Source organism: Lates calcarifer, linkage group LG12, assembly GCF_001640805.2.
Source record: "Lates calcarifer isolate ASB-BC8 linkage group LG12, TLL_Latcal_v3, whole genome shotgun sequence".
Lineage (NCBI taxonomy): Eukaryota > Metazoa > Chordata > Actinopteri > Centropomidae > Lates > Lates calcarifer.
The window spans coordinates 17,413,011-17,556,804 of record NC_066844.1 but is presented as its reverse complement, the minus strand read 5'-3'; the positions used below and the strand labels follow the sequence as shown (position 1 = coordinate 17,556,804).

At 41.1% G+C, this 143,794-nt stretch overlaps 9 protein-coding genes across 11 annotated transcripts; 6 read left to right on the top strand and 3 right to left on the bottom strand.

Moving 5' to 3' along the window:
* Positions 1-171: 171 nt before the first annotated feature.
* Positions 172-2,432, bottom strand: LOC108899682 (beta-crystallin B3). Its single transcript, XM_018700280.2, has 6 exons — positions 1,873-2,432; positions 1,519-1,600; positions 1,317-1,432; positions 1,062-1,194; positions 845-987; positions 172-674 (listed from the first exon to the last, which is right to left on the bottom strand). The coding sequence occupies exons 1-6, from the start codon at positions 2,163-2,165 to the stop codon at positions 350-352; spliced, it is 1,092 nt and encodes a 363-aa protein (XP_018555796.1). The 5' UTR covers positions 2,166-2,432; the 3' UTR covers positions 172-349.
* Positions 2,433-2,613: 181 nt separating this feature from the next.
* Positions 2,614-21,764, bottom strand: LOC108899644 (trichohyalin). Of its 2 annotated transcripts, none has more exons than XM_051074189.1 (10): positions 21,555-21,764; positions 18,029-19,048; positions 13,825-15,946; positions 6,162-6,274; positions 5,557-5,653; positions 5,210-5,354; positions 4,936-5,069; positions 4,636-4,835; positions 4,464-4,549; positions 2,614-3,537 (listed from the first exon to the last, which is right to left on the bottom strand). In XM_051074189.1, the coding sequence occupies exons 2-9, from the start codon at positions 19,036-19,038 to the stop codon at positions 4,474-4,476; spliced, it is 3,897 nt and encodes a 1,298-aa protein (XP_050930146.1). In that variant the 5' UTR covers positions 19,039-19,048; positions 21,555-21,764; the 3' UTR covers positions 2,614-3,537; positions 4,464-4,473. The 2 variants fall into 2 exon arrangements, with proteins under 2 accessions (XP_050930146.1, XP_050930147.1); XM_051074190.1 differs by lacking the exon at positions 2,614-3,537 and adding an exon at positions 3,544-4,241.
* Positions 21,765-23,587: 1,823 nt separating this feature from the next.
* LOC108899683 (protein unc-119 homolog B) lies at positions 23,588-29,509 on the top strand. The gene is made up of 5 exons (XM_018700281.2): positions 23,588-24,026; positions 25,046-25,159; positions 25,417-25,516; positions 25,709-25,881; positions 28,126-29,509. Exons 1-5 carry the CDS (start codon positions 23,795-23,797, stop codon positions 28,236-28,238), a joined length of 732 nt encoding a protein of 243 aa, XP_018555797.1. The 5' UTR covers positions 23,588-23,794; the 3' UTR covers positions 28,239-29,509.
* A 7,422-nt stretch (positions 29,510-36,931) lies between these two features.
* LOC108899685 (RNA-binding protein Musashi homolog 1) lies at positions 36,932-60,900 on the top strand. Its single transcript, XM_018700282.2, has 14 exons — positions 36,932-37,108; positions 37,665-37,705; positions 38,590-38,671; positions 38,837-38,921; positions 47,170-47,211; positions 47,698-47,790; positions 53,467-53,515; positions 54,297-54,379; positions 54,542-54,659; positions 55,947-56,027; positions 56,649-56,705; positions 58,007-58,066; positions 58,289-58,443; positions 58,551-60,900. Exons 1-14 carry the CDS (start codon positions 37,044-37,046, stop codon positions 58,590-58,592), a joined length of 1,053 nt encoding a protein of 350 aa, XP_018555798.1. The 5' UTR covers positions 36,932-37,043; the 3' UTR covers positions 58,593-60,900.
* Positions 60,901-61,941: 1,041 nt separating this feature from the next.
* LOC108899695 (transmembrane protein 233) lies at positions 61,942-64,436 on the top strand. The gene is made up of 3 exons (XM_018700300.2): positions 61,942-62,432; positions 63,210-63,344; positions 63,899-64,436. The coding sequence occupies exons 1-3, from the start codon at positions 62,247-62,249 to the stop codon at positions 63,908-63,910; spliced, it is 333 nt and encodes a 110-aa protein (XP_018555816.1). The 5' UTR covers positions 61,942-62,246; the 3' UTR covers positions 63,911-64,436.
* A 12,841-nt stretch (positions 64,437-77,277) lies between these two features.
* dnai1.2 (dynein, axonemal, intermediate chain 1, paralog 2) lies at positions 77,278-95,755 on the bottom strand. The gene is given in 21 exon segments (XM_018700298.2): positions 77,278-77,552; positions 81,795-81,980; positions 85,117-85,216; positions 88,008-88,156; positions 91,241-91,300; positions 91,302-91,321; positions 91,474-91,561; positions 91,794-91,883; positions 92,212-92,459; positions 92,568-92,611; positions 92,766-92,883; positions 93,019-93,103; positions 93,193-93,321; positions 93,446-93,505; positions 93,682-93,837; positions 94,015-94,070; positions 94,324-94,450; positions 94,727-94,807; positions 94,936-95,034; positions 95,190-95,243; positions 95,419-95,755. Coding segments are annotated over 21 exon segments (2,094 nt in total). The 5' UTR covers positions 95,461-95,755; the 3' UTR covers positions 77,278-77,450.
* Positions 95,756-96,101: 346 nt separating this feature from the next.
* On the top strand, positions 96,102-106,832 carry fam219aa (family with sequence similarity 219 member Aa). Its single transcript, XM_018700299.2, is given in 7 exon segments — positions 96,102-96,339; positions 100,377-100,420; positions 100,422-100,474; positions 101,162-101,255; positions 101,994-102,074; positions 103,370-103,424; positions 103,906-106,832. Coding segments are annotated over 7 exon segments (546 nt in total). The 5' UTR covers positions 96,102-96,279; the 3' UTR covers positions 104,065-106,832.
* Positions 106,833-109,725: 2,893 nt separating this feature from the next.
* On the top strand, positions 109,726-112,786 carry zgc:109965 (Nicalin-1-like). The gene is made up of 10 exons (XM_018700195.2): positions 109,726-110,074; positions 110,273-110,370; positions 110,445-110,522; positions 110,683-110,786; positions 111,220-111,308; positions 111,411-111,550; positions 111,634-111,812; positions 111,951-112,038; positions 112,146-112,184; positions 112,541-112,786. Exons 1-10 carry the CDS (start codon positions 109,936-109,938, stop codon positions 112,784-112,786), a joined length of 1,200 nt encoding a protein of 399 aa, XP_018555711.2. The 5' UTR covers positions 109,726-109,935.
* Positions 112,787-117,045: 4,259 nt separating this feature from the next.
* On the top strand, positions 117,046-124,038 carry myorg (myogenesis regulating glycosidase (putative)). 2 transcript variants are annotated; one of them, XM_018700311.2, is made up of 3 exons: positions 117,046-117,176; positions 119,484-119,858; positions 120,015-124,038. In XM_018700311.2, exons 2-3 carry the CDS (start codon positions 119,596-119,598, stop codon positions 121,804-121,806), a joined length of 2,055 nt encoding a protein of 684 aa, XP_018555827.1. In that variant the 5' UTR covers positions 117,046-117,176; positions 119,484-119,595; the 3' UTR covers positions 121,807-124,038. The 2 variants fall into 2 exon arrangements, with proteins under 2 accessions (XP_018555827.1, XP_018555828.1); XM_018700312.2 differs by lacking the exon at positions 117,046-117,176 and adding an exon at positions 117,204-117,350.
* The last annotated feature ends 19,756 nt before the right edge of the window (positions 124,039-143,794 follow it).

Sequence of the window (143,794 nt, the reverse complement as noted above, 5' to 3'; positions counted from 1 at the left end):
CTATAATTGCCACAATCTTTTTGCAGTTGTTTTATAGTTTAGATTATGAATATTTCTCTTTATTAGTTTCATAGACAGTTGCACAATAACTGTAATACTTCCAATACTACACATTTCTAATTTCCTTTTATGCATAATAAATAAGCTGCAGTAATTTGCACATTACCAAAATCAGGGCCAAAACCTTTATTTCCAGCAGAGATGCATGTTTCATTATTGTCTGTTCCAGTTTTCCAAAATTGCATGGTCTGATAACCTAAACTAAGTGGGGGTTTGGTGGAGAGACTGGGCAGTGGCTGGCTGCCTGTATCTTGCCCCAGTTGCTGTAGGAGGTGCTGGAGGTGTGGTGTTAAGATTGCGGTTGAGTTTGGGATTTGGGAGCAGGGGCAGGGGCAGGGGCAGGAGCAGGAGCAGGAGCAGGCGCAGGAGCAGGCACAGGCGCAGGAGCAGGAGCAGGAGCAGGAGCGGGGTTGGGGTCGGGATTGGGATTGGGAGGTGTAGGGGCAGGGGCAGGGGCAATATAGCACCCTTTCTTGTGCCACTGCATGTCCCGCACACGTCGGACGGACTGGATCTGAGGTGCAGTGGCTCCCCAATCATTCCAGTGCTTGAAGTCTCCATGCTCAAACACATACTGACTCCCTCTGTAGCCTGGATACATGTATCCCACCCATCTTCAGAGGGAAGAGAAAGATCAGTGTGTCACATTTCTGGAATAGTGAACTGGGCAACATAATAACAGGATGCTTCTAAAAAAAACCGCAGATCATTTAAATTCTCTTAAAAAACAAATCAATTACATCTGGTACAAATAATATTTATCACTGGGGAGGTTACAGCTTACGCTCCACTGATAGCCTTAGCACTGGCCACGCGGTCCTGGAAACCATAAGCCCACAGACTGGGGACATCATCATCAACAATCTCCATCTTTCTGCCTTCAAAGGCTGCGTTCTCAAACAGGCACAGCTTGTGATCTGCACTGTCCTAGAGAGAAAAACAGGTTTCAGCACATCTGGCGATGAGGTTACACCTGCCAACACTATACCCATAATACTGACCACTTTCAGAGGCCTGAATGAGGTCAAGTTGTAGGTACTCTGGCAGTTTGTCCAAGCGCTCCAGCGAGGATACTCCCCTTTCTCGAGCACAAACTGCTCTCCTGCAAAACCTGGACGCTCAAATCCCACCCACCTGGGGGAGAAAAAGGGAAAATGCATTACATATAAATGCGCACACTCATCATAAGCAACTTGAAAACAGGATGCAGGTGCAGTAAAAAAATTGCATGAGACTTGATGAAGGGAATCACTCACGGTCCTGACTCCACAATGACTGAGCCGACTCGCTGCATCTTCTCCAGCACATCTTTACATTCACCAGACAACTCCACCTTCGTTCCACGGAAATTCTCGAACTCAAAAACGGCCAACTGCAAGACAGGGACAGTTTAGGGAATGATCAACAAAGTCCTCTACACTTATCGCCATGTGTGAGCAGAAAAGTTGCTCTAGGTACCTTGTATGTGGCTCCAGCACCTCCTTGGCCCTTCTCTGCAGGCAGCTGGTCAGGGGTTCCCTGCTGTTCTGTCATTTTCCCTCTACAAAGCACAGCAGTTACATTGGAGGAGATAAGATTTTTTAATAGAACTGCTTGGTCATAATCAAAGTGCTCACAAATCAGATATGCCAGCAAAACATCTGTATATTTTCTTTTACTCAATTCCTAGTTCTGGCAGTTGTATATGTAAGAATAAGACATCAATAGTGCACACACAAAATGCTACTTAAGAAGCAGATAAAAGAGGGAATAAGGAGAGCATAAAAAGAGAAAGGCCTGTCGGGGAGAGGGATGATCTTTTTTTCCTTTTACCTGGATGGCTTGTGCTTCACTGCACCACGTACAAGCCACGCTCTCCGTCTTTCCTCTTTCTTTTTCTCGCTCTTTTCTGCCTGTCTCAGTGTGAGGGTGTGTGTGGGTGTGGAGGCCTGGCGAGCAGTCGGTGGAGGCCAGTAGGGGTATTTATGGTTTATTTCTGGCCACAGCAGCAAAAAGCCTGTTGATGCAGCAAGTCTGTCGCACCCATTGTGTCCATCACACTGCTTCTCAATAGGCTTGCCCCTCTGTCCCTGGCACACTGGCAAACGCTGCCCGGCTCTGCCCATGCTGCCATCCTGACCATGATCCTATAGTGGGCACACACGCACACTGACTACCAGCCAAGAGAATGAACAGAGATCAGTCTCACTCAGCACTATCGGCCCCACCCAGCTATCTTGCTCTCCGCTCTCCTGTCTTCTACCTGTTTCTTTAGCTTTCTCTTCATCCAGCATCCAAAAAACTGCATCAGTTTCTTTTGCTTTCTTGTGTTGCCATCCACCAAAAATACTAGTATTAAATAGTATTTCCATGTTTGGATTCCTCAGCTCTCTTTCTCTGAGTACATTTATTACTTTTGGCTGGACTAAAAACTGCGATGGGAGCGAATGGAATCAAACACAAATGAGACTATGCATTTTTCAAACTTTCTTCATGCTCCGCTGTCACGTATTTTGAACGACATGCAGGGCAAGCGTTCCGTAAAAAACACAAACTCCATTGCATTTCATAGAAAAAGGTTTAATAAAATTCCCTCAATTTCCTCTTATCAGACAATATCTTGATCATAAATGATTACAGCATTGATGACAGTCAAACATTAACATTAAAAAGGCACTCGAAAAAGAATCTCAAGCAGATGAATGCATTTTTCTGGATTAAAGATTTTACTCTTCCTGATTCTGTTATAGCACGCTCATCTGTTGGTGTTCAGACTGGCTAGCTACTGGCCGTTTTAATAAAACCAGAGGCTGCATCTTTACATATTGCTGAAACCTCACTTTAAAGAGAAGACAGGCATTCATGGTGTTACAAAAAGAGAAAAAAACCCTTGACCCAGTTACTACAGTTATGTACTTGATTATTCTATTGCTTAGATGCACTGTATGGACGGTGACTCGTTAAAATGTTTCTTAAAGTGCTAGGTGAGTTTACTTGAGACGATCTGTGATTGGTAAAATAATGTAAAAGGCATTTTATACAATTTCAACTAAATACACACAAGGTGCAATTCATTATTCATATTCAGTATTTCCTGTATATACAGTGTATGTGTGTGTGTGCCCTGCTGAAGGCCTAGTGTCATCAGTCTCTGTCAGCATATGATGGACTTACACATTCAAACAAGACAGTTCATGGCTTTGCTCTAAATCATACTGGGGTATTCACTCTCAATTGAGCCTCTGTACAATAGGCGATAAAACATATACTTGGCATTAACACATCAGAGTCTTGGCACATAGCCTTGGCACCATTATTTCATTTGCAAGATGAGAAGTTCTTGATGGCCTCTATATTCAGCGAATTCCACTTCTGCCTATACCAGTAAAGGTCCAAAATAAGGCACTCAAAGTGCAAAATGGAGCAATCATGGCGAGGTGTCAGCAACAGCAGCTGAGATGGACTGATTCCTGATCAACAGCAACAACACAGTTTCTCCTAAAGGCAACAAAACATACAGCAGAAAACATACAGAAACAAAGTTTCAAACCAAAGGAAACATCTAATTTTTGTAATATATTTGGCATGTATCACATAACATTTGTTTTTATGAGTGCATTCAATTTTAGCATGGATGACCTACCTGGTACTTAAATACATAACCCTGTTACATCAGCACCTCCCTTTTTCACCAGGCTATATATAACCACACATAAACATAACTGTAAATCATGGCTGCAAGCAAACTGCACTCAGATAAATTCAGGAATTTTTACCCACTGTGCAGACAGGATAGGAAAAAGTGTTGTAGACACACGGACCATTTCCTGTTTTTGTTTTTGTCTTTTTTGCTGCCAGTCTCGTCACAGTGTGCATTAAAGAACATGACAGCGCTGCAGAAAAGTATTTAATATTTCTTCTCTATTATTGCAATTCAGCGGTCTTACATTATGACTCACAAGCAAATTAGTCCTTCTAAAAATGCCTTCACTCCTACAGCAATTCATTGTATAAGCCAAATGTTAAAACCTGCTCATCTATGGCTGATTCTGTTAAGTCCCATAATGCTCTACATCTTCACTGGTTATGAATCCCTGATGTGCTTGTCACAAATGCCAGTGTCAAAATTCTACTGTTATTTGAGAAATAAGTAAGTCATCCAAAGATCAAGTGACCACTTGATCTGAGCGAGACTCAGGCGGCTGGTGAAATGAGAAAAAAGGAGGAAAGAAAGGTGTGTTGATACATGGAAGAGTTTGAAATGTTCCAAGAATGCAAAAAAAAAAAAAGTGAGCAGATGTTGTTGCACTGACTACCGCTGGGCACTGTATTGATAATTATTATAGAGCTCTATCTTTTCTACAGAAGTTTGAAGTTTTTATTTGATTATATAGCTAAGAGTCTGTGTCTTTGTTATTACTCACCTGTGTCTGGCTAACCCTCGTTCTCATACTGACTCAGACGCTTCTTAGACTTCAGTTCTTTCAACCAAGCAGGAGAAGAGTCACCACTGAAGGACACACAGAGTCACAATTCAGAGTGTGTCATCATTAAAACAACACCATTTCAAATACTGTCGTCATGCTCTGTTCTTACCCTGTGCCCGTGCCGCCTAAGGGTGGCAGCACCCGTGCAGCCCCTGCCAGCTGAGCGGCAGGGCGAGGAGAGCGGGAGAGTTGTGAGGGCGAAGGTGTCGTTTCCTCGAGATGACTTCCCCTCTCTTCTCTTCCCTTGTCATTTTCTGCTTCCTCTCCTCCTCCAGCTCCTCCTCCACCCGTTCTCCTTTTTAATTGAGCCTTGGGGAGCAAGGCGAGTACACTTTACTCAATGCAAATGCCGCCCTTTTACATCATGTTATGTTTGAGAGAAACTGGGAAACATTGTATTTACGCTTACAAGCAGGGATGCAGGGCTCAGACCAGGGAACACAGGGACTCTTTGAGAAGTGGGAGGAGGAGAAGAGACCTTCGGTTTTGGCTGTTCCTCCTCAGAATCTGAATCCCCATGTTTGGAAGATGCCTCCTTTTCATCTGAAAACAGTGAGTCAAAACAGGCATCAAATCAACATTTCTGGTATTTGGTGTATATTGCTTGTTTACTCTGAATTTTAAAAATCACCAATATTCAGCTCCTCATGTAGATTAGATAACGTTACAGATGCTGTAATAACCTGTAGAGTCTCGAGCCCTCCAGTCCGGACTTCCCTTCTGTGTCACCCCTGAGCGGAGTGAGCGAGATGGACGCGTTCGAAGTCGCCTCTTACCCAGATCCGCCTTGGATCTCTGCGCACTGGTGTCTAGAAGAGGAGCGGAGCTCTGCGCACAGACACACACACACACACAATCTAGCAAGCAATGAAATGAATATACCATATTTGCAGGTGTATACTAATGCTCCACCAACGCAGATACATAAGCATATTCCCAGTAGGGTATGCAAAGTACATGTTAATATTCGTGGCGGATAACCCAGAAATATTCACCAAGTGGGAAGTTTGGGAAACAAAGAGTCACCCACCTCAGGGAATGGAGCAAACTCTGGCTCTCTGTGAATATCAGTGGTATCAACATCTTGAGAGGAGTCTTCAGGAACTTGATCAGGGATGGACTTTGGACTAAAGACAGCGAGAGTCATTTAGAATAACAGACTGAGAAGAGTAATCTTCAACAGTTCATTTTCAACAGACTCTCTATCATCAGGGCTTGTGTGTTGTGCTCTATTAGCCACAAGGGGGCACAGGGAGTTCAATTCTTGAAAATACATTTTAATGTGCAGCTGCAGTTGGTTATACTGTCACAGGATTTGACTGATTCTCAAAAACAGAAATTGCATGTTTCATTAGGTCGGATCACACATGGTTTTAGGTCAAACAAAACAACTAGAAAACAGAAATAACTTTGGTTTTGAAATCACCCTCGGTTATTTTTACATGCTCCACTGATTTTGCTAATAAATCATGGCTAAACATGCCCAAAGAATGACACTTAAACCTGTCCGGTCCTGTCTGTCTCCATCAGGGTGGATGTAGGAAATGAAGCCAATTAAAGATACAACATGGACGTCAGTCTGTAATCCACAGTAAGTGGGCTTTGTATTGTGTTATGGTGCAACCTCTCTCCTACCTGTCAGTCTCAGATGTCTGTTCACCGCTGCCGTTCTGCTGGTCTGGCTCGCTGTCTATCAAAGCATCAGTATCTTTGTCTTCTCCATTTACACAATAACTGTTAACCTGTGCCTGAGAGAGAGTCATATAGACACATAGTCATGAAATTAAATTGAATATGCACAAGAAAACATATTATACAGCAGGACTGGAGAAAACATGAAGAAAGCATTTGATATTCTGGGATATCATTTGCTAAACTTTGACTTCATCTCTCTCTCTCTCTCTTGGATTTACTGCTTTGAAAAATCAAATGATGTGAAATGCTCATCTTTGTTCTGTAAATCTGTATTTTAGAAACTTCACATTGTGGAACTGAGGTAGGGGAGAAAATGGACTGTGTGCTGAGCCAAGATCACTAACTACAGAGGGAGAGAGGACTAAGGACCAGCCAAGCATGCATCTTTTAATGAGCTGGTCACAGAGGCTGGGCTGTCCTCAATAAACACCATGAACGTGTGTATGCACGCACACGCACGGGCATACACGCCTATATGTGTACACACAGACACACCAACCACACTCATGCTGTCACGCCCACATGCTGGAATGCATGGGGGCGCACACACACGCACACACACAGCTACACATGTACGCAGGCACACACATACACACACACAAACAAAAGCAACTACTCTGCACCTCCTCACCAACATTCCTTTAAACGCTCTTCACATTTTGTCAAGGGGCACATCCCAGTGTTGTGTTGTTTAATATCGTCACCTGGATACAAAACAACACCCGAGTGGACACGCCTGCCCTCCATACAATTTCATATCCATCTCATCTCCTTCCTGAATCCATTTATTACTCAGGACTCACAGAGCAGCTTCATTTGCACAATGCCTGTTATCTGGCAGCATCACAGCATGAATGAATAGGCTTCTAGTGATTTTCCTATGACCACAGACTGTGTTCAGTTTCAGAGCAAAACAAAGTCTGGTCTGACAGAGACACAGTCTACAGTGGAACAATTCCACCACCATGTCTGTCCTAAGTTTATTGTGGAAGTAGCCACTGCAACTCACAAAGTTTTTCATGTTATTCACTTACATAATTTTTCAGTTCATCATGTGACTCTATCACCTCCCTTTCATAATATTCCGAAAAAGCCTCTGGTGAATTCAAACAGAAACTACATTTAAGTTCTAAATAATTCCTGTTTGGCAGCAGTACAACTATGTAGTATGCACCAGTGAATCAGACAAAAGGCAAGTGTATCTCAGTCTCAGATGTGCAATTTCAAAAGAAACACTCAATCCACTTTTCTCAAGTCTATGTTTGAAAAATGAAAAAGCTTACTCTGCCACAGAGAAAATACCTTAGTAGCCACCTGACAAATATAAGCCCACGATTTCTCACCCCATTTTAGCTTCTACCAACCCATGAGGGAAATTTCTGGCTCTTCAGTTGCTAAATGCTCCACAGTGTTCACTAGCCAGTCCCTAACTTTGTCTGCCATGTGGTGCTGGGTAGGTAGGATACACATACATTCAGTAAAAACATCTGCCTGCCGTGGCTGGAAACAAAAATGGAAACGAAGGTGAGACTGAACCAAAATAGGCTGTAAAACCAAAACAATGAGCTGAAAGATGCTAAAATTCTTTGTAAAGGTTTGTCACCATGAGTGGCACATTTGTGTCATAGTTAAAATATCTGTTAGTGCAGCTTTAATACAAACACTATGGAAAAACTACTGTTAGATTGCTTATATATTCTCCTTCTCACTGAACATTTTGGACAAAAACATCCACAGAAACAAGTAGCAGATCATTTTAAAACCTAAAACCACAAAAAATAAAAACTACACCTGTAAACTGCAATAAGCAGTGTGTGAGTGGGCCAGTACAGTATGTGCTCGGAGGGCAGAGGATGTACAAGTCAAGACAGAGTCGGCTTCATTATAGTTTACCTGCATCACATATTTGTCACAGGCCATGGAATGTGAAAGAGAGCTTGTTTACGATGTAGCAGAGAGGATAACATCCAAAAGATGCCACAAGCACAACCAAGACTCTAATCCAGGATAACAGATGAAGACTGTCAACAAAACATCACCTCTAATAAAGGAAAGTGCTGGATCATCAAATTAAGAGTGGAAATAGCCTGCAGGTCTACTGTGAATGCGCACCCACATATAAACAGAGACAAACACACACAGTCACTTGCATGCAGGCTACAACCACAGTTAACACTTGAAAAATACCATGATTAAGAGACAGATCTCTTAAATATGAATAAGTAAACTGCCTCTTGTTGCAGTTGGCACCCAAGCGTACATTTGTTTTTTTTATCTCCAGACAGATGACGAAGATGTACAGCAAAGAATTAAAACAAAACCAGATATACAACATACTGTATATCTGCTATCTATTGTTTTTGGCAGTACATCCCCTGTAGACCTATTGAACAAAATGCTACATTGAAGGCAATTTCATCATGGAGTCTGTTACAATTTTTGTGCTTCATTTTGACACATATTATCAGAGTGTGAGATAATATACAGATAAACATTTATATGCACTGTAGTTTTCATTCATACTTCTAAAAATTAATCAAATGTTAAACATTACAGTGTAAGTATATAATATACGGTGTCTTGTGCAAATATTCTCTGACATTTTTCAGTGAAATAGATTATTAAGATTATAGATATTAAGATTATTATCTAATATAATGGGTAATTCAATGTAATGGGAGCTACTGCAATCATGCATAGTGGGATAAAAATATCAATTTCTGTGGTGAAAAAGAGCTGAAATGTCGACAGCCATGACTAAGTGAAATTAAATGTGAGACGGGTGAACAAAAGGCAGATGCAGATAGAGAGGGTGCAGACATCAACAACCACACTTGGATAAACCTTGTCTAAGTGTGTCACACTTTGTTACCATCCTCTGCTTTATCTCTGACACACACCATAGACAGAGAGGGAAAGGGCATGCATGTACGCTGATAAAACACTACATTATGACAACTTTATCAGATAACTGTATCCTTCCTAAAACAGACCGCCACCGCTTACTGCACTCTGTCTTTACATTTGCATGGTTATCTGTTGACACATGGGTGTGGAAATATTAGACTAGGGAATGAGTTACACAGGATAAAAGGAGGTCTGGAGCAAAATGTAACAAGCGCCTAAACTTGGGTATTACCCAGGTTTTAAAAGCTGCTATGTTCATTTATCATTGTACCAGACCTGAATATGACAAATTCACAACATTTCAGAGCTTTCATTGCCATGTACTGGGTTAATGTATCAGCTCTTACAGAGCAGGTTTCAGTGGTTCTCCTTTGCAGAGTTTGCCGACTTCTGACAGGAGAAGCGGCGCAGGGATCTCCTGCTGCGTCTGGCGAAGCTGCGGAGTGGTGACATGGCTCTCCGAAACCTTCCTCCTCCATCTCCACCTTCTTCTCCTCCTCCTTCTTCTTCTTCTTCTTTATCCCCCTCTTGCTCCCCCTGTTTTTCTTCTGCTGTTCCCCACACCAGCTCCAGAGCCCCCTGCAAGGAGCGCCGTACGCTGCCCACCCAGCCCGCCACCTGCAGCTGGGCGGCTGACAGTTTCCCTCCCAAGTATTGCATGGTTGAAAATCTCACACAGCTGGCCTGTCCTGGCACTAGGGTCACCATGGGAGCTCGGTCATCAGAGAAACTGAAGTTCAGCTTTGGTTAGAGATTAGAGGATTTTGTGGGGTGAATCAAAAAGTTGTATGTGTGATCTGTTTTTCAGATGTCATTTTCAGCAAACAGAAGATAAAGAGAACTCAAATTGTCTCGTGCAAGAAAACAGCTTCTGATTTGAGCCGGGTCCGTCCTCTCTTTCCATAGTTTTCATGGTTCAGGTCACACAAACTTCCTGGAACAGTCTATTATTTGCTGTAGGCAAAGAAGAAAATAGTCTGACCAGCCATGTGTTTGCACTGTGACGACACTACTCCACAGCAGCATTCACAGTGATGGATATGACATCCTAAACAGCAGAGTCCCAAAGAAAGACTTTCCCATCATCACATCAGATTATCATCAATTCAAAAGACGTCAACAGAAGGCTCAATCAAAAACTTTTACGTCAACTTTGGAAGAAAAAAAGAGGAAAGCAACTTTCAGTCTTGCACAAAACTATTTTAAGTGTTACCTCTTTTCTTTTTTGCTGAGACTTGTCCTGCCACAGTCAAGCCTGTTTGCTTGTGTACCTATGTCCCAGTTCACATTGCGACTCCATTTTCCATTCAACAGAAAAAAAAAAGAAAGGAAAAGCAGCGTGGGAAATATCTGCCTCTCCAAACATCCAAAGCCAGGTACAGAGAGGTAGATCACCTGTTTTATCTCCTCTAGACCTGAGTGATTTCAGAGAGCGTCACAACAAAGCGGAGGTCTGTGCTCGGATGTGGAAAATCCCGAGGGAAGGAAGGTGCGGCAGGTTGGGCCGGGGTGTTTTCTGCACCTCCCTCCAGTGCTCTTTTCCCGTGGCTAAACGCAGGTAATGAATGAAGCAGGTCTTTGTGAGAGGAGAGGAAACAGCAGAAAATAGGAAGACTTGTGGAAAGTTGAGAGAAAAGTTTGAGTAACAGGGAGCAGTGGATACATGACTGAAAGAATGGACATGTGCATTTTCTTGTCTGTAGTTTAGCCCATCCTCTTGTGTGCATGTGTGTATGTGAGCCAGAGAGTGTGTGTGTGTGTGTGTGTGTGTGTGTGTGTGTGTGTGTGTGTGTGTGTGTGTGTGCATGAGGGTGACAGGCTCTCTCTCAAAGCGGGGTGGAGAGATTGAGAGACAGGGAAAGAGAGCAGATAGGGGAACCATGTATGGTCATTCTGACACGCTTCTCTGTTGGACAGATCCAAATGAGGGCATGATGACCACAAAGCACCTAGGCCCTACTCACTATAAGATCCATCCATCTTTCAGTCAGCCTTTTAGTCAGTAGACTGAATAAGGGTGCACGGTTGGCTGCACAGCTTGTGTTTGCCCAGTAAACATTTTTCTCATTCTGCTCTGTCAAATTGAAACACTTATCTCTGCCACACATTACTATCTTTGCAGTCTAGGTTTTCTTGCAGCATAAAAGGAACACATTTTATTTATTACCTGTGTTATGGGGACTATTTTATAGCAGTGTAAAGTGCTCCACATGGGATAAACTTAAGGAAGGAAACATAAGGAAGTGAAATTTTTAAGAGCAGCAGCACCACCCAGTGGTTAAAACAAGGATGTACTCACACAGTCACAACCAACAAAGCTTCCAATACAAAGGGCCTTATGGCAGTGGGAATGGTTATGTACAATGCCTCCTCCTTACAGTAGCTCACCGGTTATGTGAGTTACGGTGTGTTTGCTTAAGTGTGCACAAGGCAAACAGAAACACAATTTCACAAAGAGGCACACACACACACACACACACACACATACACACAGGGCTCCCGAATTCAGCGTTTCCATTAACTCTGCAAAAATGTTGCATGTTCAAACAGGTGCTTCACTGATCTGTCTCGACTGGCGAGGCCCCGTCAGCTGTTCGTTTGCTCTGATGTGCAAACACATCTCTTCACTCTGTTCATCCTGAATTATCAGTGTTTGCTGCCTTGTCTCTTTTCATGGTGGAGCGTGATGAAATTTCCCCGTCTTACTGTTCATTGCATTGTCTGTTTAATTATTTAGTTACTGCACTTCATGCTGCAATTTTTGTGTTTAGGCTGTTTGTAGGGTTGTTTGTGGGCTACAATCGCCACTTTAGCTACTTACACTTTTACCTATGAGGACGCTAACATTGCTAACATGGCTAAAATTTCACTGTAACACTAGCTGACTGATATACTCCCAACTGATTAGGACTGCTTCTTTCAAGCAATACAGCAATGACGTTTATTTGTGGATCCACCCAGAAGTTAGTTCAGACATGGTTTGTTGACTGCAGCTGCACTACAACTTCAATGGGTAGTTGAATGTGAATTGACTGAATCAAAGACTAACTTTTGGGTTAGATCATATAATATGCTTAAATAAACAGTTTATGTTACAGCACAAATGTGATAACAACTAACAAAAAGTTAATACTTGTCTAATTTGTAAGATAAAAAATACCTATTGGAGGGGTCAGAGTGCTAAGTCACCAACTGTTGACCTCACAGTTAAATGGATGGATGGGTGATGAAATTAATTTTCCCAACTCAGAAGTAAAAATATTTATTCTTGTCATGAAAAGATGGTTTTGGTGAGAGTTAAAGGAGGAGATCAGGTTTGTGCACTAAATATGAAGCTACAGCCAGCAGCCTGTTAGCTTAGCTTAGCTTAAAGACTGGAAACAGGGGGACACAAACAACAAACAAGATAGAACATGTTTGTTAATGAGCTTTGAACATCCCTGTTGGTAGATTTTGTTACCTTTGGACAGAGCCAGGCTAACTGTTTCCAGACTTCAGTTTCATATTCATCACACTGACATGAGAGCAGTTATCAGTTTTCTCATCTAACTCGTAAGCTACATGCTCAAAATGTGGTGTATTTGGCATCTAACAGTTCAGTAGATGGTTGTCTTTGCAGCTGACTAATCCCTACTCAAGTTGTTAATTAGAGTGATAAAGAGGCCGGCTTACTGCAAAACAACATCAGAACTTAGCAAAAATGTGTGAGGAGGAACTCAACCAGAGGTGCAAACTGCTGAGCTGGCTCTGCAATTCATTGCAAAACCACTACGAGGTAACATTTCTATATGAAAAGACTCACCCATAGCTGCTGCAGGTAACCCATCCAAGATGCCCATGTGAAATAATCCATCCTCCTTTGTTTGCTCCTACCTTTACACAGCTTTGTTCTCTTTAAAAAATAAGTGTTTTCTGCTCAAACAAGAGCAAAATGAAAGCAAAAAACAGAAATTTGCAGGGGGAGCTGCAGAGGAAGTCCCTAACCTCACTTTCTGTTTTATACCATAACCACACTCCTACATACACACAACACAAGACACTGTGTTCATACAGTTTGATGCACTGTTGCAGATGCCTGGAAGAATTGTACAGTACTTTAGGAATGGAGAGTGGAGGGATTTAAAAAATGGGACTGAATCTTACCTTTACACAAAACTGTAAAAGAAACTGAGATTTTACTCATCTCTGACATATGTTCAGGGGAAGCAATTCAAGAGCACTAATTCACAGCTATGTTTTTCTTTTATCGTCACACACCTCCTCAATCACTTAGCTTACTCTGATTTTTTTTTTTCCAGGAAATAAGCTATTGCTGTCACCAAGGGCAGATAATACTACTGACACATGGAACCTATGTTTGAGTTTCAGGCCATGCTGGCTTCATTACTCAATGTCACACCTACACACATGCGTTCTTAAGTTGTGACTTAATGAGGCAGAAGCAAGTACGACAAGATATTCTTCCTCGTGCAACAGGAATGGAAAATGTATTGGTGCGGGTGAGGTGTGTGCAGCTGCCAGGCTGATATGATTCAGTGGTGAAATAACCACATCTACGTGTACACTCCTGTCTCTGTTCTTTTAACCTCACCCTTTCTGTCTCATTGAAGAATGTGGACTTTCAAATGTTGGCGTTCACAACAACAAAATGTTTTGAGTTGCATCCCAAGCGAATGGGACTGAATGTTGTATTTACCTCCTGCTTGTCTTCGTCTTCTTCATCCACCTCCTCCTCCCTCTCCATCTCCTGCTTCTCTTCCTCTTCCTCTGCCTCCACGGAGACAAGCTGTCCCTCCTCTGGCCTCTCCTCCTCCTCCTCCTCCTCCTCCTCCTGCTTCTCCTCTGGTCTCGTCACAGCTGGTGTAGGCTCTGGGCTGTCTGGTTTTGCCACCTGCTCTGGTACTTTGTTTTCCTGAGGGGTTATCCTCAAGGGCACGAGAACCTCCACGTCCTTTTTATCCACAGGACTGGTTGCCCTCTGGATGACCGGTGACCTAGTTTCTGCTTTAGCCTGTGAGCCCCATCTCTTCGGTTTGACCGAAAAATCGTCAAAATCCACCTCGATTAGAGGTTTTCTGACAGAGAAGTCATCATAAACAACTTCGATTTGACTCTCTGCAGGCTCATGGATTTTTGCTAAGGAGGAATGTGGTGTGTCTGTCTTCTGAGGCACATCTTCAGAGTCAAAGCTGATTAAATTTGACTCTGCCTCATCCGCTGCACTCTCTCGTTCCCCGTCGGTCAACACAAGTTCTTCCCTTTCTCTCTCTTTGTCCATTCTTAGCTTTTCCTCCAGTCCTCTTGCTTGCTCTCTCTCCAATTCCTCTTGCATTTTTCTCTCCAGCTCCTCTGCTCTTTCTTTCTCCATCTGTCTCCTCCTCTCCTCCTCTCTCTGTTTTTCTATTTGCCTCATTCTCTCCATCTCTTCCTCCTTCTCCTGCTGCAGTTTCCTCTCAAGCTGTCTCTCCTCCTCCTCTCTCTGTCTTTCCCTCATCCTCTCTTCCTCCTCTAGCCTCCTTTGCCTCTCCCTCTCTCTTTCCTCAGCCTCTTCCCTTAATCTTTCTTTCTCCCTCTCCTCTTGTTTGAGTCTTTCCTCTTTCTGCCTGGCCTTCTCTCTGTCCTCCTCTTTCTGTCTCTGCCACATCAGCTCCAACTCCTTTTCTCTCTCCCTCTTATCTTCCTCTCCTCCTCTCAAACACTCTGTCTGTTTCACCCACTCTTTCTCCCACTCCTCCTCTCTCTCTTTCTCTTTATTAAGTTCCTCCTCCCTCAGTTTCCCCTCCAACCTGTGTTCCTCGTGTTCATGAATTGACCTCTCATCCTCCTCCCTCGGTCGCTCCTCTCTCCTCCTCTCCTCTCGCAGTCTCTCTTCCTCTCTCTCCTTCTGATCTTGCTTTAGCCTGTCTTCTTTCTGCTTTGCCTTCTCCCTTTCCTCATCTTTCTGTCTCTGCCACATCTCCTCTATCTGTCTTTCCCTCTCCATCTCTTCCTCTCTCACCCTTTGCCTTTCCCGTTCCTCTTCTTTTGACCTTTCTCTCTCCCACTCCTCCTTCCGCTGTCTCTCCATTTCCTGCTCCCTCAGCCTCTCTCTTTCCCTCTCCTCCTCTCTCTGTTTCTCCTCTTCCCTGAGCCTAAGCTCTTCCCTCTGCTTGGCCTTTTCTCTCTCCCTCTCTTCCTCTTCTCGCTCCTCTTCTAACTTCAGTCTTGCCTGTTCGTGCTCCTCTGCTCTTGGTCTTTGTTCAAACTCCAAATGTTTCTGTCGTTCCTCTTCTTGTTTTTGGATCTCATCATCCTTTCTCTGGAGAATTCCTACTCGTCTGTAGACGGGTAAAGGAGCAGTGGTGTCCTCCTCAGTTTTATCCTTAGGGGCCTCTTCTGCCTCTTCCTCTTCAGAGCTGGACTCAGACGCTGAGCCCAGGATCAGCGGAGGCCCACCATCATCTCTCTCCACAATACCAAAGCGAACAGAGCGACGTTTGACATTGTCTTTCTTTAGGGGGCGATGGGCACCTTCACCAGAGTCCACCTCCTCTGTGGCAGTTTGGGGTGTAGATGGGCTGCAATTGCGTAGCCGGACCTCACCCTCTGTTGATTTGTTCTGCTCGTCCTCTGCCTGCGTCTCTGCCGAGCTACTCAAAGACTTCTTTTCTGCGGGAATGTCTTTGGACGTTTCCACCGGGGGCTCTGAGGGTGGTTCAGCTGGGGAGACCTTTGGACATGGATCCTCAGCCTGCGCAGACGACGTCCTGGTCACAAGAGGTTCCACGCATGGCGTTTTGGGTGTTTTCTCCGCTGTCGGAGCAGTCGCTGGCTCGAAGCTGTAGAAGAGATAACAATCACATTCTGTCATCACTGCATGAAAAATCAGTTTAATGATCCTGTTTGCTTGATGTTGTTTCTTGACTGAAGATGTTTGCACTAATGGCAGTGCATTTCAAACACACACAAACGCATCTAATCATTCCATGTCACAACAAAGGAATATTCTGGGAAACATGCTTTTTCACTTTTGTTCTGAGAGTTAGAGAGAAAGACATATTCTTTCACTTTCACCCTATTTGTATCTAGCTGTTCAGACTGTTTTGCTTTTATTTGCCAGGTCTTGCGAAATTCATCTCTAATGTGTCTGCCTCTACCTCATCATCAGAGATGGATTTCATCTGTGGTACTCAAAGCATTAAAAGTTAATATTTATACAAATATTAACTATTTATAAAGATATCTTTCCAGAAACAGTTTCTCTCTTACTCGGGATAATCCACAGAGACTGCTGTCAACAGTTTTCATAGGATTTATTTCTTCAGTAGAAAGTAGTTTCAGTAAAAACTGCTTTCGCTCCAAAACAGAGAGGACACTGTTTCTGTAGAGACATGTTGTTGTCAAAGTTTTTAAATGTAGATTTTCACTGCTGTGAGCAACACAGACAAAATTATTTCTCACATCCATTGTAGTTAGAATAGCAGCAAAAATCTCTGAGATGGTTATCTGAAAAACATGAAATCACTGGTTCAGGAAGTATTCAGATCCTTTACTTGAGTAAAAGAAGTAACACTGAAGGTTACTTCTTAGTTAAAGTATTATTAAATAAATGTACTGAACACAGTACTAGTACAATGTACTGTGTGAGTGTTGCACTATAATACTATATTATTAATGATGTAATGTGTATGTAGCATTCCAAGGTTGCAACTGGTGGAAGTGGAACAGATTTTTAGGACTGCAACTAAACATTATTGTCATAACTGATTAATCTATCAGTAATTTTCTCAGTTAATCATGTACTCTCTATAATATGACAAAAAATGACCATCACAGTTTCCTACAAAACCAAGGTGATATCTACACGTCTTGTTTTGCCCAAAACCCCAAAATATTTAACTCAAGAAAAGAGGGAAATTCTCATGGAAGCCATCAAACGTTTGGTATTTTTGCTTGAAAATGGACTTTGAATGATCAATCAATTATCAACATAGTTGCAGATTAATTTCCTGTTGTTCAGCTGATCAATGAATTATGGCAGCTCTTCTCATTTTAACTACTGCATGCACTGTTCCATCTATAACAGTGCATGACATTTTATAAACTAAACACAGTACATCTTCTATGGAAAAATCTTTTTCTGTAAAATGACAACTTGATAAAGTTGTAAAATAATTGCAATAGAGTAAAGAGTACAAAATTAGCCTCTGAAATGTGGTGAAGTAGATGAGTAGCATGAAAAGGAAACACTCAAATAAAGAATGAGTACTTTAGTTATGTTCCACCACTGCTTGAAATATAAATCTAAAACTATCTGCATGTCTTAGACACTTGCGATTGAAATAACAAGTGAACTTACTCTTCAAGTGTCATGTGCTCATATAGTAGGGTGGACATCTAAATCTAAACAGTCTGATGAGGCACTGTTATCTGAAGTTCGTTATTTGAGGAAATAAACCAGACCACAATCTTAATATTGTACAAAACAGCATTATTCATTTACCACACCCCTACAACTCTCTACACACAGCACATGTTAAACTAGAAGGAAAAGAAAATAGTGCTACTAACACTCAAACTTTCCTGCCTCAACACTTCTAGACTTGTGCTCACCAAGGGAACCAAAAGACCTAAACATAGAGGAAGCTCCCATCTGCACTGTGGTCTGTGTATTTATATATTATACCCCAGCTCTGAAAAACACAAGAAAATAAAACAAAAAAGAAACTTCTCTGTGATGTATTGTACCCAGAAAGAAAATGGCACTCTCAGCCAGTAATAACCAGTCATATATGTACAATTAACCATAAAATAAATTTCCTGCTTGGTTGCACTTTGATCTGGATTCACATTTTCCTTTTATTCATGTCTGGTCCTGTCACCAAACACAAACAGCAGCAAATGAAAAGAAGCTCACTCACCTCCTAGAGCGAGGTCGGGGCACAACCTGAGGCTTCTTCTCGGCCTTCGGACTCTCAGAACTCGTCTCGGCCGCCCAGTGTTTAATCCTCTCCTTTACACCTCCCGCACTGTTTATAATCTCTGGCTCCTCTCTCTTCGTTATGACCTCTGGCCTCGACGAGGAGTCAAACAAGAGACTGATTCTGCGTTTGATGCTTCCTCCTCCAGTGTAATCCTCCATCAGTCCCCCCTCATCACTCTCTCTGTTTGACGGCTCTGTTGCTGTCTGGATCTGCTCTGGATCGGAGACCACTGGCTTGTTTGAGTCGTCTTTGGTGTTGCTTCTAGATACACTTATGGAGGGCTGGGGAGGCAGGGGCACACCACCTGACTCAAACTTTGAGGTGAGTTTCGTGGACAGACTCTTCCTGGTGCCGCCCCATCGATATACTGGATTGGTTACAGAAGAATCATTGCTCCCTGATTCCTCAGGCTTTTGGACGACAGAAGTCAGAGCTTCATCTTCTTTCTTTTTTCCGTCTTTCTGCTCTGGGTCAGTTACAAAATCTGTGGGTGTTTTGTGGTTTGTTTGAATGACATTGTCTTTCTGGAGTGGCTCAGATTTGGGTGTTTCTTTGAGTGGAGCAGTTTGTGAGGCAGGGTCAGATTCTCCAGGAGCTACACTAGAATCAAGAGTAGCTTCTTGATGTGGACTTGTTTTACTTTCTTTGGTAGTTTTTGGTTTATCTTTGGTGTGCGCACTTACAGAGCTGGGTTTGGAAGCAGGGGTGGTGGTTGGTTGAGGAGGTTTCTGAGCTTTGGCAGTCACGGGTGGTTTGGGGACACCTGCGGCTTCAGATTTTCCAGTCTGGTTTGTTGTTGTGGGGACTGTCTTTGGAGCGTGAATGGAGCGAATGGTGGTGTTCTTCTGCAGAGAGAAGGGCTTGGGAGTGAGCCGAGGTTTGGGGGCCAGAGTCGGCTTGGGTTTTGAGGCGCCTCTAGTCTGGGAAGTCTCAATGGAGCTCTCCATAACTGAGCCGCTGAAAGAAGAGAAGCGAGGAGAGGAGGTGTTTATGTACAGCAAGCTACGTATTTACATTAGAAAAACATTACTTCTCTCAACCGAGACACAGCCAGCTCCTTACACTGTTACAAAGGCGAGCGGATAAGTCTGGTCGGTCTAGATTTTTGAAAGTAAATTACCTCTGCAGGAGCAATACACACCAGAAACCATGGACGGTCTTCCTGCTGGAATTTTTTTTTTAAATTTTCTAACTTGGTTTCTTTGTTTTTAACGTGTTGACAATTAATGCCCTATTGTTTTACAAAATTAAACCATTTGAATGACCTCTTTCTCCCTGATAATCAACACTCATCTTATCTGTCATGGTCATTTTTCTCAGGACTGGGGGATAACTATAATCTTGCATGTAGCTTCTGAGGATGTCCAAAACTTCAGTAAAAGTCAACCCAAATGAACAGAGTAAAGTATTACATAGCCTAGGTTACTGTACCTTTAGTTCATTTATTGTCCGACTGGGTTCAACTGTGAAGGATGAACTATTTCTTTAAGCCAACAAGCAACACAGATAATGTTTTATTATTTCAAAATGACATATTGACACTAGACCCTTTCAATAATGAATCTAACATGTCATATGTGGTCCGTAAAGTGTCAGAGAAAAGTGAAAGAAAAAAAAAAAAACATCATTCAGTTTCAGCTCAAGTTGACATTTTCAGTTTTGTTTTGTCTGGCCATGATTCCAAAACCCAAAGATATCTGGCTTAATATCAGCCTAATATTCACATGAGAAGCTGGAACTTGTAAATATTTAAATGACTGATCAGTTACAGGAATAGCTGCAGATTCATTTTCTGTTGATCGACTAACTGATTAACTTACTTTACTTTATTGTCCCTGCGTCTTAATTGACTTATTGTTTCAATTATTCTTCACTGCTCAAATCTCTTCAGCACAGGTTGATTGTGCATAAAAATGCAATTTAGTAGTAGTGGTAAATTTACAACCTAAAAATAGAAATGTGCTGATAAATAATGAGATTTACTGATAGAAATTGCAATAAAATATGAAAATGACAGCGGAAATTTGACTGTATTGTCACACTCAAGATAAAACACAACTAAAATAAGAATCAAAACAGGCAGGCAACGTTGTCAGAGACCAAAGCAGGCCTGATGAGTCATCACACGTCCACAACATGATCTGCTGTTACGACACAGTCACATCAGATCTCCAAATGTGCTGAAACCACGGACAGATGATAAAGCTGCAACCATCTTAAACCTTTCACTTTGAGCAATTTGGTCGACACTCACAATGCTCAATACAGAAGGGCCAAATTTACACACCCTGTTGAAAAAGATAACAGTAATACTTCTATATCTGCTTGACTAAATACCACAGGCATTGCAATCAGCATGTCATCTGGTTTGACCTGTAAAACTTTTGCACAAACCGGTAACTCCACGCCCTACAATTTAATACTGTGAAACTGCTCAATGTGTCAGCAGTATGCTTCACTGTGTCACTCTCGCATCATCTATTCACAGGTGGTGTGCACAAACAGTTTTGATGCACAATCAGAGTGTGCACTAAGGCAGTTCTTGCATGTGATATGTTTTGTTATTGCCCTTTTTTTTTGCCTCATTGCTCAAACACACAACACCTCTGGGCGTGCATAATGTTGTGTAATGGGATCAGATTGGGCTCCTAAAGCTGTGCAACGCCACCCATCCAGTGAGGTTAAATAATACAACATGTTGGATTCTGTTTTCCTCTTCTTTTCCTTACAGCCGAATTCCTAAGAAATAAACACTGTCTCGCAGATAAAGCTTCAGCTGATAGATGATCCCTGTTGCTTATTTAGGCCACATTCACGCACTGCAGGACTCTCCAGCGGTTCGCAGCTTGTAGGGCTTCTGAGTTTATCTTTGTTTGCCTTTGGAGCCTGTTACCCTGCCAAGGCTATCGTTACACTCAGTACCTTTCGTTTAGATGTGTACAGCATTATTCATTTACTCCTTTGACTGATGCTGAGAAGCTAACCTTTTATCAGTTGTGTCTTAAGGAGCCAAACATCGCGATGCAGTGACTTGTAGCAAACATTAAAAGATGAAATTAACGTTTTCCCAATATAAATGTTTCATTAGCCAACGGGTTGTTAATAAGTAACTAATAAACGCGTCAAACATGAACTGCCAGTCGTTGAACCAGCAGTGTGTCCTCTGAGACTGGACAAAGGAAACGCTGAGATAAATGAGTGTAACTTTACGTTTAATTCAAGCTAGGTTGTCAGTCTTGTGAACGAGACTGTGATTCTTTTCTAAGGATACATGTATGTGGATACTCACATCGGGATATAACGTTACCCAAAATATCTACGTTACACAGCTAAGAAAACATATCGTACAGCCTGTGCACCTGCTCTAAAAGCAGTTTTGTGAACTTTCATCACCGGTTGAGATATTTAGATTTCGCTAGCAGAGTAAAAGTTTTTGGGTTTTTTTTTTTTTTTTTTTTTTTACCTTTTGTCTTCACGCAGTCATACAGGTTGAAGAAGGAAGGAAGCGGGAAGAAGTTACAAAAGAAAATTGTTTCTCCGCGACGGTCTCGCCTGCTGAGCTGTTGTCAGAGTGTTTTTTTTTTTCTCCAAGTCATTCACGCTAACAAGACGTCAGACTCCTACACCCAGGAGCAGACACTCCCTCTGCCCGCCCGCCTCAGGTCGGGCCACGCTGCTCTGGGGTCAAGTCAAACGCAGACAGACACAAGGAGACAGGAAGTGCGGAGTATTCCCTTCAAAATAAAGCCACAATAAATAGTTCCCAGCAAATACTGCGCATGTAGCACTTTATAAAGTGAAAGGGTGTGTTTCAATCACCATAACTAAAGTACCGCCGAAAGATTAGCTTTCAGGGCACAAAGTGGTTTCATTCTGGGCAGGAAAGACGGTTTGTATTCAGGTCATAGCTGGCCCAGTAAGTAAAACTAAAGAGATGATTCCCAATAAGAACTTTCAAATATCAAGTGTATGTTTATTTCCTGCTATAAAACTGCAATCTGTAAATTTCTGTATGTTCAAACTATATTAAAGACAACAAAGCAGTGTCTGCTGTGAACCTATTCAACCATTGTTTTTGTGGTGAAAAAATGTCTTTGAGAGTATTAGATAATACTAGTGGCATAACAGTGTGTTTAAGTTATGGCAGAGAAAATAGTATTTGCACTATGAATTCTTACATGCTTAATTCAGTATACTACTACAGTCAAGCCATCAGAGTGTTGACCTCCAGTGTAACTCAACAAATGTATATGTAATATGTCAATCCAAGGTTAACGATAAAATAGAAAAGCTGGGCCCATGTGTGCATACATATAGCCGGGAATTAAAAAAAAAAAAAAAAAAGAACTAAGTGAATGGACTGAAAAAGTAATTAAAGCTTAACTGTTCATTTGGAGAACGTTACAGTAAGGTCTTTTCATTTGAAAATTCGGACCGGAAGCGTACTGTAAATTAATGGTAACTTGATGGTAACATGCTGTTCAATTGACCGGATAAACAGGTTCTGACTGAGGCGAAAAAGCCACTTTACTGAGAGTGAAAAGGAATTGGATCCATGCTGCTCTCCCTGCTTTATGGAGAGTGTTAAGACTACCTGGGGGGAGCATATACACAGCAGGAAGTGCCTATCAGCCCTCACAAAGTAAACCCTCGTTTGCATAACACCTGGGTCTTTACTGCTTTCATTTGCGTTGCCCTCGTCATACAGCAGGAAACATCCCACCAGTAAAATGATCTTTGACATTCAGCCAATCCGAGAAATAGGACTTCTTAGATTAATTCACCTGTGTGTGTGTGTGTGTGTGTGTGTGTGTGTGTGTGTGTGTGTGTGTGTGTGTGTGGTTCGAATTTATTTTGAAGGGTTAGTAAATTATCAGTCACACAACATACAGCATGACAAACCTGCACATTAATCAATTAAGAATCAGGAGTTTCTGACAGATTTCAGACATTTCAGAGACAACTATTTGCCCCACTATATTTATCTTCCTCTAAACTTCCCCGAGGGGTTTTATTCAGATAGAGGCTGGGAGGTCAAATTATCATGTATTTCGCAAAAGAAAGGCAGATTTCTGTGTGGCACTTTGTTTTCCTTCTTTCTTCCCCACTTTAATCTTTTTACAACCAAATCTTGTATGCTGGTCCTTAGAATGGAACTGCTGCTGTAGCCTATAGTTGAAATTAGCGTTGAAATTAGCTGATGTATTGAGTTTACGGTAGTAGCCTATACTGCAAGACAGTGGCCATTTTTCAAATGAGCACTTTTGATGCTTTATTTTTCTGATGATACATTTGTGCTTTGGGTCGGATTTCGATTTTGATTTGAACCAGAATAAGGGATCTTGGCACAACAACAATTCTATTTTTATTCTTATTGTTGTTATTAATAAAAACTATTAAATGACACATTTTATGGTTTTTCAGAGGTGTGTGAAGGGGCTGTATCGGTCGCCCCCTGGTGGACGTTTCGATGAACCTCTTCACACCCTCCTCCAGCTTACCGCACGAGTTGTCATGGCAACTGTACATCATGTGTTTACAAAAACAAGAGCTTGACCGTTCACCGACACTTCTCTCGACACTCGACATCTACGACGCCATCTTCTTCTTCTTCTTCTTCTTCTTCTTCTAGCTTTTGTCAGAGGGGGAGTAACGGGAGATAACTCCTTCAAGCAGAGAGGAGCCAAGGAGAGTCAGTCAAAGATGAGCGGAGCCAAAGCCCGCAGCGACGCGCCTGTTGCTGAAAATGTGTCCGGCGGCGGGCACAGCACTGCGGCTCCTCCGCGGGACCGTAAGCCTGGCGGAGGGGTTTTGAAGAGGCTCAAGTCCCGGAGGAGCCAGGTGGAAAGCAGGCCCGTCACGGAGGAAGACCTGCGGACACAGAGTGGACACATCACGCCGGAGGATGTGTTGGGACTGCGGGTGGCTACGCGAGGTTTGAGTCTCTCTCGTTCTCGCTCTCTTTTGCCGCTTGTTGTCGGTTAACGTGGAGCCACTGATGCTTAATGTGCTGCCTGGGTATCTGAACATAATGTAACCGAGTCTCACATTACATCTACATGACATAAAATCAAAGCAAATGACGTCTGGTTTCCCTGGCTTACGTGGCTGTCATTTAAAAATGGAGACAAGGATGACACGGTATCATATTAGGCGACATCTGTTACAATTATGCGAGAAAATACACGTATTACATCACAAACAGATGTAGGACGTCATTGGACAATCTTTCACCTATGGAAAAATGATTTGTTTCTATGTTGAAGCAGCTAAATGGACACTGGGGATTTAATTATAGGAGGCATTTATTATAATAAATATCCTTCAACTAAAATATTGCCACTTCAAACTCTTCAAAAATGACAAATACAAATGACCTCACAGATCACTACCATGACATCACAGCCAGGATTGATAAGGGAGGCCATCTGTATGGTCTAAATTAAATGAAAAATCTATATTTATAGCATGGTAGATTCTCATCAGTGTGGTTGCCCACATTTACAGCTGTTGAGGCAACACATGAAATAAGAAAGGAAATAAAGAGAGACTAAATTTAATGCTTCATTTCCTTCCTGTGAGAGAATAATACTGTTTATGACACTGTTAAATTGTGAAGGCATGATCAGTGTTTTTAATCTCTCTGTCATTTCCGGTAGATAAATAGATAGACACTTTATTGATCCCAAAGGAAATTCATTATTTTCCATTCATTTCCATGATTCTTGTTTTGCTTCATGTTTGTCTGTTTTCCTCTAGAACTCACAGTAGCCCCACAGTGATCATTAAAGCATCATCTTATTTTATGGTTGCAAAGTTGTGCGTGTGTTTGTACAAGCAAATCGTCAAGCACAGTGTTTTGCATGTAACCTTTGTGCAGGTCGGAGTAGTCTGTCTGTGCTTTAAATCTTTTAAATGTTTATAACTCCTGTCATCTGCCTGTCATTGTTGCAGGATACCTGTGTAAACCAGAGGACAATATTTATAACATCGACTTTGTGCGCTTTAAGATCAGAGACCTGGAGACCGGGACTGTCCTGTTTGAGATCGCCAAACCCCCACATACGGGTACTGTGCATTAGCCCGTTCCTTGTATCATTTTATTTTAGTGTTTGTTCTGTAACGCATCTGTTGACAGTGAAGTATCTGGCTATTGAGCACTTAAAAATAAATTTGTTGACACCGAGTTGGCAGCTTGTTCTTGACATTAGCTTGAAATTAACGACTGAAAGCAGTTTCAGGAACATTCATTTCTGGTTATCCTGATCAGAAACAGTCCTCTGTATGAATGATGTGAAATGTCTTGTCTCTGTTGTGGCTCTCAGAGGACGACGAGGAGAACAGGGAGGCAGACGCCAGCGCGGGACGATTTGTACGCTACCAGTTCACCCCAGCCTTCCTGCGACTGAGGACCGTGGGAGCTACGTGAGTGACTCACGCCAACACATTACTAAGAAAAACACACACACACACACACGCTCACCTGCTCCATACACAAACAATGGAGACAATTGCAGCATTGTTCTCTATTAGCTAAACACAGTCACGGACATTTTTTGCATGTGCACTGACTTTTGCTGTTGTAATGTCTTCCCTCTCTCCCTGGCATTCAATCAGGGTGGAATTCACAGTTGGAAACCGGCCTCTAAACAACTTCCGTATGATCGAGAGGCACTACTTCCGTGATCACCTGCTGAAGAGCTTTGACTTTGATTTTGGTTTCTGTATCCCAAACAGCCGTAACACCTGTGAGCACATCTACGAGTTCCCTCAGCTTTCTGAGAGCCTGGGTGAGTCCCATTTGCCATGACTTCTATGAGTAAAACCTAAAAATGCCTAGAATATGGTTATTATGAAAATTCTACAATATTAGAATTATATCAAAGTATACTGTATGATAGATTGTAGCTCGAAAGAGATGGTGTCATCTTTTTAAAATGATGGGTATCAATGAGTTTCCAGAGGTTTTCATATGTAATCTGAGTACGAGGGAAATACCAGAAGACCGGATCTGCAGTTCTTACTGATGATATTTCCATAAAGGGGATCTCTGACTCCTTCCTTGTCATGTGCCACAGTGGAGCACTTGACAAAAGTAAACATTAAGTTTCATTTTAGCAAGCGTTTGGGTGGTGAGCTCATCATTTTGTGGCGACTCTTTGGATTCTGTTTGGATATGCGTCTCACAGTGGCAACAAATTCTTTAATAGCTCGTTCTACCACACATGCCATTCACAATTGTCTTCAGCTCAGTGTACTGTATTTAAGTGTGTGTGCTGGATAAATCTGTCCAAAATAACATCCTGTATTGAGAATGTATGCGTTATGTCATCATGGTGGCGTCTGTGTGATCTGTCTGTGCGTTGACATATACACACAAACAATAAATCATGAACAATGCAAGATACTTATGTCACTTGTTCCCTCTAAAGTAAATGATCTTAGTGATTTCTGAGCACCTTGCTGTGTAAATATGCCTATCATTACTGTTATGACTTCCTAAAGGGTTGATTCAAGATTGTATTTTAATACACTTGAAACATATGTTTAAAACTGTATCTGTGTGACATATGACTGTTGAGAGGGTTATAGATAACTGCAACCATTTCTCCTCTGAAAATTTAAGAGATTCCTTCTTAGTATGACTTTAAAAGACAGGGAACAAAGTCCACAGTCCTCATTCAACTTCAGGGCCCTGTGCTTCAAATCCGTCGGGATAACATGATGTTATCAGGCTAAAATAATTCTAGTCAGTTCTCATCCAGCTGTTCAGGGACTAATTCCTGAATCACATTAAATCCTGCTCCTGTGTTAAGTAAAGTCGAAATGAGTACAGAGTTGAAACGACAATCAGAATTAATATGATTGGATGTGTGCTGATCATGTGATTGAAGATCTATTAGGTAGGTGCGTCGAGAATCCTCCCAGCATACACCAGGGCAATAGACTCATGGACATAAGTCTCATTTTATGTGTGTTCCTGCAGTGTTCAGATTTTTTTTTAAAAATATCACTGTTTATATTATCTCTGAATATGGTTAGACTTGAGCCATGTTAGGTACACGACTACAGAGGTTCACCCTACTGGACATGAAAGATACTTTTAAGTGACAGTGATCAGCCTGATCTGAAAATGAAACCTTAAAATCTCTCAAAAATCAGGTTTGATTACATTATCAATTTTCTGCAAAGTGACTTCTGCAGTTAGTCATTTAATATGTTTTAGTGTTCAAATGACAAATTACCATTTTAATTTAAAGTTAAATGCTGTGTGTTCTGACTCCATTTGTCTTTACTTTAATACTCAAATTGTGAGTCTTGCTGCTCATGGTATCTGGATTGGTTCTTTTTTAGTTTACAAACTTTTCTCATCTCTTAGTGTTTTATCAGGCAATTAAATTGTGATAAATGCCTCAGTATATCATAATGATTTCTCATAACCTTCATTTTCTCATCTGAAATCATCATTATATGAAAATTCTTTGATTATATTTCTAAAAACGCAAGCCATTTGCATCTGAAATTTAGTTCATGAACTGTCAATAAGCTTGCATTTTTTGCAGGTTTGGGCTAAAAGATGCGTTGTCCTGACAGCATCTTCAGAATCATTTTAAACCAGCTTCAAATAACCAAAAATTTCAGATGCAGTCATAATCTGCATACAAAAGAACAGGGCCTGAGTTGTCCAAATCATGAAGGTACTCTCATCCTGGCAGTTGGAGAAGATTTATTATCAAGTGTTTTGACCCAGTAACAAACCTACATGTGACAACCAGAAAGTACCCCTCCAAAGTGGGACATTTTTTAATAAACAAGATCGAAACTTTGGAGGATAGAGATTTATTAGGCTAATTCAAACTAACTCAAATGTAGTCGCTTAGTGTGTGGTTAGGAGGGGATTGCTTCATGGCCAGTAGCAAACTCCTTTACTGTTCAGTGTGCAGCTTTCAAGTTCTTAATCAGGAATGGACACTAAAAAAAAAAGCCTCTTTGTTTTTTTGCAATCAGTGACTTGTATGTTTTCTGTTTTGCAGTCCGTCAGATGGTGGAGCGCCCTTATGAGACCCGATCAGACAGCTTCTACTTCGTTGAGAACAGACTGGTCATGCACAACAAGGCGGACTATGCTTATAACGGAGGACAGTGATATCTGCCTGCTAGCATGCAAACACACACATACACACATGTGCTCACACTTATAGATATACATAAAAACACATGCATGCACATTGCTGAACATACAAACAGTTCATTCACTCATATGTGCACAAGCAGCTACAGACACAGTTGAGTTACCTCTTACATTTGTAAAGATGAATCGCCATTCATTGCTGTCATTTTCAGGGGATTTTTATATTGCAGGAGGCCAATATCAGTGTGTACTCTGACATACAAACAGGATGCCGCTGTTAGAAAGAGGCGCAAATTGGGTTCATTTATCTGTTTTTAATTATGGACAGATTGCTTTAAAAACCGAAGGACTCATCATTCTAGTGGCCATGTGACGTTTGTCTCAAACTGTCCAAATGGTTATTAGATAGATGGGTAGTCTCCTCTTAGCAATTTTAAAAGTGTCCTACCACCCACTCAAAACACACACACACACACACACACACACATTTGTACGCACACACACTCAATCCCCAAGTGACACACATAGTGTTTACGCAGTGTTTGTCAGAAGCAGCTGTTCTCAGAGCTGCCGCCTCCACAATCCACTCCAGACAATATCGGGGGAGAAAGAAAGAAGCCATCCACAAAAACACTCCTGTCAAACACACATGGTCACTCCTGTGATCCTCCCCCCACCTCCCTCTCACACACACATTAATACATTAAAAATAGTACTGTATAGACTTTGATCAAAGGTCTCTGATATTCCACTTTATTTTTGTTTTACAGCTTTCTCTGATTGATAGCAGCATGGAGATAGATCAGGTGACAGTTAACTACAATATAACTGTAACCTGACTGCAACCAAATAAACCTTAAATAATGAACAACAGTAAAAAGTTTCATATAGAAAATGCTCATCAGTTCAGAGAGAGACAGATATGATTTGATATCATGATGCATGTGATGATATTAACAAAAAAAGGGAAAGATTTTCATAAGTTATTTGGTATTCAGTGTGGAATAAGTAAGTGTACTTGATCCGAGGAAGAGGTTAGCCTTCCTTATTTGAAAGTCACATCAAATATTCTTATTCCCCATCTTAGTTTATATGTTGGGAATTTGAGTGGTATTCTCCTGTCTAGATAGCGTACCTCCTCTTTGTACTTTGTAAACTTTGGTGTTCAGGGTTAAAGGTGGTGTTTGTAAAAAAAAAAAAAAATCTCTCTCTCTCTATATATATATATAGTTTGTAAAAAGTGACAAAAGAAAATAAATGTACATTTTTAGATACAACATGTGTGATGCTTGTTTCATTTCAGAGGATGAGAAAAGTTGAAGAGAGCTAATTTTGGTACAAGGACAAAAAAGTCCCCGAAGTGTCCACTAGGAGGAGTTATGTTATAACTAAGTTACAAAAGAGTGCTGCTGGTTTCGGTTTAGTTTTATGTTTGGTTGTGGACGAGATCACAGCAGTGGTTTTTATTATTATGCTGGGACATGTTGACATTCATATCTGGTATTTGCTTAAAACAAGTCGAATTACTTGAGAAGAGGTCATGATCCGATCCCTTTATCCGTCTGAGGCTGTGGTTTTCACTGCAGAGGGGACATGAGACTGATAATATCATTTTAATTCCACATCATTACTTTATCTACGGTCCACATGTGATGAGCTAACATAGCACGCAATACATTTTGAAATTTGTTCAGGATTGTTACACTTTGATCATCCATTTTGGGAGTCTTGTGGGATTTAACCAAAAATCTGAGCCTCTCTCTGTTTATTCTTTCTCAGGCTGCTTCCCCCTATCTCTGTATTCATCTCTTGATCTCTCTTGGCCTCTCTCGGTTTCCATCTCTCCTTCCAGCTCTCATGCCCAAAACTCTAATGGTCTTTTCTCTCTCACCTCTCCTTTTTCTGTTTCTCTCTCCACACCTATGCAGCTCTCCCTCACTCGCTCTACCGCTCTGTTTTTCCCTTTTCTTTCCTCCTCTCTCACCTGGTAACCAGACCTCTAGAGAGGAGTGTTGAGTTTCCACTTTCCCAGAGAAGAGGACAATCTGTGGCACACAAAGACCCACAATGGACCCCCTCTGCTCTCTCCTCCCTTCACTCTGTCGCCGCGCAGCTGCACACACATACACAGAAACATACGGTTCACTCAAATGTATAAGAACACATACATCCTCTGCTTGTTATTCACCCTCCGTCCTGTTTACCTCTTCATTCCATTTTTTAAAATTCATTTTTACATGATACTTTCCTGAATCTTTACACATTCAGTTGTATGATGTAATAGTATCAATTTCCACCCTCCTCCCTTCCTTCTTCTTAATTACTTAGTAATCTAAGTAACTCTAAAATTGTTGTTTTATTGTCGTGTCATCTTTGGTGACATCATATTGGGGTTGTGACACAATTAGCTAATTAGAAGACTGGTGGTGGCGTGGTGGGGTCTCTAATAATCTTAAAATATTATTGTGAATCTTCAGTTTTGCAGGTGTGGCAGCAAGGCCATGCAAATCAGACATGGTCAGAAGATTTTTTTTTACAGCAATGACGGGGGTTGTAAACACAACATTGACATATTGTCATCTCATAAAGTGTCATAAGGTGTCAGAAAGCCTGTTAGCATGTTAGCAAACAGCTGACCATTTAAATGTCTATCAAACAATGAAACAACATTAGCTTTAACTTGGAATCATGTTTGTGTCCACCAGGTAAATATAAGCCAAATAGTCAAATATTTTATGTCTGTGTGAATACAACATGGACTGATCATAAAGTGGTATTACAAGGTGGGATGCTAACTTGATTACAAGAACTAGAAGCAAAGCAGTTAACATTGGTCTTGCTTCCCACCGCTGGAGACAGCTCTTGGTGAGTAAAAGAATGAAATTTGATGCCTTCCTCGCAACATGTCCTCTCAAAACGAGCTAATCATGGAAATTTATCACTGAAAGCTTCAAACAGCCTGTAGAGAAGGGCATCCATGCATTTACTCAACTTTCCCAAAGAGCAAACTATCCCTTTAAAAATGCATAAAAAATAATGCTCTGGAGATCTAATGTGTCAGTTGCTGATTAGAACACAAAGCAGGGCGCAATTTAAGTGTGCACCCATAAATCAATAACCACAGCCTTCCATCAGGCTGTAGGGCCTGCACACTGCAGCACGCACGTAAAGCAGTTGTACTGTGCTGAATCAGGCGCTGATAGAATAGGAATCTCAATATATCCAGTTTTAGTGTCTACAATTAGCGTGCACGCGCACAGACACATTCACAGCAATAAATACACACACTTCCCAACTTTCCAGGGATGATTTGTGTGTTCCCAGGCCTTCATGGAATACATTTCAGCAGTCAGTCGTGGATCGACACACACGCACCGGAAACAACTGGACAGGTGGGATAAATCAACTTCATTCACCCCTCCCCCTACACACACACACACACACACACACACCTATCTTTGGAACTGGCTTTCCCATATATCCTATTCAGTGAATCACACCACATTGAGATTAGGAGTGAGAAGCACTGGTTTATTGAGGTTCCCCCTGAAACACACACACACACACACCCACTAAGACAGATCTACACTCAGGCAGGGGGACGAGGGGGGGGGGACAGTGGTCTCCTATAAATAGCAGCTAGGAATGGCGTTGATAGGTCCTGTGAAAAGAAATGGGGGGGGGGAGTGGAAAAAGGATTAAAAGAGATACAGGGGACACACTGCAACTCCACTTGTTCGTGTGTGTTTGTGTGTGCGTCTGTAAGGTACTTTGAAGCAAGGTGGCATGGATCTCTTTGCTACCAACAAAACTTGCTCTCATGCCACCCCATCCAAAAAAAAAAACAAAAAAAAAAAACAAAAAAAACAAAACACCATCCATCCACTCTTTCACATCATATTAACACTGCTTCTCCTCTTCCTTTCTAATTCTCACTCTCCCTTTCTTTCTTTCTCTTTTCCCCCATCTTTCTTTCCGCCGTCCTGCTCTGAGGCCCTGGTGTGAAATCCATCACGTGTTAACACTCAACATTACCCGCAGCACATCTTCCGACAAAGAGATGATGACTCACCGCACAGTCCTCTCTTTTAGGACGGCACGACGATGGTCTCAAAGATGGTCGTGACTCCATCTGTATGTGTCATGATGTCATTTCCAGCAATTGCCCTGCGACATCATCTCACCCCTGAGAAAAGTCAGGGCACACATTAGGTTGCAAACATAGAGGATTGTGCATGTAAACATAAACAAACATAAGTTTAGATGTTTAAAAAAAGCTCATCCATCATCATTACTATAACCAAGAATGCACACTTTAAAAAAGCTTTTTTGAGGTATTAAGTATGTGTCACTTTTGAATGAACATCTCATTTTGGACTGAATGGATGCTGTAATTTAATGTCATGCCAAGCAAAGCTTTGTAGATGTGACAAGAGATAACACATAATTAGTTATAGGGGAGTTAATAATGTACTCCGTACAGCAGTGATGGATAGACAGCCCTTTAACAAACTGTGATTCCCATACTAATTTCCATGGTGGAAAGTGCAGTATTGACAATCTGTCTTTAAGTGTTAGGTCTCTGCTGATATGTAACCAGAAGCCTTTGTACTGCTTCTGTGTTGTGTGTGTGTGTGTGTGTGTGTGTGTGTGTGTTTCCCTGTGTTCGTCCGCCCAACCGTCTGTGTGGTATTACGACGTAGATCTCCGCCGCCTCTTACGCTCATACAGCCGACAGACAGACAGAAATAGTCCTGTGTCATCTGGGTAAATAGGTTGTGGTCTGTTTGTGCTCGCAGGAAGCTCGCAGCCGCCTTTGGAAGCCTCTCAGAGCCTTCTAGCACCGTCAGTCCAGTTTGTTTTGTGTGCGTACGATTAATAAAAGGTTAACTCAACCCTCAGTCAACTGTAGAAGAGGCCTGTAAATCTCCCCCACAATCTCTTCCTTCCTCTCCCTTTCTCTCCTCCCTTTGTCTCTCTCCCTCTGCCACACCTTCCCCTGGGGGATGGAGGGATTGTGATCGGAGAACGGAGGTGGGGCTCCTGGCGCAACCACAGGTGTGCCTGTTTCCTCCCTTCTCCTCTCTCATGTAATGATTTCTTTGGCTCGCCACCTGCCAGGTGGAAAAAACACCCACAGCAAATGGAGCGCTTTAAAACGGCCTCCTGCCTTCCGCTGTGAAAGACTTTTTTTTCAGTTTGCTCTGTTGGTCTTTTATCCATTGACAAACATTTCATTTTCTCCCTTTTCATTATCTATTAACTGCATTTAATTCAATGAGGCCTTACTGGAACTACTTGTTGACATGTTTACATTTTGCATCACATGCAAATGATGGCTTCTGGCTCTAAAAACTGCTGCTGCTGCTGCTACTGAACCACACGGCTGTCAGAGGCAGGAAAGTCAGAGGTTACCTTTCAAACTCTTTTCTCTCTCGAGTCCCCTTCTCAGCTCTCTTTTCAAATTGCCTCAAGGGTGGTGGGGAGCAGGTCCCAGGCCCTGGCAGGTCAAAGGTTTCTTGCAGACAATGGGTTCCCACTCTGGGTCAGCTGTGGTCAATGAAACAAAAGCAGTGAAGACCTGGATTTGACTAACTTATCACAGTGTTTTAAGGTGACAGCAAGACAGAGGGAGAGAGATGGGCTAGAGCAAAAGCATACATTAAAAAAGGGCAATGTGACCATACTGAAAACTTTTCTCACACACTGACCCACCCATTCAGACACACACACACAGATACATATACACAAAACTGTGTAAGTTTTGCTTTCATGCATGCAGTTTTGCCAGATTTAAAAATCTGCCTAAAACTGTTGCTTAATCCTTTAAAACAAGTAAAAGTTTCTCAAACACCACATATCTTTCTCTTAATAGTTCATCTTGATTCTCTTGTATTAAAATTGATAATCACTTACACAGTTGACTTACTTCAGAATCACAATCAAAAGTAAAGCCAAGTGTTTTTTTTTTTTTTTTTTGGCTCTATTCTACCCGTATCCTTTCACATCGTTCTAACTTGTTCCTCCCCCTCCCCCACGCCGCTGTCTTTCTCCTCTCTTTTTTATTCAGTGCCATTGATCATGCATGCAGAAATTCAGCACGCCCAACCGTGGCTCCAGCCAGGATAGGTTAGCTGGTGCGAGGCCCTGTCCTACATACTGTTCTCTCGCTATGGTCCACCAGGCCACAGTCACACCCTCCCCCTGATCTGCCTCCCCTCACTGACTTCCCCCATTGCCATACACACACACACACACTCACACACACACACACACACACACACACACACACAAACACCCTGCGGCTCGTCTCAGACTCAGCACATGCACAGATCATCATGTGGTGCTGGGAATGTTAACTCATCACTAGCAAAAAACTTTTAGTCAGGTGCAGAGTGAATTAGATTTTTTGGGAGGGCTAATTTCTGTCTTTGGTTTAGTTTCACTTTTAACTTGTTACACACACATACAAACACAAGCGGTTATTTAATTTAAAGGTATATTCTGTGCTACTGTTATACTGTTACTGACAATTATAAATCCCAAGTAGTTACATTTCATCTGGTCCCCAGAAAAGCCCCAGAACCTGCACGATCTCATTGGTCTAAGAAGCAGTTTTTGACTTCATTGTACTCTATGTGTGCTGCATGCTTTTGGTCTTCCTGTGTATCAGGGTCACAATCTGATGAGTTAAGCAAATGCATTTCACCTGATTTTGTGAGCACTTCACTCGTTTCACTTCTGTCAGTGCAGCTGAGGTAAATGACGAAACCGCTCAGCTGACCAGGCTCAGCCTGTCCGAAAGAGTGGCTGACTTAGAGGTAATTCTGCTAATCTACCACTTAGCTGGTTAGGCTGGCTTGTCACGTGGGAGGAGAGAGAGAGGGGAAGTGGGTGAGATCAGGTTTAGATGAGGGTTGAACTGTAATTGGGTAAGAACGGGATGAAAGATGTCGAGTGGTGATCACAGCTGTTCTGAATGTGATGGATTAGGATGAGATCTGGGCGGCAGGAACAGGTGGGGCTGAGGGTTGTGTGAGGGTTGGACCAGGAAAGGATGATTGATGGATGGAGATGACCTCAAATAGTGTGCTTGCATGAGGTTTTGAAAGACTTTGTGGATATGGGGGTGATGCTGCTGCTGATGAAAATGAGTCCAGGAGGTGACCAAAAAGAAATTCAGGTCAAAAATTGTAGATTACAGTGGGGATTAGAATGAGTGAAGGTAGTGGATGCATCATATCAGATCATATCAGATCACATTAGATCAGATGGCTTCACATTACATAATGTAAAGTAAGATACATATGATAATACATTGCATGACATCATATAAGAATAACATCACATTACATCTGATCATGTATGATCAAATCACATTACATTATTACAACATATGAGATCACATCACATGACATCATATTGGATCACACCACATTACATTACATCATATAAGATCACTCCACATGACATCATATTGGATCACACTGCATCACATTACATCATATAAGATCACATGACATCACATTACATCAACTAACATCAAATTATATCACATTGCATCATAACATAAGACTGTAACACATCACATTAGATCATATCATCATATAAGATTGCATCACATTGGATCGTAATTACATATTAGATCATTTGATATCATATCACATCACATTAGATCAGTTAAGGTCACATTACAATCCATACACTATCAAGATCATCATCACATCATATAAAAATAGTGTCTATAGTCACATCACATTACATTACATGAGCTAACATCAAATTACATCACATTGCATCATAACATAAGACTGTAATACATCACATTAGATCAGTTAAGATCATATTATATTACATCATATGAGATTATATACATCATGTAGATCAAATTACATTATATAACATCATATAAGATCACATCCTTTCTGAAAGGAGGACCTCACTGACCTCTGTGCAGTGTGAAACTACAGAAGTGATTCCACTGTTAACTAGCTGAATATGTAATCCAGTGTGTGGCTAAATGGGTTGGGAGCAAGTATCCTGGTTACAGATGCCTCATTTCACCTGAGGCCTAACCTGGCACTAACTGTAGACATAATTTTCCATTAGTAATACCTGAAAGCCTTTTCATAGATTTAGCTGATATGGAGCAATTACTTAGGAGAGACAAGGCTTTAGTTACCAATTAAAAACCTGTTTTGCACAGATACATAGAATGCACAGAATGTTGCTGTGTGCTGTATGATTTTGTTCAAGTTATTTAATTTGGTTTCTAGGTTTTATTTCTTGGTCTGTTTTCCCCCCTCACTGAAATGCTATAGTATTGTATAGGAAAAAAAAAAAACTAATGTAGAGCCCAAACCATTCAAAACGCTTTAATGGGCCATGCTGTTGTGATCAACCAATGACATGAACGGCGGGGAAACACGACAGAGAGAGCGCCAGTAGACAGCATGAATAGAGGCAGGCAACGTGCAGGAGGGGAGGGAGGGAGGGAGGTCCGAGGCTGGGGTAGGCTACGGGAAAACGAGGTAGAGGCGGAGTCTCTCTCTCTCTCTCTCTCTCTCTCTCTCTCTGAGCGTGTATGCATAATGTGTGTTTCCTCGCTCACCCCTCCTCCTTTTAACCACCCCACCCCCATCTCTGCTGCCCCCCCCCCCCCCTCCTTCCTCCGCTCCCCCCCCCACCTCTCCCCCTCCCCTCCCCTCCCTCCCTCGGCTGCCCGCCCCTGAGTCTGGAGCAGCAGCAGCAGCAGCAGCAGTGGAGCTTCACTGCCTCTCCTCGCCTCACAGTGCGGGAATATACCAGCGAGAGAGCAGAATGGACACGGAAGGGAGCCAGAGCAGCCTGTCCTCCGGCACGGACAACTCCCCCCACGACCCTTGGTAAACAGCCTCGGCCCGGCCGCCTGCCTTTTCGCTCGCCTCTCGGCCCGGTTTGAGTTCACCTTGGACTTTAGTTGAGTTCAGTGCGGGAGCGGATCCGCGCCGAGACAAAAGACAAGCACGCTGTGTGTGTGTGTGTGTGTGTGTGTGTGTGTGTGTCTATGTATGTATGTGTGGGATGGATCCACTGAGCTGAGGAGACACAGACGCACCGCTGCTTTCCGCCTGTTTCCCCCCTCTTCTTGATTGTTTATTTATCTGGGTTTTCCTCCAGAAGGCCACATCGCAACTTCTCCTCCATCATCTGGAAAATCCTCTCCTTTTTTTCCTCCTCCTCCTCCTCTAGGGGATTATAACGGCCCGACTGGCCGATTGGCGACTTCGCAACATGGCCGATGCTTTCTTCTTTACTTTATTGATGCTATATTACACATAATTCCCTTCTGTTTCTCCCCTTCTCTCTCCCTTCCTTCCCTCTCTTTGAATGTGCCCGTGTTGTGCTTGAAAGACGCGTGTTATTCTGTGTGACTTAACGCCTTCTATTTCTCTCATTCAGCAAAATGTTCATCGGGGGTCTGAGTTGGCAGACAACACAAGGTGAGCTGTCCCGCACGCTACTTTAATAAGTCTCAATGAAAGCCTCCTGTTTACTCCTGTTTTGCTCCTTCTGTCGTTGCAATTCGGCTCAATTATAGCTCCCACATTACCCCCGCGATGGCTTCCTGAAGTTACGGAGAAACACTGTAAATAGTTAAATCAAAGCCTCCTGTTCAATAAGGATCAGCTCTTAGGATTTAGACTTGCTCGAGACGCAAGAGGGGGGGATTAACAGTGGAAATGCGTGCACACACAACGACTTGTCTGCCTTTTTTCTACCCCCCCCCCCCCTTCTCCGGTGCACTCATTACACTGTTAATAACAAGAGAAGGACATTTACAGTAGAGGTGATCGATTATTCAAGCAGAAGTTTCAGCCCGTGCGTTGCGTTGTGTTGTGTTTCCCTTATTGTTGCACTCCGCCGCGTCCATTCATTTATTTTAAGACCCACGAGCGCGGGCTGATGCATGAATACAGTTTATTCTTGTTGCGATGGCCCCGTGTTATTATCCCACTGCTGCCGCCACCGCTGCTGCTGCTTCTGCCTCTCGCTCGCTCGCTCGCTCGCTCGCCGTGGCAAAACAACAGTCGTCACCAAGTGTAGCTTTGTTTGCGGTCCGCAGGGCCTAATGGGCTGTTATGCTGAATGGCCAGTGTATAACCTCTGAGAAGGGGCTGGAGGGACACAAACACAACGTGGTCCGCTCGACCCCCATTGTCTCTCTCCAGCCACTTGCCAGCACATCAACCTCACCAAAGATGGGGAAAAGGGGGGAGGGGGTGGTGGTGGTGGGGTGCCCATCTCTCCTTCACACACACCCCCTGCGTTTTTATTTATTTATTTTTTTTATTCTAACCGTGTGTCCCCTTTGCTGTCTTCGCAGAGGGCTTGAAGGAGTACTTCTGCAAATTCGGCGAGGTGAAGGAGTGTATGGTGATGCGGGATCCCGTTACCAAGCGGTCGAGGTAAGAAGGAGGCGTGTGCGCTCCGCCGTCCTATCACTGGATGCCTCATGCTTTTCCATGAGGCTGTTTTAAGCTGCCGTGAGTTTGCATTTAGATTTTTTTTTTTCTTCGGAGGGGGACTTGAATCGCTCATTTGCTTATTTATTTTTCTCGCTCCCTCTACAGGGGCTTCGGGTTTGTAACATACGCAGAACAAGCCGGCGTGGAAAAGGTTTTGGCGCAAAACAGACACGAGTTGGATTCCAAAACGGTGAGTTTGCTGCCTCTTGAAGAGCTGGATGGTGCCACTAGAAGTTGTCATGGGTAACTTTTCCGATTCTCTGTGTAGCATGCACCCCCTCCCCCGCCCCCTTCTTTTTTTTCAGTTCATTTTGTTTGCCTCCTCACCGTGTGGCTTGTAAAGTTGAGGAGTGCGTTCGCCCCCCTCCTCTCCTCCTCCTCCTTCTTCTCTCTGCTCATTTCCCCCTCCAAATCCCGGTTCAGGGCGCCAACATGAAAGCGTTCTTTCTTGGTCTTCATTGCCATGGTTACCTGGGGGACCTGAATGGGGTAGGAGCCCCTGCAAAACCCTCACAGGGTTTATACAGAGAGCTCACAAGTTTTTTTTTTCTTCTTCTTCTTCCTTTTTTTTCATAGAAAATAACAGCACCAGTTTTGCTAGTGAGTGGCAGTAACTTTAGAGAGGAAAAAAAAAGTTTGAGGAAAGGAAACAGTTGTGGCAGTGGTTCCCAAACTGATGTCAGGGGGAAGCCCATGAGGTCCAAATGAGTTATTAGTTGTATTTACATATTCATTTAGAGGCTGGTGTTTGGAGAGAATGTGTTTGAACAGCTACTGTGATCGGGGGTTTCTCTGTGATTTCCCCTCCTACACTACTGACACAGGAAAAGTGTAAACGGGGACAAATCAGTTACCAAACAGAGGTCAGAGCACACCAAATGCAGCAACATAATGTGGCTGTGTTTACATGAAAACACGTGTGGTTCGCAATTTGGCCAGGGCCAAAGCTGCTGACTGGAATTTAAATATCTATCAAAGTGTGAATGTTGTTGTTTTGGTCATGTAGCTCAGGTCGTAGGAACGGGGCACTGGGCGCGCCTTCGTCAGCTTCCTAACCACAAGTACACAAATACAATAGGGTTATTTGAGAGTGAAAATTTGGTGGCACAGACAGGCAGCAGGAGCCCAGGGGTGGAGAAAGGTAGAGTTGGTTAGTTGTTGGAGCAAGCCTGTTGCCGGGGGTGACGCCAGCCACAGGAGACAGCGCTGTAGCTGCGCAGCCTGATGGGATTTATGTCTCCATAACAACTTCTCTGCTATTTTGCATTAACTTAAGACAACTGGGCTTGGTTGGGTGGCAGAGCTCTGACACGAACTCACAGATAATGTAATGTCACGACAGACCTTTATACTTGTGAGAGATTGAGGTAATATCTGTGTGCATGTGAGTGTGATGAGTAATATTTTGTGAGTTTAAAGGTGTAATTCTCAAGTATTTGAATTGACCGGATCTTTCCACACAGTTGCCGTGATATTTATTACAAAATAAGTGTTGCTGCTCGCAATCTCTCAGTGTTTTCAGTCATCTTGGAAGTAATTCTGTGCAACTGTAAAGTGTTACTTAGTGAGTCATATTACCTCTTAAAACTAGGTACTGCTGGAGTCTCTGGGAGCCAGACCACGTGTGTCTGCGTGTGTGTGTGTGATGTGAACACTGGTTGGGAGGCAGAGGCTTTTGGAGGCTCAGCTTGGCAGGCCACTGGTGGGGTTAGGCGTTGCCCTATTATAAACCAAAATACAGCACGAGGCTAAACAATAATAATGTTAACGACTCGAATGCAGCTTTGGTTGCCCAGGTTGTTTTGGTTGTAGTGTTGCGTGTGTGTGTGTGAAGGGGGGAAGCATGCCGTGGTACCATTTATCCAAACAGGCGCTTTAAACATGGGTATGGTTGCCATTTTGTCGTTCCATTTCTGGAGCAGGAGCCTGGATTTTTGAGATTTGCAAGAGCTGTATGGTTAAGGGCAATAATGACTTTAGGCTGTGTATTTTTTATTGCTTCAAGCCTAATTCTGTAACACCACATAAAATATAACTGATGCAAAATGACCGAACCTCATGCAGCGGCAAAGCGGCTCGTTCCTAGCTCCTATCATTGTTTTTGGTATCATGGTTTCCACTGTGTTCTACAGTGATTATGAATAAAGCCTTTTAAGAGTTAACTGTGGGTCAGATTCTGTGGCGTTGGGGTGAATATTTTTTAAAATAACCTGCATAGCTTTATGGGACCAGTGTCAACCTCCCTGTCACATTTCCAACACCTGTGTCTTTTTTTTTTCTGTATTTATTTATTTCCATATTCTCAATGCACTTTGTGTCTGCCTCACACCTGGATCCCTACCTCCCTCCACACTGTATTGTTTGATCAGCATGAGATTTGAGAAAGACATTCCTCCCTGGAATGAGGAAGAATATTCGATGCTCTGATATTTTTTTTCTTCTCCTCCCTTTTTTTTTATGCTGAGCCTTTGGTTTGTGAGAAAAGTCACTACAAGGCCTGAAGCAGGAGAGAGAGAGTGAGACAGACAGAGTGAGACAGAGAGAAAGAGACAGAGAGATGAGGAAGGTGTATGAAAAGGATGTAACAGAGCAACAGGGTGCTGTGCGAGGACACGCGGGGTGAGAAGTAAACTACTTTGACTGGTCCAAGGTCCATTTCACCGGTTACAAGTGGTATTAAACATTTACAGTCCTGTTACATCAACTATTGTTTTATCCACCCATAGAAAACCAAAGCCACAGGCTGAATGCTGATTTAGCAATAATGATTGCCGTCAATACCTGTCGATATAAACACAACAAATGAGAGGCTGTCTTTTGTTTTTAGAGCGAGCGCTGTCGAGGTTGTTGTTTTGGTTGGAGGTTAGATTTCCTGTGAGGGGCAGAGTATGGCCTTAGGGCAGTGGTGTGCTGTTGTATTTCTCTGGACAGAGAAGAAGGGCACAACTGGTATTTGTTTTCACAGAGAAATACTTCACTGGAACCGGTTACGGGAAGAAGAAAAGACGAGACCAGATCTTCTCTGAAATGGTTCCACTTCTCAATCACTGGGATTACTGCAGGATGATTTTAGATTTTGGCATGTTATTATTTGTGGTATGTTTATATGTGATGGATTATTGGGCGCTCTTTTGTTCTCATGATTAATAAACTTTATTTCTTTAGCTATTTTCACAGTGCAGCAGACAGTACTTATGATTTATTCATTCAGTAGTGATGTGGAAGTAATTGTTATTTTTTAAAGGGCAGTGTCCCCAAATAATAACAGGTGTAATGCTGGACTAACATTACATTAAGGAAAATATATATTTATACAGGGGAATGGAAAAAAAAAAAATGTATTTATATATTTTTTTTAAAAACAGGGACGCTTCTTTAGAAGTTTGTCACAGTAAGTGGTAATTGCTGCTTTTGGCACAGCCGTCTGTGAAGGTACAATAGTAGTCATCAGTATGGTGCTAATATAGCTGCTTTCATCCACAGCCATGTACTGTAACAACATATGTTAGCAGCAGCCTCTGTGGACCGTTGGCACCACAGTCTGCCAGTGCCTCTGCTGGTCTAACACCTGGTTAGTGGAGAGTTTAGATGCTAGCTGTAGCTCCTCGCTCCTGACTGGAGATTAGCTGTTAATGCTGACATGGACAAAACTGGAGAGGGGGATGGAGAAGGTGGAGGAGAAGAGAGAGAGGGAGAGAGAGTTAGAGAGAGAGGCCCAGCTCCTGTGCTGTAATTAGTATGGATCTGAAAAGCAACTAATCGGATTGAAGGAAACAAACTGGATTGAGCTTCTGAGGTCCATGCACGGCCTCAGATCCAGGGATAAAGCCTGGAACTGCTCTGAAGGGGGATCCAGGGCGCTCTCGCCACACTACATGCGAACAGACTCACCCCACACGCCAACCCGCCACCACCACCACCGCTGCCGCCACCACAAATACGCGCCTTGGCGAGGCACTCTAGCAGGGTTACAGGGGTAGCGGTGGGGTTGGGTTGGGGGTCCTCATTAGTGAGCTTCGTTAACTAATTACTGTGCCATTGTTCAGCTGTGCAGATTGACCCTGCTGGCCCAAGCCCAAACCAAGTCCCTCTCTCTCACTGTGTGTGCGCATGCATTGACATGCCAATTCCTTTTGTCCGTTCTTCTGTTTATGGCTTTTTGTTTAGCTTATATTGATTATATTGCCATAATGGGGCAGCCTGTGGTGCCTTTTTTTATCAATGTGGGTGCCATTTTGTTGCAAGAATGTCTTGGCAGGTTGGCCCATGTGTCAGAGCCTTGAATGTCTTTAAGTGATTTGACACATAATGGCAATAAAATATTTGTCAGTGGTTTGGTAGAGATGGATATGGGTGTATATTTGTGTATTCTTGCTTACATAATTATATACAGTATATGTGCCACTTATGTGTTGGTGTTTATGTTTATGCTACATAATGTGGGTGCTTGTGAGTGTGTATGTATGTGTGCCTGTGGGGGTAGCACAGGAGCCCCAGTTCCTCTACGGGCCCATCTGTTTTGTACTCTTTGTCCTGTTAATTAATGGAATCAGAGGGGCTGCCTGCTGGGACGGCCCCGCTGCACCGCTACACTGGACAGGCCCACTTTCTCATGAGCTGACTCTGTTTTCCAAATGAATGCCTTCTCTTTCTCCCTGTGCTTTTTCTCTTTCACCCCCCTCTATCTATCTATCTATCTATCTATCTATCTATCTATCTGATGTTTTATTTTTTTATTTTTGTTTTCCAGTTTGTAACACTGGTGGACGCGCTGGGCCACGTGAGGTGACTATTGGTCGTAGATTAGTCTAGTCTTAAAAGCTAAACCACTAAAAATCATATTGTAGGCTCTGCCGTCACTATGCTGCTTAGATTGAGCGGAGGTTGGATGTCATGAAGCAGGATGTTAGTCAGACCATTTTGTGAACACTCAGTCATAACTCTTCTTTTGTCAGTCTGGGAAGAGCAACTTTTGTCTTCCTAGAAAGGCTTTACCAGTGTTATTTATGAGTAGTTACATTTTCACCAGTCTGATTGGGACTGTTACACTGTGGAGCCACTTCTCAAATGTCAAGCCCTCAAAGAGCTATTTCTGAGTGTTGCAAACAGTGACCTGGCTAAGTCATTTTACTTTTTTGCTTTGTGGCCTATCTGTCTTCCTCGCGGCTAATCTGCCAGTCTGATAGTCGCTTTAGTTTTCATTTGTTATTGCCTTCCTCTGAGTACAGCCAGATGTAGAAATTACATGTTAGATATATTCTGTTACTTTGCTGAAGTGGAATGATTTTTTTAACCGCATGGCATGACTGTAGCTGTAGTAGCACTACTACAGATATTGCATTAGGCCTAACCTAGACTAGTTGGTAACCTTCTGTACTGTAGGCTGTTTTTTTAAGAGCTCCTGATAATTTAAAAGCTATGAAATATCAGTGCTCTATCAAACATGTGTAGTATGGGTGGGCAGTGTTAAGCTATATAATATGAGATGAGTTACATTTGTCAACCATAAGAAATTATTTTACTGTTTGTGTCTTGGCATCTGTGTCTTTAATATCTCTGATTTTATTACGTTGTATTAACACGACTGTTGCATCAGTGTGTTGGTGTATCCACATATTTATTTAATATCTAATTCAACAGATAAGCCAAATAATTAGCATCTAGTTATTTCATCCATAAACTGTTTTCATGAAAATATACATATCAATGCTGTTTTAATATACATATACTGATCACCCACTCCAGCAGAATCGAAGAGGAAATCTTACAAATGTGCATTGACTGGAGACTAATTTTCAAAATCACTACGTGTTGCTAAATTAGTGAAAAAGCTGTTGGATGGTTGTGTTTGTAGAAGCATATTTCTTGTTGTGAATATATTACCGTACTTACTGTGGTTATTGGTACGTGACTGCAGCCTTGTGTCAAATGTGAGAGTTGGCTCCTCACCGCTGTCACTGTCAGCTCACGGTCTGTGTGTCTGCCACATAATCGCCTCAGGGCAGCTCCTGTACTCTAGTCTCGTTAAAACAGTTGAAGGCAGGTGGGCTGACCTGAACACGAGAGGCTGTTACCTCTCTGCGCTTTCAGGTCGGAGGAAACGGCAGCCATGTTGCCCCGCATCTCCCAAGGACTGTTTTGTTAATGTTAGTACAATAAAAACACATCTAAGAGAAACCAATATGTAATTGGTGACGTGGTGTGGCAGTGCTGCACTGTGATTCTGTCATTGTGTTGTGCTTCAGAGGTCACTGCAGCTTCTCTGTTCTCTGGTGTTTGCTTGTTGTTGTTGCCATAAAATAAATGTACAGTCTAAAAACAGTTTTTTCAACAGTACAGGTCTGCTACATGTGCTGCAAAAATCTGCGCTTACCATTTACAGTATTTGGGCCTTATGCTCTCTTATCTTTTTGATTTCTGTTAAAGGGTGAAATAAGCCACTGCTCCTGGTGACTGTACAGCACAAAGCCACATATCTATAATGTTATGTTTGGCCCACTAAGCACACATCTAATAAGAAATGCTGTGTTTGCCATGTTTGTGAGAGCGCTCTGTTGTTGCACTGCTGTTACCGATAGTGCCCGGTGGCTTTGCGTGTCCTTGTCACCTTTGTCTTTGTGCCCAGACCAGCTGGAGGTGACATGACTCTTCTCGTCTTTGTGTCCCACTTCAAGGTGCAAAGTCCTTCTGCAATCCTTTCCAAGGACGCTGCAGCTGCATCTTAGTTACACAGCGCTGCGCTCTCGAAGCAGTGGTAAATCTGTGGCACTTAAAGGTCCTCGTAGGATATTTTGGTCTGTAGATTTGTCATCAGAAGCTGGGAATTATCACAGGAAAGAGATGAAAGGATTGTTTGAATAGTGAATCAATGCCCTCCCTTGCATTGTGCGTGTTGTTCACATTATAAGTACTTATTTCTGGCCATTTGATAGGCCCCTTTTAGTTGCCAATATCAATTCAATACCTCTGACAGCGGCCGTGTGAGACACAAGGGGTTTTGCTTCACACATCCAATTATTAGAACAAAGATGGAACTCTAAGACCATAATACACCACAAGGTCCTGTGACCTAAAATCATCTCTCTCTCGTTGGCTTGAGTGAGAATAACACGAGATTCCACACAAATTTAAAATGCCAGGCCAGGCTTTGCATATTTAGCATTATTAAAGGCCAGCTCATTCAAAACTCATTTGCTTCTAATTTTATCTGTAACCTTGACCACTGCTGAGACATTCCACTGAGGAGAAATATGGATACAGTCAAATCTGGCTAATCCAAAATGGGGGTTGTCTGGATTTGTGAGATTTAAAAATATATATATATCCATCTGAAATGTATTCAGAATATTAAATGCTCATTTTGGATTCTAGGCGGCCTTGAACTGTCTAGTTTGTGGCTAAAATGCATTTAGTTTTGTCTCAACACACAATTCAGAGAATGTACGTATTCACGTCTCACTGTGTATTTTGTTCCCTACTCCTGTTTGTTTGGCTGGTGTGTTTGGATTTTTTGGGGCTTGCATAAACAAGGATCTACTATACATACTCGCAGATTAGCATATGTTCTATTTCTGGACTTGTAGGCCTTCAGATGGTTCAGACTTAGAGGCTCAGTGTAATAACTAATTCTGGTTTGTTAACAGTGTGATAATTCATTGATACCCCGGGGGGAAATTCACTTTGCGCAACCACAGGATTAGCTACTAACATATCCAGAGCAGGTAGAGATTTGGTGTCTTTGTTGAAGAAACTTAAGCAGGTTGTAGCTCCAAGTCTCCAAAGGGACACGAAAAATACTTGATTTCTGTTCAACCTTTTTTTGAACCTTAATATTCATGTGGGGGTCCTGGAGGTCCTGAGTCCTCATTAACAGCCCAAAAAACATATTTTATCAGCTTGACACCTCATGACTTTTAAGAATTTCTGATATTTTGAACTGATGACACTCGCTCATTTCAAAGCATGATTAAGTAATGGATTCTATGTTCTTTGTCTGTGATTAGTGTTTTATATAGCACTTCTGTCTTCAAATCCTAAATGAGTCTGATTGGATTTCTAGCTGACTCCAAACATTAGTAACACATAGACACTATGTACATATTACACAGTTCTCTGTCTATGAATGACTTTTTGGCAAGATATATATATATATATATATATATATATATATATATATATAATTTTTACACATATATGACTGGATTCTGTGACTTCTCAAACAGTAAGGAGTAAGAAAAAAGTCAGTAAAACTGATTGTTGCACATTTCTAATAGAATCTTCTATCTGTAATACAATAGCACCGGTCGACTACAATCATCACAGCTCATCACAACTGTAATCAATTCACATTAGAGCCTCTTGAAATATGTAAGTCATCACGCTAAAACGTGTTTCACTACAAATTTTTGACACCACCTTATCTCACCTCTCTTCTACAGATCGACCCAAAAGTGGCGTTTCCCCGCCGGGCCCAGCCCAAGGTGAGTGCACCCTGAAGGGGTTAATGGCAGGAAGGAATAGTGATGATGTCATGTGTCACCCCCAATCACTCAGCCCTGGTTGGCTGGGATTAGAGTCAGGCACATGACCAAAGAAGAGCGGCAATCCACTTGTCCAGCGTGACACCGTGGCCCCGTACCCTGACCTTACCCCCCACCCACCCCCACCCTTGCACCACGACCATCAGCAGCCAACATCTCTATCTCACACACACACACACACACACACATACACATGCTTGTTTGTGTAGTGGCACACACATGAATCAAAAGTACACAGCACTCACCTGTGCACATCTTGGAGCTCTACACTAACTGACAGACTTAAACTTAACGGAATAGAAGAGCTTTCAGAAACCTCTGAGATGCGATAAACACCAACAGACACAAAGTCTCTTTATCACAAGCATCTACCCGGGGCCTAATGTGATTAGTGGTAAACGATGCCTTCTTCTTCTCTGTTGCTAGCTGGTGACCAGGACAAAGAAGATCTTTGTCGGAGGACTGTCAGTCAATACCACCATCGAAGATGTGAAGCAATACTTCGACCAGTTTGGAAAGGTGAGCTGTACACAAATCTGGTATCTATTTGTAGCCAACATGCTCTGTGACAAGCTCCTGTCTTTTTCAGATTCTCTAATGCAGTGGTTCTCACGGTTTCTGTCTGAACCTGGTATCCTCTTAATAGATGTGTCGCGTTACAGATGTGGTCATTTGAACTGATTTTAATCTGAATATGAAAGTGGATAAAATAATTATTGTAAAAATAATTATTGAACTTTCAGTGTTTGGTCACTTTGTTTAAGGTTGAATTCCACTTGGAGTGGCACAAGCTGAATGTTTCAGCATTCATCATTACTTTTAGTTATGTATATCATTTATCCATTAGCTAACTAGTTCAAGTGTTCATTGTTCAGTTCCATTATGTTTCCTAACTAATTTATATATTTTTACGTTCACCTAAATAGTTCAACCACTTTCTTTTTTTTAATGTTAGCTATTTATTTAAATTATTTTAATTATTTATCCATTAGTTAACATTGGAACTGCCTATCCCTTACTTTCAGGAAACTGTCAGCTGTTTATCCAGCAGCATTAGCTATTTCAGTCATTTTAGCCATTAGCTATTTCAACTGTATCTAACTATTTTATATATTACTATTAGGATAATATTTCTATTATTCCATTCTTTTAGGTGTTTAAACCATTTACCCATTGCTATTAGCAAACTATTTGAGACATTTATCCATTAGCTCACTATTTTGTTTTTTTTTTGGCTTATTCACTACTTTTAGCCAACGGTTTCTCTGTGCCTCCCTACTCACTCACTAACTAGTTTTCATTTAGTGAATAACTTGGTGTTTAGGTGTGAACACACATTTTAGATTAAATAACTGAAATATCTATTTCACCATATTAGTTGTGTTCTTCTACTGTCTTTCCACATACCTGCTGGCAATGGCAGATGCTACCACTGTAGAAGAAATACCCCTTGAATCATTGCTCTAATGGAACTTTGATAAATTATCTGTTAAGATCCCTCTGCACATTTACTAATATACAGAGAAAAGATTTACGCCTTTCATTTTACTCGCTTTCCCCCATTTTAGTCACGGCAGGACAAAAAGCGCAAAAGGGGCTAAATTTCTGAGAAAAAGGCATGACGCTGAACCTGAAAGAGAGAACAAACTAAAAGAAAAGAAAGAAAGAAGCTGTGTGGTCACTGACCGTCTGCTCTGCCAGCAACAGCATTAGTTAGTCTGTTAGTTTATCTCTCTTGTTAGCTGTTTTGCTCTTTTCCGATCACATCTTAGTGTTTTCAGCCTCTGCATTTGTCCTGCTCAGCTCCTTTGAATGAAATTTGGTGAAAGGCAAACACATGCTGTGGAGACAGATGAGTGGCCGGGGAGAGGGAGGAAGAGAAAAAGCAGGGAGAGGAGGGGAAGAGAAGAGGGAGATGGCGGGGGACTGAAAGGGAAGAAGCAACCCCCCATGGAGAGAGAGGGAGGGGAACTCGGAAAGGGTTGAAGGGCAGAGAAAAGGAGGAATGTTGAGATAGTGAGGAGGAGAAGTGGCTTTGAAAGGGAAAAAAACACCAATCTGATGGGCCATAAATGTATGAAAGTATCCATCATGCATGAAATGTTGGGTTACTTTTTAGCTAACTACACTTTTGGGGGTTTGGGAGTGTGTTTGAGTGGAGTTCAGGCTCCTCAGTATTAACTAATCAAATGCAACAGCTGCTCCTGTAAAAGCCCCACACCCCCCACCTTACCCAAAATCAGTACCTCAGACACCAACTCCCCTCCCATCCCACACATACACACACACACCCTACTCCAGTCCCTCTCAGCTTGTTGCCGTGGTGACCTGCTTTCACCCATTGTCCTGCTGTAATCCAATGTTTTTTTGTTTCCTTTAAAAAATGCGTGATAAGTGTGTATTTGCATGAATGGAAAGAGGGGTGTGTGTGTGTGTGTGTGTGAGGGTGCGCACGAACGTGTGACAGTGGCATCGGTGAGGCTGCGAAGGGAGGCGAGCTTGCATACATTTGTCCAGATACAGACAGACAGCTAGACTCACAGCCAGTGATCCACACTTGTCACAAACATTAAGTGTGTGGTTGTGCTGCTGTTGGTGAGCAGGACTGTCTGAAAATGAGCATTGCTTCAGGATGTAGGCCTAATGGGTTGGAAGAAATTAACAGCACGAAGCTCCTTCTGCCTCGTGTCTGGCTGTGTTTTTCTCTCGGTTGGCCTCTGACTCATGTTTGGGGTATTACCATATTTCAGGTGCTAGTCCAAATTTAAATAATGTCTTCTAATTCTGGGTCGTGGATGTTGGCCAACCTGAATTACGTGCGCGACCATCACACACTTTAACTCATTTCAAGGTGGGTGTTGTGACATGTGTCATGTTTCCTGAGCGCGTTTCGTTAAAATGGCTGCAGCTCTGTGCCGAATCAGTTCTCCCTGGTGATCACAGACACTCATATCTAAGACAACATTCCCTCCGCAGGATGAGGGGATATTTGGACTGTTTGGACACGTGAGACCAAAGCTGTATCATGGATAGCGCCAATCCCACAGTGCATTCCTGCTGAGCAGGAGGTATTTCTTGTTTATTATCTAAGCCTGGTTACAAGGTGCAGGTTCGGATGGAGTAGGACTCAGTGCCCTGTTTATTTTCATACTGTGGCACCGCCTCTCAAAGGAAAACACAGAATGCACTATGCATTTTCTGCAACTCTTTGATACGTGCTGGAGTTTATTTTTTTGAAGTATACTTCTGAAAGCGCACCTACGCAAACTTCATTAGACTGGACAGAAATTGGCGGCTCGGTTGACACATCAGGTGTTTTGGACCAAATCGAGGAGTCAAAGGCGTGTGTTGATGTGTGGTTTCCCTAACTGAACAAAATCGGAGCTCCTGTTGCTAAATGCCCGCAGGCCAAAAAGACCACAGCGGCCATGTTTGTACGAGAAATAAGTCTGAATCCTAAGGTGAAGGTCTTGTAATCCCCCCTCAACCTGGTGGAGAGTTGAGAACGCCTCCCTTCTTTCTGCCAACGCTAAACATACAGCCTGCGTGGATCGGAGAAATGTGTTTTTAAACTGGAAATTAGGCATGCAGTTAGGTAATTTGATAATTAGCATTTCAGGCATTTCGGTCACACAGTCAATTATGTTTAATCCAAAGGAAATCCCTGTTTTTGTGCCTTTTATCCTGCCGCTCTGTACTGCATTCCTGAGAGTACCTTACATGAAAAACTACCATTAAAATCCTCCTCCTTCTAAAACCCTTTAAAAATAAAATGAGAGAACATGTTTTTAGCAGTAGGCAAAGGAAGAAGTGGGTAAGATGAAAAGTGCAGCATGTGGACAGGGCAGACGGGAAAAGTTGGGACTCCACTCACCCATGTGAGCTGGCGATTAGGAGGCTTGACTGAACACTTTGTCTGCTGGCCTGTTTAGAGAGAGAGATGGCTGCAGAGAGAGAAATAGAGAGAGAGAGAGAGAGCGAGAATGAAAGAGGGAGATGTGAGGAGACAGCGGGGAAAAAATGTGAATGCCACCTTTCATAATCTTGCAAAAAAAAGTGTAGAGGACTTGCCAGGAAACACTTGTTCTTCAGACAATAGCTGTATGCCTCACTAAAAATGGGATATTTTTAATGCTCTGAAAGGTGCACCAGTTAACCCCGGTTTCGCTGCACCTGAGAATGTCAGAACTTCATGAGAATATGACCTTAACTTTTCTCCACTCTCTGCATGCATGCTGAGTAGTTAGCGACTGAGCCGCTGCTAAGCCAATCTCAGACCCCCACAGCTATCCAATCAGATTGTCTTACAGCACCCTGGGCAGTGGACATTGGAGATCGTCTTCTTATTGGTTTTGGCAAGGGCAAGGGGCTGGTGTGCGACCACAGCATAAGCTCACACACGTGACGAAATCGTTTGCAAGTCAGTGCACCATTGCATTCTCATGGAAGACAATTAGGCTAACCATATTAGCTTGACTCTACCTCAGGTTATTTTTTCTTTTTTTTTCCTGGCTCAAATAAAATGTGGCCTCAGAGTGGCACAGCTCAAAAGCTCCTCGAACTGGCCGTGCTAACCATCCCTCCAGAATAGATGCTGCTAATGCTAACAGGAGGGCTAGCTGTGCGTGTAACTCTACTCTTATGATAACATGTAGGCTTGCAGCTGTCTACTTACTGTCCTGTTCCCCGGCTCTCTGCTGTGTCATTGAGTTTGGACGACCGGAAGGGTGGAAGGCATGAGGGGGGAGAGGAGGAGGGGTGGGGGGGTTGAATAAAAACTGAATGAAGGACAGAAAGAGGAGGGGAGGGGGTGCTCTGTGTGTGTCCAAGCTATACATTCATGAGGAAGAGAGTTAAAAGGGTCAGGGAGCCTGTAGAGGCAACCTTGATCCTCTCCGTATTCATCATTTTGGCGAGGAGAAATCAACTTTTTCACTCGCTGAGGTGCACACACACACACACACGCACAGACGAGATCTCAATCAGACTGGAAGACGTGTGTGTGTGTGTGTGTGTGTGTGTGTGTTTTTTTTCATCTGACTTAAAGGTTAGAAATCGGATGGCCTGGTCATCCAGAGGCCTCTGCCACTCATGTTACACTGGTTTGAGTTTCAGTGCTTGCTGCCTAATGAAAATAGCAATGTAGTCATACTCCACATGTGTCCCCATGTGATGCAGGAAGGCTGCGTCGCAGATTTTTGTTGTCGTCGGAAGAGTTTTTTTTTTTCTCGTGTTAACAGAAAACACGCAAAACACAGCTATCCCAGGCCTTGGCTTCCCTACTCTCTCTCTCTCTCCTCATGCCGTCAGAGTTTGAGCAGAATCTGCTAACTTTCTTGCCAGTGAAGGACAAGTGAGGGAGGGAGGAAAAGGGGGGAGAGGAGGAGGAGGAGGAGAAGGAATATGAATAGGGCAGTGGAGTGAGTGCAAAAAGGAAAGTGAAGAGAGAAGTAGAATAAAAGGAGAGCATGTTGACAAAGAAGCCAGTTCACTTTGTTCTTTACTCTCAGATCCAAAATGCTCATTAATATATTTTCTATATTCTATCAAAACTTTACCCTCTATCTCTTTTTTATCACCCTATTATGAATCACTGTTTCACCTTTTTTGTCACATGCTTTCTCTCCCTCTCTTTTTCCCCCTTTCACTCCATTCTATTCATTGAAATGAGTTTGTGTGTGTGTGTGTGGGGTGGGGTGGGGGGTGCAAGTTCTTCTAATTGAAATTCTTTACAGGGTCTCCATGGGAATAGTAAACTTTGAGGAGAGGGAGAGAAAGACAGCAAGGGTGAACAAATGGGGGTGGGGGGGTGGGAGTTGGAGACAGAGCAAAGACTGGGAAAGAATTTCCTCCAGCGCCTTGGAACGGGGGAACATTCGCTTCTTTTTCACGTTGATAGATTGTGTTTCATTTTATTTTTATACAGCTCCCCCCTCGTTTCCCCATCGCTCTCTTCCTCTCTCTCTCTCTCTCTCTGCCTCTCATTCTTTCTTTTTTCTTTTCTCCTTTGTCACCTGTCACCCCTCCCTCTCTTTCCCCTCCACCCTCTCCATCTGCTTTCCCCTCTTACTCCAATGCTAAAGAGGGACAATGGCACCCCATGCTGTGTAATGATGTGTGTGTGTGTGCGCGCGCCTGTGTGTGTGTGTGTGTTAATATGTCTTCGCTCATCCATTTTCTGCTTTGTTCTCACAGGTCGATGATGCCATGCTTATGTTCGACAAAACAACCAACAGACACAGAGGTATGTACGGAGAGTTCCAGTCATACATTATGTTAATATGTGTTGGCGTACTAAGCAAGGAGCCCTGAAACACGTCCTCATAAATGCAAAGAGAAACAGCAGGATAGAGTCAGTGGGTGAACCTCCACAAAGGGAGCCAGAAGTGCAGCGCCCGCTGAGGGTTGCGATCTGGGGTCAGGATGCTTCCAGGGGAGGATGTAACTTAACGAGACAAGAGGGAGAAGGAGAAGAGCAGGGTGGGGTCAGTGAAACTGGGTGTGATCAGCGGTAGGACACAGTAAATCTCGGGCTCAGCCTTTTGATGAACCACACCCCATCCCAGCTCTTTCGTGATGCCAACACCTGATTGACAGACAAGCCACATGGCAGGTTCACGCTGATGTTGTGAGCCGTTTGTGTTAAAAACAGCTGCTAATGAAGGCAGGGGAAGAGACTGGAGAGTGGATCACTGTTACTCATCAGTTCCATACTATATCTATGTAACTGACCTATGCAGTTGTGTGCTCTCCTGCAAGATATGATCTAATTTCTTTAAACAGTCTTATAATCTACTCCCATCCAGAGCTGTAAGTTTATGGGACGCTGGATCTAGGAAATTGTAATAAATATCACTCATACGCTAAGTAGACAAGTCCTCTAAAGGAAAATTCAGTGCTTCAGTGATTGCTGTGCTATGGGGGTCTCTGCTACATGTCTTTGTAAGAAACCACAGGATGTCAGAGAAATGAACTATCAGAGAAGTAAAGTGTTAAAAATAAGAGTCTGCTTGTGTGTCTTCCAGGCTTCGGCTTTGTTACCTTTGAGAATGAAGACGTGGTGGAGAAAGTGTGTGAGATCCACTTCCACGAGATCAACAACAAAATGGTACACTACATATATTTCATCAATCTAGAGTAAACAAAAACATTTTTATGTATTACTCGCTTAGTTTTTGTGAAATGTGGACTTTATGAATCACATGGTGTAGTTCTGTTTTTATCTCTGTTACTGAACGTTAACTGAATGAATTTATTTCCTATGTTTTAGGTGGAGTGTAAGAAAGCCCAACCAAAGGAGGTGATGACGCCGACAGGCTCAGCCAGAGGCCGCTCCAGAGTGATGCCTTACGGAATGGACGCCTTCATGCTGGGCATCGGCATGCTGGGTAAGATCCCAAATCAAATATAACCAAAGCAAATATACCTTATCAAAACATGTAGGAGTACAGGCTATATACATACATAGCAAAAGCAAAAATGCCGGTCATGGAGAAGTCTAATATTCATAAACATAAAATATTTATATACAGTAGGTGAAGCTTAATGCATCAAACATATCTTCACGTAACGCCACCATAACATTAAGCCATATGGATTAAAGAGTGTTTTTAGATATATAATTGAATATAATTGAAGAGTTTATTGCTGGAAAAAAAAACAAATTTTTATTCTTCAGAGTACAGACCTACTTTAAAGCTGCTTACCAAGCATATAACATGATGAAAAAGGCTCACTAATATGTTTCTTTTGTGAACAGTAACTTGCTGAACACACCTGAGGAGGCTCCACTATGAGTTCACAATAAATTCATATCGACTTTCCAGCTTGACTTGTCCTAGTCCACTCAAACACTCTTTATGTTTGTGCTGGAATATTATTAATATACATTCAAATCATGTCAAGAATGTCCTCTATGACCCCTTGCTTGTAGTATTTGTTGAAAATTGTGAAAAAAAAAAATCTAGTTGCCTTGATCTAAAATTCCTGACTTGATTGTTATTCTTTGACCTGCCTCTGTTAAAACTATGATGTATGTAAAAATTTAGAGGTCACAGACTGAAGGGCGATACAGTTCTACACACTGGAGGAAAATATCACTTGAGAAGAGAAATTGAGAAAAGTGCCACCCACGTGTCATTTGTAGCTGTTTGGCTCCCTCTACTGGACATTTCAGATTGTGCTGTACTGTTGTGCCCATAGTCTCTATGATGGCTAGAGACGTCAGTCACTTCAGGTTTGGTTGGTCAGTAACTGGTCTTCGGTGACTCTGACCCTTTAAGAAATACAGGAAAATTTCTATTATGATAATGTAGACGCTTAAATAATAAAGTCCCCATTAGATTAGTTGACCCAGATTTTTCTTTTTAACTCAAAATACTCTGATCAACTCAGAAAGAGAAAACTAAACTATACTTATAATAATGGCTTTGTTTGGTAGTTTGTTTTTTCCAAAAATTGCTATAATTTGCAGACATTATGCAGAGTTTGTGACATTACCTGCCATGTAGAATGTGCATGCTTGCTGCATCAGAGTAGATAGAAATAGCAGTTAGCGATACCAGTTAGCATTGAGCACCAAACTAATTTCACTATATGCTGATGATTTGGTGTCTGTGTATTTTTAATCTTCTTCAAACTTATTCAAAGTTTGTGATTTCCTCTCTTTCTAACAGGCTACCCAGGTTTTCAGACTACTACCTACACCAGTCGCAGTTACTCTGGAATTGCGCCCGGTTACACTTATCAATTCCCAGGTAAGTCTGAATAAATCTCCCACCTCTGTGGTCACTCTCTGTAGCTCTGCTGACAGGGAAGAGGAGGCAGGCTGAAGGATACAGGCTGCGGCATGTAGTTGATTCAGCTGTGAATACTGGGGTCACAAAATGTGTACAAACTACAAGATCCACGTAGACTGATACATGCACACATACGCGGTTAACAGCATATGAATCTCAGCAGAGTCTCTGGCTGCTTGTAGATTTAAGAGTTTGATGTTTAAGTTGCTCCTGTCACTTTTCAAACCTTCCTTCTTCTCCTTATGTTTCAAATCACAAATGTTGATCTTTGTCCTTTGATTTGTGATATTTGCCTGTTTTCCCTCTTATATTCTTCTGTGTTTATTTTAACTACTTATGTAAGCCTCTTTCATTTGGCTGTATCGCCCCTCCTTTTCCTTTGCTCCCACCTTCCTGCCCTTCCTTACCTTAGAATTTTTAAAACTTTCTGTGCTTGTGCGTCCATGTTACTGTTCTGCTGTGGTTACATGTCTGTGTTTGTGTGTGTGTGTGTGTGTATGTGTGGCTTTGTAGTCTGGCCAGTGTACAGTAACTGTATTTACGAAGCACTCTCTCTCTCTCAACCTTCTCTGTTTCTAGAATTCCATTTAGAGAGGACTCCCCTCCTGACATCATCCCACCCCCCTGAGCTGGCAGGTCAGTGGCTCCTCACTTCTTACTTAGAGAAAAAACTAAGATATTTAGGAGCAGAAAGTCAAATGAGCCAGTGAAATGAGTCAGCTGTGCGTTTGGCATGACTGCTGCTAAATACAGTAAACCTGGATGACTGAGAATCTTTGTGTTGTGCTGTAGAGCAAAAGCTACACTGACCAGGGATCAGTTTGGCTTCACGGGTCTAAGGCTGTGTGTTCACTGTCCTGTTTGCTCCTGTTTTACATTTGATATGAGGTTTAGATTTATTTTGAAGTTTCATGAAAAGTGATTATTCTTATGATGAGAATAGAATTATTATATAATATATATTATGGCGAAAAAATGGAAAGAAAAGAAAAAAAGTTTTGTACTCTAGCCAAATGTTCTTTCATCTGTTGTGAAAACGCATCTGTAGAGAAATCTGTGATGCCATGGCTCCACAAATGATCCTTTAAACTTACAATGAGCTTTCTGTCTGTGAATCCTGGGGTCGTATTCACAAAGCGTCTTATCTTACCATTAGGAGTCCTCCTAAATGGTGCTAAAAGCTCCTAGCAAAGAGCTATTCACAAAGCTGCCGAGAGTGACTCTGACAGACTGAAACACTTTTTTCGGTTTGAGGAATAAGTTTCACAGCTGAGCTGTGGTCGAATCTGCTGTGTTATTGGATCGTTTTGACTTGCTGATGCTGATTTGGTTCTTAAACATAGCCGCCAACAAAATACGCCATTAAAAGTTTTTTGTTGTACTTTCACGCATTATCTAAATTATTTGCCTGACTGTGAGCAGGTTTTAATGACTTCAGAGTCCTCAGGACTGCCTCAAACTTATCTCAGCAATCTACTTTTAGCACTCTCTTGTATTGTGAATTACTTTTAGACTAAAAACTCCTAAAGTTTGGACTTTTTAAGACTTTTCACAGTAGCCTGAGGACGTTTTTTGAACATGGCCCCTGATCTACTTGCAGTTCTGTTTTTATACTGCCATCTAGTGGTCCTATGTCATACATGCATCTTTACCAGGAAGTGTCATCCTCCCTGTTTTTCTCAGCGATATTATTTTGTTCCTTACTTAAAGACTCTAAAGTCAGATGTTATTGGATGTCATATCATTGGTGTAGTAGATTTTTTTTTAAAATCTGTTTTGGATTTTACCCTCTCTGCCAGTTGGATTTAAAAATCAGATGACAGATGTGTGAGCAGATGTCGACACTGAGCTGTAGATTGTTACTTATGATTTGATATGAGAGTGATCCACAGTGAGTTGTCTGTGCAATAATTTGGTTTGTCTGGTGTAATCCTCAGCCATTCCCCTGACTGCGTATGGACCAATGGCAGCAGCCGCAGCGGCAGCAGTAGTTAGAGGTACGTGCTTGTGTGTGTGGGTGTGGGTGTGAGTGAGATGTGCTGAGGCAAGCTGTGTGTCTACTTGTGCACATTTGTATGCTTGCCTTAGGTAGAGTGTGTGTGTTCCATGGCCTGCTTGGACAAATAAAAGAATATTTTTAGACACGTGTGTGTGTGTGTGTGTGTGTGTGGAAAGCCCTCTAGTGCTGAAGCCTGTGACGTGTCTCCTCTGTCTTTCAGGCTCCACCCCTTCACGCACAGCTGGTTTCCTGGGCACCAGCAGCCCCGGACCAATGGCTGACCTGTATGCTGCAGCCAATCAGGACTCAGGAGTCAGCAGCTACATCAGTGCCGCTAGTCCAGCCCCTAGCACAGGGTTCGGCCATGGTCTAGGGGTAGGTCTCACACACAAACACACACACACTTCAGTACATGCATGGACGCACTTATACCTTCACAAAGCTAATAGAAAGTACATTCACTTTTGTCCGTGTGTCCTCAGGGTCCTCTGATTGCTACTGCGTTCACTAATGGCTACCACTGAGACGACTCAGGTCACTGAAGATGGGAGGGCATCGCCTCTGCTGATGAGCCAATCACAATGCTGGCTGCCCACTGATGGCACAACCTGATTGGCCAGCCACAGGCTCCACCGGGCTCTCCTGGCTCCCTGTGGCTCCACCCACCGACTGAATATCTTTTTAAATCCTGAACTCTCGTTTTTTTGCTGTACTAATCTCACTTCAACATAACGTCCCCATTTCTCCTCTTTTGTCCTCATGTAGTCTAATAACTAGATTCCACCCACTGTTATCCTTTTCTTTTGAAGCTGAGAGAGAAAACTGAAAAAAAAAAAAAAAAAAATCTTGGAGGAAACATTTGTCATCTTTGACAAACACACAGAGGACTATTTTGAGTTTTTTTTAAATAATAATAATTATTATTTTATGTTAATGTGATACTATGTTGTTTCATCATGAAATCCTTCAAAGCTGTTGTGACCAGAGAGAGAAAAAGCCGTGCGAGATGGGTCTTTGTCCGAAAACCATTTTTAACAAAGGAAGAACAAATCCAACAAAGTCTTTTTTTTTCTTTTCTTTCTTTTTTTTTTTTTAACTCAAGCTTCAACACGGAAAAAACTAAAGTGTATATTTTGGTAGTCTTTAAAAACAAAAACCTTTGTAATATTGTTATTAATATTGACATAATAATGATAATCTGTAAGGTATTTTATTCTGTAATTGGTTTTAAAGCAATGTTTTTATGTCTTCCTGTAAGATATTGTATATAGATGTTGGGGGGGTGGGGGTGGAGGGGTTACTGAACCGGCTGGCATGCCATTGGTTGGTTTGGAAAGGGTTAACAGCAGGATGTCATCTACTACTTTGTGTGGTCATCTCACTACTTTTGTCAGTATGCATATGGTATATGTGTACGTTGTTGGCCAGTCCGCTCCGGCAGCGCCTCAGTGATGATAGCTGTCGAGAGCCTCCAGGAGTTTGTCTGGCACGTTCGTTCAGTTGAGAAAAAAAACCAAACTGTTTTCGTCACAAAGTCATCGCTTTGTTTGCTTTGCTTCTTGAAAAAGCAACTTTGACTTTATAGTTTTAACACCATGATGAACCAGATTTCTTGCATCTTCATGAAAACTACTTCACATTAAGATGATGGACTTACAGAGGAATAACAACCTTAAAACAGAAGAAATCAGGGGTTCATGGGGTCGGGGGTTGACTTGACTTCCTCTTTTCCTAAAATATTATATATATTTTTTTGTGCGATTCACTTCTTAATGTTTTTTGTTAATTTTCTTTTTTTTTTTTTTAATCTTTTAATGCGGTGTTCTCTACCGTGAAAACAAATGAAGGACATTCTCAGAGAAGCAATTGTAGAAAACATCACGGTCATGTTCTGTCCTCTTATCACTATTGAAGGTGCATGTGATTGCGTCTGAGTGTGTGTGAGTGAGTGTTGTGTGCATACATCAAGGTGTAATATGGAACTACTTTTGGCAACGAAGGAGCATTTCGATTGCCTTTTTTTTTGGTACTGAAAAAAAAAAGAAGATCACCCTGTTCCATTTTGGCTCGTCTGCTCCTCTCCCCTGCCTCCCTCCCATTTCATATTTAGTTAATAAATTTGTGCTCCTCTGGAACTGACATATTATTGTTAATATACAGTTGCTGCTCTGTGTAGTGGTGAACAGAGGGGGTTTGGGCAGGGAACCAGAAATGGAACAGGGTCTCGCTCCCTGTCGGCTCTGATACAGGACCTCAGTACAGACAACACTGGCTGGCAGGAAAAGTCAAAATGCTGGAACAAATTCAACATTTGCAAAAACAAGCGGGCTGTTTGTTCAGCCTTCTTGCTGCAGCCTGTTTGATGTTCAGCACAGCAGAAAACTTCCTGATCCAGCCAGTAGTTCCTCTGTCAGACCGCCTGGGACACGACATAAAACTACTGCTGGACACCAACACTGTAACTTTTTAACTTACAATAAAGCAATAAGTTATTTTTTACCTTACAAATGAAAATAGTACTATTATTGGTAATAGCAGACGATGTGTGGATAATTCTGCGGCATTAAGACTTATTTTCAGAAAAAAAGAAACTATATTTTTCTGTTTTGAGATCTTGTTCCCCTTGTATATTGATTTTAATGATGTCTTTTTTGTTGTGTTGATGTAAGGAAAAGGGCCAATGCTTTGAAAGGAGCTTGTAGCTCAATGTGAGCTCAGTTAAAGTTTAAGATTTGGGCTGTCCTCTGCCAAGCTTTACAGCAATGCTTTTCTTTTTTCTTGTTTTTTTCTGACAATTTCAATTTTAAAATCCTAATAAATTATTCTAAAGCATTTGACTGTGATTTTTTAAACTATACACTATATACAGGTTGACCAACAATGGCATACCATCTTATGTGCTCAGTTTTTATATAAATGAATTCAGCTTAAAGCTGTCCTGTGTAGGAAATTCTAGATTTGACAAAATGACAGCCCTCCCCAAGAAGATCTGACCATACAGAACTTTGACTGCAAACGCTCTGACCACCACAACACGTGTCCAAAGGGATTATGTCATTGATTGGAGGTGGAAATTAAAGCTGCAACAATTTTAAAGTAAAGCTATTTCCAAACTACTTGCAGGTTCTACCAAGACTTGAATAAAAAAGTCTCAATTGTGGCAGAACTGAAATTGTACCAATTTTCAGTTGGATTGTTTTTCTACAAGAACAACCTTGTCAAAATATACTTTGAAAGATACTATAATTATGTAAAATGTCTGGCTTTGAAGACTTGTGACAGTTATATTCTGTGCCTTCCACCATTGCTCTGTCTGCTCTTGCCCTGACTCTCTGTGGCCCTCTGTGCCATGTTTACTAGTCTTTCTGTTGGCCTGTTGCCTCTGCCTCTAAGATCAGGAAGGTGCCCATTATTTGTTCTATCCATGATGTAGGGATAGCAATATCGGTCAGCTGGCTGGGCCACCACTTTGGTCCAGAGTGAAATGTCTCAACAACTATTGGATGGATTGCCATGAAATTTGTACATACTTTCACATTCCCTGCTTCATGAGTTCAACATCAGGCAATACTGCTAAACTGACATTCCCAGCAAAGTCTGTTGACTGTTTTAGCATGTGCCGGTTTACCATGTGCAGCCTCCTAGTTTCAACTGTGTGACAATCAAAAATATAGTGGTAAATGGTGCAGCACGATCAATGACCCTCATATACTGTATGTGCCGAACTGTGTTAACAACATTCTTACACATTACACTGCACTGAACTGTTGAGGGGGATCATTTCCATGAATCAGCATGTTGTGTGTTTCTGTTAGGTGCCAGCAGTGGTAAACAGTCTGATCCCTCACACTTGTACTCAGGGCAGGGTCCTGGATGAAGGCCAGTAGGGTTAGTGATCCCGTCCCCTCTCCAACCTCGCTCCTGTTCCCGTCTCTGCACATACTTCATTATTTTCCAGCTTTGAAAGAGGACTCAAAACAGCACACAACATAACGGACTTATCAGCCAGATCTGAATTTCTGATTTCAGACATTTTTTTCATTAAAAGTTGGACCTCTACTCCTCAAGTTGGATTTCTGTTCTTCCAGGCTCGGCTTATTTGTAGCTTATTTTTAACTATTCGCTCTTAATTTGGGTGTTTTTCACCTCCTGACTGTGTTTTATTGTGGTCAGGTAATATGGCTCTTGCTGTCCTAAATCCACAAGTGAAAAGTTCCCTAAGTGGGAGCGCATTTTTTGATCGCGGCTCTATAGAGGAGCAAGGACCTCCACCTCCACTCCGTAGCTACCTTTGTTTGACTATATTCACCTGCTTCTGTCCTGCGTACCCTGTCAACATTGTGGCCCTGGTCTTCTCTATCATGGTAAGCATAAACTAAGTAACTTGGCTACACTGACAGCATCTTATTTATACATATGTCATCTTACAGTATGCAGATGCAGTGCTGCGTATCATTAAGGAAATTGTATGTCAGCAAGAGCAGAAATGTGTTATCTCTTCATTGTGTTAAATGTGTTTCAGTTACAGTGTTCTGACATGCTGTGTTATGAGTGAACATGTTGGACACTAAGATGTAACCCAGTCACTCACACCTGTTCTGCCCATCAAACAAACCTACTTGAGCTTCCATTTTGTAAAATGAAACAAAACTTCCATGTTGCAGAGTAATGATCTCAACTTTCAGTTAGTGGCCAAACCTCAAACTAGACTGTTGACACTGGGCTCTGTTACCAGACTGCTAATCTGTCTGCTGGCCTTCTGTTTCATCAGAATTTCAAATACAATTTAACCATTAAACCATGCAACAACATACTTGCAAAACAGGCTGGAAAGATTTAGATGACACTTTAAAGGTGCTATGTGTAAGTTTTTTCTATATACTACATAGCCAAGATTAGCATTAACAGCTGTTTACTTAGCAGCTTTGAAGAAAAGTTGCAAGCTCAGCATTAAATCGTCATTTCTTTTCTCACCAAGAACTGTCATCCAGAGGTGTAAAGCAACACCATTGTAAAAACAATAGAAAAAATTTACATATAGTACCTTTGAAGTTTCCAAAATTTGGTTAGTTAAAACAAATTATCTACAAATCTTGGTTTTGCAGTTTTTTTTATATGTAACAGCGATTTCTTATTCTCAGTCTAGAAACAGTTATTATCATGGGGACTATGATGGGTCTAGGCGGCTGGGCAAGAACGCTCTCTATGTTGCCATTGCTTCCATCATCATCGGTGTTCTCATCGTCATCATCACCTGCGTTGTTCATTTTACCACAGTAAGGCTTCCTTTTGCAGGGACACCCTGCTCTACACTCACTCACATAAACATTGTATACATATAGTGCCACATTACAACCACAGTATGATCTTTGGGTCGAAGGCCATTTTGTATAACTCCCTCTCTCACCCCAGAAATAGCATGTCTGAGAATTAGGAGTGCACTAGCCACAAAACCTCAACATTATTTACACAAGTAATTTTCAAAAGAGGACTAAAGTTCTTAACCTAATTCCTCCATAATCCTTATTTCAAGAACAGTTAGGAACCATGCTCTTATTCTTGTTTTTGTGTCATAAAACATTCTCTCAGTCATAATTTATGTGCCCAGGACTCCCTGGAAAGATGTTCTGATAGTGAGTGTATTATCCTGGTGAAATAAGGTTATTTGAAATTGAGGCAGTGCAGAGGTGGAAGATAATGTGAAAGAGAAGGGAAAAATCACTGAAATGTTCTATGTTTCTACTGACAGTAAATTAACACTTTTCACCATATACTGTATATTACTGACTGATTTGACTGATACCTTGACACATTTCTCTTCATGTTCCAGATGGATTTTTAGTACTGTGGAAGTGGACACTTAACAGAAAATACTAAGACTAATGGCTGGACATGCTGAACCTCTGCTGATATCTGGACTGGGGTCAGGTGGTTGGTTCATACCACCTGCCAATGAAAGGACTCATGTTTATTTCAATCTGTATATCACTTCCTGTCATTGTTTCCTGTTCTTTATATGGACATCCAAGTGCTATAAACATGTGATGAATATATACAACAGTTCAGTAATTAACTTCAATGATGCTTTGAATTAAAAATGGCAGCTTTCCAGAAGTGTGAGGAGAATCCCACGTGATTCCCTGTGTGACAAAATGTATTTTCACTGTTGTTTTTTAGCTTAAAATATTGCTAGAAGTAGATTGATGATAATGATAATGAGTGAGTAAAATTCTTTGTTTGAAATACTTAGCAATATCATTGATATTTTGTGCTACAAAATCTTTATTACTTTTATTAATTATCATGATATTGTGTCTGTCTGTGGTAAAAAAAACAACAACAAAACAATAAAATAACTTTGTATTTAATGTTTGTGAGTTTTACCTTTTTTTGTTGCTCCATATTAATTAGCTCTAAACACTTCTAGAAACCTAAAGCTCTCTACGTTTGTGTAAAATTAGATACAAACTTGACTTATGTCCCCAAAATATTTTGCATTAGACTAGACTAGAAGAGTAGTTTAGACAAGTTTTGTTGTGTTCATGAAAGAATTATTCCACCGACTAGAGCCACACTGTTTCCTGTGTGGACTGACATGCCATGACGTGCCATTGCTCCAAACTGTGACAAATTTGGCATCAAAGCTGTTATGTAAAAGTAAACACACCAAGAGGTCATATTACTGAGATTATTTATACCTGTTGCTATAGAACCCTCACACCCCCACCTCTTTTTAATTATTCACACGTATGTTTAAAATTTTGATTTAATGCACTTTATGTGTTACCGTTCAGATCACTGAGAACCCTTCTTGAACCCTGAACTACAACCTGCTTTGCTGGGAAATTTCCTTGTAGTTTGATATGTCATAGTATATCCTGAACTAAATATAGCAGACTTCCCCTCCACATTGCAGGTTGTCCAGCATGTCACATGGTCAAGCAAAACCGACCCTGTTGCGAGGTAACTGCAACATATGAAAAGTGTCATAAAAGGTGGGAGGAAATAAAGTGATGATTCAGGCGGGTTCAAGCAGGAGGGTCCTGATCTCATCTCATAACTCATCTCTCTCTCTTTTTTTATTGTTGCTATTGGACAACAACACTTTCAGGCTGTTTTTATACATTTCTCTCCATGGGTTAACAACTGGCTTCATGGAGCCTAACATACAAATTACACATACATATGCTACACAAAACTAAATAAAATATAATGTTTGCGTCTTCACATTTGCTTTGCAGTATGAGCCTTTTTCTGTCTAACTAATTTTCAGTGTGCAGGTGTAATTCAAAGCAGTGCCTCTGATGTAAAAGGCCTGTTTCAGCAGTTATTCTAATGCACTTGGACAAATTAGTTTTGGCAGTAATCTTGTACTATTATCTCCCATTACTTGAAAGAGAAAAGCAGCGTGTTTGTAGTGCCACCTCTTTGATGTCACACCAAAGCGAAAACTCGAGAGACGAAGATGAAAAATGAAATGAGTGCAGGGTTTAGGCGACTTGAAAGCACTTAGTGAGATTATCAAGGGATCAAGGTAGACTTTGTGACTGGAAAGTGATTACCACACAAATATAATGTAGCTCCTTTGTATTGAAAATTTTGCACAAACAAAATTAATTAACATCGTTTTCATTCATTTTTTCATGCTACATTAAAGGCCAGCTTCGTGAGACAGCTGCTTTTATTCTTCTGCGCGAGAACAGTGAATTATTTTCTTTTCCAGTTCACATTCACAGCATCAGCTCACCTGAAGCTGTGCTGTTGTGTTGCTAGCTGCAATACATTTGGAGAGCACTCCATGACTCACATGAAGTGCTCATAAATAGGCCACTCAAACCAGCTGCTTCCATTAGCACCAGATAGAGCCTCCATTCGTACATATCCCATGACACATTCCTCCCAGAGAGCAGCCGTTTGATCCAGTTTGAATAAATGAAAGAGGATAACTGTGGGAATGATGCAGAGCAGGCAGGGAAACATAAATATGCATTTACCTGATACCACAAAATTAAACATCCTCAAGGACTCACAAGTCGATATGGACAAAATATTGTCTTTCATGTTACATTTTATTTTACCTGACTTAAATACTGTCCTTGTTGCCAACTTGGGGGCAATGGAACAATATATAAATATATACATATATTACCACATAATTTTTGCTGCCTGCATTTGGAACCAGTGCTAATGAGAGTCATGAGAGTGAACCACAACAGTAAAGCTGCTAGCCTGAAAACCAAAACAAAACAATCAGATGCTAAAACGCTCCACAGATCTAAGGGCTACTGTAAAGTTGATGATAATTCTCTGTGGGTTCATCCCAGAGGTGACCAAATTCATGTACACTTAGTTGTGTGACGTCAAGCTCAACAACTGTAACATCTGTAGAACGCTGTTAGCTACAATGTGATCATTACAGTTTTATTGTAGTGTGACATTTATTACCACCAATGGAGACCAACGAGACAATTCAGCACTGCTGCTGTTTGCTGCAGTTAATGCAGTGGGTCAGTGAATACATCTGATAGTCATTTGAGAAAACTGTCATCACATATCTGTAGCTGTGTTGTTGAGATGTTTTTCACTGTGGTACTAAATGTGTTAACACAGTATTTTGACACGCACGTCCACACTGATATTACTTACATTAACTCATATCTTTGTCCTCATGAAGTGGTGCTCACTACTGATTATTACAGATGCTAATGGTTGTCTAGAAAGATCTGACTATAGTGTTACTTTATGCAACAGACTTTCATTAGTCTGTGCTGTGCTCTTGAAATGGTGCTATAAAAATTTTGGGTAAATTTTAATTTGCATAACTACTTACCCAATTGTTTTATAATCATTTTTTTTTTACCTTCATTATCTTTTTTTTTTTTTTAAATCACTGTGTCATAGAGAGTAACCTGTAAGAAGTCCAAGCTGCAATTTGTCCTCTGTATGACAACAATGACCTTTAAAACAGAAAAATGATTTCTGCAAACTGGGCAATGATGATCTGATTTGTAGCACACAAATAATAGCTGTTTATATTGTATGTATCATGTGCTGTTTCTTGATGTGGCATTAAATGAGCAAACTACGGGCATCTGTACGTGAAAACACTCAGACTGCTTTCCTCTGACCGCACACCACCCATTAAATTTAATAGTCACAAAGCAAGTTACACTACAGGACATTGTTGATAATGTAATCTGAAATGGCTTTGCTATCTATGAACAAGCTGTGAGAGTATGTGAGATGGACCAGGCTACGCCATCATCTACACTCAACTACATTTTGAGGTCAACAAATAAGCTGAAGCTAAGCATACTGTCCACACAGTTTAGAATCAAGACTGTGCGGAATTGAAAACTGCATCTACTCTGACAAGTGTTTGATTGTGAATTACATATCTCCATTCTGATAAAGTTATGTTTTTTACTTTACATATGAGACTGTGTGGCATCAGCAGCCACTGATAACCTGCACAAAGGCAGTGAATGGTATATGTCAGTCATGTAAGAAGAATGAAAAACTAAATGCATACTAATCAACAGCTGTTCTTAAAAGATACATAGTAGAATGTGCTTATTAAAGCTTCATGTTAACAATTACTCAGGCTGTGGATAACAGATCAAACCTTAATGTCAGTTCATTTTAGGTTTGGCATGATATGCAGAGTCAATATCTGAGAGTCGCCTGCTTCTGAAATCATTGAATAAATTTCCAGGATTTGCAAGATAATTTTTGTCAAAATGGAATTCCCTATGAAGCTACAACTGAAAGCAGATGAATCACAGTTGCCTGAACACAGCAGATAGCTTTGAGTATTAACAGAAAAACAAAAATGAAGAGACTGTTTGTCTGTTTTTGCATTTAGAGACAAAATAATTCATACAACCACATCTGTGAGAGTGCCACATTGCTTGAATATTCCACCACATGATAAATAGTTAGAAGAATGAGATACAGCAATCACAAATCTAACCTTTCATCATCTTTAGAAAGTAGTATATATACGAGATATGTATGAGTTATCACAGCACGTTTAGCAGTTTAGCTCCTAGTCATGACTGAAGTTGTAGAACAGTTAGAGGGCTTCAGACTGACTAGAAATAAATTATATCTCTATGTACACACGTCAACTCTGAGTTTCTTCAAGTTCTCATCTGAATTTCATTTGCAGTCCCTGAACACAGTCACACACCTCTTGACACAACTAAAGTCTCAAATGTGAAAGCTGAACATTAAATGCACAGTGAGGAGCTTGATGTCTATGGAGCTTTTATCTTGTAAAAAACTTGTCAAACTGTCCAACATAAAAGCAGCTGGTTCACTTGAAAAGAACAACACAGAACCAGTCTCTCACAGCAGACCTCTGCTGATATTGTTTTCCGCAGTCTCATCAAACTAAAACTTCAACAACTGTCTAAATCTGGGAGCAAAATAAGTTTAAAGAAAGGTTTCCCTCCCACACTTTCTTCAGTTCTCTTTTCAGTCATTTTAATAATCATTTCACAGGTGCATGAGATTTAGATTTATGGCAACCAGATGAAAGATGAAAGTGTTAGAAGTCTTATTTTCTGCTGCTACAGGTGTGTACAGCTATTTTCTTTCTCTTCCTAGTCCACCTCCATCCGTGCCCCCAGCTCATAAGAATGTGTGTGTCTGCCATCACATGTTTTGGGAGCTAACAGAGAGTTACAGTATGTCCTGCATAAGCACAGCCAAGGTGCCAGTCTGTCTAGCTTTGGCTTCTTTCTCAGAGTGAAACCTGACTTTCATCTCAAATCCTGGTATTTTGAGCGACGTGTTTGTGTGTAAATCCCGCTCATTTCAGCAACTGGCACAGGTTGCCCGTTTGTCTTTGTCTTGACATTAGGTCGATTTGTTACGAATCAGTTTCTGTGGCTGTTGTGTGATATGACTGACGGCTTGAGACATTCCTGATAAAATAAGGTCTAACAGAACTAGTGTGTGTCTATTTTTGCCGCACTCCCCGCAGTCCCTGAGGAAAGCTGCGCATTCTTGATTTTTCCTGTGAAGCCTGTTAGTCAACAGAAACATTTTCCAAAGTCAAGTCAAAGTTACACCCTAAAACTGGGCTCCACTGCCAGTAATAATATTTCTGGCCTGTAGAGGGGCCTCAAGCAAAATGGTCCAGGGTGTCCCTAATACTGATCCTGCCTTCCACTAAGTTAAAGAGTAAACAGATTTGGGTATAAATAGGGAGACTGTATATTCATAGGTTTCAAAGTAGTCAGTAAGAAAGCAGAGCCTAAGTTAGAACAAATCAAAGAGCACACAGCGACGGTCGAAAGAAATACCAACACAAGCAGGCTGCTTGGATATAAAATCTTATCTCAGTTATTTCAGATTGTATTAACATGTTTAAATTACAACCATAATTAACTACATCTTCACAGCAGTAAGGCATATTTCAGCACTTTGCAATGGGGAAATGTGCAAATAGAAATGTTGTTTGTGTTTGATGCCAGCCTTGATGTAAAGTAACTGTACTGTGATAATAATGACAACAGAGGTGAAAATGTTAATAGCTTACTGCAACATATTGTCCGATTGCTTCAACAAACCTTACTCAGTCTGTCAGTTATCTTGTAAAAACCAATATAATGTGCTTGTTATGCCTTAATAGTCTCTCTGTTTGTCTCTCTGTCATCTTTCCATTTACAGACCCACTGTGTTCTGTAAAACACCAAAGTCATCCAGAGTAAACAATCAAATTAGGTTATTGCCTTCACTTGCACCCTGTAACACAACTAATCCTATTATTCTCTCTGAGAGCACTGGGCTTTGGTTTAAATTTAGATTAAACCTTTCACATTTGGATTATACCTGTCACTAATACATATTTCATTTTGAAATTTTAGAATTTTCATTGACACTCAAAATATAGTTTACTTTGGCGCTCTGCTTCTTGCACAACAGCATGATCCAGCATCAACATCTGTCATTTCCCTCCTTAAATAACTTAAGGAGCAATTTGTAACAGCAACAGATCACGGCCATGAGAGAGACCATTGTGACTGACAAAGAAGTGACATAATGAAACAAAATCTATCACAGAAATCTCATGTGAAAACAAGTTTTCATTTCACAGAGTTGCAAACTGAGTTGAGTGGTACATCCCACAAATGTTGCAATCCAAACTTTTCATTCTCAGCTTTGTCTTCTGCTTTTCAGTCTAAAAGACATCTCTGTGCTAAAACCACATTGTAAGCAGTTCATGTGATAGTGTTAATTACTGGAAACCCTGCCACAGTGATGACTATGCAGCTCACTTAGGTCTGAAACAGGCCTTATATTAGAAGTATTGATCTGAGAAGCTAAAGCGTAGGCGTGTGTTCTTAAGTTTAAACATGCAGTCTAGTTTATTTTTCCAAGTTGCGAGCTTGAAAAAAATGCCAATTCATGATCTCATATCTCATATAACATGATAAAGATGTTGTCTGCAAATTATACCCCGTGGGTTTCAGGGCTATTTAATCACTGAGCACTATCAGTCCACAAAGGGTACATCATTAGCAACAACCAAAGGAGGTGGGTGAGACTAGAGAAAACAGGAGCAGCATCAGGATATAAAAACAAAATGGAAACAACCATTAGACTTGGACAGACGGGGAAAAGTTCCAATTCTGGAAACTGTATAAACTTGCTTTGTACTGGGTGTACCATTTTTAAGAAATACAATTCCATTAAGCCTTAATTTGGGTTCCTCTCATAATAGCTCAGTCTGGTTCTCTGTGTTCCCAGTCCTGTGTTGAAAAGCTGAAATAATTTGTTTGGCTATACTCTGCACTGTGATGCAAGGCGGAAGTCTTTGTTTTGTCTGACAGGCGGCTTTGCTTGTTCTCGGTAACAACTGCCACCCCCCCCTTCCACCCCTCTGTCTGCAGCAGGAGCCCTGTGTAATTACATCCAAGCCGTTCCCCTCTCCCCTACGCTTGATATCACTGCTGACATCCACTAGCACAGCCCCTCCTCTCTCTCTCTCTCTCTCTCTTCCTCTCTCTCTCTGTGTCTCTGCTGTTGGAGAGCTCTCTCACAAACAAGTGTGCAGTCCTGCCTCGGCTTCAGTTGTGTGTGTGTAGTGCAGCAGAGCAGATGGAGAAGGTGAAGGCGAGGGGGAGACAGAGACAGATGAGAGAGGGGGAGCGGAAGAGGGAACTGTTATCCATGTGAGCAAAAATGGAGAAAGGAGGATGGGATATTTATTAAGAAGACAAACTGTTGGCTGAGTCTATGGGGTAAGTGTGTAGCTTGTATAAATCTTAAAGACTTTGCTTTGGCATGTGACAGCACATAAAAATTCGAAAGTCTCAGCATCTTGAGGAACCTGAACTTAACATGAGACAATATGATGAGATAAGATGTTTTTCTACAGGACTTGAGGTGACCTCAGCCTCTCAAAATGTGACATAATTAGAGCGTGAGTTAATAGATGATACACAAGAGAGATCTCTAGTTGTGATTGCTGCATCCTCAGACTCTCAGGGGAAGTTCAACAATCCTCCTTAATCTCCTGAGAGTGAAAGAACGGCGGCTCCTCTCCACCCGAGGGTTGAAGGCTGCACCAAAGCCTGATCAAACGCTGTGTGACTTTATCAAATCCACCTGTCACACTCTGTGGGCAGCCAGGTTTCCCATTACTGGGAGTATGAAATGAATTTCCTGCAGGATGGGGGATCTGATTAACTGATTGATAAGAGGGAATCACAGCTCTGTGCGTGATAGTGCTGCCACTTAGATGCAGATGTTGGAGTTGTTTATAAGCAAAGCTTTCTAGGAGGGTTTTCCAAACTGTTAGGTTTTTTTTCTGTGTGTGTGTGTGTGTGTAAAATCAGTATGTAACCTAGAGAGAGAAAGAGACAGAGGGATTTAAGGCTGACTGATAAAGACAGATTCAATTGAGTCAAGTGCATGATTCATTTGGGGTTATCATCTCATGATTCACAGGGTTTGTAGAGGGATTTTTTCTGATCTATGTATCTACCACTTACTCTAGAATGTAAAGCAAAACTCCTGAGATCCAGAGCCACTGTTGTTGGTCTTTAAGGATACTTAGGGCCAGTAAAATCTCAGCAATATACCTGTCAATATCTCCCCTGCTGTAGGTTAACCTTAACTGTTTTAATGATTCTATGCTAAAAGCTCGATGCTAATAGTTAACGTGACTAACACGATGGATCATCCAAATTACACTGTAATTAATGGTGATGTTAAACAAAGTGAAATGACAGGTGCTTTAAGTGTTAAGTGTCTGATCTAGTCCAGACTTCAAATTCAAGAGGCAAATGGTCATGTGCTTTCAACAAATCTATCTCAGCAAAGGACCATAATGCACAAAACAATATTTCAAATAATTCAGATACACTCTCTCTCTCTCAGTATGAGTCATTTATATATTTTAAATTAATTTTCATCTCTATCCTCCAAATCCAACTGGTACCGTATACAGCAACTCATCAAGTCTTTGTAAGATGTGAATTATCTGGGTAAACACTATTACTCAAGTAGCATAAGTTATCATTGCCAACTATTCACACTACAAGTATTATTCCAATGTAAATTTATGGATGTGCTAATTTACCAAATGGGAAAATAATGGGCTTGAATTTTCAGTCTAGTTCTTGATATTGTGTGCCCGCATTAGCATATGGCTCATCTGTACTGGAGATGTTAATTTGAAAGGATTATGAAGAAAGATGAGCAGGTTAAGTATGCAGAGGTGTATGTGGAAGAGTGGGATAGCACATGTAGAACAAAACTCATATAGCATCTGATTTGTTACTGGATTTAGTCTTATTTCAAAGTGTGCGATGCAGGGTGCAGTCACAGCTTTGATGTGTAGTTGAAGGCATGCAACAAAATGGAATTTAGAGCAACTGTTACAATGCATTATCAGTGGGAGTGTCAGGAATTGGTTTAGGACTACTGACCATCACAGATGTTGATGCTGTCTCTTTAAAAGCAGTATAAACTGATGGTTGTAGTAATGGAGTTTTGAGAATCCAGATCAGCATTTTTTAAGAGGAAAGTTTTTTCTTGCATGTGACACGCAGGATTGTATGTATAAAAACACAGCAGCCTATGAACACTGTGTGGTTATTCTGCAATGTTGGCAGTGTAAAATTTAATTAAGCTAACCACAGTAGATCTGGCATGCAAAATTGTTCCTTGAAAATTATGATAACAAACTCCACATGAAGCATATTCTGGCTTCAGATGGCTGCACAGTCAAGCTGCTGGAAGGAAAGGCCTTCATATAGCCTACAACAGATGCTACGCTTCAAAGAATGAGCTTATCATCTATACCAGGGGTGGCCAACCATTATCGCTAGGTGAATTTTGTTTGCATCGCATGAGCACAATATAAACATCAGTAAAAAAGCCTTTACACCTAGATTGGAACACAAAACAGTGACGATATTAGCCAATAACGGCAGATATGCTTTAGCACTTGAAGCTTCCTTTCAATTATACAATTAATAAAATTAACAAAACTTTTGGGGTCCTTTTGTTTTGGGGCCATAGGGCAGTTACTCACCTTGTCTGGTTGGTAATCCAGCCTTGACAACCATGTGCCAACTGACTGCAGGTTTATTTCCAACCAAAACCTCCACTCACTAATGAGTACTTAAAGTAGAGGGGGAGAACTCATTAGTAAAAATCACCTGCTGTGGTCATCAAAAACCTGCAGGCAGTTGATACATGGTCTGCACATGTTATCTGCACTCTGCTTGTGCTGTTGTTATGGCTATTATCTCAGTAAGAATGTAATTTTGCTGTGCATTAATATGAGTCTGATGATCTGGTGGAGAAGTACAAGCATGACCTGATCTGTTTTCCATTTTGCTCACCAATTTCTTTTGACACTGAGTAACACCTAAAATAAGCACTGAAAGGTTTTTTTGAGCAGTTTCCTCATCAGCAAAGCGCACCAGCTCAGAGGCAGCCATGTGAAAGCCTAATGATGCAGCTCTCTCGATGTGCACCTGATGAATGTCGATGTGTAACATTAGTAAAGACTGATATGTTCACTGACTGACACACAGCTTGTTCCTATGTCCCATTTCAAACTCCTCTCGTGTTCAATTATTCCTAATTGTTCTATTTGTTCCTCTCTTACAGACATGGGCAGGAATTTACTGGAATTGTAAGTGTTTTGATAGTGCAGACTACTGTGAAATCAACATTGCCACAGAGTGCTGTGAGGCTCATCTGGATGGCAGAGTGGTGGTGTGTCACCTTAAAGAAGCTAAAAAGAAAAACAAAGCCTTGAGGAGTAAACGTTCATCTGCAGTGAGAAGTACTGGTACAGACTTTCCTGCTGTTGTTTAATCTAAATATTCAGCAAAACCAAATGTGCACCATGCCAAGGAACACTCCCCTTTCACAGTCACAATGAATTTTTTCACCTCAGAATGCACAAGGGCATTTAACTATACAATGGAAATCCAGTCCATAAAGTCCATCTGGGGACATATGTAATCACAATACTATGGATTCAAGCTTCTACTCTTAAATCAAGACGTAGGTAATGCTCAGTGTCACTCATGCCCTAATAAAGAACTAAGAACATCATGGAACCAACTTAATATTCAATATCTAAGTTGACCAACACTGGACACTGTAGTCCAGTCTTCATTATGGAATCTGAAGAAAGCACGACAGGCCTGTCCACAGCTGCGTTGGTGGCCATAGCCTGCAACACATTTGTTGCCATCCTCCTCCTTCTCCTCTGTCTAATCCTCTACCGAGCGTGCAGGGTCCCGTCTAGCCCCGAGAGGCTGCCGGTGCTGGCTCCGAGTGAAGGAGAAACCCAGCCAATGAACGAGCACAAGTACCTGTTGACCTCCTGACTGCAGGGGGATGAGTCAAATGTAGCAACGAGCGATGGCCTCAGTGCACTCCTCCACAGGAGAAGAGACTGAGGGAGCACTGGGACTGACTGCAAGCAATAATCTGGCTCGTCCTTGGTAGTTTTTAAAGTCAGCTGCCAACCTGATGGCAGACATGGCTGTGCCTCACAAAGATAAACTGTGGTGGAGAGAGGAAACTATTTTTAAGCAGCCATCACCTGTCAGATCTCGTCCCTGGTTTGAATGCTGGAAGAATGCTGATGTGAATGTATACATTTAACACAGACAGCTTGAAGAAAAGGACATGGACATGAGGATGGATGCAGGTTACACAGAGCGAAAAGGAATGATCAGTACAACAAAGAGCGTCTGGCCTGTTGTTGCAGGTTTCTAAATATATCCTCGTATTTCATACTCTCCTCTGAAAAAAAGAGAAAACCAGTCTGTTGCTGAGAACAGGGACTTGAGCCTGTGTGGAGTGTGTGTGTCACTGTCACTCATAAATACCGGCGATCTGTGAGGCATAGCGCCTTGCTGAGGGTGTTACGTAAGGACTAGAGAGGCTTAGTTGAGATTTGTGTCCTCTTCAATACGGCCCGCACACTGACATCTGCTTGTGACTGTCCGTGATGGCCCACTCACTCTGGACTGAATCAGAGGATGCTAACATACAGAGGGATTAATCATATGGAATCCTACAGATTGCAAACAGAGACTGTCCATTTTGCATCATTACTTAAGCATTTAACCTGTATCGCTGGCACTGCAAATTCAGACTCAAGAAGGAACACAATGGAGTTGAAAGATTTTAGGATGTGCATTTAAACTTACAATATCTTCAAGGAATTTAGCTGATATCGGAATCACAATAAGTAAGAAGGGTCTCAGAATACATTGGAGTTTCACATGAAAAAAAATATGGCTTGTTCAAGCTACAAGAATTTGAAAATTTGATACATCCCAGTTGTAGGACCAAGAATGCCCTGTGACAGTAGTTCACTCTGCAGTATCTTCTCCCAAACTACCATGGATCTGATTTAGGAGAAAACTGAGAAGAATGTTCTGAAAGCAACACATACACTGCTGCAGTTTACACGGGGATTGGGTAATTTTCCAACAAAATATGACATCAGAGTAATTTAAAAGAAACTGACTTAAAAAAACAGTCCAAAAAGTTTATCATAATTTGAAGATCAACTGTTGGAATTTATAGGCCCATTTTGTCAGGTATAAGGAGTATTGGAATCAAAGAAAAAAGATGCAGAAACATCCATGTGTCCACCAACAACAGCAGATCAGAATGTAATACAGCCATGAAACATGGTAACAAACCAAACAGAAGCTTATACTGCTCTGAAGATGTTGTTGGAAAGTCATTCTAGTAAAATAAATGAGATATGAACAATGAGAGAGTGTGAAAGTGGAAAAAAGCAACTTATAAAACCTGATCACAGAATAATAAATAACAGTGTTGCATACTGATTATACATAATAAAGTATAGGACAGTTGTCGCCCTATAATTGTGACCATTGTTTTAGAAGTGTTCTCTCTAGCCACCTGACCACTCTTGCATCCGATCTGCAAAAATGCAACACAAACAAATCTGACAAACAGTAGAACAAATAGTTCCTTGGCTAAACCCTGCAGTGTGCTTCCTATTACTGCAGTAATTAGGTAGCTGTCGCAGCTGTACACTCATTACTATCTCATGGCCACAATCATTTGCAATGCACTGTAAAATGAGGTGATTGAGCAGTCTTCTCTAACTAAACTTGTGGAGATCAAGTAATGAATCAGTCTTAAAGAAAGAGAGTGCTGTACGAAGGGGAAAGAAGCTCCCTGTAGTAGAGACCGAAAGAGAAAAAGCTTTGGACATTGTGACTGCATTTGAGTCCAGTTGAGCTTCAGAGCACTGGGTGCTTTACTGAAGGACAAAATCATTAAGATGGAGAGGGATGGAGAAGAAAAGAGGCAAAATAAAGACAGACACCACCATGACTCTAAGCAAAGTTCTTCCAGTGGATGGGATATTAAAAGGCTCCTCACTTGTCCCTGGACGACTGCCCAGGACGCCGTGTGCCAGCCAAGATAAGTCGTCTGGATATGGTCCACAAATGCTCAATCTATTACGCTAATTTATCTCCCCCTTCACTTGCAGTAACCCCCCCTTCACGTTTTAGCTTAATCAACTTGTACAATACATACGGAAGGGGCTTAATAAGTTCCTGCAGAAGAGGTCAGCCAAGTCAATGGAATTCTAGTGTTGCCTGTTTAATATGTATCAAGTAATGCAGTATAAGTAAATGCATTATTAAGTGAATATGAATAATTTATCAATAGTTTAAGACAGATAAGAAGAAATCATTTTTAATAAACATATACAAATAGTTTGCTTGTTATGTCAATGTTGTTTACTGTTTCAGACACTGAGCAAAAGAAATGGGACTTGTATGAGCAAGAGTAAAAGATTGTACCATGTTTCTGCGCTGGGGAGGGAAGCCACGGTGTCCATGTTAAACTGCATTTTGCTCTGGTTCCCTCAACAGACTGAGGAGCTTCTCCATCTTGGCTATTTCCACTTCTGGACCTTTAGGCAGCTCCTGACCCTTCTTAGCCTGCACACACACACACATAAATCAGAAATGACTTGACCTTATCTCTACCAAGCACTGAGAGAAACCAGAAACCCAGCAGGAAGTCAGTTTACAGGAGGAGAACAGAACACAAACAGGCATAAGCGAAATTATTCCATTACAAAATAATTTCTTTCCACCAAACTGTAAAATGTGCTTTGAAAACATGGAGCTACTGCCTAAAGGGCACTACTGCAAAGGGTACATTCAAACAGATCATCCAAAGTTTGTGGTGTGAGCATGTTGTTATTATTATTGGCACAATAAAAACCCCTGTGTGTAGAGAATCACAGCCACTTAAGAGCTATATAATGTGGCTCAACATTTGTCCATTACTGCAAGAGTTTATTCCACCTCTGTGTATGAATATTTACCAGACCTCCTCTTCAAGGCTCCTTTACTATCATTACAGGCTTTTGTTATACTGAACTGGACTTTGATTAAAGAAGCCTGATACAATCTTGCAGTTCAGCACAGCTTCACTCTTAATCAGGAAATAACATGTCTGACTGCTGGGACTTTAAGAGGCAGCTTGTACGCTTGTACCACTAAATTAACACAACTGTTGACATTCATATAATGGTACTACAATGTACTGGACATTCTGCACAAACATGATGGACTTCAGTTTCAGGGACAAAAAGCTCAGTTGCAATAATTTCACTGGGACACCCAAGAAAACTAAAATGGCTCAGAAATAGAAAAGGAGGCAGGTCGAAATTTGTTTGGGGTTTGAAACACAGACAATTAATGGAAGCATCAAGAAGCTTCCTGTGCCCTGGTAGACATACATTTTTACTAGTAAAACAGAAAAAACACAGGTGTGGCTAATAACAGTAATGAAGGCTCGTTACCACATAAGTGTCCCAGTAAGTCATGTTAAAAATCTGAATGGACTGCAGTCATTATCAGTCTTATTACTTACACCTGTGCTTTTCCCACTAAGACATCACAACGCATCTGCTGTGAAACAGGTCTATTCTGATCAAGTTCATTATTGTGTACAGTTTGCTCACATTGGAAAAATCACATTATGAAGCATACAAAAGTTTAAAGATGCCAGCTGGAACGGTAAAATGTATTAAGTTTTTTGACTGTAGTGTTGATGGAAACCCACAATGCAATACAGTTCCACAATACAGCAGAAATGTGCACCTTCCATCACATCCTGCAAATTAATCAGCAAAGCACATTAAATTATTTTGTACTAACAAGAACACAGCACTGTTAACAGTAGTAGTAAAGGTATAATAATGTATGTAATGTACTTTTTTATAATATTAGTATGGACGTGGGAGAGAGTGACTGTTTATTCGCAGCTGAACAGTTGGGGGTGACTTGCAAACTCTTGCTTTGAAGCTTGGAAATTTTATATTTATCTTTTTGTGTAGCCTTTTTGAAGTTTGAAATGGATACAGAGAGGGGGCTGATCCACACAGACAGCTGGGTTCCCTAAACGAATGAGCATCAAATCTTGATGCAACATAATATCTCTGCAATGATGAATGGCTCAATAAAAATAAAGTGTCCTCCACAGTGGAGAGAAAGGCTGACTGAGCACAAGTCAGCACTTAAAGAATAAAAACTTCAAAATGAATCAAAATTAAGAGAAAAAAAAATCTCTCAAGATGTCAACCTGATTTGTTTGCTCTAATTCCCTGTTTTTCTTTGCGGTTTTGTCACATCAGTAAAATGCCAGTCCTATTTTTCCGCTGTATAAAAGTAATGCATACAATTTCCCATTTGTGCTGTAAAGCCCAGAATTTTGTGTCTGCTCATTTTCAGGCACTCTACATCAATACAAATGTAAATGCTATGATAGAAGTTATATTCTGGGAGGCAATGGTGATAAAGAGACCATCACAAAATATTGCAAAATGCTGCTTTTACAATGCAACTGTCACTTATGATTTGTGGATAACAAAGAAAGAGGCCACAGAAAAGGGAGCAGATGAGATGAACACATTCACGTTGCACACAGCTGAACAGAGCAGTGTGATGTGTTGACACAGACAAGGGTCATTTTTTGCTAGTGGTCATCCAACAATAATGAGCATTTGCAGCGTTTGCCTAAAGTACACTAGTATGTGCACTTTCAGGTACTTAAAATGCATTATATGAATGGTGACAGTTTAAGACCAGATTCAGTCAGAAGGTGGCGACTACAAAAATTTGACCTCAGAACACTCTTGTTTCTCAAAACCTCAGACTTTCAAACATCTAAAATACAGAACTGGTGAGAAATGGAGGGTTTGGGCATTTGGGCCCATGCACAGACCCTCCACGGTAACATACCTACAGGCCTAGACAATTGTATGTGCACAGCATCACAGCACATTGACCACATTACCTCATTAGTGACTGTAGCCCACAGGCTTACAGCTAGGAAATAGCTGCTCGTTTCAGCACAGCGGACAATGCTCAGAGCATTTTAGAACATACAGAACATTGGCAATGTACATCCTGCAGTAAATTTCAGTTTTATGACACTTATAGCCAGAGTTCTAACATATGACCTCTCATTTTGGAAGATCAAAACAATTAATTAAAAGCTATTTGAAGAGCACCAGAGGACAAGAGAGGCCAAGTGGACTGGATTAGCGAGAGTATGAGAGCCAAGAATGTGGACTGCCTCGCCAACCTCATCGAATGTCTTTCAATTAGGTGAGTACGACACAGTTGTATTGCTGAAGTCTGGATTGTTAGGCTGCTGTGCCAGTGCTTTGGGTATATTAATGTGCTACCATGCCCATTGTGCTAGTTTTACTGGGCTGCTCTGACAATTTTATAAGACATATTATTGGTAATATTTGCTGTGGGTGTTTGTGTCTGATGCTTATTTGCCACGCTGGGTTCCAAAATGCTCTCAGTGCTGTCAGTGGTGCTGAACTGTGCAATTATTTCCCAATTGTACGCTTTAGGGCTACAGTCTGAGGTCACTAATGAGGTAGTACTTGGTGTGTGTGTGTGTATGTGTGTGTGTGTGTGTGTGTGTACATGTTATTAGGCTATGTTTAAGAGTGTGGTCGAAGGAGAACTGTTTATGCGTCTGCACCCAGGCGTGGCAATGTTATGTATAATGCACATAAACGTGTTGTGAAAATAAATACATATTACTCTAAGCATTAGAATTTCTTCTAGTTTACATGCACCAACATGAACAACACAGGAAAACTGGAGAGGCTGCAGAGCTGACTGTAAATGAGCCCTGATTAAAGTGTTGTGACTCAGTGTGCTATTTGGTTTCCTCCTGTGTTTAGTAGGGCCGTTGTGATTACTCCACAGCTCATTAACCATTGTCATCAGTGGCAACGCAGCCTTCAATGACTCATCAATTGTGAATGGACTAAAGTGGAAAATTTAGCTTTCTTTTCTTTGGGATTATTTTCCCTGTTATGTCTTAGTATTTATTTAAAGTTTGCCAGTATGGCATGGATTATGGAGAGACAGACAGTGGGATGAATTCTGATAAAGATCCATGCCCTTACCATGAATACCCATGAACATTAGTTATGTGGTAGACATATACCACTGGGGCACCAGCAGGCTTTCTTTTATCTCATTTTTCAAACTGATCTTCAGTAATATTCCCAATACATAACACATTGATTTTCTTCTAGTGATCTTCTGTAACAAGCTCAATCAATCACAATAACATTAAACGTCTCTGTGGCTAATTGTTAACTGGCCTAAATGGGCAAGGGAGAAAGAAATTCAGACAATTAGTGATGCTGATAATGAGCTGCTGAGGAGGCATGGGAGGGAGGGCCTGTGGCCTTCCTTCCATTGTTATTTAGTGAAATTAGCTCTAGGTCAGGACTCAGCAAAGAATGAATCATTTGATCTGCTTTCATTGATGTGGAACAAGTGGCAATCATGAATAATGCAAAGTTGCAAGCATGCATTCAGATTGTTTACAGATAAGATGGTATATAAGGTGAAAGAACACAATAGGCTGGTTAACACACACCTCTTCTTAGTGCTGAAAGTGGTAGAAAGTTGGGCACCTAATTTGTAACGTGGACAAGCACCATTTGTATGTGCCAATAAAGTCTAATTATAAAGACAAAGCAGCGAGAGAAGAAACACTGAATTGCAAAGCGGCTGCATTTGGAAAGGCAGGTTTATCTTCTTGCCACTTATAGACAGGCTTAAAACTAGTGTAGCTTTGGAGTAAATTAGCCCAAAGGATTGTAGTGTAATTGTCTCTGGCAAGACTCTTACCTTTGGTTTCTTGCGAAGGTTAGGGGAGAGTTTGAGGCTGGTGACATAGCCCCGGTCATCGCCCACTATGATGATGGGATAGATGGGATTAAACTCGATGTGAGTCAACTTGGTCTTCTTTTTGGCCACCACTGACTGCTGGCAGATGGCCTCATATTTGTTTATGTTGAGGTCAAAAACATGAACCTGAAAAAGATTAGTGATCACACCACTTAATATGCTTTTCTAATATATTTTTTTCTGACAGTTCTGATCCTCTAATTGAATTGACATTTCAGGAGTTTAGCACCACCTCAACATCACTGACTGAGGGTGTACATAAAAACCTGATAACACCTGACCCATCTTATCCACTGCCATATTTAGGCTGTTGGATATAAGTGTTCACATTATGCCTGCAGAGTAAGTAAGTAGAGGTAAAAAATCTGTTACAGAGTGCCTTTTTATATCTTGTGTGTGTGTGTGTGTGTGTGTGCTGTCTTTAATGCAAGAGGGAGAACAGTAGAGCACAAGCCTCTGCAGGGATGCAAGCCTGACCATCTGGTGCGAGGAAGGGTGTTCCCAGTAATTCAATGAGTGTGCACTTCTCCGTGTATGTGCGTATGTTATGTATGTGTGTATACTGGTAGCCCCAATACAAAATCATAGGCATCTTTATCCAGAAGGAACCAGATCACAGATATTCATCTTTCAGGCTAAGTGCATTTAGACAATCTGTTGACAAAAAAAATGAGCCTACTGCAAAGCACAGCCCACTCCTTTTACCAGAAAGATGACTGTGCCCAGGCCGCTAGGGTTCACAGTGTCTATGTGTGCCAGCACCATACAACGCATGGCAGTTATCACTTGCAACCAATCATCATATTCTAGCAGGGTATGACTTTCTGTAACCTCCAGTGTGTGTCAGTGTGTTTTAGTTGTTGATATATAAGCACTAATGTAACATTAGTCATGACTGATTATAGTACACACTGACTACATTTGTAATTCACATAAGAACTTGGAGCAGACACATTTTACTGTGCTTGAGTGATTGCCTATATATTCTAAAACCTATACTGTATTAAATATTGTATCTGTATATTGTATCTATATTGTAAATGTAAAACATTTGTTAAATTATTTAGCCTGTTTTTATTGCTTTAGGCTGATGTTGTTCAAGTACCACATCTAAAAACCTAGCGTGAGCCGATGCAGGTATACTAACTGAAATATGTAGCAGTCCATGTGCAGAAAGTTTAAAGGAGCTGCACAGAGAGGAGATATGGATTTTGAGACCAATCAGTGGGGGATATGCTTGGACTTCTCATCATTTCATCCTGACACTTTATTTCCTCAACAGTCAGCTCAGATGGAGGGGCAAGGACAGAGAGAATGACAAGATATTTGTTTGCACTGCACAACTCAGTGTCATTCTTACACCTCAGCTTGAATGCCAGGCAAGTCATTATCTTTATGAACACACATACACACGCACACACGCACACAAACACGTACGCCATTGTGTCCCTGACATTTTGCAGTGTGGCAGCAGCAGCGGCGGCAGGCCAGGTTGTCATCAACCGTATCAGTAAATACACGTCAAGGAGCACACAACTCATGCTGAGTCACTTGAGCTCCATCAGACACTTGTCACAGAAAAAATGACAAATGTACTGCAAAGAAGCTGCTATCCCGGGGAAGATTATGCTGATTAACATCATGCACTGCGACCGCACAAGCGAATGTGGGAATTCTGACAATACTCTGTTATTCTTCAAAATTCAACAGTGACCAAATGTCAAGAAGAATTTAGCCTTGTCTTTGAATGCTGAAAGATCTGTTTAGTGGATGCAGTTAATTATGCACATCCCTGTCGGGTTTAGAGGTGACATTTACACTATCTCAAAATTTGGCATTACAGTAAATACTATTATATCTATATATAAAATCACTCTTCATCATCATCATCTCCTGTCTGGACATCCAAGCTATTTTCACCCAAGCACATCTCTAAAATCAGTTTTGAGTTCAGCACACTGAGAAACAAATGGAGCAGCCACATTGACCTTGATTGTCTCCAATTTAATATTCTTGTCTTTCCTGCTGCTTAGAGAGGAGAGGATATTGTGCTTATAAAATGTATGCCAACTGATGAGCTTTTAATGAGTTTTTTAATAGCTGCTGAAAACTTCTTTTGATCCAGTTTCAGAGAATAAATTACAATACACATGAGATTTCATATGCTTTCTAGCAAAGTCATTTCATCTTATTTATTTATTTTTTGGTGGAAGATGTTCACAATTAAACAAACTACTGACTTTATTCTGGATTTAAACATCAGCTGTATGTACTGCCAGTTATTTATTTGCAACTTGCATACTATAAAGCATTTGATTTTAGTTGTTGAAATCTGAAGTTTCCTCACTTCCATGTCTTATCAAGAATCATGCTTGGTTGTGAAATATTCTACATAATGGTGCGTAACTACAGTATGCATTGTGCCTGTGTGGACTGAATCCTGGCATTGGAGTGGACATGTCACGCATACACATACACATGATCACACAAGGTGTCTCTCTTATTGCTCAGCTCTCATTTCCTCTCTGTCACTCTCACTCGACTTCACTTGGCACACTGGACAGGAAATGTGTCAGACACAACACTCTGGACTTTTATAGCGTGGTGCAGACTGGTGCGAAGACAAACAGATGGGGACAGCTTGCAGCCATACTAAGAAAATATGTGGAGATAAGAAACACGGCATCCACTGAAATTACTTTTGGCTGGAATCAATAACCACTGGCAGGGCAGGAAGCTGCCTTTGTTACAAGAAACCATGTTTGCACAAACTCTATTGCCTGAGGCTCTTCTGCATTAATCTGAGGCTTGCCCTTATGAATATAGTATGTGTTTAATCAGCTGAGACTATAACTATATTATAAGGATAGTAATGAAGTAGGTGGTAGCAGGTGGTAGATTGTGCAGCTGTTGGGAATCCAAATTGTTCTGTCTGAAGTGTCAAGCTCATGTTATTTTAGCTACACAGCAGATGTGTGGTGGTGCTAAGCACAGCCTTCAGACAAAGCATCCCATAAACCCTCACATAGGTCTGAGACTGGTTGTATAGTAAGCCTATACCTCCTGGAGCAATGAAAATATCATTTTTTATGTGTTTCTTCTTCTAATTCTACAATTAAAAATCTACATTTAAGATATATGTGATGATGATATACGACATTAAGATTAATCTAATCCTAAGGAGTATTCTGAAGGCCTAAACAAGCAAAATCTCTCAAGTCATGCTGTGGATTTCAAAATGTAAGTCAAAAAGGACACTTACTGTTCCATCTGTTGTGACAGCAGCAAATACAGTGGAGGAGTATGGAGACCAGGAAACATCTCCAACAGCTGCGTTCAGGTCAAAGGTGAACATTGGAGTGCTGGAAAAACACACAGAGACACAAGGTCACTTTTCATTATGCTGTGTCTGTAAAGAAAAATCCTCAGTATGACAGAGACTCTTTGCACAGTCTATCTTAATTTTTTGTCTGTTTCTGGATATAAAACAGTTACCCTTATTTCTGTGGTCTAGGTATTATTACATTGTGATTTCTTCTTCCTGGTTGCCAGTGGTGGAAAACCAGCTTTAGACTGTCTTCCATGGTAATCAGTTACAAAATGTCCAGAGACCAACGCCTCATCAGAGTCTGGCAGAGAACATGTGGAGATCAAACAGAGGGCCCCCGCACACTGTTTCCTCATGTTATTAACTTGTGAAACACCACTGGAAGCAAGATGAAGAGATGAAATATTTCTAAGAGCTGGAACCAGGCACATACACTACATGTCTTCAAATATTAAGGAGGGAGTATGTGTGTGTGTGTGACTGTGAGTGAGTGTTTGAGCGAGAGAGACAGAGTGAGGAAAAGTTTCTCTTTGAAAAGGTGGTGAAAGGAGTAGATTTATATACGTACATGAAAACAATTTCTGTGTGAATTTAGTGTTTGATTTACTGAGGCAGGAACTAATCATGCAACCAACAAATGAGACAGCCTTCTAGGCACATTCTGCAAGTGAAGCAGAGCTCAAAAGTCCCTGTGCAGTGGTATGTATATTTAACATCAGCAAGCTCAGAAAATAAATCAAAATGTAGTAATGATGACATCTATTATCAAGAATAAATTCATCACAGTGCTTTAGCAGCTAAGTAAATGTCAAATAGAGTCACACAAACACAAACAGCCTCTACAATCTACTCCCTCTCTGTTTGGACTGGACATGTGTTCACTTATTACAATCACTTATGTTATTAATCGGTTTGGAACTATTTCGATACAGCGTGATTGCATACTTTTTTGTGGTGGGCTTTTACCCTCTAACTGACATTTATTAGATCTCTAAAGAACAATTCAATTTTCTCTTACCCACCACAGCCTTTCTTAAAACATTCAAAGAAATTAGACAGGAGGTGGAGTATTTTCTGTGCAAAACAGACCCTTTTATGGTTATGAACCTTAGTAAACAAACCGAAAATGCAATTAACCACACTTATCATAACTCTTCCTGTCGTTTGCACTAGCCTCCCAGCAAGACGTGCCCTGACAGACAAACAACCTCCATGCTACTGTGTCTGTGTGATAAATAACATGCACCCTGGTAGGTGTAGAACACGTCTGAAATTAAATGCAAAAGGCTTATAAATCTAGTGCAGCATCTTTCACAAGAGGGGCTTTTTTACAGCAGAATGACACTGCACATACTGTAAATCCAGTCAGAGCTATTAGGATTCATAAATTGTGTCAAAGTTTATCACAGTGCTGAAGTGCAGAGTTATCAAGCTCACCTTTGCTGTGATTAATGGACTTGATGCAACTCTCTTCTATTGCTACAAGCCTTTCAGTTCGTTCAGGACTGGCTAACGTCATCTGACAGTTTTACAGGATATATGAGGCTCATTCGTCAAACAAAAGGAGCAGCCTGCAGTGTCAAGCTTTCATAGAGCATGGTAAAGAGTTTGTGAAAAGTTGTCTGATCCAGCCAGACCCTCTCCAGGAAACAATAAGGCTTGTATCTATGGGATGTTATGGATCATTTTTGAAAACCCTGTCTCTCATAATGGGCGGATGATTACTATCATTATTCAGTCAAGTTGCCTGTGCTGACAAGAAGTGGGAGGCACTGTGCGTTAGTCAAATAAGGCAGAGAAAATATGCTGGATCCACAATGAATATAGGAAGGTAATAAAGACTAATATACTGTAATATTATGGAAAGATTACAAGAATAATGATTATCTTGCTTCTTCAAAGAAGCACACAGAGCATTGGAAATGTTGCTAAGCATTAAAACATAAACAGCACAAAACTGCAGTCGTTAATCTATAAATAATCACAGCATTTACGTCCCATTAGAGGTGAATTACCAATGTATCTTACATCGTCATCCAGCCAGGTTACTTGACTTGAATACTACAACAAAAATCAAAACTAAACATTGATAAACAGTCAATTAAACTGAAATAACAACTAACAACTAGCCAACTGACCCTACATTCATACATCTTTTCCCCTTTTATTCAAATTTTGAAACAACCAAATTCCTCATGCACTGCAGTGCTCGTCGCTGCTCAACTCCCACTCTGTGCCCAGTATAGTGCCAAGTATACAGCCCTGTGTCAAGTCCAGCACATATGGAGTCATAAGCTCCCTTTTTTCACCCAGCATTGAAGGGGGCAGGAGACTGTGACACTGAGGATTTCAAGCTATTCCCTGGGGATGTCTCCCTCCTCTGCAAATGTGCCCCAGCCAAGTACATGATCCCTCAAAAGCTTCTCACAGGCCAACACTGCCAGTTGTGATTGATGTGTTACGACACCCAGTTAAGCCAGCAGTGTTGGAGATGGAAACCTAGGTGCTGTAATGGCATACAATTGCTATTAGTCAATAATTACAGCACAATGCCATGGTGCTAAAAAAAAATTCCATCATGTACACAACATGTTTATCATGGGCACAGTGTTTGAATACATGAAATGAAAAAAAAAATTGTAGAACTAGAAAAATTACAAAAAAATGGAAATGGCATCTGATGATGAAAGAAAACGAAACTTAATGCAGTCGGTGCCAAGCATCTACTAATACCTAGATAAAATCATTATTTAAAAGCCCTGATACAATATGCAGTGTGCAAAATGAAAATGTCAACAGTAGCTGTAAATAGTCAGTTATCTTACTTGATGGTATGGTCCCAGATCTTGACAGTCCAGTCTGAACTGCAAGAGATGAAAACCTTTGGGTGGAAGGGGTTCCACTTTACAGCATCCACTGCCATGCTGTGGGCATTATAGGTCTCCAGGAACTGGCTTGAGTAAGTCTTGGAGCACTGGGGAATAAAGGCAAAGTATTAATTTGGTTAAGTTTGGTTAAGTTTCACTTAATAATTTACTAGTTAATACAGCGTTCAGTGACTGAAACCACTCATTACCTACTGGGGTCACCTGCATCAAAAATTGTCAACAACTTATTGTATGAGCTTTTACAATACTACAAAATAAAGGGAAACAGAGGTATACAGCAATGATTAGCAAAAATCAAAGCTTTTAACTACCTATACCAAATATCCTCATTCAAGGAGAAAACATAAGAGCTTTAAATGAAGAAGTATTCACTGGTGTTTTTCTTGACACCTGTCTATTCTGTCTGACAAAGAAGAAAATTGTCTATTTTAGTCAAGATAAATTATCTTAAGTATTATTCCTTATTTCTGTTGGGAAGCATGTTTGTGCACTGGAAAAAATATAACTGAGTAATTTAGTGTTTTGCTATTGCACCTCCATAATCTTGAGACACTCTCTGGAGACAGATAAAAAAGAAGCATAGTCTGACTTTTAGTCCATTACGCGTATCAAGCTCCAAACACATGGATCCTTAACTTCCCATAATGCAACTTAATAGAGCTTTCTCATTATTTTGTGACATTGGCTTTTTGTTGAAAATTTGTAATCCCCAAGCCCAAGCTGAGATAACATTGGTGACATCACTGTGTCTTGACAAAGGTCCCTGCAGGCCACAGAAGACATTATACAACTGTTTCCCGTAGGCTGAGTAGCACTCTTCATGACTGGTAAAGTGATGAGGACAAAACTTGAGTTAAATTCTGAGCTAATTTTGTTTTCTAAAGAGGGGCAACTTGACATAATATACTTTCTTGAGAATGCTTTCTGTATCTGGGCACATTACATTTTCCATTGAGAGCTGATGGAACACTCCTGCTGTGACACCGCTGATTGGAGTGAGGCTAGAAGTGCGAAATTCTCAACAGTTTTTACCCAAAAAGAGTGATGCGATTCTTCATAGCTCTATCTTGAATTGCCCTTTACATTTCCGCAGTATGTTTGCTACTAACAGAGTAGGGTTTACAAAAATACCAACATGGCAGCAGAATTAGATTACAGGGATAAATTAAGTGGGTAATCAAGGATAAAACCTCTTCATGACTTGTGGGGTCAGCTGTTAGATTTCCAAGCACTGACAGTTTGATTGTTGACCTGCAGCTAGGTGAAAGATTGTTAATCTGTCCTCTCCTGGGGTCTCTGTGCCACTGAACCTTGAGGTGACAGATAGAACATATTTCATCACACATGCTGGGTGTATGTCTGGCAAGATGTCTGCAAGGAGAGCTAGGTAAGTAAGGTGATTGCACGGGAGTGTGGCAAAGGTGAGAGTCCTTTCTCTACTGCTACTTGAGACCTTTCCTTGGCTGTGTACCAGGTCTGGCACAAAGCAACCTGCTATCAAAAAGTGTCCAAACAAATAGGTGCAGTGAGAAAGACAGTTATGGATTTCCAAAGAGGTACATTTCAGATTTTCAGTACAAACTACAGCATATTGTATTAAAAGCTGTTTATGTGCCATGGTTCAACATGTCAGACATGTTCTTTTATCTTTTCAAATAAAGTAAAATATCACCCAGTGCTGTGGTATAGCTGTTTTATGTGATTTTAACTGTTTTTGATAGTGAAGTTCTTTACTGGGGCTCAGGCTATGTTGGGCTTGAGTGACACAAACAATATTTGCTAGGACATTAAATCAAATGTTGGTTTTGTTTTTTGCAGTGTAGGGTCTTAAGGATCAAATGTTGTTAATAATGAAAAAATAAGACAATTCAGCCATGTCCTTTATCTTTACAATATCATTGCCTGTCTGTGTGTGTGCTTAAATGAGTGTATTTGTGTGTGCTCTTGCATGCCTTAGATTTCTGCAGCCAGGAATTAACCTCACATAATCTCACTACCAAACACTGTATTGTCTTTAAAGCCATGTGAGATAGACTTCCCTCAAGCACAAGCTTTAATTTGAAAAAGAACAGCTGATTTGTGTGACGTGTGCATTAGTCAATGAGCTGTTTAAACACTTTTATGATATTAAATCAATACAATGTGAGGGCACAGTAACTGCAAACAAATTAGACTTTTATGAGTGTCTTTCTGCCTACAGTGACAAGAACAAGAACATGAGGAAGATGAGCATGGAGAAGGTGGGAGGCCAGCCAAAAACTACCAGCTGTCTGATGTGTACAGAGAGAGCCTCTGCTTAAGGAGACTCATTAAACGCTTAATGTCAAGCCAGAGGGGCTCCCAACGGGCTACATGGACGCACATAAGTGCACACATGGACAATCGCACACATACACCAACACACATAAACACGCACTATTAATGGAAATTTTATAGCTTGTGTAACCTCTGGAGTGCAAGCCCAGCAGGATATCTGTAAGTGCACCACAAACAAATTGAGTATCCAATTTTTAAGGCAGATACTGGGAGATGGTGCAAAGCCCATAGATGATCCTGATGTCATTTAAGGGTGGTAGAGGAAGAAAACACATTTTAGGAATAACGTTTTGCTGATCACCATCAGCAAAATTTTTGGATGAATTTTCAACAGTCATCCAAACAAACTTAACAGAGCCTTAGTTTTGGTTCTATAAGTACAATACCTTATGGTCAAATCTGGTGAGAAGAATGAAAAGTGAAGTGAAGTGTGAGATACTCAAGACCATCTGTGTATTAGAGATTCAGTCTAAAATGTATATAATAAAGCAAATTATAGACAACTTTTACTAAATGAAAACTGCCTGTATGGTCCTTTAAGATACCAAAATAAAGTAAATAATAGAATACATTATAATTTATTTTGCCATTTTACAGGCTTGTCAACTGAATAATTTACACACATACTGTAAAGTATGATCATAAATGACTGCCCTGTAATGTCTTTGCATCATAGATGCATGGACCATGGCCAGTATCTTGATGTTGTTGCATCACAAGTTATACTATCATTCCCGTCCCCACTGGGCATTTGACAGCCTAAGTGAGTCACATCAACAACATTCTTGGTATAATTTTAGATGTGACCTGTGTCATCAAGCCAAAACCAGCATGGTGGAAACCTTGATACATACCTTGTGTATTTTCCCCTCCTCAGTGCCAACTAGGAAGAGATAGTCGATCTGTTTGTGGAAAGTCAAACGCTGTACCACAAGCTGTGGACAAGAGGCATCAAGCACTTAAATTACAGACACCTGTGTGATATACTGGACCAAGAAAAATCTGATTCTGACATCAGGTAATATATAAAGTGGAGTGATTTGTATTTAGTTATAACTGTTAAAAATGGTGTGGGTACATTCTTTACCAATGATGGGCTGCTGTGCACCTTCTGGCCCCTCAGATACAGCACCATTCACTGACAGTCTGATAATGTCTGTAAAGACCAGCTCATTCTGCAAAAGTACACACACACAGTGATGCAGTTGCGGAAATATGCTAATTTTAAATAAAACAAACAAATCAAAAAGTACAAATTTGAACACAAGTTTACACACAAAGTATTTGATTAGCAAGCATCTTGAAAGTTTCATTATATTTGTATTCAGCTGAGATAAAAGATTACACTATGAGAATAGAAGCTAAGAGAATATCTGTATATAAGACCAGTATAATTTCTTGGCTAACCTTAACAAGTGTCCAAGACACAACTCGGCCATCAGATGACACAGAATAGAAATTGTGGTTGTTGTCCATGTCATCGTTCTGCCAGCGTACCTGAATGAAAGTGAGATTAAGAGATCAATAAATCTACTAAAACAAAAGAAAATAGATGGTGTGTGTGAAAAAGTTTTGTGCTAGATCAAAATAATATGTCCTTTACTCTCTAGCGCATGAAATTCTGTGTTTGATTTTGGAGAATAACTCATAACTCAGCATCACTGCATGCTTGTGGTTAGAGGGTTTGGGATAGCTCTAAATGGCTTCCATTAAACTTGCATTTGATTGTGCAAATGGAGACAAAACAGTTATGCAACAGTGGAGTGGCTGGAACTAGACACATGCGGTGTGGTCCCATCATTTCTGTCTTGTTCTCTAGTCTCACCTGCCAGACAGGGTCAGTGTGCTTGCCAGTCTTAGCTGTACTCTTGTACACAGGCTCCAGTCCTTCCTCTTTCAAGTTGTAGACAGCAACACATCCATCGTAGAAGCCCACTGCAATCAGGTGGGAATGCTGCTCATGGATGTGGAGGCACAGGACGCCAGAATTGGTGGGGTAGATGTACTCTGGAAAGGCAGAGTTCTTCAGTGAGTAGAAGACAAGCATGCCACGCCCCTGTTTACTGAAGTCATCTGGAGAGAGGGACAGAGGAGAGAGGATGGGAAATAAATGAAAACAAAACAAATATTCTTCACATCAATGAGATGTTCACATAACAGCTCACTGTCCTGTATACTTACATGAACCCATTCCCACAGCAAACAGGTCCTGATATTTGTTATTCCTATTAAGGACAGGTGCATTAATCAGTCATCTGCCCTTCTTGGAACAGCAGCAGTTGATATAAAATAACTGAAATGTAATCACTAACGGTAGAGGTATAAAATCACATCAGCTTTCCCCAGAATAATAATGAAGATCATTCTGGGCAAACCTACCAGCAGAGGGCAGTGACAGACAGTCTTTTGGCTTTGTCATATTGGAACTTCCACAAAGGGAGAAGGGTGCCCTCCTGGTCCCTGAACTCATCAGAGGCATCCTCAAAGTATTTGAAATCTGAGAGGACATGAAGGGAGGGCAGGGAGAGGAAGAGGAGAGTAGAGAAGAGAAGAGCAGAGTGTCTAACAACTTGAATATCAAATGGGACTGTAGTTTAGTTTTATATCATGGGATACATTTAATAGAACATACCTTGTGCTATGTCATCAAATGTATTCTGATTGACCATTCGTTCAAAGATCTTGGATGCTTTTCCCACTTTGGTGAAGTCATCACCCTGAAACAAAAACATGACAAAAATTTTGAAGGAAGCACTGCTAGAGGTATTGATTAAGGAACAGGAAAGTTGGTGAGCAGTCAATTTACCTGAGTCTCCATTAGCATCATCTTCTTCTTGCTTTTTTCATTATCTTTCTTTGATGGTATGGCTTTCTGTTTCTCTTTATTTTTTTCTTGTTTCTGCAACTCCTCCACGTACACATCATAGATCTCCCACTGCAAAGAGAATAGAGTGTTATTACAGACTGACCCATGTGAGCACATATATTCACTGATGCTCAGCAGTGTGAAAACAACCCTGGCCTAACATCTCTTTTAAACAAATCAGGAAATCCAGTACCTGATTAGCAGTGGCAGAGAAGATGCTGCGAGGAGGAGGTTCAGTCTGGCAGCTTCTTTCCTGCAGGAAAATAGAAATGACTCAACTGAAACTCTTGAGGCACTAAGCTATGAATATTTTATTGCAGTCACATCAATATGATGTTTTTTATACTCTCTAATATTAAAACTTTCCTTCTTTAAATGTTAGATATCTTAACCATTATGCAGATGACTAGCTATACTGCTCCTTCCTACCCTCAGTGGGTTATTGAGAGTCTGGGAGGCTCTCTCACTGAAGTTGAACTGGTTAGTAAGTTTTGGCTCCTTCTTGTCAGTTTTGGAGGCAACACTGTCTGGTCTGTCCTCTTCTCCAGCTTCCTCCACTTCCCCTCCATCCTCTACAGGTGTAGCCTGTGGAAAACAAATAACAAAAGGGAGTTTTATAGCGCAAGCCACACTCTTGACCTTTTGACCTTGAGAGGAAACACTGATCAACATGTCTTGATTGTGCATTGTTTAAAATGGAACATGAAATACTGCCCAACATAAACTGGTGGTCAGATTTTAGGTCAGCAAAAGATTTTTTACCGGAGTCTCTGGTTTCTCTTCATCAGGTTCTGCTCCAGTGTCAATTGTTGCCGTCTCTGAAAATATTAAATCATTACTTGACTGTGTAGAAAACGGACACATCACTTTTCACATGTAAACTCAGGACATTTCTTTAATTTTCTGGCACATGCTGAAAGTGACACCTTGTGGCATCAAATATGGACTACACCTGAAAAATATTTTAAAAACTTCCCACTACAAAAAATAGCAGAGCGTCTTCCTTGAACATCATAAGTGTTACTGTGCTCCAGAGACACAGAAAATTATGTAACATTTTTCAATAACTACCTTCAGGGAGACCCTCCTTGGCCCTCAGTCTTCGAGCCTCATCAGAGTCTTGATGCAGGAGACTGCCCTCCAACACAAAGTGAACAGCCATCTGATCCACAACACTGGTGGGCTTGTAAGAACGTTCCTGAGAAACACAAGAAGCATGAATGTGAGGAATAGAAAGTAGGGGAACAATTCAAATTTGTTTTGTTGTAAATATTATGTTAATTGACTACTGATACAAAACAAAAGTGAGAAACACTGGTCTGAAATAATGTACTGTCATTTCTTTAATGTAAGTAGCTGACAGGGAGGCAAGAAGCTCTACCTTTCTGATGAAACAATATATGACGTGAAGTGGTATCAGTGTTGTAGTGACGCTTGCATCGACTGTAAGTGCTGTGAAGTTAGAACTACTTACCTTGAAACTGTAGCGGACAATATTTTGGGGTGCATGTGGGTTGTTTGCAGTGAGGATCCTTGTGATTTCCTCTTTTAGCTCCTAGTGATATCATGATACAACAGCACAGGTTATACATGTCTGCCTAATTTGCCAAAAGTATTGAGGGCAAGGACAATGGCCTAAATGAATCATTAAAATTAACAATTCTAAGTAGAAAAATGTCTTACAGCCTCTGTGAGCTCCAGTTGATCTGCAGGTTTAGTAAGCGCTTTCCCATGAGACCATTCGTCCCATCCATCACCCGTATCCACGCCTTCCTCTTCATCCTGTAACATTACAGAGAAGAAAGAGATTTATATCTTGGTTAAACTGAAAATTACATCATGTCGTAAGAGCACGTGTGTTTCTCATAGTTCTCCCTGTTGCACCCAGATAACAAATTTCAGAACTGGTATCGGTTTATGGAACTTAAAGCACCCACCTTTTTCTTACTTGAAGCTTTTGTTGGCTTCGGTACCTTCTGAACATTTGAGCCCTGCGTGGAAACAAATGACGACCAACTAAATGGTTAAATGTGACATTAGCACAATGACAGACAGAAAAGCAAACGTTACATTAACTGTGCAACTTTTACTTGACTATTAAGTCTCTGGGACGTGGCGTCATCGTTTTATTAACTAGTTAGTTAGCTAAATTTAGCTGACATTTACCTTCCTCATGGATACTGCAGCGTTACTGTTAGGCACGGGCATTGCAACAAGAGTCCGGTTGACTAAAACCTGACCAACGGCTATTTGGTCTGGTGAAATATCTCGACAAAGAGTTTTAAAAGACAAACAAAAAACTTTTAATTAATTAGGCTAGCTCTGTAGCAGCTGCCTGCTACTGTATAGAAGTTGCCAAGACAACCAGTCCTTTAGGCCGGTCACTCAAAGAGGTCAAAGAGCCTACTGCGAGACAAGATAGTTCTCTCTCTCTCTGTTTTCTCCGCTAAATGTTCGCTCCTTTCCGATATCGGATCATTTTAGCATAGCATTAGCTCATGAATACATTATATTCGGTCTCGGCCACTCGCTGGGTTTAACTTTTGAAACGTCTTATTTATATACGTCTTATTTCTTATGTGTTGCTCCTCCTAAATGTCGGAGTAAAAAGAGCATTATGCTAGGCTGGGACTAATTATGTTACGTTGCTTTATGTTGAAGGGGAAAGAGGGAAATGGGTGTTAACACAAGCAAATATCTGGAAGCTATGAAGGAAAATTACTAATATTTAAATCGAAAATGCAGGGTAAAATCATTAATCTAAAAACATTAATTTGCTTCACTACGCATTTGAATATGGTCTCCTCTGTGATTGGACAGACTCGTCATGAATATTCTATAAACCCGGAAGTGGGGCGGTACTGCTGTTTTGCTGTCGAGTCACCTCTGTCAGGATGGAGGAAAACGAGCTGTTATCATGCTGAGAAACGTAGGATCTTGACAAACGAGCATCATAAACTGGGATAGTTAGACACAAGTCATCGTTTATCTTAAACTGCGGCGTCGTTTCTGTAACCATTTGCCAAAATGATGGAAGAAATCGACAGGTTCCAAGTGCCTCCAGTCAACGGGGAGACTCAGCCTTTGGTAAGAGACGAAAGATAAAAACACGTTTTACGCAAATCATTCTCCAAATCACTCTTCCAGTTTGAATGCTGACGGAAACATTATTTTTTTATCTCGCCCGTATGGCTTATCGTGACAGCTGTGTCTCATAATCTGCGTGTGAGAGCTAACGGATAGCTGTAGGACAAACTGGATCTTTGGGATGGGTGTACATTGATTATGAGCCGATGAAAGGTTAGCGGCTATATCTCTCCCTATAGAATGAACACCAAAATAACACGTTTACTAATTAAATAACAAATTTTACTTTATTGTAACAATGCAACTGAACCATGCACTTCATTTAAATTGTGTCTCTTTTTAATCCACGTCAGTAAGCGCTTGTTTACATCAATATATGACAGAGGCCACTGTTTTTACATTTCGTCATCTGGTGACGTGTGATTTGGGTCGGGATGAGCTGTGAGCCCAAGTGATCGCGTGAATAGGAGCTCTGTGTCCATACTGCAGACTGCAGCCCTGATAATGATGGTGAGGGCGAGGAGGCCTTCAGTAAGAGAATAGTCTCATCCTTCAATGATTTATCATGTGACAAGTTTCCTGACCTGCCCATAAAATAAGGATATATACATATATACACACACATAGCCATGCATTGTTTACAGCATAATTGTATTTTTCCTCTGTGTTTGAAATCCATTAAAATATAGGCCCAACCTTGCACAAGCTCTGAAATTATATGACATGGTATAGCAGTTAACTTATGCACCGCTCTTATTCCCTACATTTAAAATTGAGCTGAGCTTTTATTTCAGCAGTATGTCCTATTATTACCATAGATTATTCTGATACGCCGGCCTTATATTCTCCATACTTCAAACAAAGCAGTCTGAAACAGCTGTCCCTCCCCTTTTAAGTGTTTGCCTTAGGGGTTTAGGCAAAAGAAGAGCTCCAAGTTCTAATATTCAGCCCTACTACCCCTGAGGCTAAACTGTAGCAGAACCATAGAAGAACATACATTCTACAGCACAGAAAGTCTCTTCTTTTAATGCAGCAGCCATTGCTCTCTCTCCTATGAAGGTTTGATCAGTCTGAATTGAATCCAGAACCAGAGAGGCTGTGATGTAGTTTGTGCCCTAAAACTCTTAAAACCATGTAGTCTTTTTCATCTCATAACTATAATAGCTTGTGACACTGAAGGCCTCTTCAGTCTTACCTTTTATCCTTTGCAGCTCCAACCTCTGAAACAGCCCCTCACTTTAACATTTACACCATATCTGTTTGTGTCAGGAGGATCACAGTTGCTGTGGCACACATGGCTGTGCATTTTAATGCTAATGACGTCATTGTGATTCCTAAACCGCATGAGTGCTCTTGGCACCTGGCTCCTTGTTGAGAATGAATTTCACACAAATAAAGCAGCTTCACATAGAATTCTGTGGGATTTGAATAATTGTCTATGGTCGATGAAAGGTGTTACAAGCTTGTGATTGTGTAATCTAAACATCTTTATGTATTTTTTTCATTTATATTTTAATAAACATGTATTTTTAATTGTCCTTTAACTTTAATTAATCCGTTTTTGAGAATGATTACTGTAGGCTAATCTCATTATGAAAGATTGTCTTGTAACACATTGAAATTTCAATATAGCCCAGTTTCCATTATCATTCATATTGATAGCATACAACTGTTTTAAGGATCACCTGATGCATCAGTCCTCACTGCTATTGGCCAGTGGGAGGCCATGATGTATAATCCTACCAGTAGCTTGGTGTCTGTGCTGTGTCAGCAACCTTGTGGCTCTTCATCATCAGTGACAGTAAAGGAATCTCTAGCAAGAGGGCGAGCTGATCAAAATGATACACAGATGTGTACACACGTGTGTGTGTGTGTGTGTGTGTGTGTGTGTGTGTGTGTGTGTGTAACCATGAGTGAGTGTAGGTTTATGTGATTGCATGTTGAAGGTCAGGGTGACAGGCCATGTTTTTTTACAATTTACACATAAAAGTCAGTGTGTTGCCCCGAATGTCACAGTTCAGGTTTTAATCATTTGCAAATGACTGGTCTTACAGCTCTTAAGTTTATGCTTATGTTTCCATTGGCCCAGAGAAGATGATGGTAGTGATAATATAGGCCAATAAGGACTTACTTTTTACTTACCGACCTCTAGTAGCATTTCCCTGGGCTACCTGCTTCTTGCTATCAGTAATTGTGGCTTCTTATGTTCAAGAAGTGGCAGGAAATTCTGTCACAAACAGCTTAATACTGAATCTCTTTCATTATTCATTGCCAGCTCTGCTGAGAAAATTCAAAGGGATTTATGTGGCAGACAATATGACCCTACCTCATTACAGTATCTTTCTGTGGTAGAAGGGAAGTGTGAAAAACACGAATAAAAAAAAAAAAAAGAAAGAACTTGTGGGTCAGTCTAATGATCCGAGGGAAGGGCCTGTTGCTGAACAGAAAGAGCTCATGTTTGTGCTTGTTACATTCATAGCTCCTACTGGTGTGTGGACTGTATTCACTGTTGCTGGTCTCATTAACTATTCCAGCCAAGTGAACAATGCTTCATCACCAGACAAGGATGAGACAGTTGTATCCAATGATCATATATTTTGGCTACGCTGGACCACATTAAAAAAAAAAACCTTACCTGTGTTTATCACTTGTTGTGCTGAAATGGGAGGATTTGACTTTTCTTTCACAACAAGAGATGGATTGTAATGATTGGCTGCTGAGAAACATTTAAAAGTTATCAGCCTTTTTGCTCAGTCAGACATAGTGTGTATCTTAACATGTAGTGCTCTGCTGTGCTGTTTTACTAGACTGTGTTGTGGGCAGCTTGCTTTTAAATGTGTTACATGAAAATCATTATGCAAAATAAGCTTCTCACTGTCCGTACTAAATATTCATGAATTTTTCATCAGGCTCTGTGATATTGGATAAGCTTTATTGGTCTCATGGAATTGGCCTAAATTCCTGTAGCATTTCACAATAATAACATGAAAAGGTTTTGATGAAATGGATTTGGGCATATCTGTGTCTAGATATATATATTTATTTATTTTCCCATTTCACAATCTTTATGAAGTTTTTAAATGTTTTCATTAAGTAGAAACACACTTGTTATGTGGAGATGTAATATACATTTTATTTTATCTTGATACTATTTATACAAGTAACATACTGTATCTCAGTATAAAGCAGTGGTTTAAATTTTCAGTCTTAGCTGTAAAAAAAAGTTAATCTCCAGTCATTTACTTGCTGCAAGGCTCCTTTAAATATAGCAGCTATTCCTGTGGAGAGAATACAGAGTTAACTGAAAGCCAAATGCCTGTTAGCCTTCACCCATGTGGTCTGTAGAGTCCCTCAAGAGTGCAACAAGGGGAGGCCTGTAGGATCAACATAATGTGGAGCTCTGTCAGCAGAACAGGCCGAGTGCGGCCCAGCTCCCCTTTCTCAGTCTGAGGGAAACCGTGGCTCCAACAGCAACCCCCTCTGTTCTCCCACGCCTCCTCCCTATGCCATCACCGCTCGCACATAAAAAGAGACAGAGCTGGGGACATAGGCAGAACACTCAAGCCTATTGATGCCGCAAAGCAGGCAGCTGTAGTAGTAGTAGCCCATAGGCTTGGGAAATCTCGCCAGGGTATTGGACACAAAGCAGGTTCTTTTTTTTTTTTAAAGAGAGCTGATTTTCTCAGTTTCTCTGTGTTTGCCTGGTGATAAATTGTGGGGCTGTGCTCAGTACTGAGTAGATTTTGCCCTCAGGACCGCATTCAGTTTCATGTGGCCAACGGAAGTATAGCGCAAGTTAATTTGCAAGTGTGTTATTAGAAAACAGCTTGGGTTCAAGTTTAATCCCTGTCAGCTATACTGAATTAACAAACTCTGCAGTAGTATCACATCTAGGATTATGAAAGCCTACAAGGAGACAGGACACAGATGGGACCTGAGACTAAAGTAAGATGTTACGTGTTAGTTGTTAGTGTTAGTGTTGTTATTTGGTTGATTCAAAGCTAACATGCTCTGCACTGTGTGTTTCTCTTCCTCAGGACCCAGCGGCATCCTCCACTTCGGAGGCAGACCCTGACAGCAAGGGTAGAGACTGTGGCCATGAACTACAAGCCATCACCACTGCAAGTCCAAATAGGTATCACAACCAACGCACTGCAAATCAATACATAACATGTTTTCACATTCTGTAATTAAGGTTGAACAGTGAACAGTGAGAATGGACATCCCCTTTTGAAATGGAAAGCATTTAGCACACCAGTGAAATGTGTGCGTGAAATTTGCAGTGGGCTTCCGTAATACTGCATCATGCAAGGTCAGCATAAGCACAAACATCCAGTTCATATTCAGTACTATGTGGTATTCATATTATTCTAAGTCAGTGAAATTATATTCCCCAGTTTATTTCTACTGTCAGAGGTGTCAGAGCATTTTTTAGCTGCCTCTGTTATTGTAGCGCCACAACACTGTGAAAGCCTTTTGTTGCACTCAGGATTCCTCATCTCTATTTAGTCCTAAGGGTTCTGTTCCAAAAAGCTTGCAGAAAAATATCACTTCCTCAAATTTACCAGCCAACATCTCAAAAGCTAAAACGATTCCATCCTTGCAAACAGTTATTTTGAAACACGATGTCTCTGGAAGAACCTCTTTTTTTAAATAGTAATCTCAAACTTTCACATCACATTTCGCATCTTCAAATAATTAACAACAGCTATACACCGTACACCAGTATTCAAACAAAATCATATAAATCTATCATTCATGGTCATTAAGTTGAGGTTTATTGATGTATTTCCTGATGACTTCACATCCTTTGGTTGCCTAGAGAAACAGAGGGACCTTGCCAGGAAGGGATCAGTGAAGAATGGCACCGTGGGAAGTCCTGTCAATCAACAACCCAAGAAGAATGCCAGGACAAGGTAACAGCTTCCACCGCCTGTTTGTTCACATGTCGACCAAGTCAGCACACAAACGCATTAATTAGCATCTCAAGCAATATGTTTTTATAATCTACTGCTCTCCATTCAATGCAAAAATACCACAACCAACTGAAATGCAAAACACGTGGACTGCACGGCTTTGCCACTAAAGGCTTCGTTTGCTGCCAGCCGTCTGCGATGAACGCCATCAGACTGCCTAATGTTACGACCAAACAAGAATGGTACAAACAACAAGGCCTTTTAGAGAAGGAGAATTTGATGTTTTTGCGTGTGTGTGTGAATGGAGATAAAAGAGTCAAAGCACTGAGCATAAACCCAGTACAACCCACAGTATTGACGACTGGCTCATCTGTCTAATCCCACTCTCTTGTGGATTAGTGGAAATATAAGAAAGGCCCCCGACCAGTCTGAACCCCGACTCTCTGAGGCTGAAAGATAATCTAGAAATGCCTGCAAGTCTGAAGGCTACAGATTAGCCTCGATTTTGTTTGTATTTGTGGTCTGAAAGGAGAAAACGATAAAACTAAGGACAATCATCCTATTCTGCTCTATTACCCTCCTTCCATGATTTGAAATGTTTGCAAGTATTTTTGTGGCTGTATCAGTAAGAACACATTGTACATCTTGGTGAAAAATGTGAAAGGTTTTAACTGAGTGTTGGAATATTTTTTTTCAAATTTCATCTTGTTCTGTCTTGTTTTCTATGCTGTTCTTCAGGTTGGTGGTGCCAAACAAAGGTTACTCCTCTCTAGACCAGAGCCCAGATGAGAAACCCCTGGTAGCACTGGACACTGACAGGTATGCAGCTGCTTTTACGTTAGTTTCTGTAACAGAAAAAGAGCTAACCTCTCAGTCTGACCTAAAAGGAGAAATTGGCTGACTTGTTTTGTGGGTCTGACTCGTGTCATGATGGCACATTAATCCATAGAGTAACTTGAGAGAGTTCTTAACAGAAGGGATCCTAAAAAAAAAGGGGCAAAGCCTCTCCCAGGGCTCAGGATTAGAGGATAGTGAGGATTTGAGGGGGGGGGGGCAGCTCAGAGAGAGCACTCGCCTCCACCCCGCACCAGCAGGTCTGTATTCGACACAGATGAGTCCCACCCTTTGAGTCCTCTGCATGCAGCTACATGAGGGAAACTCTCCCATGTGAAATGAGCACTCTGGAAGCAGACCGAGCTTACATCATGTATTGCATCATATGCACCCGCTGATGAGCTTTCTGGCTCACAGCAACATGGGACACCCATTTGTTTATTGTCCACATTTTAGATTCATGTACACACCGCTTTGCACAATGTCTCTCTGTTCTGTTTGTTTGTGTATGAGACGCAGATCGCTCATTTGAGGGAAAAGTCTGTTAGCTGCATTAACACGATGTTACTACTCCTCAGATAAAATTGTATATAGGTCAAACCGGGTATTTCTCTTCATTCAGCCACATTATGAGAGCCATCAATTTCCATAGCCATCGAAAGACTGCAGCAGATTGTCTCTGCAGGTTATAATGTGAAATCAATACCTTAGGAATGTCAACACCTCATTCTTTCTAATCACTACCGATCAAAATGTGAGCTGCAACTGTTGACGAGTATTAGCAGTTTTTAAAAGGGGAACTCCACTGCTTTAAGACATTAGCGATTAGTGAGGAGTCCTCCTCATCCTATGAAAGCAGTTGTATAATGTCTTCTGCAGCTTTTAAGGAGGTTTTTCAAGTCTTAAGAAAATCATCAGGGTTATCTACAGGCTAAACTTGATGGAGACGACAAATTGAAGACTGAAATGGCATTAGAAACAGAGTTAGAGTTTGAAAGGCATGGGCTTTAACATGGGAGGGAGTGTCCAAAAAGACTGAGTTGCATCATGGGAAATGTAGGATCTAGCATTTTTTAGATTTGACCCACACTGGGATTAAAAAGACAGGATACCTCTAGCTCTGCTGCTTCAATTTTAACTGTTTTATAAAATATAAAATGAATGTGCAGTACCAGATTACTTGATTACCCTTTAAAGATTCAGAAATCATTTTACTAAGTGTTGCTGTTATTCAGACCCTCATCTTTTATGTCTAACTGCTGCTGTCTCCTGTCTTTCAGTGACGATGACTTTGACATGTCCAGATACTCCTCATCAGGATACTCCTCAGCCGAGGTGAGATGTCTGAGGGACCAGGTATCTATACACACATTATATTTGGGTTTATACAGTGTCACCCCACCAGTGTCACCACCTGATCACCCAGTCCCATACTCACACCAGGTATCTGTGCACCCATTGAAAAAAAAAATGTACTGGCTAAACAATCATCTGTAACGATATATCCTCATATCTCATCCAAACAGATTGAATCCTGTTCATGTCTTCCACTTGGAGTATCTTGTGTTTGGTTTTGCCTCTTGCCTTGTCCCATTACCACCTAAGATCTGATTGTTTTCTGTGTGGCTGCTTTCTGTTTCTTTAATTAATGTAATTGATTATTATTTAATTGATTTAATTAATTGTCATTGGTTTTAACATCTATAACAACTAGTTTTTGGATCAGCATAATAAGTAATTTTACTAAAACAGTTATTCCTGGCTTCAAATTTTGTCCAGAAGTTTTGCTGATATCATTTTTCTTTGGCTTCTATAGCAGATCAACCAGGACCTGAACATCCAGCTCCTAAAGGATGGGTACCGGCTTGATGAGATCCCAGATGACGAGGACCTGGATCTGATTCCCCCTAAAGCGGTTAACCCCACCTGCATGTGCTGCCAGGCTGCTCCCTCCACAGCCTGTCAAATCCAGTAGCACCATTTTGCCCCCCACAAAAAAATGATCTTGCCTGCCACCTGCACCGTGGGCACTGAGTGGCAGCAAAGAGGAAAAACTTAAGAGCTTGCAATGGCACAAAGGGAAAACAAGGGTTTGTAACTGCTAAAATAATAAAAGAAAATAGGTAACGTCTTGAGAAAAGAGTCAATATGTACAGTACCCATGCACGTTCCTCCTATGGTAGGATCTGTGCATCTTACTTCTGCGCTGTTGGTTCAGCGGGGACTCGACTGATGGCAGAAACTTTACCTCTAAGGGAAACATGTCACTTTTGCTTCTCCTTCATTCGACTTCCATCTCATGCTAGTGGATATTTTGGTTTACAAAGACCATGAAGAGACTGTGTGACGTTGTGGGAGGACAGAAACAATAAAATGGGATGACAGGAACTCACGCACTTGTAATGACAAGGCATCATCACTGGCAATGCACCACCTATGGAAAGTACTTTATCTGCTTGTGTATCATGATGATAAGATTCAATGGACAAGAGAACACTGGAAGTTTTGTAGTGGCCATTGTTTTTTTTTTTTTTCTTTATCATTTCTTTCAGCCAGTCTGTTTTGTCTTCCTGTGCACATATGTATGTTTCAGACACAAAAATGACACGTGTGTGTCTGATTACATCCAGGAAAGTAGTGCTAAACCATCAAGTTGCTGATAAACACAAATGCTTACACTCACAACGCTAAAACAGTGATTCCAGAGTTTCCTTTTTTTTCCATGTTTGTCTGTTAAGGTTGTGCTGCTTAATTGTCTCATATTCAGTTTAAAGAAGCTGAAAACAAATAGTTTTGCATGTTGCCTGTTAACACTCTAATGTCTGATGACCAGCCTGTGTGGATAATTTATCAGTTTATATTGACCCCTGAACACATTCTTGTGCTAATGAGACATTATGTGAGGTGTGCTTTAAAAAACATAGTTAGTAATATTTAGGTTCACCTACTGTAACATCAGTAGATCTAGAGAATTGGAGACAATGGCAGGAACAGTTCATGAGTTGTACTTCATTTCTGTTCATATTTGGCCCTGACACAAGTGGGATGTTAAAGATGACCACAGAGGCAGTCACCACTAGTGAATGTGGTCACAAAATAGTTCCGATACTTAAGGGAACCAACGAATGAATAAAAGGCCTAGAATATGTGCAGATGCATAGAAAGAAACTGAGAATGTGTACAAAGTGATTCCATATTGCTTGGATGGGAATGAAATAGTTTTTTTTTTTTTTTTAATTTTGGGTTTTTTTTGGGGTAATTTTTTCAGAAATGCACTTTTTTTTTGGCATATCAAGTGATAAAATGCTCTTCTTTCTTTTAAGTTAAGTGTATTTGTTTTGTATGGTTGTATATTTGCGCACACTCCCCTTGAGTTTGAATACAAGTCTGTCCAATATGCGGATAAGAACTGTATATGTAGCACCAGACACAGCTGTGTATTGTCAATGCTTTATGCCAATGGATGTTTTCCATGATGTTGAAAAGGAAGTAGTCTTTGATGTGTAGAAGTACCGAATGCATACTGTTTATTTTTCATATTTGCATCATATCATGAAGACATCTCTAGAGCTCTGTAGACATTGGCTTTTTTCTAGTAGATGCTAACAGCCACTTGCATGTGAATCTGCTCAGTAGAAGATCAGGCTGGGTTTCCCAAAAACACCTCAACAATTTTCCATGTGCATGACTTCCTGATGCATATTTTACCTAGTGTGTCACTGGGAAAGATATTAAAATCACTTAAGCCTAAATGAGCTCTTAGCCTGCTTATGTGAGAGAGATAGTTGTTAATATAACTACAGGTCTAAGTATGTGTGTACTTTACACAGTGGTCTAAGTTATTTTCTCATGGTAATGTTCTGAATAGTCAGTTGGCTCATGCACAAGGGATCTAAAATACTGTGTATATCTACAGTACAATGAACAATCTCATTTCACAAATCTTTTTTTAATATATGATGGTGTTTTTGGGAAACTTTACATCTTTTGTAACTGATGTTCTGCTCATTTTGTTCAAGTATTTCACAAGTCATCGAATGGAGATACGGTGTCTAATGTATGACTCCAAAATGACAGATCTGCAGATGTATCTGTATGTATCTGTATGTGTGGAGGAATCATTGATATCCCTGACATAACCTCAGTGGCACAGCATAGAAACAAGTAACTTTTTTTTTTTTTTTTTTTTTTTTTAAATAAGGTGCCATGTGTGTAGATACTGTATTAAGTAAAAAAAAGACACAAACAGTTCAGTAGGTCAAGTAATAAGTCACTGATGCATCTACTAGCTGAGGTGTGTGTGTGTGTGTGTTAGATCAGTAGCTGTGTACACTACAGTACAATATTAACAACGAGGGACTGACTGTGTGACTGACTACGGTGCTTCATATTTTTATTTTATCATTAACATGATCCTGATAGATTCACACATAGATTGTTGCAGTCATCTTCTATTGAGTGCACTACTTCTGGCCATTTGTTGTCTCACTTGGGGCGTAGCTTCACTAATCTCCTGAGTTTGGAATCTAAAGTAATGCATTGTAACAGGAGCTATTTATTTGCAGTTGCGTGTGTTTTTTAATTTATTTTTCATGTATGGGAAATGATTCATATTCAAACAGATGCTTTTTATTTGTCAGATGTTTATTATGATGATTGTGAACTGGTTCCATTTAGATTTTAACAGTGTTAAAGTTCTGTGTATAGTGCAGCAAAAAAAATAAATAAATATTAGGTATCTGAGTTTTGATGTTGCCACACGTGTCTGTAATTTGTAACTGTACCTTTTTTGCTTGATGCCTTAAAACAGTCGGTTCTTTTGTAAACTGCATGTTTCGCCAGTTGCAAGACAGAATGATTAGGGGGAGCCTCAAACAGATCCAAGTGCTCCAATCCGACACTTCTTCAGACTGCCTCAAACTGTTGTCCCTGCAGGAGATGAAACAAATAGCTACTGTATGAAACAGTTTGCCTGCCACCCACACAGAATCTCTGCTGGTGATGTGTTATTACCCACTGAAGTGAAGTGAATGAGTGTAACATTGCAGCCAGAAAAGAGAGGAGGGAGAAGGAGGGATGGATGCAGAGATAGAGAAGTAGAAGTGAGTGTGAGGGGTGGGGGGTTGGGTATTTGTGATTAGCTTTGAGTTGATCCCTTGGGAACAGATGGTGAATGGTGGCTTACCTACACGTCTTCAATCCCAGGAGCTACAGTAGTGTGAGTCCACGCTGCGAGGAAGTAGCACTGAAGTCGAGGGATACGTAGTGAAGAGAGGCTCATGACACAGGACAGCAGGGAGACAGGTGAGGAACAATTCAATACCCAAAATAATGTTGGTCGAACGTAGCTGACATCACAGTTATAGGTAGAAAATATCAACCATGGGAGTCTCCTAATGGAAGTTCATATTGGTTGAGACTATGTCACTCTAGTACAAGACAAGATGAAATACCCGTCTTCAACCACCGATTCCTAATGAAATTCTCAAGGATATCTGTACTGGGGTCTGCAAAAATGAGAGATTATTTTATTAGTTGTTTATAGCACAAATAGCAAAGTGACTTGGGTAAACATAGTGTCATCCTATCCTACCAATCCACGTTATCTTATATGTGTGTATAGTCCAGCCATGTTTAAAGCCTAATATCAACCCTCCCTCTTAGACTGAGACCATAACGGGACGTGACATCATGTTGCTCAAAGACCTGGGTGCAGCTGCTGTTCTGCTGCTGCTCTGTGCTCAGTGTCTACATGGCTCTGCTCTTCCTGCTGTGTCCTCCTATGAGTTCACTGCCTACAGGATGCAACAGTACAACTTGGCGCAACAGAAGCGTGGTAAGTTCACAGAGTCACCTCCAGTGGTGGAACGAGTAATGTTATCCAACATTAATCCAAGTACTGTACCTAACTACAGATGCCTATGTGCTGATGGTATCAATTGAATAACATTACAGAAATGTTCGTAAAATGAATTCAAATGTTTGGCACAGAACTTAGTTTTTTTCCCCACTTTCCAACCACATTAATCATGCCATGATTCCCTGAGATTTATCGTGTGACCTTTTACAGGTAGCTTGATCCCTTTGTTTGGAGCCACTGGACTAAACTACCTAACTGTACATAAAGTATATAAAATAGTGCCACCTCAAATGGCTTCAGCAGAAAAATGCTATACTCATGCATTGATGTGTCAGTATTAACAATATAACTGAACATTTTTCTGCAGCGTTAGGACTTTACTTTTGCCACTATGCATATATTTTGCTGATACTTTTACAATTTGAAGGCGTTTGAATGCAGGTGTCGTTGTCAGTCACTTTCAGTCTTATCTCCCAAGGTAGACCTGAACGACATGAACAACTGAGTCCAAAAAAGGATTGAGAGATGTCTTACTGTTGTATTACTGTTGCATATGGTAGCAAATCAGTGAATCAAGAAGACGCAAAATTAGGGTTTTACTCACTGTCTTAACACGTGTTGTGTTACATGGACACTACATGCTAAATCCATTTGTAATTGAATCTTAAGGGCACCTAAGTATATTTAATTATTCATTCATTATCTATTATCATTTACCTGTTAAGGGTTGTGGGGATATTTGATTAGACAGTCTTAATTGACAAATGACAGTAAATGACATTGTGCTGATGTATTGCTGTTTACTGGTTAATATACAAAATACTGTAAAGAGGAGAACAGACAAAGTGGTAGAAGTACTCAGATTCTTTACTTAAACAAAAGTAGTAATACCACACTATAAAAATACTCTGTTCTACTAAAATCTCCTTAAAGTATACAAGGTTCTTATCGAGGCAGCTTTCAGAATGTAAAATTTTATATGTATTTTATTGTTGGATTATATTTACTGGACAGGTGGTACAGCACCGTCACTCCACAGCAAGAAGGTTCTGGGTTCAAACTCCGGTTTACCCAGGGCCTTTCTGTGTGGAGTTTGCATGTTAGTCCTGTGCCCGTGTGGGTTCTCTCTGGGTACTCCAGCTTCCTCCCACAGTCCAAAGACATGCAGGATAGGTTAAATGGTGATTCAAAATTGCCTGTAACTGTGAATGTGAACGTGAATGGTTGGTTGTCTCTATATGTCAGCCCTGTGATAGACTGGTGATCTGACCAGGATGTATTCTGCCACTCACTCAATGTCAGCTGGGATTGGCTTCAGCCCCCCTGCTACTGTTAAGGATAAGGAGTATAGATAATGGATGGATTATTATTACTGATCCACTAGCATGTAAGCATACTTTTGCTGACTGCTCTGTAACAGGCAACTATAGCTGTCAAATGGTTGCACTGGAGTGAAAATCACAACATTTGAATGGAAATATCAGATATCAGTTGATATTTCTGTTAATTTTGCCACTGAGGTTGCCGTGGAGCCATTGTGGTGGCGGAGGCACGGTCAGCCGACGAGCCGGTGCTGACCCGCCGCTGTGTCATCATGAAGGTGCCGGACTTCACCACAGAAAAATACCTGCAGGCCCAGAAACAAAACGCTGCTGCCATACTGATCCTGCTGCCCAAAAATATCTCTGGCATTCTCCCATGATACTTTACAGGTAACAGGTTTTATACAAAAACATTCTCTGTGCTCCAGGACAGGTTGTAAAACAACAACAACCAGACAGTATTTAGGGTACAGTTCTGAATATGATAATATCTCTGTGCCCCAAGGTATTAGGTAACAGCTTGCTGAAGTTTTATTACCGAAGATCATACAATTGATATGGAAATGGGAAGAGAACAGGCTCGATTTGAAGATATCAGGCAGTTCTTATTCAGCCTTTTCTTCAAGCAGTTGCTTTAACAACTCCTTTTCTCTCTCAGTCCTTCATGGTGAGCGAGAGCAAGACCCTGCTGAAGGAGACCCTCATGCCAGTGTACGTGGCGCCTGAGGATGAGCAGCTGCTTTACATGTATGAGGAGGTCAAGCAGGCCGCAGCTACCCGAACCTCATCTATATTTATCCGAGGTAAGAGGAGCAAGAAGATAAATAGATGTACTGTAAGCTGGATTGATGGACTGTGACTATTACAATGAAAGAGATGAATGAGTTATATGTGAACATGGCATGAAACAGAAAACACAAACAGAAAAAAAAAGTTTCAAAATGGATACAAGGAGCTAAAGTGATAACAAAATCACATTTGTATGTTTTTACTGTTGACAGTCCTTCGAAGTATGATCACAGCTACAGCCTTTCAGATCTTAGTAAGCAACAACGCCCCCATCAAGGCTATCACTGACAACTCTATAATCACACTGGAGGTGAGTGTGGATTGAGCTTGGTGTGTGACTGGTTTTTCAGTTCTCCACCATGTAACTGGCGATGTGTGTTTCAGGGAGTGCTTCCAGGAACAGGAGAAGATGTACCCACTATTGTCATCACTGCCCACTATGATTCATATGGGCTAGCCCCGGTGAGTCACCAACAAATGACAAAACATTTTATGAAGATCTGGGCAACAGTTTCCACAGCTCTATCATGTGAAATTGATCCGTTCCTTTCTTAAAATGTCAGCGCTTACAATATGATAATCTGTTCATGCATGAATATGCTTCTGTTTGTCTGTGACACAGTGGTTGTCTTATGGAGCAGACTCTAATGGCAGTGGGGTCACCATCCTGCTGGAACTAGCACGACTCTTCCAGAAGCTTTATAGCAGTTCAAGCACCAGACCACCGTGAGTTACAGTTGATATTTTAACATTAACAAAGCACATATAGTGGTGCAGTGTAACTAAGTACATTTACTCAAGGTCTTTGCTTATACAATACAAATTTTACATACTTGTGCTTTACTTGAGTATTACCATTTAATGCAAGTTTATAAAACACTGACAGGGACCATTTTTCTACTTAATGAGTACTTTTACTTTTGATACTTCAAGTATTTTTCCCTGATAATACTTACAGTATGTTCTTTTACTTGAAAAAGGTTTTGAATGCAGTACTTTTAGTTGTAATGTAGTATTTTCACAGTGTGATAATGCTACCACTACTTAAGTAAAGGATCTGAATACTTCTACCACCACTGTATACATGTATCTAAAGAACCTGCTAATGCCAGTAATGAAAGCAATGTAATTATTCTCTGATTGGTTTTTGTTGTTTTAGATATCATTTAATGTTCTCCTTGACTGGAGGAGGAAAATACAACTTCCTTGGCACAAAGAGATGGATTGAAGAGAATCTGGACCACGCAGGTGAGCTTTTTGAACATGTGGAATGTCTACCATGTGTGCTGATATGAATTTAAACATGAGCTCTCTGGTTTGATTTATTTAAGCCAAACATTTCACCTCCAGAGTCCAGCCTGCTCCATGACAATGTGGCATTTGTTCTGTGTTTGGATACACTGGCCAGCGGCGATGAACTGCACATGCACGTGTCCCGCCCTCCTAAACCTGAAAGTCCCATGCACACTTTCATTCATCACTTGGAGGAGGTAAGAGGTTCTTAGGTGAAATATTGAAATATATGAACCAGTCTTATGGTCATTTGCTCATAAGTTTCTGGTATCTCCTGCAGGTAGTTTCCTCCAGATTTCCCTGGGTGAAGGTGGGTTTGGTCCATAAGAAGATCAATCTTGTGGAGTCCACAGTAGCCTGGGAGCATGAGCGCTACAGTCTGCGCAGGATCCCTGGTTTCACTCTGTCTCATCTGGAGGACCCCAAATCTGAGCTGCGTGGCTCCATACTAGATACAATGTAGGTTCTGAAGTCTGTTTATGATCAGTTTGAGCTGCTTAAAGGCCTTGTTTACTTGGATGACATAAAGAGATGATTTAAAGGGACACATACAGTCACTGGACTGCTTCCATGAACATGTGAATATCGTCCCCACAGGTCACAAGTGGATTTCAGGAAAATGAAGCGTAATGGCATCATCATAGCAGAAGCACTGGCACAGTACATGTACAATCTCTCTGACAAGGTGATTAGATTCATGAAAATAGAGCACCCGAACATGAATGAGTTAATAATTTGCTCTCTTTTTCATAGCATATTAATATGTGATTGCTCTCTGTTATCCTCCACCAGGGTTCACCCAAAGATGTGCAGGTTTTTAGGGGCCAAATGGTAAGATCCTGCTTATTTTTAGTCATACTGCAAAAGAAAATTACTGACCTCTGGTGTTTGGTTTTAGATATTACACAGGCCCAGGCTTATGTAAGAGCTTTGCCCTGTTAATTTGATTCATTTGAAGACTGGGAGCTTCATATTAGACAACTGACACATATTAGGAGGTTAAAAATGTAGCACACACAGCATAATGTGAGAATAATTTCCAGCAGTAATCACAAATGTAACATAAGATCCAGACTGGTTTTTTTTCCTAGTTAACTAGAATCAGAAATGTTAGTACACTTAAGAATATATTGGCCATGCAATTTTTTTGCCCCCTCTGTGAATCCCCATGTAAATCCTCGGCGCAGGAGTTTCAGGACAGTCGCATGTCCAGTCTGATGTCCTTCCTGACGTCAGTCCCCCGGGCAACCCAGCTGTTGGATAAGGAGCCCAGTCACATCCTGATGGTCAACTCGCTGGAGCATGAATTTAAACGCTACTTACAGCAAGTCCACAGACACAATTTTCGACAGGACAAGAGGTATCACATGACAGTAAAAACATACAGTAAATATAGTATATTCCCAACACATTTCCTTCACAAACTATTTTAATACTCTTGATACAGGGACCCTGATATTACCTTTTTTGATCAAATGGACCAACCAATAGTGATGTACAGGTAAATATCTGTGTCATAATTCTTTCTGAGCATGTAGTACTTTGAACATGACTTGATTAATGACACACTTCTTCCCCCAGAGTGAAACCTGCAGCCTTTGATCTCTTTCTTGGTGGCTGCATTGCTGCTTACTTAGGGATCGTTTACTACGCAATCCAGGTTCGTCAGTGCTCTTCTCTAACGTCCATTCATATTATATTGCTGCATTTCCTCCTCGCAAACAGCACATCACGTTGCTTTGACAGGACAGATATGTAGATACTGCTGGATGTCAGATTTGTCTTCTTACATTATCTGTCCGGTCTTTCTCACAGAATTTTAGGCTGTCTTTACACAAAACTGAAAGCAGCGGTGAAATCCAAGCACCAGTAAATCGTGTAAGACTCTGAACACAGAGTCTATGACAGCGGCTTTGAAGTCTGCACTGCACATGTTGGACTTCTGCTTCGTTGGCAGTGCAGGACATGAAAGCAATGCAACAAGAGTCCTCCGAGACTGATCATATCGCACAATCTATGAAGTGTGCATCTGCTTTGAAATGTATATTGTTTTGAAGATGTTTGTTTATACCTTTTATTATATACAAATCCACTGTAATGTGAACTATTTCATATAAAAACAGACTAAATCTAACAAAACAAATAAAGGACAAAAATGGGGAATTTTCTTGTCTCAAAGTGTACTGAGGAAGTGAAAACAAACCACAGCTTGGATCTGATTTGAGCACCCGTGAAGGACGTTCCTGCCACATGATTACTATGATTCTCCATGTCCTCTACTCTGCATCTGTTGACATGGATTTGACTGGGCTTAACATGGCTGTCAAACAAGGCCCAGCCACTGCGGCGAGATGAACAGCTAGTTCCTGTCACAGATAACTCAGCGAGAGCGATGGAGACACAAAGGCACCCTACGGCTCTTGGTGAATTATTGATGCTCATGTGGCATGCTGACAGTGAATAGAGGTGACCCCGGATGGTGGTGGGGGATTCTTAGAAATCCCATCCCTCTGCTGCTTTGTTTCTGTTGTGCAGATCTGATAAAACTGAGTCTGTTTTAACTACAAGGTGGTTAAACAGCCAGAAGCTGAGCCATCAGTGTTTGAGATCAGTGCTGGTTAGTTTGTGAGGGGCCACGGGAGGGAAGTAGGTCATGGACAGTGACCCCAGGTATGTATGTCTCTGCAGGGGGCCTGGGGCTTGGGAGGATTAGTGGCTGAGTGCTCAGGTAGCACAAAGAGTTGTTCTGGTTCAGCAGGGATGCTCTTAACCTGTCTCTACTTCCAACACAGCAGATTCATCACAGTAGCTACATGGCTAAACAAAAATTTGACTATGTATTTGGTTGGTGACTTGGATCTGTGCAGGATTTGCAGCAACTGATGCACGCACAAGACAAATACAACACTGTCATATATTAAACACATAAGGAGTATAGATATATAGCAACAAAATAGGTGGCAAGCACAGCCCAGCAACAATTTGTAGCAGAAAAAGCCCTCACATATTAAGCAATTTAAAGTAGAAGTATTAGAACAAGAGGTACACAGGTATGAGGGAAAGGGAGGAGCCACCAGGTGACAGGGGAGGAGAAGGATGTTCATGACTTTCAGACTGGGGGCAAGCAGTGGAAAATAAACAAGACGGTCAGTGAAGATGGTTCCCCAGCTCTACATCACAGTGTACAAAGAGCAGTTCGCCTCTCCAGGCAGAGCGAAGAGAGAGCAGCTTCGACCCACCTCTGCCCACCGCAGGAACAACCCCCAGCCTCGGCTGGTAAGACGCAAAGCCCGCTGTGCCACACTCATGGACAATAGAGGTTTAAAAAGATAATGTGTGTGTGTGTGTGTGTGTGTGTGTGTGTACAGAAAGAGATTTCTTGAGAAAATGAATCAGTTAATTCATGGAAATGGTAAACTAATAATGATTTAGTAATTAATAATGATATTAAAAACTCACCAAAAAGAATTAACATTTCCTGCTGGTGCATTTAAGGTGAGACAGGACTAATTGGGTCACTTATTATTGGCACTCTACTGTACAAACTAAAGTGTCTTACACTAATTGGCGGCTGGTTGTTTACATTTCCCTGTGCTTGGTGAAAACTGTATCCCATCTATTATTCAGTGCTTCCTCCAGATCTATTTATTTATCCAGACGTAGTGTAAACAGAGCTAAGAGGAGTGCACAGGCACTTCACTGTAAAGGAAAAAAAATGGCAAATGACTGCACAAGGGTTTTCAGTTTTTTATATTCTTATTCAAAGAAATTATACTGACAGAGAACTCAGAAAAAAATATTTTGGAGTAATTGTGTTTTATTTCATGAGGAAAAGAAGGTAGAAAAGAGCATATTAATTACAAGGATTTAAATTAGGTGTCTGTTGATAAAGTACATATGCCATAATGTATGCTTGTGATGTCTCACATGTAGAGAGGAATGTTCAGTCTAATGGACACTGTGTTCTGTGTCTGTATCCAATTACTTTTTCTCCTTATCTTCAACCTCTTCTTCTTGTATTTCCACCCATACAATTCCCTCTTTTCCTTGCCTCTCCAGGACTTTCTGTTTCCCCGGAGCCTTCAGCCCAACTACAGGTCAACCCGTGCACAACCACACCCCTTGCCCCCTGTGGACGTTGGCCGTCCTCTCTTCCCCCCTGTCAGACATTTATCATTTCACAGTCCAGTTACAACTTGTCCTGACTACTATCTCAAAACTGCAGAGGCAGGCAAACCGCAGCACATACCCCCTGTCAACCCAGGTGCACAGCAAGCTCTGCCCTCTGCTGACAGACTGCAAAAACTACAGCTGACTGAGCTTCCCGCCGGCACTGGGGTTCAGCTCCATGCAGCTTTGAAGAACCCACAGAGGTAGCAACTGATCAGGTCTATCTATGGGTCAGAGATAACACTGAAAAAATACTGAATCTGACTGGTTTTCTTCACAGGAGAACGGATTATGAGAGGAATTTGCATTCCACTCTCAGCACAGCAACCCAGGTATGGAACTAACCTCTGACCTCTTCTTGTGGACTTTAAACATCAAACAAACTGGATACGTTCTACAAGTCCTGTTAATGTGACAAAGGAAACTGAAGCTGTTGTTGTTTCTGACAGGCAACATGCAGGGACTCAGCTAAGGACAAGACCCCAAACTAGCAACCCTCCTGCAGCTCAGCACCACTTTCCACAGACAGAATACAGCAGGTCCCGCTCTAACAGCACACTGGACTATAGGTGCATATTCACTTGCATGTAATAACATAAAGTAGGAATTTACTGAGCAAGAATATGCCTCTCTTCTGACATTTAAATAATAACCACTGAGGTCTGATTTCTTCCCCTGTGGTTTCTCTTACAGTGGGTGTTACAGCTGCTTCCACGTGGTGAAGCCCTACCAGGCTGGGCACTACATCATACACCCAGAGTTTGTGTCTGAATGCCTTCGTTAGGCACTATTAGAGCACTGGCTTCCAAAGCGGGGACCTGGGGGGCCTGCAGAGGTCCTTGAGGGGGCCTCCTGGGGGGGGTGGGGGATTCTTAACTTCACTATTGTTTAATTCTTTACTAATTAACCCAGTGAGACAAGGTGTAAGAATGAATAATGTAACACTAGGCTGCACTCTTACCGCTATTATCTCCCTGCATACAGTGTTGACACTTTTACAATTAAGTACTAAATCAGCAGCAAAGATCTTTCCGTAAGGGGCTTGTGGTGATCACATCGAATGGGGCACTTTGGCCCCTATGTGTATCTGGATATGAAATTAAAATTTTATTCTACTATTAGAGAGATTTTTTTTTTTTTTTTTTTTTTTTAAAGGGGGTTAAGGGGAGGGGTTAGCACAGTAATAGTTCTGCTAACAATGAAACTTGACTCAGGGGTACTACAAGCTTATTATGATGATTATTATAGGTACTTTCTGGTGACAGCATACAGAAATAAACGTATACCACCAATGCAAATAAGGTCATTATAAACACTATACTACTTGGCACAGATAGACCTCAATACCCTGTAGTTTTCCCCCCTAAATTTGCTAATTTCTATTTTTCCCAGTGTTCTTGATTTATTTATCTCACACTATATTTTAAGTTTTTCAGCCAGTGTTCTTTGCTCAAATCATGACAGTTTGTTGAGTGTGTGCAGAATAGTAAATTAAAGAGTAGCCAACGACTCTTCAAATCTACTGGACTACATTTCCCATGCTGTATTGGGCGTAGGCAAGGCGGATACGCAACAACATGCCTCTCGGTCCTTTTCTGTAAACTGTGGCAAACAAGTTGTGCCTGGAGCTGCCGCGAGGGCTGCCGCTGATCGGTAGGCAAAAACTATTTTTAATGAACAGCTGAAAAGCAAACAGAATAAGATGATGTGACATTCGTATGCCACGTTGCTTAAACGGATCCCGTGTTATTTTCCCTCCGTTAAAACTTTCTTGCACCACCCACCAAGGCGCACAACAACGGCTTTCTATACATCGGACTGTATCTGGTACTGTATGTAAAAGTTGTCTATGCAGCAAAAAAAGACATTGCTTTCTGTGTAATTATTACCATAGTAATGTGTGTTTGCGGGCCTATGTGTTGTACGATTTTATTCAATAAATAAAATATAGAATATAAAGTAGAAAGTTCAGCTCTGAAACAGTCTCCAAAACTCGCCACATGCGAAGTGAAGACGGTCACTGTTGTGTTCTGTAAAGTTACCCTGAGTTACTTATTCATTCACGTTTATTTGAGAAGACACGGCCGTAATCAGCATATAATAGAGTGCCAACACACACAGACACGCACGCGCACGCAGTGTTTGAAGTACTGAGTCGTCCTCAAACTCCAGCTCTGACTGTACCATCAGCACTTTTCTGTTTATTTTTCTCCATGTCAGAATAGATAGGGAATCGGCTGAAGAAGCAGATATGAAACCACCCTGATCACGCGGTAAACAGTGAAATGCTATGGTCTGAACATTTTCAGCTTTTTCATGCTTTTTCGTCTGATATGAGTTTACATATGGTTTATTATTATTAGTAGTAATTAGTAGTAGTAGCTATTTGTTGAATTATGATTAGAGATAAAGTGATTAGTTGTGTAATAAATAAAATTAATCTTAATTTATTTTCTTAATTTTATTGTCCATTTAATCGTATTACTGTTTGATTTTTGTGTGTATTTCATAAAAGATGATCAATTGAATGGTTAAATTAGTTTGAAGCAAAAAAAAAAAAAAAAAAAAAAAAAAAAAAAAAAAATCAGGCTCTGACTTGCTTTCCAATTCCAGTTGTGAATATTTATTTGTTTTCATAGTCCTCCATGAAAATAAATGGAACATTTTGGGGTTTTGGACTGTTGATGTTGATGAACTTTAACATGTCACACTGGACTTTTTTTTTGTAAAATTAATGATTAATTGAGAAAACAATCAGCAAATCAGTGTATGGCTGAAGAAATGCATCCATATGTTATTGTTGCCATCTGATGTCTATCTTACACTGTTTCATTAAAAAACAATTTCAGACACAGTTTTTCTAGAATAGATCTGATACACAGTAAATCTTCTCCTGACTCAGTTTCCCTGCCAGTGTCCAGCAGCCTCAGTGGATCTCAGAGGAACCAGCAGTTAGTTCCCTGTTAATTAATGATGTGCTTATGTTATCACTCCTGTTGTTGGGGGAAATCTATACTAAGGGTGGTTGAACACAAAATTAGTCAATTAGATTGCTAATTAATAGCAAGCATTTTTTATTATCGACCCCTGCTGCCAGGGCAGAGCATGAGGGTCAATTGCAGTTAGGACTAGTCAGCAAACAGGGAAGCTGCAGAGGAATTAACTCCCCTTGGTCTGCTGAGCATTCTAATTTAATCTATTCTGATTAACTAAGGCCACAATAACTAACATCAACCAGTTAATTACCCATAAGAATTTCTCCTGTATACCTGATGCGAAGGACAGTAAGGCCTGCATGCAATGGAAATGGACATGTCTTTAATGTTTTTGTTGAAAACTTTTTGGTTTTCAGTCAGAAATGAACTAGGTAACGTGCAGCTTTGGTTAGTCTGGTTTGATGGAGCACAAAGTTTAGTATGCTTCCCTCTCCTCCCGGGCACTGGCAGAGCTTTAAGGCCAAAATCCCCTTTTCTGCTTCTCTACTTCCCTACATACAAATGAGTCTTCTTTCAATTGAGCTCATATGTTAGAATTACTGCTGGGGACGGCCACTTTATCTTCTTATGGGTAACTGGCAGTAGATTTGTTTTGTTAAATCTCAAACACATCTTTAAAGTTTACATCCTGACAGTTTAATACCTCTAAGTGCTGTGAAATCACTTGCTGTGCAGCAGTGCAGGGCATGTAAGACAATGCTAGAACTGTCATGGAGGCTTTGAACTGACAAGGAAACAAGATAGACTGAAAAACAGGTTGACATATTGAATGTGTGTGGATCTGGCTGGGGCTGTTTTCCTGGATGTCTCTGATAGTTAGCTCAATATATATGACTCTTCACATAATAATTTTATTTTGAACACATTTTCATATAGAAAATCGTGTTGATATGAGAAAAACAGATGTTGCATGGAAACCTCAACACAAACTTTTCACAATCTTTTTTCTCTCTCTGACTGGCAGGGAAATAGACATAACGGTGTGGCCTGAGTACAACAAAAAAGGTTCCCTGGAAAACATATCCATGATCTGCAGAAAATTAAATCTAGGATTTGCCCACTGAACAGTGCAAGTCATGTACCAAGTGGTACCAGGAGGAGCGGGGGGCACAATTACAGATGTTATCCCCAAGCAGAAACACAGCAAGGACACTCGACCCTTAGTCGGAGCTGGAGTAATCGGCCTGGTGCTTGTGATTGCTGCAGTGACTGCGTGGTGTTATTACATAGCCTCTCTACGCAAAGCTGAGCTGCTTAAGACTCAGCTTCTGGATCTGAATAAAGATGGCTACATTATCCGCAACCAGGGAGGCTCCATTGTTTTCAGAATGGATTTCAGGTTGGTATATTTAAGTGGTGTCTGAAATTTGATGCATGTTTGTGAATACATATTTCAGATACAGCAGAAGCTTAATGTAAAATGTACAAATACTTATTTTAAATATGCCAAGAAGAGAGACTGCATGAAAATGTAATTGTTTTTAAACCTTGGCAGGTCAGGGACCCTGGATTTGGATTCCTGCTCTAAAGAAGGAGAGATTCTGAGCTGTGGACGCACCACTGATAGAAAACTTAACTTCTTCATTGAGACAGTGCGACCTAAGGACACGGTACAGTGCTACCGTGTGCGCTGGGAGGAACTGGTTCCTGACATTCCTGTTGAGCATGCCATGACATACAAGTTTGCACATTGGTATGGCGGTGCAGTGTCAGCAATACAGCATTGGCCTATTTCTATTTCTGGCCAACAAGCTCCCAAACCCTTTGTAACTAGTGACATCTACTCAAACCGCAATGAATTTGGTGGAATTTTGGAGAGTTATTGGCTTTCATCCAATGCTACAGCCATCAAGATCAATAATTCTGTGCCCTTCCACCTGGGCTGGAATGACACAGAGAAGACCATGTACTTCCAGGCACGATACAATGACAGTCCCTTCAAGCCAAACCCAGGGGAGGCTCCATGCGCTGAACTCAGCTACAGAGTCTGTGTGGGCTTAGATGTGACATCCATACACAAGTACATGGTCCGCAGATACTTCAACAAACCAAACAAAGTACCAGCCAAAGTCATGTTTCGCCACCCTATTTGGTCGACCTGGGCATTACATAAGACTGATATTGACCAAGAGAAAGTCTTGGCGTATGCTGCCAACATCCGCAAGCATCACTTCAACTGTAGCCACCTGGAAGTAGATGACCGCTACACCAGTCGTTATGGGGAATTTGAGTTTGACCCAATAAAGTTCCCCAATGCCTCGGCCATGTTCCAAAAGTTGAAATCAGATGGATTTTTGGTGTCACTCTGGATTCACCCTTTTGTCAACTATGACTCAGAAAACTTCCATACTTGTGTAGAGAGGGGCCTGTTTGTCAGGGAGCCTACAGGACGGCTTCCAGCATTGGTGCGCTGGTGGAATGGCATTGGTGGCATTTTGGATTTCACAAATGCAGAGGCGCGTGATTGGTTTTCCTCCCAGCTACGCTCACTGCGCTCCAGGTATGGGGTGACATCTTTTAAATTTGATGCAGGGGAGACCAACTATTTACCATGGAAATTTAGCACTAGAACTCCCATTCGAGACCCAAGTTTTTTCACAAGACGTTACACGGAAATGGCTATTCCCTACAATGATAGGGCTGAGCTGCGTAGTGGCTACCAGTCCCAGAATATATCCTGCTTCTTCAGACCAATTGACAGAGACTCTGTGTGGGGCTATGAGCTGGGTCTCAAATCTCTTATTCCCACAGTGCTTACCATTAGTATTCTTGGCTATCAGTTCATTCTACCAGACATGATCGGAGGGAATGCCTATCTAAACCGCACAGATGGAAATCGTGCATTACCTGATCGAGAACTTTATATCCGCTGGCTGGAGCTGTCAGCCTTCATGCCCTCCATGCAGTTTTCTATTCCGCCATGGGAATACGACAATGAGGTGGTTGAAATTGCTCGAAAATACACAGCTCTCCATGAGAGTATTGTCGCACCACGGGTCCTGGAGCTCGCTGGCGAGGTGCTAGACACCGGGGACCCAATCATACGGCCCCTGTGGTGGATTGCCACAGGTGATGAGACAGCCTATAAAATCGACTCCCAGTTCCTGATTGGGGATGACCTCATGGTAGCCCCAGTTTTAGAGCCTGGAAAGCAAGAGCGTGACATCTACCTCCCTGCTGGCCGCTGGAGAAGCTACAAGGGGGAGAGATTTGATATCAAGGAGCCACTTCATCTCACAGACTATCCTGTAGACCTGGATGAAATTGCTTACTTTGTTTGGGTGTAGCAAAAAAGGGATCGTAAACCTGAACAGACTTGCTCCAATTTGCTTTTGAGATGAGCTTAATGAATTTAGCTTTTAAGCTTGAGACAATGAATGAAAAAGTTGTTTTTTCCTGGAACAAAATAGTCAATTTAAATTACAAATGTGAACACTCAAAAATTCTGTAAACCTCATCTTAATTTTTAATTGTCATTTAATTAAAATTAATGAATGTAACATCTTGAGCATTTCTTTGTGGTTTAATAGATTGGTTAGTGTCTTTTAGAGTGAGACTATGTAACTTCTTTGACATACATAAGTGACATGGTCAGTGGGTCAGTGACAAATGGAAATAAATATGGTAATAATCAACAAGCTGACTGGTCAGTTACACAGGAGTATTTGTCTAATATTTGCTAACATTATCCATAATAAGCCACTGGTCCAAGTAAGACTGCAACAGCAAAACCCCAACATTTGTTAAAGTGAGTAAGTGTTCGCTTTAATGCTTACAAATTCAGCTTTTCATTTGTACAAGGAAGAATACATTATTTAATCTTTTAAAAGTTACATAGTCTAGCTTTAAAGGCTGTAAAAGTCACATATAGGAAACATTTGTCAAAAAGGGAATAAGCAAACTGTGAATTGATTAAGGTATAATTGCACAGTAGGCCATAAAGTTATTTTCAAATGTTAAAGGCAACAAATTGTATGATAGAAGGTTAATAGAAGGGCTGTCATTGTCAAAAGGCAGATAGTAGGCCACAAAAAACCTTTTCTGTAAAAATTCTCAGTTTGACTGAGATATCCTTTTGACATTAATAACTCTTCCACTTCTCTGCTCTGAGATAACTCTCAGGAAGTCAGGTTTAATGCTTCACTTACTGGGATGAATGCTTGAAGTTTAATCATTACAAACTGCATGTGCTCTTACTTGTGTAACACAGTGTCATGTAACTTCTCCAAGCCCAGAAGAAGATGCCTTATATTAGGCTCTAAATAATTAATGCTCTTCCTCAGGTAACAGTTTTCTCAGGCTGTAGTGTGTTTGAAGTGTCTGCTAACTAGTAACACTATTAGTGTTACTTGCTGCATTCAGGGTAAACAAATACTCTGAATGCAGCTAGTGTTACAGTAATGTCTAATACAGTGACTGTCACATCCATGATAATAAGAATTTATTATATGATGTTTTGATTTTTGGAATTCTTAAACACAGTAACCTAAATGATAGTGGTTTGCTTTCTTTACACCTACTTTGTATGCAGTGTGCAGTGTGGAAGTCCATAGACATGATGAATTTAGCAATATTTAATGGTAAATGGTACAGTGTGTTTTGTCACCTTGTGTTCTGTTAATGTGACTGTTTTGTAATGTGTCTTTGGTGCCATGTGCTAATAATTACTGCCATATAATATACGTGATTTGTTGTTATGCTATACGTTTATTGTTATATTGTGACATATTGTACATTTATTATGGAATATTATTTGTGAGTTAACCCTTTATGGGCAATAGCATGGTCGACATCCTCTACACCACAGAACTATGTCTCCTAACATTTTCTTAAAATTATTAAATAACTAGAGGCAGGACCGATGTTGATCTTCTGATTTATTTTACAGGGATTTTCTGAATTTTACTGAATGCCACACCTAACATGAAAATTATTGTTTAGTTATGTCCATTTTTGACTTCCTATATCTCCAATAGCTTTTTTAATCTGTGGAGTTTTCAACCTTCAATGAAAAAATGGTTGTGAAGTAAGGAGAAGGAAATGTCCACATTGTTATGGTGCAGTTCCTATTTGGCAATACTTGTTTGCTGCTTTTTGTGTTTTAATGCTGTCCACCTTTAACCCATTATCTAGCCCCATGTGGACTCTATGTGCTTTGACTTGTGGCACACACATGTTGACCTTGGTGGATTTTGTTTGTGCCTTTTGATGTAGTTTCATCATAACAACACATCCTATTTATAGCAGTTCTCACTCAGCATCTGGGCCAGGCCAATCTCTAAGGCTATTTCTGTCTCTGACTGCCTTGCTTTATGACAAGACGAAGAGGCTATATTTTGGACTGAATGTTTCTCTGCTTGTGGCTCTTGTGACCCAGTGTGTCCCGTTTTTTAAGGTTATTGTAACTGAAGGTTGGCAACATTTGCATGTGACTAAGGGGCAGCATTAATTTCAGCAAGAGTGCATATTTGATGTCTTTTCGTATGAATGTATTAAAAGAACTTGGCTTTTCCCTTGAATTGTGTTCTGCTTATTTTTCATGTTTTAAACATCATATGGTACATAAAGCACAGTTGCTACATTTTGCTACCATGACCGCCATTACCAGATGACAGATTTTAAAGCCTTGAAGAATGCAACAGTGATCGATATGTGGCCAACTTTGACATTTTACACACACCAACAAATAAAATACAACAAGAAAAAATGTGGACATGAAATTCAGGTCAGTAAGCTGACCATGCAATCAGTTAGCCAATAGCAACCTGTAACCTCTTATGAGTCTGCAATACATGAAAACTAATGTGCCTATCAATTTGATATTGAAAGAGGCACCCTTGAGGGACTTTTCTAACTTTTTGACGCCTGGCTCATCATGGGGCAATAATGACAAGGTGATGAAACAATTGTGCAGGTTATTTGGAGGCTGTGTTCAGATCAATAAATCATCTGGCGGTTCATGATGTGAGGCCAGAGAGCAACTGATATAAAAGTTTATGACTAGACACCAAGAATAAGAAAGATAAACTTACTACAGCAGGCGATAATAGCACCAATATTTATTAGAATTACAGCATTAAACATGATTGTTCTTTCTGAGTTCAAACAGCCTGGCTGGACCATTTCTCACAGCTATAGTCGATCTTTCATATGTTTGGGGAATTTATTCCATTTCACAACAGCGGGATATGCTTCAGAACTACTTCACTTTATTTGCCAATGCCTCATCTTTCTTCAAAATTGATCTCGACTTGCAGCCTGTGCGGGGAGGACATACATTCATTGATTAGCTGTCTCTGGGTTGCTGGGATCAATATTATTTGTTGGTTTGCTTTCTGCAATCATATTGTTTGGGTCTGCCCATCTTTTCATAGACTGGACAAATAATTTATGTAGGAGCTTTGTAGGAGGAACTGGGAGATTTCTAAGAGGAAGGTTGAAAAAAGAAAAGAATTAGCAAAATATGATTGTTTTAAATCAAAGTAATAGTGTCTTGATTAATTAAATTTGTGCCTAGTATATTGTGGAGGCATATGCTTACTATTGTCACTATTGTTTTTTTTTTTTTTTTTTTTTTACATTTGTTTAATTTAAAAAAGGAGGCGAGAAAATGCATATTTACTTACTGTTGATAGCAATGGAGTAGAGATAACAGAATGAAACTATGAGAAATTTTGGTGTTATAAACAGAGATAAAAAAAACTTCAAGTATGAAAAAAGGCAGCAAGAACACTCACAGGATAATCTGTCTAACAGCTGACAACATTTTCACAGATATTGAAAACTAAATAGTGACACATGAAATCTATAGTTGTTTTTGGGCCATGTGGTGCTGCAGACGTCCAGAAGGGTGCAGTGTAGCTTCACTGATGAATCCCTCCTCTGACATGTCCGTGGACCATGCTCCAGATGTTATGTGCGTGCTCGCACACACACAGACACACACACACACACACACACACACACACCAAGCAGGACACAAAACTGGCAGAGCACTCCCCCTCCTTCCTTCCCCACCTGTGAGCCCACCTGTGTGTCCATCTGCAGAGGAGAGACGCCAGTTGTTCTGGTTAGAAGCCAGTGTGTCTCAAGTACCTCCCCATATCCTCCTTCCATGAGTCTGTCTGCTGTCTGTCCTCCCCAGTAAGGCATATATATTATACAGAGAGAGAAGTGGTGCTCTGAAGAGCAGCCATAAAAACACTGCTGAGTCAAAAATAATTAAAAATTAAAAATAGATGCATCCTGTGCAATTTCTCATTTAATTACCCAGTCAGCCCAATCATTTATGTCCTCTGTTTCTGGAAATTTCTGACAACTTAGTGCAATAAAGAATAAAGTACAGTCATATGCTCCTGTGATAGGTGGCGCATAATGTCAGAGATCTGACATTACATTGAACAAAAATAAAAGACATCAAGTCTTTTTCTCACTTATTTGTTACAGCTCAACAACAGCCACACATAGGCTAATTTATGGAAAGTGTACATTACAGATGACTTGATTGTATGATCACTTGTTCACAGAAATAATTGCAGATGACCATTAAAGCCACCAAACACATCATTAGGATTGTTGCTAGATCACATAGAAACCGAAACTGAGCAGGAGACAAACGATGATGAATAAGCTACAGTTTTAATAAAAATGAGGTTTCCAGCTTTTCAGAGCTAAATGTGGAATGGGCATTTATCGTACGATGACCACAGGGGAAATAAAGCCCCATAGCCATCTCTTGTGTGAAGTAAGAATCTTTGTCCTTAACCCAAGATTTTCACTCCGTAACTAGAGTGACCTCGCATCTGGTGCTGCCACGGCTTGTCTGACAGGAATATGTCTGTCCTCGCTAGGTAACAAATGAACCCAACACCCCAGAGACTGGTCTCGCATCTGTTTATCTTTTTCACCTGTCTGCTCACTGCACTGCATCAGGCTGACACTCCTCTGCAGCCTTTGTGGATTTCAGAGCATGCCTGTGGCATTACAGGGACAGAGATAGTCAGTGTTGGCTGGTAGAAGCATTTGTTAACTTTGGGACTGGGCATGATAGTAGAGTACAGTGTGTGAGTCCACTTCATTCTGTGAGTCAGTATTGTATTTTCTAATATAATATATAGTATTTTAGATTGTACAACAATGTATAACTAAACTTTACTGGTACACTGCCATCTCTTTTTAATAATCCTTCATTTTTCTTATGTTTTAGATTCAGCTGAAATGATTAGTTGATTAATTGATAAGTTGGTCAACAGCAAAATGATCTATTTTATAGACTATTTTGACAATCAATTAATAATTTGAGTCATTTTTCAATTAAAAATGCTGACAAGTCTGTGGTTCCAATAAATAAATTTGAGGATTGTTTGCTTTTCTTTTTTAATGTGATAGTAAACTGAACAATGTTGGGTTATAGACTATTGCTTGACATCACTTAGAGCTTTAGGAAATTGTTGTAGTAATGTAGTATCTGTTTTAAGGAACACGGCAACACATATGGAGAAATAAATAGTAAAATCAAGGAGTTAGGTGAGGACAACAGGCAGGGCACTTCCTCTGTGCCTCGGTTGGGGTACGAGGTTGAACGAAATGTCAGCCGCCGAGGAACAGATGCATAATTGAAACATTGCGTTGCTGCTGCAGCCTCGCACAAGGTTGTTTGATTGATACCATTTTAGAACACTCCTGTCCCCTCATGCTCATGGGGTTTACCTGGGGAGAAACCAGGGGAGGAGGAAAGGTGCTTAGGTGGCTCATCTGGGTTTTGGAGGAAAATTGGTGCCATCCATCAAACACTGCATTTAACAAATGCTAACGCAGGCCTGGCCAACAAAGGATTCGTATATAAGGCAGCGAACCGGGAAACATGTGAGGTGCAGGGACTGCTGAGGGTCTATCAATCAGCCAGTCAGCTCCTTTATTTAACAAGCGAGGGCCACAGACCCCGAGGGCCACACTCCATATTCTGGCTGGTTGGGCTTGCAGTCTTCTCCTGTAAAAGGAAGGAGAAAAAAAAGGGGGGAAGACAGGGATGAAGGGAGGAAGGAAAGAGGGGTATGAAGGGATTGGGGTTGGTGGTGGTGGTGGTGGGGGGGATTGGTGTGGGTGATGGGGGTGCAGAAGGGTTTGGCCTGTGTCCCCTGGCGTGCCGGTGCGCTTCATCTTCTCAGTGCAAGGGCCTGGAACTGCTGCTTGATGGGATTTTCAGCCCTGTGGCCTCCGCTGTCCCAGCATCCATCTGGAGGGCTGCCGTGTGCACAGCGGAGAGCCAGCCACTCAGCGACACAGCCATAAAGAACAACCCGTAGGCCAGCCAATGCCACTGATCTGAGGCTTGCAGCTCTGTTCAGTGGACAGGCCAACACTCAGTGGCACACATTCCTGTCAGGGACACAGGCTGATCCCTAAGCTACTGTGTGCTCAGTGGAACAGAAGACACGCTCTGTGAGGCAGCCCACATCCAACCACTGACTCCTTCAAAGCTTGGAAAATTGGAATGGAACAAGGACTTCACTATTCAGCATCCTTAATGGTGTGGAGTGGACTGTCTGTCATTTTGTGCCACTGCAACAGAATACATGCACTTATCCTTCTGTTTTGCATTGTGTGATTTTTGATTTTTTTTTTTTTAATCAAGATTTTACAGCGCATTCAGTATCTGGTCAAGGAAAGCAGCAGAAGTTATAATGGGACCTTGTAGACAGTATAAGTGTGCAGGCAGTGGTCACACAGATTCTTTATCTGAATAAGCCTGTTGGGTGGCTGGCCATAATAAAACCACATTGCCTCAAAACAATGCTTCCCTTGCATGTTCAATAAGACACCGAGTCCATTTCTACGGAGAAGTTCAATTTAATACCACAACGCACAGCATCCAGAACAATAATATCAGCGATATATAATTGAAAATCAAAACCAAATATGCAAAGACAATCATTACTGCCTCTCATTATTGGATCCAATTTATGTATGCCCCAGGGGACAGAGTAGCAAATAATGGATTGGTACTGTGGAGAGCTGAGATACTGTACTCGCCATATTGGTGTTGAACGTGCACGAGATCCGGCCTGATATAACTGATATGGGTGTGGAAAGTTTGGATTGAAAATGTTTTTGTTTCTCCTCAGGGCTATGTGGCTTCATTAGCATATTTTTTTTCCCTCCTCTCCTGACGACTGTAAATTCAGTGAATGTAGCCCTGTGGTGGGTAAGGTGGGCAGACGGCAGACTGTATAAATAAACAGAGTCTGTCTGAGGGCAGCACTGTGGCCCCCACCTGCCCACCATCAATCAATATTACAGCGGCCACTGGCAGCCCAATCGCCCTTTTATAGGCCTGTGAAATGATCAAACATCTGCTCATAACCATGCTTCATATATAGATGGATCATACATACAATATCAAATCCTACGTGATATCATCCAGCACAACAGGATGTAACAATGACATTACATTACATTTATCCAAAGGTGTCTAGAGTGGCAGATTTTTTTGGGTGTTGGGAAGGGCTGGGGTGGTGGTGTGTAAGTATCCTTGAGGTAGATCTCATCAGTAACAGAATCAACAGTGTGCACTTAAAGGCTCACCAAATACAGTGGATCGATGAAGCCAAAAAGGATGAGACATTCCTGATGCTGTTTGTCTTCTTATTGTTTCCCTGGAAAATCCAGGGCAGAGTCTTATTTTTCTGAGCCCAAAAGACTAGATGAGAAAGCCAGCATCAACTATTTCCTTGTTTACTGTTTAAAAGTCGGCCAAGTTGATGGAAGCTCAGTGAACATGATAAAAGTTGAGCCCAGTAACTAGTTTGGCAGCTGTAGTAGACAAAGGTTGCGGGGGCCTAGTCCATGGAGAGGGGGAATGAATCCAAGTGGTCCAAGGTTAATGGTGGCTTGGAACAAAATGGATTCAGTGCCAGGGGCGTGCTGACAGGTGATTTGACATGAGTGAAGGTGGGCCATCAATCTCCTGTTGGCCCCTCTGACCCTCCCCCGCCCAGCCGTAGCAACTAGGGGGCGCCAGGTGTCATGGTGCCCTGACCTGTACAGGTCTCCAGATAGCCCACCTGCTGTCTGCCTAAAGCTCCCCCTACGGCTAGAGGAGACTCCCATCACTTCACGCCTGGCTGGCATAATGAAACTGTGATTGGAAGATAGTGAACTGTGACAGACAGTAGTAGACTCAAAGTCTTCTAGCCAAATTCAAACCCTCTCGCTCCAGGTTTCCTTTTACAGCCCGCTCTTCTCTTGAAGCGGTCTGACAATTTAATGGTGCAAAAATGATAATCTACCTGCCTATCTTTAATATGTTTTCATACGCTGTGTGGCTATTGTCTCGTGTACTGCAGAATAAAGGGATTTTGTAACTCATTCAACATGAGAGGGAATATCAGGTAAAGTATGCTGAGGCAAAAACGACTTTTTGTAGTACAAGTGTCATTATATGCATGTGTGTGCATGCTCTCCTGCCCCCCCCCCCCCCAGGGAGGCTTGGCTTCACATTTAAACCTGACATAAATTCCCTGTCACAAATCCCTGGGGCAGCCAGCCTTGCAGGCACAAAAGCAAATATTTCCGTTCCTGATCATGGCCAATCCCTTTTAACATCCCCACCCACTGACCACCCTCCTCCCCACCCTCCTCTGAACCTACCCTAGCACCGCAAGCCAGCCATTTGTCACAAAGTAATTATAGAATTATCGATTGGCAAGCAATTAACACCTTTCTTCTCTTTTTCCACCCACCTCCTTGCCCCACCCAGTCCCCCCTCCACCCCATCCTACCCCAACCCCATCCTTTAATTTGAATTTGGAGAAAGAAAGAATAAGGGGGGGGGGGTTGAAACCCGTGGGAGTAACACGTTTAATCCTGCTGGCATTTCCTAGTTCTCCTCAAATTAATAGGGCGACAGGGACAAAACGGCTTTTCTCTTTCTCCCTCTGTTTCCTCTGTTATTTCTCTCCTTGTCTTGCCTACTGATCTATCTTTAACAGACAGGGAGCTGCTTAGAGTACAGCCAAACACTCTATTCTAGCTGGGATGAATGAATACGGCATTAAACCTCATTTCAGAAAGAACATCTTACATGCTTTATAACAACCACTGTAGCCACTGATATGATAGCAATATCACTGCAGTTGAGCTCTCAAAGGGAAAACTACTCAACCAGCACAGACTATTCTTTTCATATTTGGCAGTCTTTATTTATTTATCTTTGCCTCTCCTTCCTGTCCTTTTTTTCCAGCTGCTGCTGGTAGTAGTGGTCCAGATGGACGTGCTCAGGAACGGTGCGAGAACCTCCGGCTGGCAGGTGTCTGAGTCAGGATGGATGTCATGGAACATCACCTTAGTAACATATGGATAGGGACAGCAGAGTTGATTCCCCTTCTGGCTAGTTTGATAACACATCTTCGCTTTCTGTTTATCAGTCTCTGCCCCTCCAACTCTCATATTCTGCTTCTTGTGTCCACTTAAAGGGATTTAATTTAATTGAGATACTTTATTTATTTATTTATTCCTTTAAAAAAAAACAAAACAAGGATATTTTGTCACATCAGAAATGGAGCATAGTATGTAATCTTAAACTATGGATCAGACCCAAAGTGGGTCATGGCTCTACTTTTAGTGTGTTCCCTACAAAGTAAAAGTACCAATAAATATTAATGAGTCTGTATCCTAGGATGAGAGACTAAATTTCTAATTTGGGTTCTGCACTGAAAAAGAAGAAGAGTTACAGGATTTAATTTCCCCCTGCTTTCTCAAGCTGGGGGGAGGTGAGGGGGGCAGGGTGGGGAGTTGGGGGTGGGCAAAGCTACCTCTAAACTTCAATTTGTGTCATTACACTACCACTGGTTGTGCATTATTATTCTTTTCTGGTGGGGAGGAGATGAGATAGAGCTGCTGATCATATTAATGACAACAAAATCAGCCACGTTGACATGACAATAATGGATATTTTATTTTAGTAAGGAGCTAAATTATGCATCTGCAATCAGAGTTATTTATCAGCATTTATCAGTAACAGGGACTTTACAATGAATGCTAGAGGGTTTACATAGTTATAGAAAAGCATTTGATGTGATATTTTAATAGTCTGAATACTGGCACTCCTAAGCACATTTTAAAAAATTATTTGCAAATGCAACACATTCAATTTCACCCAGGCCCCCACCTTTCTCCCTCAAAACGCCACTAACCTAATGTGAGTGGCATTCATTTGACAGCAATTTAGGAACAATTTGAAACCATTGAGGGACCTTTCTCTTTCTTGCTGTAGTGTTGATCAATAATTCCCCTCAGGATGTTATTCAAACACACATACAGCAATATTCCTTCCTGAAAAACACTGTGATATTGACCTGTTTTTCCTGCCCTGCAGCCCTTCTTATTTTCTCAAAGAAGGGTAACCCAGGAGACAGACATTGTTGTGGCCCTCTGCTCTTTGCAGGTTTTCTGGCTTTTATGGCTCTAACACCATGGCTCTCTGTCACAGTTTCTTCAAAGCCTTCTCACACTTGTGCAATACAAATGTGGGGGAAATCTATTTGTGGATGTTTTATTTGAGTTTGTTTGCCCACCTGCATTTGTTTTTAAATGAGGTGCACATAGGGCATTTGGGAACATCTGGAATTCACAGATATGTTGATATGATATATAAGTTTGCATTCTAGACAATACAAAAATGCACCAGAGGTATTTATAAGCAAACCAATGCTCTCTCAAATTTCACACACAAATTTCAGAGACTGTGCCTCCATAAAAAACAACCAAACAGGTCGTTTATGCAAACAGCTTATCACGACTCATAGTTCTGTTTTGTTGTTAAGTGACCTTTACAGGTCATGTGAGACAGCAACAGTCTTTTCAGCAGATGCCCCCAAATAGCATGTATATGTTCAAGTGGAAAAGCCCTCTAGTTGTCATAGTAATTATGATTGAGAGTAAAAGAGGTAGTTAGATAGACACTAGAGTAACAAGGTAGGGGGGAGGTCAGGGTGGATGGACCATAAACCTGACCAAACCTTTAAGATAGCATTGCTGCAATATTAAAGTGTTAATAGTTTATTTATCTATTTATTATAATTTATTTATTCATAAAAGTGATTTTTAATGGTGTACCTGTGACATAAACTGTTCATTTGGGAGATGCTCCTGTGGGTCATATCAGAGGGTAGGGACAAATGACCTATTTGGTTGTTTAGGTTTGTTGAAATTTCCCTCCATCCACTGACTTAATAGTGTGGCTGTAACCCAAGAATCTTGAATTTAAAGAAGTGGTCCCCAACCAAAAGCATAAATAATTTCACTTTATTGACTATTGGAGTCTTTGGTGTTTTATTTTGAAAAATGACCGGAACCTCTGCCCATCACATCCGTGTGTGCCTCCTGATACCGCTTGACTCACACCTGCATGTCATTGCTGTGATACCTGACAAATTAAGCTGGTTAGGTAACTAGGAAAAATGAGTTAAAAACAAATGTCTGTGGAGAGCATCCTTGAAAAGGGAGAAGGGCCCAATGATGAGACAGCCGAAAAGCCTAAGACTGTCAAGAAAAACAAAGCTGTACTTAGTGGGAAATACCAGGAGTCCGACTTAAAGTACGGCCTTAACGCGACAGGTAATTCACTTGCTCCAGGTCCCCATTACAAAATATGGGGCAACAGGCTATCAAATTACGCAATTAAGCCTTCAAAACTGCTTCGACACGTAGAGACAGACTACCCTGCATTAAAATACAAGCCTGAACCCAAGTTCTTTGAAGAAAAAAACGTGGACAAGAAGGACAGAAGGAAGTCTTCAGGGCCGCTACAGCAACAGGTGTAGCTGCACTGAGAGCACCGTACTTCGTTGCTAACCGTCTTGCTTGGGCTAAGAAACCTTTCACAGTTGGTGAACAGCTGATGCTGCCTGCTGCTGAGTCAGGGTGAGTTGTATTTTTTTTTTAAAATTACGTTTGTTTGTTTTAATGCCGAGTCTATATTCTGTTAAATTGAACCCCGCCCCCCCTGACGGTCCGTGGTCCGTGAAAGTATTGCCCTCCGTGGTTCCGTGGTGCAAAAAAGTTTGGGGACGGTTGATTTAAAGTGATACACATGTACGGCTTATCCACAATTCCAACCGTATTCATATAATCTGTGCTGCTGTAAATGTTCTGTTAACGTTTCTTAAAGGTGCTTTATGTACGTTTTTGCTGTCATTACATAGGCAACATTAGCATTAACAGTTGATTACTTGCCAAGAGCTTCAGCCATCATTGTGCCTACAAGACAAGAGGTTAGCGATATTTCTTCGTCCCCTCATGAAAAGACAAAGTTGTATTGCAAGATGCGATGGCCCTGTGTTAGCTGGTTAGCTTGCTAACTTAAGTAGGAGAAAATAAATGATTGAAATAGAAGCAAAACCAGAGTCAATACAATACTGGCATTGCTCTGCACAGTTCATGGCAAGTAAAGGAATGAAGTTTTCCAGCATTTAAGGCCTGTTGTATTCCATATAGAAACTGAAACTTTTTGCATAGAAGGACACGTTCATGTTTGACAAAATGTTTTCTTCTAAGTGTTCTACTTTCTTCAGTCATATGTTTACTTTGGCTCGTGCCCTTTCAAAATGAGCAGGAAGTGTACAAACAGCTTGGGTGAGCTTGGCGGTAGTGATGAATATATCAATACCAAAAGTTCTGATCCTGTAATACCTGTGTCATTTAGCAAACTACTGATTTTCAAAGGAGTAGGATCGATGTGATGAATATAAAAAGCTACCTCTCTCTTCAGTTTTGAATAAAAATACAGAGTTTCCATTTTCTGCTGCATTTTTACCAAATCATATAGTTATGAACATCTACAGTTAAAACAATTAGCTGCTGTAGTGTATTTTATACCTGTCCATATTGTCCTATTTTACCAAATTGCCATCCACTGTCTGAATGAGTCAACACAGTCAGTCCTTAGTCTTCAGTGGTAGTGGTAATACCAAAATATTGTTCAAACAAATCTGAATTAATCAGGAGACTGAGTGTGCAAACTACTTGCCTGCAGCAAAAGAAAAACAAGGACTAAGAAGCCTCAGGGATCCAAATACATTTCACCAATGAAAACCTTTCACAGTGCATCTGAGGGCGTCCCAGGCATTTAAAACCTCTATGCTGTGTTCACACATGATGTCACATGAAAGTCGAGGAGGTCACATGGCAGTCACTTGAGAGCTGTTATGAGTGAATGTTTGTTTCTGCTTCATAGTGCAAGTTTTGAGTACACCCAATCTATCAAGCGGATGGGGGGAATCAAGCCGTAGGTTCTGGTTTGTGTAGGTGCCCCCCCACCCCCACACCCCCCACCCTTTCAGGCAGACAGCATAGTTTGGGACTGCCTGTTTGTTGTTTGACATGCCCTCCTTTTTTATCGTCCACTGAGTTGATGTGGTTTGTGAAAGCCACCCCCTCATAAGGCTTTTTTAAACCCATGTGTCATCCACATATCTGAACCAGTAGCCTGGAGCTTCTCCCCTGTATTCAGTCTTTTCCCTTTGTCCATGTAGTGAACACAAGTGAACCCATAGCACAGCCATGTTTTTATCTATGGAAAACACTGTTGTAATACAGTATATGAATTTCTAACACAGATCTTGCAGTGAGCATGTTTATTCTGGGTTAAGCAGTGTTGTGTCATTTAAAGTTTTGACAATTTCCTCACTTTTCTCCACTTCACACGAAGAGCAACATTATTCTCTTCTCTCTTGGGTGAGTTGAGTTCCTTGACAGATATGGATCCATGAAAGTACATTAAAAGATTTTATTAATGCAAAGTATTGGCATTGTCACTCCATATATAAACTGACATTTTCTGCATACAAGGACAACACTGTGTGGATCTTTGCGAACGTGGGCAGAAGACAAAATGTACATCAAGCTGACCCTTGAAGTTTTAGCTGACAAATGAAGTATAATTTGCATTTGTGGTTTCAGTGACTGCTGTTAAACAAAAGTTAAATAGTCTCAATTTAACATCACTACTAGCACAAGGCCCCTGTTAGACAGTAACAAAGCTCTAACCAAAAACAGTTTTGCAGTAATTAGCTGAATTGTGAGGGTTAAGCATCAATGCTGATCATTCTGTCATTGTATACTGTGTGGGCTTTGTATAATGACTTGTTGTATATCATGAGCAAATGGAGGCCACTGTATTAGTATATTGACCAGAGAAGTTGTTTAGAATGTCATTCATCCTCTTTATTTCAGTATAATGACTTAATGAGTTAGTGTCTTGAGAATTTGTTTAATGAGGATAAGAAAGGGCTGGTGGAGCAACAGGTTGGCCTTCAGGAGGTGGTGTGAGCAACACTGGATGGATAATAGAGTTGTGGGTATGTTGGTGGAGAGGGGGTTAGCTGGCAGACAGAATGGAGGACCATGGCGCTGGTCTTGTTCCCAGTCGGGCCAGGACCTGTGAGCACAAGGTGGACACCCCTCATCAGCCCCCATCCCCACCCCTACACTTGCCTTCCAGGCTCTCATTTTCCACATGATTAGCTTGCCACCTGTCCTCCGGCTGGCCCTTGGCCTCTGGGCCGTCCGCGTCACGGCACCATTTAGCACTGGCAAGATTTTCACCGAGACATGCTTCATCACCGCGGACCTGATGGAAAGAAGGTCTCAAATTTATGCATGAATTTATGTTTAGATACCGGTACTTTAAGAAGGTGTAGATGCAGAACATTGGCATAAAATTGTGTTAAAACTTCAAATATGCAATCAGTTTTCACACTTGGCTTTCACATACCATCTCTCCTAAAGATAAGATGTTCGACTCATGATTCTTTTCTGTAGGTTTTTAGCCTTACAAATAGCTGCAAAGGTTTAGCTAAAAACAAACAAAAACAAAACAAACAGCAAAAAACAAGACAAGGCAGCACATTGATGACTTAAGAAACAGTTACATCAAGTTACTTCAGTTTTAGATGGCACTCATGTCAGTGTAGTTCTTTTATAAATCAGCGGAAGGCACTGTTTACTACAGAATACCTGCTCTAAAGTGCCACTAGCTGAGCTGACTGCTGATCAGCCACAGCTCTTAATAGTTCTGCTCAGAAGGCAAATGAGAACTCATGAATTGAATGAATGATTGAATTGACTGTTTTTTTCTGAGATCACAATATCACCATAGTTTGAATACATGTTGATATTAACATTTCTAAGTATAAAATCCTGTGTGGTATAATAACTCTAATCCAGTAACAGTCTGCAAAATTGTTCAGACCTCATTGTATCGTGAATTATTACCATTAAATCAACAATTCTTGTTGCTTGAAATGTGAAATCAATCGTGGTTTTGATCTTAAAGCCTCTTTTCAAAGCTTGTCTCAGTATAGACATACAGTTGAATCCAGATGATGTTAGAGGCGTGTTTCTTGCACAAACTGACAGAGGCTGATTTTATTCCTCTCCTCCGAATACATTTTCCACCTGTTTGAACCTGTTGTGTGATGCACAGTGGCACGGTGCGACACACCGTGTTATCCCTTGGTAATTCAGCCCGCTGGTAATACATTTATGCTCCATCAGAGCAAGGGATTGGCCCTGACCCATGTTGGCCTTGCCTCTGATGTTGGTGGCTTTAGACAGCGGGAACAAAGAGAGGGTTACTAAAGAGGGATGGAGGTCATGGTGTGAAAAGAGAAACCTCCCTCACTTAAAATTATGACAAGCATTAATAAACCGCAGATCCCCATGTTCGTTTTCAGGCCGGCGTGATCATACATAATAAGCCAGTGAAATTTCACTACCACAGTTTGGGTTAACAGAGTGATCTTCATGAATATTTGAAGAGGTTATTTGTGGTATCTGCTGAAAAAAGTGGCATCCCAGTCTAAAATTGAACAAATTAAGAAATCTTTGAAAGGATGGTGGCATCGGCAAAACTGTGCAGTGTGACGAGCATTCAAATGCATGTCTGTACATTGTCAACTGATGATACAGCTGGTTGCGACGGCAACAGTGATGGAGATCTAGGAAGTTTTTGTTTTGAAGACTTTAAGGTCATGCCACTGAGGCTGCAGTTTTCATGCGTTTTGCTAATTAGAGTCTCCATACTTGGAGACATGACACAAATCCTCACATCAGAGTATTCAATACAGATCCAGGCTTTAGCAACAGGGAGAGAGAGAGAGAGAGGGAGGAGGAGGAAGAAGAGGAAGAGGAGGAGGGGGAGGAGGGCATCAGACAGAGTAAAGTTTTCAAGTCTTTGTCCCTCCTCAATTTGCATGCCTAATGAAGCTGAGCAGGAGTTAATAGCGGGTGTAATGACTTCTGACTGGCTGGGCCGTGGGCTGCTGGGACAGGAGAGGGCTCCGAATGGCTAACTGTGGAGCAAGGTGGGCAGAGGCAGGTGTAGAGAAACACTCTGTGGGTGACAGAGCAGAGGAAGGTGGACTCTCTTCTCAGGCAGACTCTCGGGAACTTTACTTAGCGACCCATACCTTGTTTTTTTTGTCTGAGATTTTAATATCATCCCTGTGTTATGAGCGGATATGAGCTGAGATGGTTGATTATTTCAGGAAAGAAAGTGAGTAAAGTTTATGGCACAATTCTGGAGCAGATGCCGCATGTGCTTCACATTAAAGGAAAATATGTCAAGGTATCTTACAAAACAAAACCCTTTCAATTGCAGTAGGTGCAAAGCTCAACCATTAAGTCGTTAATTTTTGTTGATCGCACATTTCCACAATCACTGATATCTTTCACAACTTGATGTTTCTTTCTCCATCGTGTATACCTGCCTGGTTGTTAGTTGAAATGCCCTTTTTCAGCCAAGGATGACATGAAAAATTAATGTGGCAGAGATGGAAAACCAGACGGTTCTCAACTCAAACTTGGTATCTCAATAGGTGAAGAAGCCATGGCAAAAGGTCAGATTTCTTAGATTTACCACATTTCAACAACTATTGAAGATGAAGAAGATGGTGAGCATGTTCTGACTCTAGGTAGGGAACACTACAGGTTCTTATAAAAAGCCATTTTTACACATCACTGTATCACGACCCACTCCATTTGCCATCTGAGAATTACAAATACTTCTTTTGTTTCATTGAATACCATGAATGCAACACGTCAATACTGCGCCTGAGTTTTTATAGGGGCACAGGGTAAATATTTCCACAGCTGCCTGTCTCTTTTTTTTTCTTCTTTTGCATCTTCTTGCTGATGTGTTTTCCTGCTTTTTTTGGCGCATCTCACAGAGAATTCAGGTTGGCACCATCACCCACACTGGCCAAGGCGTGCCAACACTTCTGCTGGCCGTAGGACACACACACACACACACACACACACACACGAGTGCGCACCCATACTCACACTCAATCCTGATGGCCACAGATGTAGCGGTGACCAGCCCATCTCCACCAGGTGTTGCTTTATAGCTGTGTCACTTTGAGCCTGACTCCATCTGCCACACTCAGCAGGCGAAGAAAAAGGAAAAAAAAAAACAACAAAAATCCAAAAACAAACTGCCTTTCACAGCATGTGCACATGCATAGATTCGTATAAACACTATGCATGATATACTCATTGTAGAGTAGTAGCTAAAGAGCATTCTAAGGCTTGGTATTTTTTTCATCATAGCACATCACGCATGCTTGAACATGAGAACACAGACATGCATGATCAGGTATAGACTCTAAATATATATATTTTTTTAAACGGATGGATGCAGAGAGATTTTATGGTTGTTTCTCTATTGTCTTCCATTGTCTTTCTGTTTCCCTTCCTTCAACAAGCTATAATCCATGTGTCACATTTATTAAGCCTCAGAGCAAGAAAATGCCCTTATCTCAAATGAATTTTTAGGTCACATAAGTGTACGATCCACAGATTTCATTAAAAAGGCAGCACTTCTCAGACAAGCTTATTCTTAAAAAAAAAAAAAAAAGATTATGGATTCAAGATACCGTAAATTCTCCTGAGGCATTAGCATATAGCATTCCCTGTTTTATAATCATAATTGTATAATCATAATTAATCACGCTCTCCAGTATCACAATGATGTTGTTTACTTGCAAAACCAAACCTGGGATTTGAGTCACAGGCATCCTATCCTAATAGCATTGTTTAGGCTCAGCGATCCGTCATCCCACCAACAGGTAATATGATAGTAGAGGAAACAGGCAGCGCAATTAGATTTGTGTTGAACAGTGGGGCGTGTTTTTCTCCACCGCATGCTTGAATTTTTAATCACAGTTGTTCTATTTTGGAAAACACCTGCCTTGACGCAGTGTTCCAGAGAGCAAAAGGTCGACCCCTAAAACGTGATCAAGAGATGGAGATGCTCATCACTGGCTCATGCATATTTATACTTTATTTAATTATATGTAATGAGTGGGTGTATTTGATCTGCACAGTGCTCTTAATCAAGAACTCGGAATCATTTTCTAGTCTACTAAAGGCAGACGTCTTCCAAGCGCTTATGGTAATTTGATTTGATATTTGAGATGTAGACTTTAGGTTTATCTGGGGATAACTGCCTAGATTCCTTACTGGTAACCTTATACAGTGTATATAATATAGCTCCAAATATTTGCCAGTGTATTTGATAAATGCTATTACTGTTTGTTCTTTCATCGATAATATGTATCATAGTGAGTTTTACAGCAGTATTCAGTTCAGTCAGACAGTGTACAGGCACATCTTAAGGATAGCATGTGGAGTTTCTGACCACTAGTGGAGCAATGTGCAAAGACGTACTTGCACTTGAACACAGTTCCAATTATACATTAATTAGTGGCTGAATTATGCAAGAAACTAGCAACACAAAAAGCAATGAAGAAGAAGAGCTAGCAAACATGACGTAAATATTTAAGGTTTCAAATATTCAAAAAGGAAATGAAATGCCTTTGTTAGACCTCAAGAATATACATAGTGCTTTATGGCGAGGAACACTGAATGCACACATAACTGTCTTTGTTTAAAAGAAAACTCCACAGGGTGCCTTTAAGTGTATTTCACTACCTTCACCATCTGCAAATGTGTCTCTGTTTTTACCTGAAGTGAAGTTGTCTTTTTACAGTGGAAAACCTGCTGAGATCATAGAGGTAAACAATCTTTTTTTATTACAAATCTGCAACACACCCACTCTTCAACATGTGCGTAGGACTAGAGACTAGACTTCAAAACCGTGACGATCTTCCTTTACAGTGTGTTTACTCCCGTTGGTAATTAACAAGGCCGTCAAAGTGGGAGGTGAAGCAGTATGTAGTCTGTGCTGTTTTTTAGGCTTAGTAAGAAAACTATTGAAATAAGTAAACAACAGATTTTCAGCTGGTGCCTACAAAGAGAAAATACTACCATCTACACAGCTTAATACCAAACACCATATTATTGTGTCCCACCAGAGATGTGGACTCAAGTCACGCGATTTACGACCCCAGCCAGACTCATGACCTCACTTCTGCTTCAATTGCTTAAAGCCCAAAGATGAAAAATTATATTTCCATTTGTTTCTCCCTCATAAAATAATCATTATAGAGATATAAGCACAATAAGGGACTAACACTTTTATTTTGTGACAATGTTAATGTAAAGGTATGGTTATAGCTACAAAAACAACTTGGTTAGGTTTAAGGAAAGATCATGGTTTGGGCCTTTCATTAAGGTTAGAGGACCTTAATGAGATGTTTATTATTGTTAACATTGTCATGTTAACAATAATAAACACTTGGTTTAGAACAGTGGTAGTCATGATTAAAGGAAACAGCTCTGGCTATTAGCTTGAAATCAGGAAACAAATAAGTCTCTACATGTCACAACAAAATGTAACTATGGGTTGTATGCTAAGGCATAAAGCACAGTGAGTTAGCAAAACAAAAAGTAGTTTGAGTGGGCTTTGTTTCTGATCGGGCTCAGTGGTCCACCAGACACAAATTCATCATATTCCATTGACTATTCAGTGCACCTACGATCACTGCTTGCTTGAAGATGACTGCTTTCATTAAGGCATGCTTGCTTTCCTCTGAGTGGTAGGATGGTGAAATCTAAAATTGCAGCAGATTTTCTCAGTTCTTGAAAAATTGACATTGTGGAGAAAAGTTTTTAACCTGACAGCAGCATCATATTTATTCCAGACGAGCTACCATCATTCTTTCTGTAAGCATAAACTGCATCACCCCCTGTGCCTCTGAAGATTTTTCTGAGAAAAAGCCCTAGTGGGTACGAGGTGTTTCAAAACAGCAAATGAAAGTGTATGAAAGCTTTCATTGGCTAGATGAAGTCTGGATGACTATTGTATTAATCAAAGATAGAAAGTAGTAAAAAATCAATATCAAAACACGCTGATTATTAGTTTAGTTGATGGTTCATCTGGCATTTGAGCTGTTTGCCAAAATCAGAAAGAGAGGAAGGCTATGTGCCTGTCCCATCTGTGGTAGCCAGTTCCTCTTTCCTATTCCTCCCTCCTTCCTCTTTTATCTCTTACCTGCGCCCACCGTTAGAAGTGTTCCTTAATCTAGCCTTGCTTGCAACCTGTCTCTGTCTCTTTCTTCCCCTGCATCTGTCCGCATGTCCGTCTGCCAGCCCTACCTCCTGCTCTCAACCAAACCCCCCCGTCCTCCGTCATGAGGAGATGAATGGTGCTCTGTCACTCGCCAGGCTCTTCAGAGGGCCGGTGCTCCGTATGAGGAAAGTGCCAGTCATTAACAGGAGGGGGAGGAGGGAGAGAGGCAGGATGAAAAATGAGTTCATTTACGGGCAAGTCCTGTGAGCCGCGTAACGTCAGCAGCAGCAGCAACCCCCCTTCACCTTCCCCTCCCTTTTTCCTCCCATCACTTTCTGTAGGTACCCTGTGGGGGTGTGCGTGTGTAGGGGGTGGATGAGGAAGAAGGGAGGGGAGGAGGAGGAGGGGGAGGAGGGAGAGAAGTTACTCAGCAGATTTTCAGCCCTGTGAAAAAAAAAAAAAGAGAAGAGGCAGACACAAGATTAAGGAAGGTAAGTTGGAGTGGGACGAGTCCAAGCGCAGAGGAGAAGAGGGGAGGCATTAGCAGGTGGGGGATTAGACGAAACCTCATTATTCAGACTGGAAAGACCAGGATGAATTTTGGGCAAAGATTAACACCTCTGGCCACAGCTACGTACTGCATGAAATCTAAAATGCTGGGTCAAGCTGTCTTAAGTAGAGGGTCAGTTACTGTTACCTGTCGGGACATTGAGTGGAAGTTGTTCATTGATACAAAGTTAAAAAAAAAAAATACTTAAATCATATTTTAGTGTTATAAAACATAAATGTACATCTTTAGTATAATGCCAGATCTAAACAATATTACTGACTATTCATGCACAATATCAGTGGTGTTTGGAAGGCTTTTTTTTTTTTTTTTTTTTTTTTTTTTAGCATTTTTGTACTTTATCTGCACTGCAATGCAAAAAATGCCTTTGAACAGATGGTAGATTGAGCAGACATCAAATGCAGCATCGAGAGGAAAAATATATGTATAGGTAACTGTCTCCAGAGGCATCTTTCAGATCCAAGTCTCCAAGTCTTTTGTCTTTTATTGTGTTCATGTGTAGTGTAGTTAGATTGCATATTGGGTTATGGGCAATATCAAACTGTTGTGATCCAATGTACAGTACAGTCTTATGGGGACTGCAGCTGTTGATGTTTTGCTATTTTAGCGATGCAGCAGCTGATGTAAACAAGGTGCGAGTGTGGCCTTCACAATGCTGTCTATTTGATACCTATATTTTATTAAACCCAAAACCAACCTGCACCTTAACTGTGAATTTAAAAGTGGGCCTGAACTCCTTTAGGCTTTGGCCAAACTGGTGAACTCAAAGCTATGTCCAAATAATGACTCAATTTCAGGGAAATTACTCAAATCTAATATCTAATTAATGTCATATCTGTACATCTAAATACCTAATACCTATACTACAGGGATGCAGTCTCAGACCAAGTAAAACAAATAAACATATTAGTATTGCAACCAGCTCACAGATATCCACTACCCAGCATAGAATGTTTAAAATAAATCTGTGATTGTGAATTTATAGAGAATCCAGACTGTCCTTATATTTACCCCATTACTTGCAATTCTTTTATTTCCAACAGGTAACTGAAGGCAGCATAATGTTAATTTTGTCAGGGTGGACTCAGTCAGAATTTATGCCCGGCAGAAGCAGTCAGTCACCGTCAGCTCAGCATATGAAAGGCAGGTCGTGCCTTCATGGGCTCCTCATAAACTTGCGACTTTGGGAGTCATAATTATGACTGGCCGCACATCCAAGTGCTTAAAGCTGACA

Bases quoted from the DNA above. Each gene is read 5' to 3' on its own strand.
- LOC108899644 (XM_051074189.1), bottom strand. From the start codon at position 19,038: ATGGAGAGCTCCATTGAGACTTCCCAGACTAGAGGCGCCTCAAAACCC. The intron at 6,275-13,824 runs GTAAATACAACA...ACTCTCTCTCAG, and splicing joins AAGACGAAGACAAGCAGGAG to GCACAGGTTAACAGTTATTG. The intron at 5,654-6,161 runs GTAGGAGAGAGG...CGCTGTCTTTAG, and splicing joins CAGACATCTGAGACTGACAG to TCCAAAGTCCATCCCTGATC.
- LOC108899695 (XM_018700300.2), top strand. From the start codon at position 62,247: ATGGCTCTTGCTGTCCTAAATCCACAAGTGAAAAGTTCCCTAAGTGGG. The intron at 62,433-63,209 runs GTAAGCATAAAC...TCTTATTCTCAG, and splicing joins CCCTGGTCTTCTCTATCATG to TCTAGAAACAGTTATTATCA.
- myorg (XM_018700311.2), top strand. From the start codon at position 119,596: ATGTACCAAGTGGTACCAGGAGGAGCGGGGGGCACAATTACAGATGTT. The intron at 119,859-120,014 runs GTTGGTATATTT...AAACCTTGGCAG, and splicing joins GTTTTCAGAATGGATTTCAG to GTCAGGGACCCTGGATTTGG.
- zgc:109965 (XM_018700195.2), top strand. From the start codon at position 109,936: ATGGTGAGCGAGAGCAAGACCCTGCTGAAGGAGACCCTCATGCCAGTG. The intron at 110,523-110,682 runs GTGAGTCACCAA...TCTGTGACACAG, and splicing joins ATTCATATGGGCTAGCCCCG to TGGTTGTCTTATGGAGCAGA. The intron at 111,813-111,950 runs GTAGGTTCTGAA...TCGTCCCCACAG, and splicing joins GGCTCCATACTAGATACAAT to GTCACAAGTGGATTTCAGGA.
- LOC108899682 (XM_018700280.2), bottom strand. From the start codon at position 2,165: ATGGGCAGAGCCGGGCAGCGTTTGCCAGTGTGCCAGGGACAGAGGGGC. The intron at 1,433-1,518 runs GTACCTAGAGCA...CCTGTCTTGCAG, and splicing joins GTGCTGGAGCCACATACAAG to TTGGCCGTTTTTGAGTTCGA. The intron at 675-844 runs GTAAGCTGTAAC...TTCCCTCTGAAG, and splicing joins GCTAAGGCTATCAGTGGAGC to ATGGGTGGGATACATGTATC.
- LOC108899685 (XM_018700282.2), top strand. From the start codon at position 37,044: ATGGACACGGAAGGGAGCCAGAGCAGCCTGTCCTCCGGCACGGACAAC. The intron at 54,660-55,946 runs GTAAGATCCCAA...TCTTTCTAACAG, and splicing joins GCTGGGCATCGGCATGCTGG to GCTACCCAGGTTTTCAGACT. The intron at 56,706-58,006 runs GTCAGTGGCTCC...TGTAATCCTCAG, and splicing joins CCACCCCCCTGAGCTGGCAG to CCATTCCCCTGACTGCGTAT.
- LOC108899683 (XM_018700281.2), top strand. From the start codon at position 23,795: ATGAGCGGAGCCAAAGCCCGCAGCGACGCGCCTGTTGCTGAAAATGTG. The intron at 24,027-25,045 runs GTTTGAGTCTCT...TCATTGTTGCAG, and splicing joins ACTGCGGGTGGCTACGCGAG to GATACCTGTGTAAACCAGAG. The intron at 25,882-28,125 runs GTGAGTCCCATT...TCTGTTTTGCAG, and splicing joins TCAGCTTTCTGAGAGCCTGG to TCCGTCAGATGGTGGAGCGC.